At 49.3% G+C, this 121,624-nt stretch overlaps 2 protein-coding genes across 7 annotated transcripts; both read left to right on the forward strand.

Annotated features, from left to right (window-relative positions):
- The first annotated feature begins 10,095 nt into the window (after positions 1-10,095).
- Positions 10,096-12,069, forward strand: LOC149351469 (endothelin-converting enzyme 1-like). Its single transcript, XM_089577036.1, has one exon. It carries the CDS (start codon positions 10,096-10,098, stop codon positions 12,067-12,069), a length of 1,974 nt encoding a protein of 657 aa, XP_089433162.1.
- A 37,639-nt stretch (positions 12,070-49,708) lies between these two features.
- LOC149351470 (calcitonin gene-related peptide type 1 receptor-like) lies at positions 49,709-111,810 on the forward strand. Of its 6 annotated transcripts, XM_089580780.1 has the most exons (16): positions 49,709-50,228; positions 54,988-55,059; positions 61,886-62,203; positions 62,720-62,934; positions 67,061-67,278; positions 77,444-77,566; positions 78,177-78,280; positions 78,974-79,065; positions 94,546-94,696; positions 96,930-97,080; positions 99,524-99,584; positions 105,076-105,139; positions 106,066-106,151; positions 108,698-108,833; positions 111,356-111,397; positions 111,478-111,810. In XM_089580780.1, exons 3-16 carry the CDS (start codon positions 62,132-62,134, stop codon positions 111,601-111,603), a joined length of 1,641 nt encoding a protein of 546 aa, XP_089436906.1. In that variant the 5' UTR covers positions 49,709-50,228; positions 54,988-55,059; positions 61,886-62,131; the 3' UTR covers positions 111,604-111,810. The 6 variants fall into 6 exon arrangements, with proteins under 6 accessions (XP_089436906.1, XP_089436907.1, XP_089436910.1 ...); XM_089580781.1 differs by lacking the exon at positions 54,988-55,059 and having other exon boundaries at positions 78,177-78,271; XM_089580779.1 differs by lacking the exon at positions 54,988-55,059 and having other exon boundaries at positions 49,710-50,228.
- The last annotated feature ends 9,814 nt before the right edge of the window (positions 111,811-121,624 follow it).

Raw genomic sequence — 121,624 nt, forward strand, 5'->3', positions numbered from 1 at the left:
GGTGTTCGTTTGGAGTCGGTGTAGAATTCGTACTCCCGTCTTATCCAGGCCCATGGCGGGGGGTGAATATCGGCAGTGCTGGAAGCGACAGTATTCCACAATTTCTTTGTACGGCAGCACTGGCGGTTGCGCGGTCCCATCCACAGGGCTCAAATGGGTGCTCGGGTGGCCGCGTCTGCAGCCTCGTTCCCTCTAAGTCCTTGATGATCTGGTGTCCATACCAAGCGTTTTGAGGTGGGGTCAGCGATCCTCATGCTCGCGTGCAAAGCGGGAATGAGAGCACTGGAACGTGCACGACCCCGTGACACGAAAGCGGCCGTCGTTCCAGCGTTGACGGTGCTACGGATTCTGGGAACAATGCCGAAAGCCGGCGCGGCAGCACGCGATTTCGCAGTAGTATGGCGAGCGAATCGGTGCTCTGTCCGCGCCTCAAAAATAACGAATGAGGCTATGATCCCACGGAGCATACGGTGAAACTAAGAAAAAAAGCGTACTGCGACTCTCGGCCCTTCGTGATGACGGCGGCTAGGCGTATGCTGCCTGTGGGCTTCTTTGTCTGCTGCTAGAAGGCCTCCTGTTCTGGGCACAGTGAACCGATTCAGCGCCAGTGCTCGATTAAACCGGGTTTTCAAGTCAGTCTTGCCACACACTGCCCAGTTGGACATACATGAGTCAAGGACGAAGGGAGTTATGTAGTATGCCCGGACGCCAAAGAATATGCATTTATATCAACGGCAACCGTGAAATTAATAAATACGTGTTGTAATAAATAACTTCTAATACTTATAAACGAAAAGTTTTTGTATGAGAATACAATGTTGACGTGTAATTAGGTTGGGGAAAATACAAGGCACGTGTGAAATTTTACAGTGCTTCCATATATGCGCTTCTAAGGACACTTATTTATTTATTTATTTATTTGTTTATTTATATATATATATATATATATATATATATATTTATTTATTTATTTATTTATTTATTTATACTGTCAGCCGTCAGGCCGTTACAGGGTAGAAACAGATGCATATGTAACTAAAGTCACACAGCCACAAGTATAAACAGTACACAATTCAAAGAGTCAAATTGAAAATGACCATCATCGCAACACAGCCGTCCTGCACTGCAGATACAGGCCTAAAGTACAAACGCTAGTGGGTAAATATTTTGGCTTACAACCATAAAATAGCAGTAGGGAAACAAAACGTATGAAAAGAAAAACAAAATTACAGGGATGTCTATTCAGGTAAGTGACGGTACAAGCAATTTTCAAATTTGGGGAGATTGTCTATTTGCAGAAAGGCCTGAGGCAGGGAATTCCATTCTGTTATTGTTCTGGGGAAAAAGGAATATTTAAAACAGTTAATACGGGCCATCATGGGTGTAACCTGGTAACTGTGAGAGCTTCTTACAGGGCGACACGAACGCTGTTGCAAATAGAGGCTTGTGTTTAAGTTGAAGTGGTTATTGGGCAAAAGATAAAGAAATTTTAGCCTGGCGATCTTCCATCGTTTCGACAGTGAAGGAAGTTGTAATTTATGTAGCATGTCAGTCACGGAATCAGTATGTCTATGTTTTGGCAGAATGAACCTAGCGGCCCTTCTTTGAACTTTTTCAATCTTATCCGTTTGATTAGACTGATACGGATCCCATATGACGCTTGCATATTCCAGTGTCGGACGTACCAGCGCGAGAGAGGCAGTTAGTTTTGCTTTTGTGGATGCAAGTTTCAGTTTTCTTCTAATGTACCACAATTTAGTTTCGGCTTTCGAACATATGTTGTCAATATGTAAATTCCAACTTAGATTAGATGATATAGTGACACCTAAATACTTAAAGAAGTTGACACGTGTTATATTTCGCCCATCTATTTCATAATCAAATGAAAAGATATTTTTGGTTTTGTTTGTCAGCGTAATATATGATGTCTTTGTATAATTAATGTTAATTCTGGAAGCTGTACACCATTGATTAATGGAGTTCAACGCCAAATTTAATGTGAGCTGATCTTCTGGCTTTGGTATGATTGAGTATATTAAACAATCATCCGCAAATAGCCGGACTGTAATTTGAGGAGGAAGTGAGACTGCGATGTTATTAACATAGCATAAAAATAATATGGGCCCCAGCACAGACCCCTGAGGGACACCTGAGGGTACACCCAGGACGTCAGATTTCGCACCGTCTACCTCCACGTACTGGGTTCTATTAGTAAGGTAAGCTTTAATCCAGCATACAATATCTCTGTTTATGCCTAAGTCAATGAGCCTATTAAGAAGTTCATAATGGGGTACACGGTCAAATGCTTGAGACATGTCTAGGCAAACTGCATCCACTTGATCCCTGTTGTTTAAAGCTTTTGAAAAATCATACAGTGTTTCTACAAGTTGAGTAACAGTAGAGAGCTTCCGCCTGAAACCATGTTGACTGGGATTTAGTTTGTTCGTGTCCTCAAGGTATTTGGATAAGCAGTTTGCCACGACGTGCTCAAGCATCTTGCAACAGGCGCAGGTGATAGAAATAGGTCTGTAACTGTCGGGAACGTGCTTGCTTCCAGATTTGTGTACTGGAACTATCCTAGCCTGCAGCCAGTCATTTGGCGAGGAATGTTGCTTCAGTGATGCATTGAATATGATAATTAAATATTTTGCATCTTTTCTATCTTCCCTCGTTGCTGGTAAAATCAACCCAAAAATATTTTAGCGAGCTTTAACGCCGTTTTGGGATTCCAGTCATTTTTTAAAATGGGAACTCCCGTGAGCTGGTTGGTCATAAAAGATGCCCGTCAGTGTTTAACCGATTCTCTTCATCTGTTTGCAACGAAAGGTCAGTTTAGCTTACCATTCGTCGCTGGTAATGACTGGCCACACATGGAACCAATCACTATAACCGTTGGCGGCATGTCGGATCTTGTTAAGAACCTCGAAATGCACAGTTCTGTAAGCTACAGCCAATTTCGCATACATGTATGTGCTGTACATTACATGAGCACGTCATCGCATCTAAAATTCACCGTCATCTTCAGTAAAGGTGAAAGCCAGATTAATACAAGAATGCAAAACTATGATCAATGGTGTGCTGCCTAATAACTCGCTTGTTAGTTCCCCACTTTGTATGTAATTGTTTCAAGTCACTGCACACATTTCAATATTTCAAGTCATTGCACACATACTTCATCATTTATTTTTTGGTCTGCATAGCTTTAGAAAGGGTTCGTTCTGTAACGCACTACTATTCCAATTACTAGTTTCTTCACATTTCAGCATAGATAAAAACAAACAAAGCGATTACGTTTTTATTCTTCGAAGGTTATTTCATTTCACTGCCCATTGTCGTCTAATTCCAAACTTCAGCCCTCCATCTTCCCTCCCTGATATTATTACGGGCTTAGCTCAGCAGCAGGCGCGACAGTCCGCAGTCAGAAGGCACACCAAAAACAAGTCACCCAAGCAATAGCTGCAGCGTCCTCGTCGTCGTCAACTGCACAGCGACAGAACATCGTCCTCTTCGCCTCCCGCAGAAGGAAGCACAGTCCCTGGGCGTCCTAAGGTAGTGGGTTCGAATGGTAGGGCTTAAGACGGGCGACGTGCACAAGCTGTGAGGAGAGGGCCGCGGGAGGAGAGTTTGGTGTGATGAGAGTATCGTGATGCAGCACGAACAGGCGTAGAGCAGGATAGGAAGGGTCGCTGCGTAGGCGGTCGACTATGAGGAGCAGTGATGGATCACGGCGCTGCTCGTCACCAATGTGTATAAAGTCTGATACGGACAAAGCACCATCGTCGGTATCACGGTTGTTGAAATTAGGAGGATCGACAGGATGGCGGGAAAAACAGTCAGCGTCTTGGTGCAGCTGGCCGGACTTGTAGACGGCAGAAAATTTGTATTCCTGCAAGCGCAAGGCCCAGCGACACAGACGGCCTGTAGGGTTTTTAAGAGAGGACGGCCAACACAAGGCATGGTGGTCCGTAACTACGCAGAAGGGTCTCCAAAAAAAATAAGGGCGGAATTTCGTTAACGCCCAAACAAGTGTAAGGCACTCCCGCTCCGTAATGGAATAGTTACGTTTGGAGGGAGATAGCAGGCGGCTGGCGTAGGAATCACACGATAGTGCTCGTGCTGGCTGTGCTCAAGGACGGAGCCAATACCATGGCCACTGGCGTCTGTACGAAGTTCCGTTGGCGCAGAGGGGTTGAAATGGGCCAGCGCAGGTGGAGCAGTGAGGGCCGCAACAAGTGCCGTGAAGGAGCGAGCTTGGTCAAGGCCCCAGGAAAAAAGGTACATCCTTCTTCAGGAGGGTGGTAAGAGGACAGGCCGTGTCGGCGAATTTTGGGATAAACCGGCGGAAATACGAGCAGAGCCCGAGGAAACTTCGCACATCGCTTGAGGAACGGGGGTGGGGAACTCACGAACGGCACGAACTTTGTTAGGGTCGGGCTCGCAAGAAGCATCGACCGAGTGGCCGAGGACCTTAATTTGGCGCTGGCCGAAGCTGCACTTCTTGGAGTTCAGTTGGATACCAGCGCGAAGGAAGACAGCAAGGATGCTAGCAAGACGGCGTAGGTGCCTTTCGTACGTGGGGGAGAAAATAACAACGTCATCTAGGTAGCACAAGCACGTCATCCATTTGAAGCCACGCAGGAGTGAGTCCATCATGCGCTCGAAAGTGGCAGGAGCGTTGCAGAGGTCGAAAGGCATAACTTTGAATCGGCATAAGCCATGGGGGGTGACAAAGATAGTCTTCTCACGACCCCGGTCGTCAACAGCAATTTGGCAGTAGCCTGAAAAGATATCAATAGAAGAAAAATAGCTGGCATCGTGTTGACAGTCGAGGGCGTCATCAATTCTTGGAAGAGGATAGACGTCTTTCTTTGTTACCTGATTAAGATGGCGGTAGTCGACACAGAAGCGCCCACTGCCATTTTTCTTTTTGACCAGGGGACGCCCAAGGACTTCTAAAAGGCTCGATAATGTTGTTTGCCAGCATCGTGTCCACCTCTTTCTGAATGACATAGCGCTCAGGAAAAGAGACACGATAGGGCCTTCTGTGTATGCGGCTGGCATCGCCAGTATATCAGTGATGCGATAGGTCATGACAGCAGTTTGGCTGAGAGGACGATTCCCCAAATCGAAGACGTCACTGTAGGAAACTAAAAAGGGTGGAGAGGGCGCTGGCATGGCCAGGTGGCAAATCCACCGCGATCATTGCAGAAGTAGGGTCCGGACGTGAAGCGGCCAAGCGGGGAAGGGCATGGAGACCAGAGTGAGGCTCAGCTGTGTGGATCAGAAGCTGTGCATTCGGCCAAAGGAAACAGTTAAGCGAGTGCGATGCCACAGGGTAAAACTTGGGGAGAAAGGCTGAAGTTCAGAATCTGAAGGTAGATGCGGTTGCTGGTGATGGTCAGGATGGTGTGTGGAAAGATGACGTTACGCTGAAGGACAACGTCCTTGATTGGGCAAGTGAAGTAGCCACCATGAGGAACGAGGGGAAACGGGGACATTGGAATATAGACTGGAGCGTCGCGCGACAGGTGAGTAAATTAGCGGTACGTAAGCGGGGTGGCTTGGTATCGGCTCTTTCAGAGCATGGCGGCAGGTCCAAAGGAAGAAGTCCAGTGGAGCAGTCAACTAGCGCCGCGTGGGCAGTTAAAAAGTCGATGCCGAGGATCACGTCGTGGGGGCAATGGTCGAGGACAGTGAACAGGACAGGTGTAGTACGACCGGTGACGCAGACAAGCGCAGTGCACATTCCAAAGACAGCAGCAGCACTTCCGCCGGCGATGCGAACGGCTGAGGAAACGGCAGGTGTCACAACCTTCTTCAGACGACGGTGAAAGGAGGAGCTCAAGACAAATTTGGGCGTCAGTGTCAATCAGAGCGGTAATAGGTGCACCGTCCACGCAGATATCGAGAATTGCGGCGACGAGCAAGGATCAGGAGAGGATTTTCGGGCCGGATCGTCAATGCAGCGTCACCTCCGGGAGCTGCATTGGTTAGTTTCCGAGTGAGAGCCAGGTGACGGTGGAGTAGACGGGCGTTGAAGTTGCGGCGAACGGGAGCGGAGGACCAGAGGTGAAGGCGAGCGGCTGGACGTGTGCGGTGTCGCCGTGTCGAAGGCGTGTGGGAACCTAGCACGGGAAGACATCTGGCGCGGTGCGTAGTCGGCACGGCGATCGCAATTAGAGCTAGGCTGAGGTGCCGAAAACCAACGGTTGCGGCATTGGTGGGAAATGTGGCTGACACGCAAACATGTGAAGCAGACTGGCCGTTTGTCCGAGGTGCGCCAATCCGCAGGATTCCGGAAGCGGTAACGCGGCGGTATGATCGCAGTCGGTGAAACAGCAGCAACCAGTAGAGCGGTGGTTGCCGATCAGGGCGACGCAGAGGGCAGTCCAGAATTGAGGCCCACGTTCGCAAACTCCTGGCTAACAGGTAAAAGGGTTACAAGAGGCTGGGTATCCTAAAGCCATTTTGGTGTCAGTGGCTGAGGGGATGATTCGTAAGAATAATTCCAAATGTCAAACTCTGCCTGAGAAATGAAGGGAAAACAGCAGTAATTCCGTACATGCACAGGATTTCCCATAATCTAAAAAAGATAGGTCAACGAGTAGGCGTTCAGGTAGTGTTTTCGGCCCCAGATAAACTGGCAAAACTATGTAAGATGACGAATCCGTATTCTGTGAAACGTCAAAGCTGTACAAAGAATCACAGGAAGGAATTTGTTGACTGCGCAGAAGGTGTGTATTCCTTGCCACTGTCATGTGGTAAGGTCTACATAGGCCAAACCGGGAGATGCCTAAACGAGAGGCTACGGGAGCACAATAAGAATATAGAAAATAGAAAAGGCAATTTTTCAGAACACTGTGAGGAATGTAAACCAGATGCATTCATGCCGAAGTTCGACGAATGCCAGATGAATAGAAAAAGCAGGAAACAGCTAACACGGGAGATTATTGAAGAAAGACGAATAAAAAACTTAGAAGATAGGTGTGTAAGCATCCCGTCTGTATCTCTATTAAAAAAGGAGATGATTTTTCTCGATGACTTGAACAAAATGTGAAAAGTGTCTTGCGGTGTGATAGGCTTGTGGGACAATATTTTTATGCTTGCGCAGTATTTAAAAACTGTTTGTGCACTGAATAAAGATTCAGTTGAAAGTTAGAGCATGTGTTGTCGTCTTCGTTGTGTCCTTGTCTCGAGCGCTACAGTTTTTTCATCCTGGCGAACGACGGCCTGGATCAGGCCAATCGTAGCGTCGGCCGGCTGAGGGGCGAAGGCGAAGGGAGTCATAGCCTTGAGTTCTGTGCGTACAATCCGGGTCAAGTTGGCAGGATGGGCGGCTGTTGCAGTGTTGGCAGCTCTCGCAGGAGAATGTCGCCGCCATGTTCGGAAGGCTGTCGAAACGGGGAGCAATACGGCGGTGTTTAGCTTGCTCAAACTGCCGGCATACGTGGAGGACGGAGTCGACCGTTGCGCAGTCTTTCCAAATGAGAAGATTAAGAGCGTCATCAGCGATCCCCTTTAGGATGTGGCCCACCTTGTCAGTATCTGACATAGCGCTATCTACATTACGGCAAAGAGCGAGGACGTCCTGGATGTAAAAGAGGTATGACTCGGTGGACGACTGAGATCGAGAAGCAAGGTCTTTTTTAGCGCCTAGCTTGCGTCCAATTGGCTTGCCAAGTAAGTCCCGGAGATTCTGTTTACAGGTGTCCCAAGAGGTCAGGTCTTCCTCATGCGTCTCAAACCAGACCCGCACCGTGCCCGCGAAATAGAAGATCACCTTAGCAAGCATGAGGGTCCCGTCCCAGCGGTTGTGCTTACTGCCACGCTCATAAATGGCGAGCCAGTCTTCGACATCGATGTCATCGGCGCCACAAAAGGTGTCCGGGTCGCGATGCTGCGCCACGACAGCGGTCGGCACTGGTGGTGACGCTGCGGCCGGAGCTGTGTCGGACGGCATAGTGCTGGATCCAAGCTGTCGACCGCTGCAGAGTTCCAGGGCGTGGTCCTAGTGTAGTACCCAGCACAACCTCCGCCAAATATTACGGGGGCTAGCTAAGCAGCAGGCGTGACAGGACGAACTGACGGGCTAATTGGTTACACAGCTCAAAATTTCCGAGAGCACGAGAATGAAACGAAGACTGACAGAAAGGACACACACCAAAAAGCGCCGTACACACCACAAACGGCGCTTTGTGGTGTGTGTCCTTTCTGTCAGTCTTCGTTTCGTTCTCGTGCGCTCGGAAATTTTGAGAGGCATGACAGGTCGCAGTCAGAAGGCACACCAAAACAGAGTCACCCAAGCACTAATGATGATGATGATGATGATGATGATGATGTCCTCAGGCTGAATGGCACATACCCACAGCGGGGGATTGGCCAGGGTGGCTGCAGCGTCCTCGTCGTCGTCAACTGCACAGCGACAGAACAACGTCCGTTTCGCCTCGTCCTGTGCATCGTAACAATATTGCCGTGGCTTCGTAACTTTCTTCCACTTCGTGAACTATTTACTGTCGTTAATAATTACCCCTAGCCAACTGTTTATGCTATTTCCGTTGGTGATAATAACGATATGGTAGCTATTATATCGTCCTTCACGTCTTTTTTGTGACGATTTCATAACAATAAATTACGTACGTTCACGACCACCATGTTCTTCATTGAGGCTTTTACTTTATTTCTCGTTGTGTGGTAAACTGCTTATGACGATTTTCTCTGTGTGCAAAACAACTACTTTCAGCCGATAACGTGTTCGCTCGAAGCGTTCTTATTTCCTAAATGAAAAACCTGCGTCTGTGGCCACGTCGTACAAATACTTGACCATTCACATAGAATCTAGTCCTTCTTAGTGGTTATCCATGTAGTCTATACATGAAAATGAAATTTGAAACTGAAATTTGCTTCTTCGAAGTGGTTGCCTCACCATAATTACGAAAAAAGTGAAGATGGATCGGTTCAAAATAGAGCTGCCAGGTTTATTTCCGGTAACTATGCCGTCAGTACCGTGTATCCGAAATTAAAAATCAAAAAGAACGATGACTCCGACATTCAGACGGTCGCCACTTCGTTTCGCATCTATGCTTGCTTAAAAGATAGTTTACAACGAAATGCCTTCTCCAAAGCCACTTAGTATTCCTCTATGCGTTCATGGACAACTACATGACCGCGTCGGCTTTTCCTGCGTGTTGGAACGTACATACCGCTTTCGAATGATCTGCTTGGTATATGCGTCTACATGTACAACTCTGCTTTATTATGAAAATACGTGCTTATAGTCTGTATTGCTAGCAATGCTTGTCTTTATTGTTAATTGCTCTTATGCTAGTGCATTTTATGTCCTGTATTATTTGCCAGTGTGGGCTTATATATTTTGTTACCTCTAACAAGTACTGTGCTTTTGTTTTTGACCTTGTGACGTGCCTTTGTTTATCTCGTTTTTTTCCCCTTTCTGCTCAGAAATTGCAGCTCCCTTGCCCATTGCTATACCCTAGTGCCTGTATGGTTCAGTAAATCAGTAAAATGAATAAGCGCGTTTGGTAGTTTGCCGACTTCGGTACGTGCCGATCTTGAGGCTCAATAAACAAGGACATCATCCCCATTCCCTCCAAAGAGAAGAAGACGCGAAGAGGATCGAGCAATGCCAGCGTAAGCAATTTTCTTGACGTTCAAGTTTTTCAACTCACACGATGTCACGTAGCGGATTTCATTCAAGGAACCCAATGGCAGGTCCTTCTATGGCTTGGGCACCTGTAGAAAGCTCTCACGGCTGTTTTACTTTAAAGTACCTGCCATTGGAAGCGAAATGAGCACATCAGAGTGAAACCACCTCGAGGTGTATGTAGTAAACAGGGGCGGAGCGTTTCATGCATGCGAAGTTAAACTGACGCATATGATATTGCCATTGGAACTTCAACGAACGCCTAATTTATTCACAGGTGAGCGCACGTTAGGCATTGCAAAGGCGCGAAATATATATGCTGCAAATGCGAGGTTGTAAGTGTGGCAACTCACTGTTTCGGTGTGCAAGACGAGAGCCGTGCCCTGGCAGTCGTGCGGCCTCTGCCGTGGTCCAGGCCCCCGGTGACTGTCATCGTCATGGCCGACACCAAGACACACCGGACGCCGTTCTTCTGCTGTTACCTGTTGGTTACTTCGGCTGTGATCGCAGTCGGAACGGCCGTGTGCATGACGGCCATCCAAATCCTGCTTGCGCGAAGTGCGGGGCCGTGCACTACAGACGCCTGCCGGCACGACCGTGACCGCTTGGGCTCCATCGTGGACCCGAGCAAGGCGCCGTGCGATGACTTCTATGGCTTTGTCTGCGGCGGCGCCACCTCGAGGCCCAGCGGCGGAACCGTGCTCAGAGAAGTGGAAGTGGCAAACCTCATGAGACTTAATGACTCGCTCATCGCTTACGCAGGATCCAAAAATGCGCACGCTTTCAGGAAGCTGGCCACTTTCTATGTCTCGTGCTATAACGCGTACAGGGAAAAGCACGACCTCCGGGCAACCGTTCGCAGCTTCCTCCGAAACCTGGGCGTGTCGGTGAAAGTATGGCTCCGGGCCAAGAATCTCGAGGACCTCATGGATCAAGTCGCCTACCTCTCCTTACATAGGAACATACCGAGCTTTCTCTGGATCCGGACTGAGCCTTCGGGCTTAGTCTTCTTGCAGCCAGCGCTCCCATTTTCAAGGAGGCTGAACGCCCCTGTGTACGAAGACATCCAGCATTTGTTGCACAAATTTGTAAGTGTCTTCGACGAGATCACTAGCCAGGAAGAGCGCATTTTCGACCTTCACGTAATACACGTTCGTCTCCAAGCCGTGCAAATTACTGAAGAAGGTCTTGTGATCCGCGTCAGGCAGGCGTTGAGCTTTCTCAGTCATAAAAACATGTCGCTCTGGCTGTCTGCAATTAACAAGTACCTTCCGAAAAATTCGCAGCTAGCTCCGGACTCGCTGATGGCGATTAGAAACGCGGACCTCTTGGGCAACCTGACGCGCTCCTTGCAAGCCTCTCACTGGGAAGTGAGAAACCTCTACGTGCTTATGACACTGCTGGAAGCTGTCGTAGAGTGGGAGTACACGCGCTTCAGGCTCGTGGGCCTCTCGAATCCTGCCTTCGAGACAGTCTATTACTGCACTTCCATGAGCCGGTCACTAATGACGAAGCTGTGGACTGCGTTCGTCGCACACACACTCGTCAAACGCGAACACAACGCACGAGGCATCCGCGACGTCGTCAGCGTCGTGACAGAGCGGTTCAAGGACGACTTTGCCGCCGTTGCCTGGCAGGGCGAGACGGCCAAAGCGAAGACTCTGCAGTGGCTGAGCGCGGTGCGTTGGAGTATTCCCGACGAGAGGGCCTTCGACGCGGAGGTTGCCTGCGAGTCGTTGGCTCACGTTCCTGAAATGTGCGGCTCGTACTTTCTCAACGTGGGCTACCTTCGTCTGCGGGCCAGCGCGGATGCCGTGGACGACAGCGATCGGTACGCGGCAGAGAAACCCGTCGTCGCTTACGACTTCAACAGGAACACGCTTACAGTCACCGTCGGTGCCTTGGTAAAACCCCTGTATTATAGCGGTGCTGAGCTGTACATCAACGTGGTGTCACTGGGCTCGCTGGTGGCCTACCAGCTTTGGAACGCCGTCGTGACGCACAAGCCCTGGGCGCGGCAGCCGCGTTCTCTCTACCTGTGGGTCTTGGAACAAGAGGCCGGCTGCTACGTCAGGAGCTACCGGAACATCTCGGAAGAAGCCGGTTCACCGGATCCCTTCCTCAAGCTGGAACTTTACAGCAGGGTCAGGGCTCTGAGGACAAGCCTCGATGCTTCGTCGCGGTCCCTTGACATGGAGATAAAGAAACCGGCGCCGGAGTGGCCAGACGTCACACAGCTGCAGTTCTTCTTCATTCGTTACTGCTCGATGATGTGCTCTAGGCAGTTGTTTGGCTTGCATCACAGTCTCTTTTGTGACATTCCTGTATCGTCAACTGTCCAGTTTAAAAGAGCCTTTCAATGCTCGAGAAGAGACACATTGGGCTCTGTAGACACATGTGATGTCTCATAACCTTTCTCTCTTGAATCCAATGTGACAAGCGCCGCATTTATTTAATATTGTCATTTGTGTACTAAAATGGTTAAAACCGTGTGGGCGAATGCTTAGTAAAAGTCTGGTTTTCACCACAAAAACCTACCAGTGCACATTAGACGGGAATGTAAACATTCTTGTAAACATTCAAGCAAAAATGTTGACAAAAATAGGTGTATGAGCGCCGGGAGTTGTCATTTACGTCTAGAAAAATTGGCTACTGGCTAGACAAACACAGTCAGCTCCTCAAATAACATTTAAGGCAACACGCAGTAACGAAGCCAACCTTTAAATTTTTCACCCGTTTGAAATCTTTTTCGCCCGCTGAAGAAGCGACGTTGGAGTTTGGAGCTGACATACAAACAACGCGCGCTTTTCCAATACACCCGTGTAAAAGTCGTACTTTTTTCTTAGAAATTTTGGCAGGGTGCGATCCTTATGCGAAAGCGGCATTTTCCCCTAAATATTTCCAATGCTGCGGAACCCAGATTATGCGTACCCCTTCTGTGCGAGGACGCGAATTTCAAGACGAATTAGCGCAGGTCCTGTGGATACTTTATTGATTAACGCATTGAAAGGCCCGATGAAACGACGACTGGCGGAGAACACCCGCAATGAAACAGGCTCGTAGATCACTTTATTGCCAGAAGTCATGTCACCTAAAGCTATTCCAAATAACAATTAATGCGGTGAAATGCGAGTATTAGAAATCATACCTTCATTTTAATTTGACATTGTGTTGTTATGTTGTTGACAGTTCCCCCGTGGAACGTGCCAGGCGAGAAAAAAATTATGCACACAGAAGTAAAGTTACTCTTTTCCGAATTCTTTTTTTTTTTCAAAATTTCGGGTGTCATGTTGGGGGCAGCAGCCCTTACATGCGTGCATATCAGTACAGTCGAACCAGAATATATCGAACTCGACGGGGATCGCGAAATAGTTCGAGATATCGATAATTCAGTATATAAGAATGACAATGATATGCCTATATGTAACCTAGGTTTATGGGGTTTAACGTCCCAAAGCGACTGAGGCTATGAGAGACGCCAAACCTAGAATGTAACCTAGACTCAAGAATACATTGCGCCCACGCTAGTGACCCGCTTCTTGCAGCGACGTGCCACTTGTCGGCGGGCTGACAGCGCACAGCTCGCTACGCGCTGCTAGGACTAACTTGCTTCGCATCAACCAATTCTTTTCCTACGATGTGTAATCCTGTAACCAGCACACTATAAATAGAATAATCTCATTAAAATTAAGGTGCAGTTGGTTTCCGCAACGCCTTCGGCAGCGAAGCACGCCAGGCGAGGGCAGCCGATAGGCTTTAGTTCGGATGGCTTCACCATATGACAGCGATGTGACGTGGAAAATGTGTACACGAGACTGAAGGCCTCCCTCCAGCGCACCCCATGTTCACAGAGCTAGCGCTGCTGGAGGTGCCCAAAGCCGTGCAGCCGATCCGTCTCCGTTCGCGAAAACTGATCGAAGAGCGCCATTGAGAGAAGCGCCACTTGTAGGGGCTCGGCGCGTCGCTCGATACACTGAATGGTTTAATATACAACGTGACTGTTCTAAACTTATATACAGGATTTTCAAGGGGATAATCGGTGTATTCGATATAGCCAATAATTCGAAATATCAGGGTTCGATATATCTGGGCGGCACTGTATTTCAGTTAGATACATATATATTGTCACGGATGGGTCCTTAATCACACAGGCTAGGCGCAAGCCGCCAACAGAGAAGCAGAGTCCCAGCTCCGAGAGCACGCGAGTTCCTCACTTCTTCGTCCTTTCGGCGCCGCTCGGGGACACCTGGCGGCATTATTCCCCCTCCCCCCAAAAAAAAGCAAAAACGTGGGCGCACATTGAGTGAACGGGAGGAAGTAAGCAAGTGAACAAACGGTCACATGCCGCTCAACGGCTGCAGGCACTAATAAAAAGAACACGCGGAAGAGGCTACGTCCCTTACTGTGTACAGTAAGGCTTCATGCGCAGTACGTGCACGACCTCAGGCTGAGGTCGACGGCGCGAACTCGGTAGAGTGCCATCGGGGAGGACTTCATACGTCACATCCGTGATACGGCGCAACACTGTGTACGGTCCAAAGTAGCGGCTCAGGAGCTTCTCCGACAGACCTGGGCGACGTACTGGGGTCCATACCCACACTTTGTCGTCGGGGTGGTACTCTACGTGTCGATGTCGTTGGTTGTAGCGTTTTGCATCCGTGGCCTGCTGCCGTCGGATGTGCATACGGGCCAGTTGCCGGGCTTCCTCTGCGTGCCGGGTAAACTCCTCGGCGTCCGACGTGAGCTCCTGGTCGTCAGGGGCGCACGGAAGCATGGCGTCGAGCATTGTCTGTACGTCACGCCCGTAGACGAGGCGAAACGGCGTAAAGCGAGTCGTTTCCTGAAGCGCCGTGTTATAGGCAAACGTCACGTATGGGAGGATCTTGTCCCAGGTCTTGTGCTGTACATCGACGTACATGGCGAGCATGTCCGCTAAGGTTTTGTTGAGGCGCTCCGTGAGCCCGTTTGACTGCGGGTGGTATGCAGTAGTCTTGCGGTGGGTCGTGTGACTCAGCTGGAACACCTCGTGCAAGAGCTGTGCAGTAAACGCAGTGCCTCTGTCGGTGATTACGGAAGACGGGGCGCCGTGTCGTAAAACGATGTGGTGTATGAAGAAATGCGCGATTTCCAAGGATGTACTGCGCGGCACCGCCTTGGTTTCCGCATAGCGCGTCAAATAATCAGTCGCAACTATAATCCACTTATTGCCAGATGCTGATACAGGAAATGGGCCCAGAAGATCAATGCCGACTTGGTCAAAAGGTGTGCGAGGTGGTTCAATTGGATGGAGCAAACCTGCAGGCTTTAGCGGTGGCGACTTACGACGCTGGCACTCACGGCAACCTCTGACGTAGCGATGGATGGTCGCTGCAAGTTTAGGCCAATAATAGGCCTGACGCACTCGGGCGAGCGTGCGTGCAAATCCCAAGTGGCCAGATGTGGGCTCATCATGACACGCTGAAAGGATGTCGTCGCGGAGGTCTGATGGCACGACTAGGAGGTAGGTCCGGTCACCGTTACTTGAGTTTTTCTTGTAGAGTACGCCATTGTGAATACAAAAAGAGGACAGGTGGCGGGAAAAGGGTCGAGGTACGTTGGAAGCATGGCCCTCTAGGTGATCCATGACAGACCGCAGGTCAGCGTCAGCACGCTGCCTTGCCACCAAGTCCGAACTGCTGACCACACCTAGGAAACGATGGTCGTCCTCTGCGCTGTCATCAGCTTGCTCAACGGGTGCGCGCGGGAGCGTGTCGGCATCTTCGTGTTTACGTCCGGACTTATAGACAATTGTATAATCAAATTCCTGAAGGCGAAGGCTCCAGCGTGCCAGGCGGCCTGATGGGTCCCGGAGATTGGTCAGCCAGCACAAGGAATGGTGGTCTGTGACGACTTTGAAAGGGCGACCGTAGATATAGGGCCGAAATTTCATCGTGGCCCAGATGACGGCGAGGCACTCCTTTTCTGAGGTGGAATAGTTGATTTCGGTGCGCGAGAGTGTGCGACTCGCATACGCGATCACACGTTCCACGCCTTCTTGATGCTGAACGAGGACGGCACCAAGCCCAATATTGCTAGCGTCGGTGTGTATCTCGGTAGCAGCCTCCTCATCAAAGTGAGCAAGCACAGGGGTAGTGTGCAGCCGTTGTCGCAGCTCTGTGAAAGCAGCCTCTTGCGCGGCAGTCCAGACGAACGGTGTATCTTCACGCGTTAAGCGGGTCAAGGGTTCAGCGATGTTGGAGAAGTCTGCGATAAAACGGCGGTAGTAGGCGCACAAACCCAAGAAGCGCTTGAGCGCTTTCTTTGTAGTAGGACGGGGAAACTCGGCTACGGCGGCAGTTTTCTCGGGGTCGGGTTTTACACCGTCGGCGCTCACAACATGGCCAAGAAACTTGAGCTCTTTGTAGCCAAAGTGGCACTTCTCGGGTTTAAGTGTCAAGTCGGCCAACCGCAGGGCATCCAGCACGGTCCGCAGTCGTTCAAGGTGTTGGTCGAAGGTTTCTGAAAACACCACCACGTCATCTAGATAAACTAAACAGGTTTGCCATTTGAGGCCAGCCAGGACAGTGTCCATCATGCGCTGAAACGTCGCAGGCGCTGAACAAAGGCCGAAGGGCAACACCTTAAATTCATATAGGCCGTCGGGTGTGATGAAGGCAGTTTTTTCGCGGTCACGTTCATCAACCTCAATCTGCCAATATCCGCTCTTTAGGTCGATCGATGAAAAATACTTGGCGCGGCGAAGTCTGTCGAGTGAGTCGTCGATGCGAGGCAGCGGGTAGACGTCCTTTTTCGTTATGGCGTTCAGCTTACGGTAATCGACGCAAAAGCGCAAAGTCCCATCCTTCTTCTTTACCAGAACAACAGGCGACGACCACGGGCTCTTAGAAGGCTGAATTATGCCGTCTGTAAGCATCTCCTTCACCTGCGTTTGGATGGCGTCGCGTTCCTTCGGGGAAATGCGGTACGGCTGCTGTCGTATGGGGCGAGCATCATCGGAAGTGATGATTCGATGCTTTGTGACCGCCGTTTGCCGCACTTTCGAGGAGGATGCGAAGCAGGTTTGGTATTGAAGCAGTAGGGCGCGTAGGTCGCGCTGTTGAGTGGCTGATAGCCCGGAGCTAATATCGATGCGATCCAGGGACGTCTCCGGTTGTACCATGCCCTCGGACGCAAAACACTCAGTAACATCTGCCAATTGGTCGGCCCACGCTATGGCAGTAGCTCGGAAAAGGCGACGAGGTTCGTTGGTAAAATTAGTAATCAGGAGCTCCGACCGACCGTTATGGAGGTGGACAAGGCTTCGGGCCGAGCAAATGCCGTGTGTCAGTAGCAAGGAAAGGTTGCCCTCGGCGACTGCAGGTCCATCACGTAGCCTATCATCGCATTCAACTCTTGCAAAAACACTGGCGCGCGGCGGGATCAAAACACTCTCAGTGGAAATACGAAGGGCGGAGCTGCGTTGACGAACATCGGAGGTGTTGTCGGCTTTCGCTCTAGAAAACGTAACGGTTCTGTTCCGCAGGTCGATAACGGCACCATTCTCACGGAGAAAATCTACGCCCAAAATCAGGTCACGAGAACAGTCGCGGAGCACCAGGCAGCTCACTACGAACGTCGAATCGATGATCTGGACCCTAGCCGTGCACTGTCCAAGCGGAGTAATGATATGGCCCCCCGCCGTCCGGATCTGCATGCCAGAGCAGGGAGTCGTGACTTTCTTCAGAAGCGCTGCCAATTTGCCACTAATAATTGAAAACTCTGCTCCTGTGTCCACCAACGCGCTAATGCTGTGACCGTCGAGAAGCACGGGTATGTCGAGTGAGAATCGCTCCTTTAGATCACCGGCTGTCGTCGACGTCGACAAAGCTCTATCATCGAATGTCGGCGTCGTCAGGGGGTCCTTACAGCATCGATATCCAGCGACCACGCCCCCGGAGGTCGCTGTCTTCAGTTTTCCCGGCGAGGACTGGGCGAGCGGTCCGCTGTCGCTCGCGAAAAGTTCTGCGGATTCGGTGAAAATGATGACCGGCGAGGGGACGGCGATCGGGACTGACGGCGCGCCGTGGACCACAGTGGTTGCTGCGTTACGTACTCTTCAATCGCAGGGGGCCGTTGACCAAATCGGGGTCTTGGCGCATCGGGGGAAAAACCCTGCAGGCCAAGTTCACGATATGGGCACCGCCGGAACAGGTGACCGGGCTCCCCACAATGGAAACACAAACGTCGTCGGTCTGGGCCACGCCAGACGTCCGCTCTGCGCAGGGATCGTCGGTCACTCGGGATGTGCTGCACTGGCTGCACGGAGGGTAGCGGGACGTCGTGATGGGCTTGAACAAACGCCGTTGCATTTGGGGGAGGGCGTCGTAAAGCGTCAGCATACGTCGGGCGGCAGTAGTCCGTCTGGATAGGCTGTGTAAATGCCGCTGGAGTCGGGGCAGGGCGTCGCAGAGCTTCAGCGTACGTCGGGCGGTAGTAATCTGGCTGTACTGGCTGTGGTTCGCCGCGTAGTAACTGTGGCCTGACAGCCTGCTGCACCTCGTCGCGGATAACGCCCATAAAGGAGCTGGCCGTGGTCTGCGACGTACCACAGATCTTCTGCAGCTCCTCACGGACGACAGTGCGGATCATGTCACGGAGGAAGTCGGTATTGGTGTTGAACGCCGGGAGAGGCTCCGTTATGGAAGCAGCAAGGACTGGCCGGTCGTACGCGGTGGAACGCTGCCGGAGAACCTGCTCCATCGTGACAGCCTCTGCTAGAAACTCGGCAACAGTGCTTGGGGGGCTGCGCACGAGGCCGGCGAAAAGCTGTTCTTTCACACCACGCATTAGGTGGCGCAGCTTTTTGGCTTCCGACATGGCTGGGTCAGCCCGCCGGAAGAGACGCGTCATGTCTTCGACGTACATGGTAACCGTTTCATTGGGCATCTGCATGCGGGACTGTAGGGCGCGTTCAGCTCGCTCCCGACGATCAGCGCTGACATACGTGGCGAGCAATTGACGTCGGAACTCATGCCATGACAAAAGAGCGTCCTCACGGTTTTCGTACCACGTCCGAGCACCGTCCTCCAAGCTGAAGAAAACGTTCCTCAGTTTGGCGGCGTCATCCCACTGGTTAAATGCGGCGACCCGTTCAAACTGGAGGAGCCAATCTTCCACGTCCTCCAGCTGAGTCCCGTGAAAGGATTTTGGTAGCCGTGGGTTTTGGAGGGTGTAGTACGCGGCGCCTTGCATGACTGGTTGAGGGGCAGGCGCCGAGGTAGTGTCAAATGGCCTGAGCTCAGGAGGCAGCCGGCCAGGTGCCAAGGTAGTCTCCAACAGCCTATGCTCAGGGGGCAGTCCTAGATTGCCGCGACTGACCCGATGCACTGGCGTGTCGATAGGGAGAGGTCTGGGGTCCTCGGTGTTAGGAGGGGTGTGCGACATATTCCAGGGCGATGTACCCCGCACCTCCACCAGAAATGTCACGGATGGGTCCTTAATCACACAGGCTAGGCGCAAGCCGCCAACAGAGAAGCAGAGTCCCAGCTCCGAGAGCACGCGAGTTCCTCACTTCTTCGTCCTTTCGGCGCCGCTCGGGGACACCTGGCGGCAATATCTACGTGCGCCTGTGAGGTCGCACATCGAGATGCGCAATCTGTGCCGGTGACAGCAAGCAAGCGTAGCTTTGTAAGTCAATCCTGCCACAGATTACACAGATGTGAATGCATGCATGGCGCAAACTCTCCAAACAATTGCAGTTGCAGTAGGAAACACAGTTCTGCCCTTAAACTCGTGAGCATATCTGTGAGGCGTTTGCTTCCGCCGACTTTTACTTTTCGCGCATGAAGGGCAGAGTGTGCTAGATTTGTTTATTTCATATAGTTTTTGCCTTACCATATTGAAAGCATAACTTCTGCCTCTACTGTTTCATCTGAATATCTCTCGAAGACAAAAGCTGCAGCAGGTCGTTTTATTTTGCCTTTATTCTATGTCGTAGCATTTATACTGCCAAAAGTGTGGGTTTGGCGTCTGTTGTTGCTCTGCCTGGCTGCGACGAAAATATTAATTTCAGGCACGTAGCCATATAGCCGCAGAGCTGCAATTAATGGTATGAATTTTTTTCGCGTCACATTTGCCTTAGGAGCTAGTTCGGTACAAGATGCGTCCTTCAACATATATCATAACTTTTACAGCCTTAATAGAACATTTCGCTGTTTATTTTCTTTGAGGCCTTCTTCAAATGATGTTATCATCATCGTCAGGCTGACTACGTTTAGTGCAGGTCAAAGGCCTCTCCCATATCTCTCCAATTAACCCTGAGATGGGCCAGACGCGGCCACCCTATCCCCGCAAACTTCTTGATCTCATCCTCCCAACTAACTTTCTGCCGCTCCTGCTACTCTTGCCTTATACTGAAAACCAGTCCGTTACCCTTAACCATGGGTTATCCTGCCTTCGAATTATATGCCCTACCCAAGCCTATTTCCTGCTGATTTCGACTATGATGTCATTAATCCATGTTTGTTGCCTGACCCATTCTACCCTATTCTTATCTCCTAGCGATGCATGTCTCATTTTCCTCTCTATTGCTCGCTGCGTTGTCCTCAATTTAAGTCGAACCCTTTTCGTCAGCTTCCACATTTCTGTCCCATGGGTGAGTACCGGTAAGATACAGCTGTTGTATGCTTTCAAGTTGAGGGATACTGGCAAACTGCTATTCATGATCTGAGAGAGCCTGCCATAAGCGCACCACCCATTCTTATTCTTCTAGCTATTTCCCTCTCATGGTCCGGATCAGCGGTCACTACCTTCCCTAAGTAGACGTATTCCCTTACCAATTCCAGCACCTCGCTACCAATTGTAAACTGCTGTTCTCTTCCTAGACAGTTGAACATTTCTTCAGTTTTCTGCATATTGATTTCTACACCCACTGTTCTACTCTACCCGTCTAAGTCACTTATCACGCTTTGCAGTTTATCCCCTGAGTGACTTAGCAAGGCAATGTCATCAGCTAATCGCAGATTACTAAGGTATTCTCCATTACCTCTTATCCCAAGCTGTTCCCAACCCAAGCCTGTGGATACCTCCTGTAAACATTGGCGAGATCGTGTCTCGTTGCCTCACAGCCTTGGAGTTTTATTGCTAGCTTTAAGGAAGACTACGGTGGCTTTGCAGCCTTGAAGTATTTTTGCATAACGGTCATTTACGCCCTTTTTCCGCTATGCCTGCATAACTGCTAAGAGGTTTTGACTGAGTCAAATGCTTTCAAGTAATCTATGAAGGAAGGAAGGAAGGAAGGAAGGAAGGAAGGAAGGAAGGAAGGAAGGAAGGAAGGAAGGAAGGAAGGAAGGAAGGAAGGAAGGAAGGAAGGAAGGAAGGAAGGAAGGAAGGAAGGAAGGAAGGAAGGAAGGAAGGAAGGAAGGAAGGAAGGAAGGAAGGAAGGAAGGAAGGAAGGAAGGAAGGAAGGAAGGAAGGAAGGAAGGAAGGAAGGAAGGAAGGAAGGAAGGAAGGAAGGAAGGAAGGAAGGAAGGAAGGAAGGAAGGAAGGAAGGAAGGAAGGAAGGAAGGAAGGAAGGAAGGAAGGAAGGAAGGAAGGAAGGAAGGAAGGAAGGAAGGAAGGAAGGAAGGAAGGAAGGAAGGAAGGAAGGAAGGAAGGAAGGAAGGAAGGAAGGAAGGAAGGAAGGAAGTTTTTATTCCAGGCTTACATAACTGAGAGGGAGGGCAAAAGGCATAGTAAGCCTGACGAGGCCCGTCCCCCCTGGTGCACCTGACACAGCGTCACAGCGTAACATGTATAAGGGTGATGTGACATAAATTAGCAGAAACGAATTACAATGGCAAAATTACCATAGGCAGGTCAAGAAATGAAACAAAATAAGTAGTCATATACATAATTGATTACGAACATTTTCATAAGTGTACGTTTATGAGGGTTCTTCTAAAAGCATTCCTGTAATTTTTTTCTTAAATAAGCGCTCGTTTCTGTGTTTATGAATGAGATCTTTTATATGATTGCTAGAATTTAGAAGAACTGTTATCTGGTATAGCGTAGTTCGAGAGCCATAATTTATTCTTATTCTGGGCGGCCTGGTACAATAATCTCTTAGATGGTATTTTAGGTGTTGGTCAGCGTGCATGATGTGTGAAAGTGTACCTCTGTAAAACAAGTGGTGAGCATGACTGGCAAGCCGCTATGCATTTAGCTTATAAATATTTAATATCTATAAGCTACCCCAATGTGGAACTGTGGTCTCTAGATATGAAATACTTGCAATGACTCTAATCGATCTTTTTTGTAGCAAAAAGAGTGATTTCAACTTTGTGCCCGATGTGCTGCCCCAAACTAGAAGGCAGTAGTGAAGGTGAGATTGTACAAGCGCAAAGTAAAGTTGTTTTTTTTTACCAAATTGGAAGAATAGACCTAAATTTATTGATGACGCCAATGGAGCGCGCGACTTTCAATCGCACAGAGTTTATGTGGTCATTCCACAACAACTTTTCATTAAATATGACTCCGAGGAACCGGACAGACTCAGCACGTTGGATAACATTATTTCGAAAAATAACACTTTGTTCCATGACTATAACTTTGTTTTTAGGTTTAAAGGATACAAACTTTGTTTTATTGACATTTAATTCTAATCTCTTAACGTTTAGCCAAACAGAGAGCTCGTCCAACCAAAGATTGCATTTGTTAACTATAATTTCAATACGTTCTCCACTAAAAAACACATTTGTGTCGAAAGAAGAATTTAATCTTAAGTTGCATACGGCCAAAGATTTCTTTTTTCGTGTCCACCTGCGCGATCTGTTAAGAACTAACCCCCGAAAATTTTGGTCATCCATCTTACCTCGCGATACTTCATCCACTTCGTTCAGATTAGATAATGACGTCATCAGTGAGCCGGCAGTAATATCAGATGCTTTCAACAAATATTTTCACTCAGTGTTCGTTCCCGATAACAATGCCATTCCACCGCTCACCAATATAATTTCTTCTTTAGCAATCAGTGATGTTGTGGTAAACCCTGATGGCATCCTAAATCTTGTACTAAACCTCGATGTTAAGAAATGTACCGGTCCAGATGGAATATACAATGCGTTCCTGGTTCGTTACTCCATGTGGTCATCGAAATACCTGTCCATCATATCCCTTTCCGACCCAGCGACCAGTACACTGGACATAAGAAACAAAGCGATGAAAAAAGCAGACGAAGCCCAAAATCAAAACGGAAACCACTTCCACGGCTTCCGGAAGAGACGAGGAATTAGAGCTGTGCACGGGCTCGGGCCGGCCCGAAAGCCCGTACCCGGCCCGGCCCGCGGGCCGGGCTCGGGCCTTGCGGAAGTGTATTCACCCGGGCCCGGGCCGGGCTCGGGCCACGGTATATTTGTCTCGGACGGGCCGGCCGGGCTTCGCGATCGCGATTGCTCCTGCGTGGCTCCAGCCGCCTTACTGTTGCAAGGTTCGAAACTAATCTCCACATGAGTGGTCTCACGAGCCCAAATGACACTGCACAAAGGAAGGTGAGGTGTGTCGAACCGAAGGCACTCGCAAAAGTACCCTCCGCCACGCGTTGACGGGGGCCGGGTGGGAGGGGTGGGGGGTCATTATCACATGTACGGGACAACAGGATTCTCGCTCGTGTGGCAAGAACGACGTGTTGTGACCGTTATCTCCTTGCTCGCCATGGTTACCTGCGTAAGCGCATAGTTTAGTTGCCGTCACGTGAATGCACGGAGGTCGCGCAACTCGATTCGTCACGGAGGACAGCGAAATCGGGCATCAAACATGTCGCTGGCGACTCATTGGGGTCGCCCCCTCCGTGACCATTCGAGTGCCTCCGAGAGTCACCAGAGTGAAATTATCTCTTTCTGTTTCATCGTCACTTCAATTTCAGTTTTGCAGGTCGGGCCGGGCCCGGGCCGGGCCTTAACTCGGGCCGGGCCCGGGCGGGCTTAGGTTTCTTCAGTGTCGGGCCGGGCCTCCGTCAGTAGTGTAGGGCTCGGGCCGGGCGCGGGCTCAAATTTTCGGCCCGTGCACAGCTCTACGAGGAATATCTCGATCGAGAGAGTTCCTCTTTCGGCCGCATCTTCTCAGGAGGGCAGCACAGAGTAATGGCGTCCTCCGCGACCAAACGGCCATGTGCAACGTGCTCAAGTAAGTAATTTGTTTTACCGTTTTGTCCTCACTCAATTCAAATAAATAAATTCGTGCGAGATAACTAAGCTCTGTTTGAAACAATGTGGTTAAAAGTGTGCCCTATTTATGCGTAGTTTTTCCGCAATGCGACAATGTTTTTATGTCCAGTGTACTGGACACTAGGATTCAACTGGCGCGTTTTGTTCAAGTCCCCGTGCAAAGCAGGTTGCTTTTTATTTTGAATATTTTCTGGCGCCAAAATTGCATAACTCCTAATGTCTGTGTAGAAATATCTTGATGGGGTTTTTCATTCAAGTAATATGATTTTCAGCACTATTTGGTTGTTTTATTTGCAGAAAAGTGGCTCACTAATGAAGAAATTCAAGAGCTTTTGTTCAGGGACCAGTCCGACCTAGACATCGATTCGGACTCTGGAGACGAGGTGGAGAAATTCCAGGCAGAATCTCCACTGGAAGAAAGCAGCGACGATTCTTCAAGTGGGGATGAAAATGACCAAAACGAAAAGTTTTACAAAGGCACGCGACCGCAAAGTTCACGCCAAAAAGTAGCCCAGTCGTGGACGGCACAGGCATTTACCGCGCCGATTGACATCGAAAGAACCGGTGAAATGGGTGGATACGCGGTCAGTTACGCTGCTGTCTTCATGCTGTGGAGCTGAGTCAGTTGACTCTACAAGGCGTTACGACTAGAAACAGAAAAAATACGTTGGAAGTCGAAAGGCCGGCAAGCGTCCGATTCTACAACAATCACAAGGGAGGAGTAGACCTGAACGACTTTCTTCAACCTGTATCGCATAAAAACGAAAGCTAAGAAATGGTCTGTAAAAGTCATTTTCCACTTCACGGATCTCGCCCTGGTTAACAGCTGGCTGAATTACAAAGACACCAAAGAGGAAGGCTACAAGAAGAGTCAAGTGCTTCACCTGCTAGACTTCAGGATGCAGGCAGCAGAAGCACTTATCAGGGGCTCCCAAGAAAGAAAACGGCGTGGTAGGCCATCTACAGATGCTACTGTTCAACATGAACACCACCACAGGGCTGCCGTGCAAATACCAGGCCCTGACGTGCGTTTTGATCAAGAAGGCCATTGGCCAGATCCTCAAGTGATGGCAAATTCCTCCAGGTGTCCACTCTCCGAATGCAAGGCAAAGTCATAAGTTCAGTGCACAAAATGCAAAGTCTTTCTTTGCTTGAAGGCATGCAAAAACTGTTTTCGCGATTTCCACAGCAAGTAAGCGCCAGAGTTGACTTAAAGTTTGGATGTTTCATCAAGCACAAAGACGATACTCCAAGAACATGTCGCTCCTAGTGCAAGTTACTTCTTTTTCTTAAGTCTGGCAGTACTGTACTTGTGATTCTAAGAACAGCTAAGCTCTTGAGATGACGTACAGCATTGCTCAATCAACGAGCAAACCAGATGATGTGCAACAAATAAATCCCAGTGTCCAGTATACTGGACATGGTTCTCCGTTGAAAACCACTGTACTTACTGTCTTCATAATTTTTCACACGCTCTTTAATACCTTCTTAACCGCAAAAAACCACGAGCAAATTATTTTCTCGCTCACAAAAAAATTCGGGACGCAAAGGGATATTCAATAAGTCCTTATCATCTGCTACTGTCCTTTCTTCATGGAAATTAGCCAAAGTGCTCCCTCTTTATAAATCCGGTGACAGGCAGTGCTTGTCTAACTATAGACCGATTTCTTTGACATCACAATCATGCAAAATGTTGGAACACGTCATTCATAAACACTTCATGCTTTTTCTTGAATCCAGTAATTTGCTATCTAACTTTCAGCATGGGTTTAGGCGCGGTTTTAGTACGGTAACACAATTAACAGAATTCACTCATGATATATTACTTAACCTCGATCGGCAACCAAGTTGATGCCATTTTTATAGATTTCTCGAAAGCGTTCGATACTGTTCTACATTCCAAACTTCTTGCTAAACTAAATGCTGTACTAAACAATCCTGACTTGGTTGATTGGATTTCTAGCTTTCTCTCATCCCGTTCCCAGTTCGTATCTTATAATTCTTCTCATTCCGCTGCTGTTGATGTGACGTCAGGAGTGCCTCAAGGTTCCGTCCTTGGACCGCTACTCTTTTTAATATATATAAATGACTTGCCACATAACATTTCTTCTAACATTCGTCTTTACGCTGATGACTGTGTTTTATACGAAGTAATTAATGGCCCTAATGATCATCATCATCTGCAAGAGTCATTTAATAGGTTTTGTAGTTCGTGTAGCACCTGGCAAACGAGAATTAATTTTGATAAAACCGTCCTCATGTCTTTTTGTAACAAGTCTTCCGTTTCCCTTTTTAATTACTCGTTCAATGACCGTGTGGTGGATAGGGTTTCTCAGTATAAATATCTTGGTATCATATTCGCGCATAACATGCCATGGTCTAATCACATTGATTACGTATGTAATGAAGCACTAAAAAAACTAGGTTATCTACGACGCACGTTATCAAATTCACCAGAGGACACAAAGTTACTGCTGTATAAAACTTTAATCCGCCCTTTTCTTGGTTACGCAGCTGTAGTGTGGAACCCGTACAAGCAGTTTGAAATTAACATGTTAGAAGCAGTCCAGAAAAAAGCTGTGCGTTTTATATGTCATCGTTATGATCGAGATTTCTCACCCTGTTCTACACTTCTCTCATTGAATTTAACCACGCTCTCCGCCCGTCGCCACACTGAATCACTAAAATTCTTACATTGTATCGTCAATTCCTCGGTAAGGCTCTCAGTTAACCACTACATTAACTTTGCACCATTATCATCTACAAGAAGTCATCACGAGCTAAATTTGATACCGTATTTTGCACGTACTAATTTGTTCAAATTCAGTTTTTTTCCCGTTCAATAGAAGCCTCGAATTCTCTACCTGGATCCATTCGTTCATCTCTAGTTGAAAGTTTTATAACTGCCATCGAAGACACATACTGCCATCGAAGACACATACCGAAGACACATACATAATAATACCTGAATATTCCTACCGTGCCATTAACAGTTCCTTTCTTGTTTGTTACTTTTTTGTGTTTTGAACTTTATTGTGCTCACTTTGTACATTTTGTTGTATTTTGTTACCTTTGGTATTTTGCTTTTTGTTTTTCCCATTCCTACCATAGCGCATATAACTGCGCTGCAGTATGTATAAATAAATAAAATAAATAAATAGTAATATTTCAGGAGTGTTTGGTATATTGACAATGTCATTTATATGCATCAGGAGAAGAAGTGGCCCCAGAATGGAGCCCTGTGGCACGCTATACCATGGACAATAGTGCACTGCTTTCTCGATTTCAAATAGCTAGTAATAAGTTGGAGTGCAGTACCACGCACTCCATAAAACTGAAGTTTGCTGAGGAGTATGTTGTGACGAACGAAATCAAACGCTTTCCTAAAGTCTAGGAACAAGCCGAGTGTTACCAATTTATTTTTAATATTATTAAATAATGTGTCTGATATTTAATAAAGCACTCTCTGTTGATTTTTCTATTTGAAAGCCGTGCTGCGCATTACTATGACTGAGGATGTGTCTAAAAAATTTACCAAGCGGGTGTAAATAACTTCTTCAACAATTTTCGCAAACACAGACAGGACGGATATTGGTCGATAGTTGTTAATATCATTCTGACGACCTCCTTTTATGTATAACTGATGTCCTTGCAACTTTCAGCTGTTGTGGAAAAATATTTTCTTTGAGCATTAAATCACAAATATATGAAAAAAACGGGAGCTATGATTGTACAAACTGCCTTCACAGTTTGAGCTTTAATGTTGTCTACTCCAGCAGCAGAGCTGTCTTTCAAATGCACTATGTAGTGTGCGATTTCCGACACTGTTGTGGGGTTCAAAAAAAATTGTACGCTCTTGATAGCTGGCGAGGAATGTTAACGGGCCAGGAGTGTATTGTGAATTCGCGCTCTCGCCTGCTGCCATAAAGTGCTGGTTGAATTTGTTTGTTGTAGCTGTGACCGTCAACTAGAATCTCATGGGGCACGGTTGGAGTTTTCCTACTCAGTAAATTATTGAATGTTCTCCGGATTTGTTCTGAGTTGTGTTTGTTGTAAAATGTTCTTTCGTAGTATTCTTGTTTTGCTTTCTTAAGGTCAGAGCTAAGTTTGTTTCGTATTTTTTTAAACGTGTGTAGAATGGTTGGTCCTTATTTTCTAAAAAGCAGGCGAAGAGCTTATTTTTGTGTAATATTCGTTTGTAGTACAGTTCTTTGTCCATCCAAGGTTTTTTGTCTTCTTAAATTTAACGTGGTTGACAAGATGGAATGCCGTGTTGTACAACTTCTTCACTTTCGCGATAAAAATGTTGTGGGATTCATTCGCGTCGTTTTCGCTATATACTTCTGACCAGTCGGCCTCAAGTACAAGACTGTGAAATGTATTGATTGTTTCAGTATTGATCTTTCTGTACTTGTGAGTGTGGTTTGCCCCAGTGGTTTCTTTAGGGTGGGGTAGGATGAAAAACGGAAGATGATCACTGATGTCACAAGCAAAGTTGCCAGAACGTATTTCATGACACGGAAAATCTGTGAAACACAAATCAATAGTTGTTTGAGTGCTTTGCGTTACTCGCGTGGGCACATTATTAGCATTTCTACAACTCTAACTAAGCATCAGATCAGTCAAGTTTCTAGTCGTAGTACTGTCCCTTTCTACATCAATATTATGATCTTCTAGGACGACAATGAACTTGCTCAGTAACACCAGATCTTCTAGTGTGTTTTCAATATATGTCAAGAAGTTATTTAGATTGCCTGATGGCGGCCGATACAACAATATGAGTGTAATGCCACACGAGTTCACGACCAGAATTTCGTAATCTTCACAGACAACTGAATATTTTTCCAACAAAGCACGGGGCATTCCACGACAAAAATACAATGACACGCCGCCACCTTTCTTATTCTTTCTTTTGAAGGAAATTTCTGAGTAATCATCTATGTTAACTACGCCTAAGCTCTTCGTGAACCAAGTTTCAAACGCTAAAACATAAATTTGTGTTCGAGAAGATTTATGTCAAATTTGTTCCTTAAGCTCCGAGAATTTAGGCAAAACATAGAAAAGAGTTATTTTTGATGAAGCCAGTTTTAAGAAGTTTTAAAATAATCCACATTATAATATATGTTATTGAAAGGCGGGCGATCGTGGAGCATCTCCATTCTGTTCAGGCACTGCTGATTTACTTTCAACAAGCGTCCTACGCAACTTCATCGTTCTGAGCGGCGTCTGAAGCGGCAGATAGTGGACGTATCTTGGATAAGTCAGCTTCACTGGCGATGCCCAATGCCAGTTCACCGGGAGAGCCCTTCGAACGAATACTCTGCCGTCGTTTTGCCATGTGAACTGATAGCCCATCTCTTGAGCGCGTGTGCGTGCCAACCAAAGCAGGCGCTTGTTCTGCGGTGTCAGGTTACCATACAAGCTCACTTCTGACCTTTTTTGCGTTACATTATCATACAAGGTTACACGCGGGTTCGATCCCGGCCGCGGCGGTTGAATTTCTTTGGAGGAGAAATTCTAGAGGCCCGTGTACTGTGCGATGTCAGTGCACGTTAAAGAACCCCAGGTGGTCGAAATTTCCGGAGCCCTCCACTAAGGCGTCTCTCATAGCCTTAATCGCTTTGGGACGTTAAACCCCATAAAAACCAAAACCAAACCTGAGCCGCCTCGCCGCTTCTGCTTTGCTTTTTCTTTCCAGTTTTCCTTAGTTTTGCGCGAGACAAAACGAATCAAAACGGGCCGCCCACGCTCATTCTTTGGTGGAAGTCGATGCAGGCCATCCAGTTCTTCTTTCAGCGGAGGAACACTGATGGTTGTTGCCAACTCATTCACTTTGGCTAGCAGGTTCTCATTCTCTTGAAATTAAACACCAGGAACCTCTAGGTTATTTCTTTGACCGTATTGTTCTAGGTTATTAAGTCGTTCTTTGAGGCGTGAAACTTCTTTTTCTTGGATTGATTTTTCCGCGCGTTCAGTGCGAACCAATATGTTGGAAATACCATGGTCTTGCTTCGTCAGTCTGTCCAGAACCTCATCATATCTGTCTGACATATGTTGTACGGAAGCTTGGAGACCGAGTAGTATACTTATTTTATTACGAGTAGTGAGTCAATCTTTCCTGCCAAAGGCATTATGGTACGCAATTTTTCATGCAAGGCCTTTACTTTAGTGGCTAACTCCTTTTCACGCGCTGAAGCCTGACGAGTGGCCATGTGGCCACTGCGTTCATTTCCAACTGTGCATGTCTGGCATTTCCAATGACTTATACTACCATCACCTGTTTTGGCCCTGTGCACCTTCGTCGTTAACCCCGAACAGTCACCGATGTGGTAGCTGTTGTCACACTCAGAGCAGATCAGAAACAAGCTATTTTTTGGAAAACCAGACTGACACACCAAGCAGGTCTCTGAACCCATTTCTAAATCAGTCACGATTGGCAGCAGCAGCAGACATGCGAAGCAAAACAGAAAAGGCACCAATCTGTAAAACAGTGGAACCGGGGTCTGAGTTGCGTGTGCGCTGTGTTGCTGCCACTGCCAAAGTGCCTACGCTATGAATGAGGGTTGGTTATACTCTGCTTATTTCTCCATCACCTGAATGATAGTGTGAATACGGTCGATTGACGAGCAGTCTTTACGAAAGCCTGCCTGGTCACTTTAATGCGATATCTCTGAAGGCCTCGTCCTCCAGAAAATCCGGTGTCGGCGTTGTGAGCGAAAAATCACGAGTACGATTGTGGCAGGTGGTCCCCAGAGAGCAACCTAGGAGTAGGGTGGCCCACCTATGTCATGTGACCTTGCGACGTCATCGCAACCTGCCCACTGGATAGTGAGCAAGCTGCCTACCGTGTTAGGTGGTAGCCCGGGAAGAGCAACCTGGACCGCACAAGGACTGCCGCTGGGAGCACCTGCCATCGCAGGGCAGTGGTGCATCGCTGAACCGCTGCACCACTGCGTCAGGAGGGGTATGAGTACTCCCATAGATCTATGAATGTAAAGTGGAGAATGACCTTCAGCCTATATGGGAATTAATGCATTACACTATCGCGTCATACCCTGAAGGCAAAGCTTAAGTGTCCCCTCCAATTCTGTTGATTGATGTCAAAGGTTGTCCTGATTCTATTAGCCTTAGTAAATGCCTTGTAGGCAGCGAACAGTAAGCTGATCGGTCTGTAATTTTTGAAGCGCTTGACGTCCTCTTTTTTATGACTAAGAATGGCGTCAGCGTCCTTCCAAGATTCCAGTACGCTCGAGGTCATAAGGAAGTGCATACAGAGGGTGACTAATGTTTCTAGCACAATCTCCCTGTCTTTGAACAGATCTGCAGTTACATGTTCCTCAATAGCTGTTTTCCACCTTTGCGTTGCTCTTAAGTCTTTCTTTACTTCATAATTGCTATGCACTGCTGCCTTTCTCATTGACGTTCTGATTACATTGGCTGGTGTATAGATTTCTTTAGAACTTTTTGGCTACTTTAACTTTCTCATCTATATTGCTAATGACATTGCCCTCATGTCTCTTAGCAAATACAGCTCATTTTCACCTATGCCTAGTTTCCTTTTTACTGCTTTTAAGCTACCTCCGCTCTTTAGAGCATGCTCGATTCTGTCCATATTAAACTTCCTTATGTCGATTCCCTTGCGCTTACTGATTATCTTTGATAGCTGTGCCGGTTTATTCTTTCGTCTCCTGAGAGAGCGTCCTGGTATGCTATCTAACCATCCTACCACCTATACTTCTCCTGCGCACTCTGTGTTGTGAAATTATCATTCATTGCTTGAAAATTAAGGCGTTGTCCGCAGTTAAAGCCGGATATCAATTCTGCAGCGAGATATATACTGCACTCCTCTACTTTCCCCCTTACCGCTAACTCGTTGATGGGCCTCCGCCTCACTAATTTCTTCCATTCCTTCTTCAAGTCTAGGCTAATTCGAGACCTCACCATTCTGTGACCCCTATAACGCACCTTTCCGAGGGCCTTCACATTCTGCGCGATGCCAGGGTTAGCGCAGAGTATGAAGTCGATTTAATTTTTAGTCACACTACTGGGGCTCTTTCACAGCCACTTCTTGTCCTCTAGTTAGCGGAAGAATGCATTCGTGATCCGTAGATTATTCCTCACTGCGAACTCGACTAATAACAGCCTGCCAACTCTACTAATAACAGAGTCTATGCCATAGTCACCCGCTGCATGGTCTCCAGCCTGCTACTTGGCCACCTCTGCACTGAAGTCGCCCATCAGTGCAGCGAACTGTGTTTTAGAGCGCAGCTTTTAAGGCTCGTGCACATGCAAACGAAACGCTGTCGAATCCCGCCGCCGCGGCGCATATCAAGGCACGTTCACACTTGCCTAAAAATCCGGTGAGCAAAGCGGATTCTGCCGCCTTTGACGCCGAGCGAGGCGGAAAGCGGCGCGGCGAGGCAGGTCGGTCCAGACCGATTCCCGCCGCACGGCGACCAACTTGGCGGCGCCCTTCGAAGCCGGACCCCTCGCTTCGGACTGAATTCTCGTTGTTGCTGCGTCCTTGCCTGTGTGACTGTGACTGTGTCTTGACTGTGTGACTGTGACTGTGTCCTTGACTGTGTGACTGTGACGTCGGTTTTGTCTTGTTTTGTCTTGATTATGTTTTTATTTTTCTGATTTTTATTTTGTGGCCGGCGCACAGTGCTTTCTTAGACTGTTACTGTGACCATGACTTAGCAGTGAATTGGGTTTCCTCTTTTTTTATTATCATTATTTATTCCGCGGACTGCACGTTGTGCTTTGGCTGTCTGCTTGCGACTAACTTCTATTGTGATGAGCCTTTTGTTTTTTTTCTGCTGAGTTTTTTTTAATGCTGTGTTTTTCGCTTAAATTTTTTTTTCTTTGGAACATTTTGTTAATTTTCATTTATTTGGAATTGGCGTTAAGCCTGGCAAAGCATTGCTGGTCCAGGCATCTTCTCTCTTTTTCTTATGTTTCTTTTTTATCTTTTTTTTAGAGGACCAATAAAAGGGTAAAAGGGTCATAAATGGGGCGCCGGTCTTTCGCTTCGCCTCACCTCGCATCTAAGAAAACGTATAAGTGATACATTTGCTTTATTTTTTATTCAGAGTGACGATTCTGCCGCTGCTAGGCTTAAGAGGAGGATCGGTTTGTTGACAGTAATCGTTCCCGTCCTGGCAACAAGATGGCGCCACTAGAGACTGAGTTTATTTTTGCGTCTGTGCTAGTATACGCGGAACTAAAAGTGGGAATGCGCCTGCGTTTAGCGTACGTAAGCATGCATACGCTGGTTCGTAGACAGGGTAAATTTATGAGAGAACCTGATAAATGCGCTCCACGCCATTCTTATTCTTCTGGTTATCTCCCTCTCATGATCCGGATCAGCGGTGTCTACGTGCCCTAAGTATACATATTCTCTTACTACTTCCAGCACCTCGCTACCAATTGCGAACTGCTGTTCTCTTGCTAGACTGCTGAACATTACTTTGGTTATCTGCATGTGAATTTTTAGGGCCACTGTTCTGCTCTGCCTGTCTAACTCATTGGTCATGCTTTGCAGTTCATGTCCTGAGTGACTTAACAAGGCAATGTCATCAGCAAATCGCAAATTACTTAGGTATTCTCCATTAACTATTACCCCCAACTGTTCCCATTTCAGGCCCCTGAATACCTCCTGTAAACAGGCGGTGAATAGCATTGGCAAGATTGTGTCTCCCTGCTTGACACCTTTCCTTTTTGGAATTTTATTGCTGACTTTATGGAGGACTGTAGTAGCTGCGCATTCGTGATAAATATCTTCCAATATTTTCACATAACACTCTTCCGCAATACTTGCATGACAGCTGAGGTTTCCACCGAGTCAAATGCTTTCTCGTAGTCAATGAGGGCTATATATAGGGGTTGGTTATATTCTGCGCATTTCTCTATCACCTGATTGATAGCGTGAATATGGTCTATTGTCGAGTGTCCTTTAAGAAAGCCTGCCTGATCATTTTGGTTGATTGAAGTCTAAGGTTGTCCTGAGTCTATTAGTGATTACCGTAGTAAATATCTTGTAGGCAACGGACAGTAAGCTGATCGGTCTGTAATTCTTCAAGTCCTTGGCGTCTCCTTTCTTATGAATTAAAATAATGCTAGCGTTCTTCCAAGCTCCTGGTACGCTCGAGGTCACAAGGCATTGCGTATACAGGGCGGCTAGTTTTTCTAGCACAATCTCTCCTCCGTCCTTCAACGAATCTGCTGTTACCTGATCTTCACCAGCTGCTTTTCCCCTTTGCATTGCTCTTAAGGCTTTCTTTACTTCCTCCTTCGCTACTGGCCGGATGTCCCGTTGCTGTGCTCTACTACCTCTCTCAGTAACGTTCCGATTACGTTCACTAGTGTAGAGATTTGTGTAGAACTGTTTGGCTTCATTAAGGATAGTTGCCGGGCCAGTTGGTACATGATCACACCGTAAAACAGCGCGCTTACACGGGACGAAGAAAGAAGACACGCACACACACAGCGCTGAACTTACAACTGCATGGTTTATTGCATTGCTCGCAATAAATACCGGAAAGGAATACAAAAAACAAAAAACCAAAGGAAGGCGAGGAAGATATCCTCCTGTCGCATCATGTCGTCAATGGTTATTCAAGATATTTAATCTCTTTTCTTGTCAGTGCCATCGATGGAGTGTGTGGGAATCCTGGCTTTCCGGCAATCAACGCAAGGTACGCCTGTCGGAGGTCGCTGGACCCCGCTGGACAGGCTCGAGCCGCTGCAGGTCAGAGGACACGTGCGGGCGAGCTCGAGTAAGTACTGGTCCGAAAGGCAAAGGCCGGCACGGACAAACAGTAGAGTACGCACCTTACGCTGTCTCGGAGGGATCTCTCTCTCTGGGCCCCGCTCGGACGGTCGCGCGGCGCGCGGCCGCCCAAAGCGGGTCCCGAATTCCCGCCAAAAGGCGCCAATGGCAAAGGCCCTTGGGGAGCCGGGGCGGAGCTGTGGCTAAATGACAGTGATTAGTCACCCAGCCACTTCTCCACCGCCTGAGGCGGGAGCAAGGGAAAGAGGAGAAACAACGCGGGAAGCCGGCACAGCCGCGCAAAGGCGACGGCGGAAAGCCAGGATTCCCACAAGTGCTAACGCATGACGCGCCTTTCCTATCTATGATGAATGCTTCATATAGTTCACGTTTGTGTTGATGATTATACGTATACACGTATCTGCCTGTCATTGCACACCTAACCTTGGACGAAGCCAGATTTTGAGGCGGTATAATCATCAACACAAACGTGAACTATATGAAGCATTCATCATAGATAGGAAAGGCGCGTCATGCGTTAGCACTCCATCGATGGCACTGACAAGAAAAGAGATTAAATATATTGAATAACCATTGACGACATGATGCGACAGGAGGATATCTTCCTCGCCTTCCTTTGGTTTTTTTTTGTTTTTGTATTCCTTTCCGGTATTTATTGCGAGCAATGCAATAAACCATGCAGTTGTAAGTTCAGCGCTGTGTGTGTGCGTGTCTTCTTTCTTCGTCCCGTGTAAGCGCGCTGTTTTACGGTGTGATCCGGTTTGACTAGTTTAACTATCTTATCCATATTGATACGTTTCCACAAGCAGCCACTAGGCGGCTGCTCTTCGCAAGTCGCGTGCACCGCCGAGTGAAAGAAGAAGAAGATCGGTTCCGGCTTCCTCTGGGTGCTCTTGGCTTGTTCTCCGGTGCCGTCCACGTCAACCATTAAAGCGTTTCGGTTACGAGCCCCAACGGCTACGTAACACTGGTGGAGGTGCATTCAAGATCCCATGTCCCGGACCTCTTCTCGCAGCGGTTCAGCGAGTCCCGACCGACTCCCGCTGGTGTCTACACCCGTTCATCGCAGCAGCCGCCGCGTTCACGGCCTCTCCCCAGAGTTCGGTCTCCTTCCCGACCGCCGCCCCGTTCAGCTTCATCCCATGGCGCAGGCGAGTTCCCCTCATCTAACCCTCCAGCAGCCCCGTGTACCGGCGAGTTTCCATGGCGCTCCTACTGAAGACGTCGACGACTGGCTTGAACAGTTTGAACGTGTGGCCAACTTTAATCAGTGGAGTTCCGCCATGAAGCTGCGCAACGTATACTTCGCGCTGGAAGACGGCGCCAAAACCTGGTACGAGAACCGGGAGACCGGTCTTCAAAGCTGGGATGCCTTCCGCCAGCAGCTGCGCGATACGTTTTCCAGCCCCGACCGCCGCGACCGAGCGCGCCGCCTCCTGGAAGCCCGTATCCAAAAGCCCAACGAGAGCGTCGCCATGTTTGCCGAAGACGTGACCCGTCTTTGTCGGCGGGCTGATCCCGACATGACGGAGGCCGCGAAGTTGCGCCACCTGATGCAGGGCGTAAAAGAACATCTTTTCGCTGGTTTGGTGCGGAATCCCCCCCAGACCGTTGCTGACTTCATCAGTGAAGCAACCCTCATTGAGCGAGCCCTCCAGCAGCGTTCCCGACGAAACGAGTCTGCGTACGTTCAGCCCTTCAGCTCAGTGGCCGCTTCGTGCAGCGCCAGTGAACATTCCTCTTTGCGAGAGTTGATCCGAGACGTAGTTCGCGAGGAGCTCCGGAAACTCCACATCATCTCGCCTGATCCCACACCCGCTGCCCTCACTGAAGTCGTGCGCGAGGAGATCCGGCAAGCGTTTGCACCGCCTCAGTTGCTGCCCGAGCCACGCCCTCTGAGTTATGCAGCAGCTGTCCGTCAGCCCGCGGTGCCTTCCGCGCAGCCTATCCCGTTCGACTCGCAGCCGCCGTCCGTACTGCCGCCACCCTCCTACCAGCGGCCACCGCAGCAGGGACTCGCCATGCAACCACCGGTCCGGAAGGCCGACATCTGGCGCACTCCTCGTCAGCGGCCGCTCTGCTTCCACTGCGGGGAAGCCGGCCACCTGTATCGGCGCTGCCCCTACCGTGAACTCGGGCTTCAGGGATTTTCACGTCACGCCCCGCGCCCACGGTTCGGTGAGCGACCTCGGGAAATCGAGGAATACCTTGCTGCCCAGCAGACTTCACCGAACGGCCGCCAACGGTCACCTTCTCCCGTCCGCTACTCGTCACCTAGCCGTCGTACTTTCAGCGATACGCTGAGGGGGCGATCGCCAAGCCCACGCCGGGGAAACTGAAGGCGGCGACCTCAGGGGGGCAGGTTGCTGAAAAACGAAACCGACGTCCCGAAGACCCCCCCGTGACGACGCAGCGTGATTCCGTGACAGCGACGCCGCCGCAGCGTGATTCCGTGACTCCGAGCTTCCCTCATACCAATGACACAGCTAGCGCCGACCTTCCCGTGCTTGTTGACGGGCACCCAGTGACTGCTTTAGTAGATACAGGAGCAGACTTCTCAATAATCAGCAAGAATTTCGCGGATCGGCTCGCAAAAGTTCGGACTGAATGGCCTGGACCCCAAATTCGTACTGCTGGTGGCCACCTTATGACACCTTTAGGGCGTTGCACTGCACGAGTCACCATTGCCGACTCCGTGTTTGTTGCGGTTTTCGTTATTCTGCCCAACTGTTGCAAGGACCTCATCCTCGGCCTTGACTTCTTACGACAGCATGGTGCCGTCATTAACGTTCCTCGCCGTTTGGTCACGTTTTCACCGCCTGCACCGACTTCCGCAGACGCCGAACGACGCCACGCACCTTTGCGCATCCTTGACGCGGATGTAACCGTGCCGCCACGCTCATGTACTCTCGTTACCGTCAGGTGCGACGACCAGTCGAGTGCTGCAGGGGTGGCCGAACAGAACACTGAGCTGCTGCTCCATCACGGCGTCTGTGTTGCCCGCGGTATCGTCCATCCGACCAACGGCCTCGCGGATGTACTCCTTACCAACTTCGGCAATGAGCGACAACGCATCGCCAAAGGGACCACGGTCGCCTACTTGGAAGATATCGCCGAAACTTCTGATCGCATCGCACTCCAGACCGGGACATCTGCCAGCCGACCGGCCCAATTCGCCCTCGATGTGAACCCCGCTCTATCACCTACCGAGAAGGATCGACTTGTCGGGCTGCTCTCTCAGTTTCAAGACTGTTTCTCGTCTGCCTCCGCGGTCAAGCAGACGCCCCTCACCAAGCACCGCATAATAACCGACGAACGTATCCGACCAGTCCGACAGAACCCATACCGAGTGTCACCGCGGGAACGCGAAGTCATCGCTCAGCAGGTAGACGAAATGCTGAATGACGGTGTCATACAGCCATCGAGGAGTCCCTGGGCTTCACCTGTCGTCTTGGTTAAGAAGAAAGACGGCAGTCTGAGATTCTGTGTTGACTACCGCAAACTCAACCAGGTCACAAAAAAAGACGTCTACCCGCTACCACGCATTGATGACTCCTTGGACCGGCTGCGCCATGCGCGCTACTTCTCCTCGCTCGATCTCAAAAGCGGTTATTGGCAGATCGAAGTAGACGAACGGGACCGTGAGAAGACTGCGTTTGTCACGCCGGATGGACTATACGAGTTCAAGGTCCTACCGTTTGGATTGTGCTCCGCTCCAGCGACATTCCAGCGAATGATGGACGCAGTCTTATCCGGCCTTAAATGGCAAACTTGTTTAGTATATCTGGACGACGTTATTGTGTTTTCCCCAACGTTCGAGGAACACCTCCAACGCCTTTCCACCGTGCTACGGGCTATAAGATCTGCCGGCCTCACGTTGAAACCTGAAAAGTGCCACTTCGGTTACGAAGAGCTCCTGTTCCTGGGCCACGTCGTCAGCCGTCGAGGTGTTCAGCCCGATCCCGCCAAAACTGCAGCCGTCGCCAACTTCCCTACTCCATCCGACAAGAAGACAGTCCGGCGTTTTTTGGGACTCTGCGCCTATTACCGCCGATTCATTGCAAACTTTTCACGAATTGCTGCCCCATTGACGCGTCTCACCCGAGATGATGTCACCTTCGCCTGGACAGAAGAACAGCAAAAGGCATTCGATGAATTACGGCACCGCTTGCAAACAACGCCTGTGCTTGCCCACTTCGATGCCCATGCCGAGACCCTGGTTCACACGGATGCAAGCAACGTAGGCCTCGGCGCTGTGCTCGTACAGTGGCAGGATGGCGCTGAGCGAGTCATCGCGTACGCTAGCCGGACTTTGTCTCGTGCTGAAACCAATTATTCCACCACCGAGAAAGAGTGCCTCGCTGTTGTCTGGGCAGTGATGAAATTTCGCCCGTATCTTTATGGCCGCCGCTTCCAGGTCGTGAGCGACCATCATTCTCTTTGCTGGTTGACGAACTTGCGCGATCCCTCCGGACGCCTTGCACGTTGGAGTTTACGTCTACAAGAGTTCGACATGACCATCGTGTATAAGTCCGGACGCCAGCACAACGACGCCGACTGCTTGTCCCGTTCGCCTATCCAGTCGGCGAACGAAGACGAAGAGCCCGACTTCCCTCTTATCGCAACTGTCGACACAGTCACTGTTTCGCAGCGCCAACGTGAGGACCCGGGACTCGCTCCACTCATCGACTTCCTGAAAGCCCGTACTACGGAAGTACCCCGTCCCTTCGCCAGAACGCACTCCTCGTTTTGTCTCCTAAACGACGTGCTCTACAAGATCAACTTCTCTCCCACGGGAAGGGATTATCTCCTCGTCGTGCCAGACACTCTCCGCGACGAAGTCTTGCAGGCATGTCATGATGAGCCCACCGCCGGTCATCTCGGCTATGCTCGAACTTTGGCTCGCATTCAAAAGAGTTTTTACTGGCCCAAACTTGCGGCGGCAGTGCGCCACTATGTACGAACGTGCCACGATTGCCAGCGACGGAAAATACCGTCTGTAAGGCCAGCTGGTTTACTGCAGCCTGTCCAAGTGCCCAGACTTCCATTCGAGCAGGTTGGCATGGACTTGTTGGGCCCTTTTCCAACTTCCTCCTCGGGCAACCGGTGGATAATAGTCGCTACCGATTACCTCACGCGATATGCTGAAACAAAGGCCCTAGAACGAGGCACGGCAGCCGAAGCAGCGAAATTTTTCATCGAGCGCATCGTCCTCAGGCACGGCGCCCCGTCAGTTGTCATAACGGACCGAGGCACAGCTTTCACGGCCAAGCTGCTGGAATCCGTCATGCAGCTGAGTGGCACTACCCACCGCAAATCCACCGCCTACCATCCACAGACGAATGGCCTGACCGAACGTCTCAACAAAACTCTCGCCGACATGCTGTCTATGTACGTGGACGTTGAACATCGGTCTTGGGATGACATCCTACCGTACGTCACATTCGCGTACAATACGGCACAACAAGAGACAACGCGCATGACGCCCTTCTCTCTGTTGTATGGCCGCGAGGTGTCCACCATGCTAGAGGCCATGTTGCCCCATGACGGTCGTGACTCCGAAGCTGGTACCGAGGACTTTACTCAGCGCGCCGAAGAAGCACGGCAGCTTGCGCGACTGCGCATCCGGAACCAGCAAGGCCGAGACGCTCGGCGTTACAATCACCGCCACCGAGTAGTGACCTTCGAACCGGACGACATGGTGTGGGTGTGGACTCCGATTCGACGCCGAGGGCTTTCCGAGAAACTGCTAAAGCAGTACTTCGGTCCGTACAGAGTGGTCCGTCAGCTCAGTGACGTCACATACGAACTTCTTCCAGACGGCTCTTCTACTTCTCATCGCCGCCAGCAGAAGCCCGAAGTCGTCCACGTCGTGCGAATGAAGCCGTACTTTTCGCGCGAGCACCGCTAGCAGCCTACCGCCACGCCATAACCACATGCTTCTTGTGACCGTTCATTTTCGCACCATCCTTGCTTACGAACTGCTTATTTTCTGCCATGTTCTTGTGAACTGCTTTTCTTACCTTCTTTTCTTGCGCATTCATCGGGTCGATGTTTTTTTTTTTTTTAGGGAGGGGGGTAATGATACGTTTCCACAAGCAGCCACTAGGCGGCTGCTCTTCGCAAGTCGCGTGCACCGCCGAGTGAAAGAAGAAGAAGATCGGTTCCGGCTTCCTCTGGGTGCTCTTGGCTTGTTCTCCGGTGCCGTCCACGTCAACCATTAAAGCGTTTCGGTTACGAGCCCCAACGGCTACGTAACAATATTTCTAACGACATTGCCCTCTCTGTCTCTTAGCGCACGCGTCTGGTTTTTACCTATGACTAGTTTTCTGTTCACTTCTTTTAGGCTACCTCTGTTCTTTCGAGCATGCTAGATTTCCTCCATGTTAAACTTCCTTACGCCCACTACCTTGCGCTTATTTATTAACTTCGATAGCTCTGCTAGTTCTATTCTATTTGTGGAGTTGGACGTCCTCATGCTTTGGCGTTTCTTAATCAGATCTTTAGTCTCCTGAGATAGCTTGCCGGCATCCTGTCGAACCATCCGACCACCTACTTCTGCAGCGCACTCCGTAACGATAGCTGTGAGATTATCGTTCATTGTTTCAACAATACGGTCGTCTTTTTCAGTTAGACCGGAAAATCTGCACTGCAGTGATATCCTGAATTCCTCTACTTTCCCTCTTCAAGCTAACTCTAATAGCCTTCCGCTTCACTAGTTTCCTCCGTTCCCTCTTCAAATCAAAGCTAATACGAGACCTTACCATTCTGTGGTCACTACAACAGACCTTTCCAAGGACCTGTACATCCGATGCCAGGGTGAGCGCACAGTATGAAGTCTATTTCATTTTTAGTCTCACCATTGGGGCTCTTCCACGTCCTGTTTGCGCGTTTGCGGAAGAAGGTATTCATGATCCGTAAATTATTTCTATCTGCGAACTCTTCTAATAACTCTCCCCTGCTATTCCTGGAACCTATGCCATAGTCACCTACCGCCTGATTTCCAGCCTGCTTCTTGCCTACCTTCGCATTGAAGTCGCCCATCAGTTCAGTGTACTGTGATTTTACTTTGGTCATTGCCGATTCCACATCTTCATAGAAGCTTTCAACGTTCTGGTCATCGCGGGTTGATGTAGGCGCGTAGGCCTGCATCACCTTCAGCTTGTACCTCTTATTAAGCCTAATTACGACAGCTGCCACCCTCTCGTTAATACTATAAAACTCCTCTATGTTGCGAGCTATATCATGATTGATGAGAAATACCACACCTAATTCTCGTCTCTCTGCTAATCCACGATATCGCAGTACGTGCCCGCCCTTTAGTGCTCTATACGCCTCATCTGTGCTCCTAACCTCACTAAGTCCTATGACATCCCATTTAATACCCGCTAATTGCTCCAACAGCACTGCTAAGCTAGCCTCACTGAATAACGTTCTAACATTAAACGTTGCCAGGTTCAGTTTCCAATGGCGTCCTGTCCGGAGCTAGTGATGCTTAGCACCGTCCGCTGCGTCACAGGACTGACCGTCGCCGTGGTCAGTTGCTCCGCAGCTGCTGGGGACTGAGGGCCGAGGGTTAATTGGTTTGCTTATAGAAGGTTGCGGCCAAGTACTATACACCAGGTGGCCAAATCCTGTTCTACTGAGGAAGTGCGTTGTCGGTTCTGGTCACCGAGATCACGCCGCACTCCAAGCGTGGTTATGCAGTTCCATCGACACGCGGAGGTTTTTATTTTTTTAAACCCGGTGGAGAGTTGCGTGGCACTGGGGTTCGAACTCCGGTCCTCTTGCACGCGAGACAGATGCTCTACCTCTATGCCATCGCTTTCCTTTTTTTTCTGGATGTTCAGAACTTGTCAAGCTGCTTCTGCACCTTTTTCCTCAAACTTGACCGTTCTCAACTGTATATTGCTAACGGAAAAATAAAGCACTTTACTTACTTACATACTTGCTTTACTTACTTACATAACTTACTTACATTACTTCACTTACTTACATTACTTACTTTACTCACTTATGTTGACTTTGAATGCTTAAAACGGAAGATTTATATTTATTTAATTCAAATATCAGAATAAATGACAAAATAATGCTTATACATTACGCTTTTTAGTGTTCATGGCGGAAGCCAACAGTCACCGAATCCATGGAGCATATTGGACGTCTTTTTGTAGCGTGAGCTACACTACGCTACTCAGTTAGTTAGTTATATTGATTTTTATGGCGCAAAAGCAACTGAGGCTATGATGCGCTACGCTACTCAGTCGAGCATTTCGCCGTGAGCCTGGGAGGCCGATAGTTCTCATGCTCGAAACCAGAGAGGAGCAGCAGGTGCGCGGCGCATGACGTCAGAGTTCACCGCCGCCACCGCGCGAGGAGCCGTACCGGCCCGACACCACCGTGGCCCGACCGCCGGCGCCGCGCGTGAATACGCCTGCGCGGCAACCGGAGAAGGGCAGCAGTTGCGCGGTGCATGACGTCAGAGCTCGACTGCCGCCGCGGCCGCATGTGGAGTCGTGTGGGTAAACTGCGTATGTGCGGCTGTGTGTATAAAAGCTGAGGTGATACGACACGGTGTATCACAATCGCTTCGTATAGGTGACGAAAAGAATACTCCAACCGCCGCTATGCAGCGGTATCGATGTGTTTCATCGAATGCTTCTTCAATGCTTCACATTATAGTCACCACAACATGTAACCAGGGGGGCACTATAGCTCTCGCTACGTATATCCTGTCATAGCTGAGCTAAGCCACTGCCATTTTTTTTAATTTGTGGTTTTCCCTCAATGGGCGATAAATAAAAGCAGAAGAAAAACAAAACCACATGCGGCTGGTGGGCTTGGTGTTTGCAGACCACCAAAACCGGTTGCAAGCGCATATCTTTTGCCAGCAACAATGGCTTTCGCGGCGGTGGAAAACGCGCAGCAGTGATGCATGTGAAACGAAAGCTCGCGAAACGCTTCGCAGCGCTGCGCCGCTGTTCGCTCAACTCGCCGAATTGCTTGCATGTGAACCAGCTCTTAAGCGCCCGTTCGTGGGTTGAACCGCGTCGCCGTCGCCGGTGTAACCGAGCGAACGAGAGTACCGCCGCTCACTCATAGATGGCGCCAGAGTGGTGGGTGCTGTAGGGTGCCTCGATGCGCGAGCGGCGGAGAGGGCACGCGCATCGAGGCGCCGTGCACTCCGTCGTCGATCACGACCACGGTGTAATCACGACTGCCTGAGCAGAGGTAAGGTGGCTAGGGGAAGTGAGGTCTGTCTGCGGCGGCACGCGTCCACGCGCACTCACGCGCCTCCCCCATGTAGTCACGCCACACTGCGCTCCGTCGACGGGCGGTGCTGTGAAATGTTAACAATGCAAGAGCGGGGGCTAGTTGGTGCTTCATACTGATCAATTCGCGCTCTCGAAGATAAAGAATTAGACTGGTTAAGGTCACTGGCCAGATTATAGACAAGAAGGTGAAGGCAGCTTTTCAGATGCAAATTGATTATCTGGTTTGTACATCATTTTTGCCATCCCACTCTGTATAAAAGCGACCCGTGTTGTGTGAAGTAAACTACGTAGTTGAAAGTACGCGCTTCGTCCGTTTGTGTTTTCGTGTGTCTGTGGCTTTTAGCGCGAATTGATCACTGTGAAATGTGCTGCACGCGATAGATTGTCCGTGTCGGTAACGCCACTCACAGCGTTGTCTTCCTGGTATAAACCGCCTGCTTATAAATACACTACAAAATAATCTCAGCCAGTTCTTCCTGAAGAATTAGCGACGAAACCGGTGGGAATGCTTCGTCTGCCTCTACTGCTAAGCGAGCTGCCCGAGCACAGGCTCAGCGCCGCCGACGCCAAAATCCAGAGGTGCGCGCCGCCGAGAGGACCAAAACACCAACAGAGCTGCACTCAAATTTCGCATTAGGGAGTATCGTAATCGTCCTTAGAAGTTTTACTTTGCTCATTGCCGATTCCATGTCTTGTGTTGAAAACCGGTTACTCGCTTCACCTAAACGCCGCCGAGTCGAGTCAGTGAGCCGACTCGACTCGACTCCTCAACTCCGCTGCAAGGGGTGGGTTGACTCGCAGCCCCCTCCACAAATGTCTTTTCTGCAGGGGAGAACAGAAGCAGGAGCCGGTTTACTACTCGTGCGGTCGCACCTCGCAGGGCGCGCCGCGAGAGTTGACTCGCTAGTATCGAGTTCATGTACACTCTTCCCAGTAGTTCCTCGCAGCACTACCAAAGCTGAGATGTGTGCACAGGCACCGTTCCGACGTTGCAGGATGTAGTGCCAGTATAAAATACGCATACGGGCTTACGGGACAGCGTGCTTTAAATTCCGCATGCGCCAAATGCTATTTCACATCGAGCCTTAACGTACGCTTGCGTTACGCATGCTATTTCCTGAGTTTTGCGTTCGTTACTCTCACGAGCTCTAAAGCATTGCTTCCAAAATGACGGCGTCCTTCTAAGCAGGACCTCTCACCTCGGATTGAATTCTTCGTTGTTCCTGCCGTTTTCAGTACGTTCTATGTATATAATTGGGGCACTGGGCTTACGCTTCGTCCCATCTCGCCTATATTATAACGTATGAGCGACAAACTTGCTTTACTTTTCATCGAAAGTGACGATTGTGCCGCTTTTAGTCCTAAAAAGAAGCGTTGATTTGTTGACAAAAGTGCTTCCCGTTATAACCACCAGATTGCGCCACTAGGCTGAGCTTATCGCTGCGTCTCCGTCTGCATGCGCTGAACTAAAGGTATGAATGCGACAAATGGTGTAACATCATGGGAAATGCTTGCTTTAGCGTACGTAAGCGTGCATAGGATTACCGTACGAAGAGGCGTCGATTTACGCTGTTTCTAACAATACAGTGTACTCTGCGAGCAGGCGACACGCTGAAGACTAGGCGCGGAGGAACACGTTTAACGCGCTCTCCCGATCGGCTGAGGAGGACCACCCCTATTGATGATCCTTTCCAGATTAAGAGCTCTGTAGAAGTCATAGGATTTCTGGAAGGCCAGGATAGCAAGAACGTGCAAGCATGTTCTATAGATATTAAGGATTTGTGTTACTCTCTTCCGCAGGAGCAGTTACTTTCAAACCTTGAAAATAGCATTGACAAATTTGGCTCTGTAGCTTTCCAGAATGCAGTTAGGATGAGTGTCAAGTCGTTTTCAGAAATGCTTACTTTCCACCTTGGATCGACTTACGTAACTTGGAATAACGAAATATATTTGCAAAAACAAGGTGTATGCATAGGTTCCTGCTTGGCTCCCATCCTCAGTGACATTTTTTTAGGGCTCCCATCCTCAGTGACATTTTTTTAGGCCATCTTGACAACATGTTGATGTGTCACCTGGCAGAGTTTAACGCCGTAAAAGTGTTCAGATATGTAGATGATTACTTAATTCTTTTTGATGACAGCAATGATTCTTTTCAGGCAGATGTAACGCAAGCATTATTAGTCTTTCAGAGATTGTTCGAACCACTCGAGTTAACGCATGAGCTGCCGACTAACGACACAATCCGGTTCCTAGATTTAAGTATCACGTGTACGAGAGATCATATCTGCTGGACATACGATCCACGAGGCAAAAAAAAAGTGTCCTCCCGTTCAACTCGGCACATTCCAAACTAGTAAAACGTTCCATTATTAACCTGTGTTTGACAAATGCTTTGCGCAAATCCTGTCCACATACCATGGAGCGCGGTTTTTATCAACAGACTGCGAGGTTGAAAGAAAGTGGTTATCCGGAGCAGATCATCATCTCGGAGGCTGAACGAATCTACAGGGAAGTGAAAAGTAAAAGCAAGGGAGGTGTGAAAGCCTCGGCTGAGAGTGAACAGAAACGAAACCTGGTTGTAGTACCCTATTTGCACATCATCTCCCACAATTTGAAACGGATAGGCAAAAAAGTGAAGTTGAGAGGGCTGTTTTCAGCCCCGGAAAGGCTGTCAAAGCTTTGCAAGCTTACTCAGACGTGTGGTACACCACGTGTGCAGTACTCCAAAAAACACCGGACTTCGTTTGTACCTTGTACTAAAGGTGTTGTGTATCAGATTCCGTTAAGCTGCGGGAAAGTTTATATAGGACAAACGGGCCGATGCCTTACCGACCGACTCCGAGAACACAACAATAATTATGACAATCTGCGCAAGAGAAACATACGAGAAGGAAATCTCGCTGTGCCCTGCAGCGAATGCAATAAGTGCATACCATGGTTCCAGGAAACTACGATTTTAAGTAGAAGCAACGATCAGACCACAAGGGAGATTATCGAGGCAAAATCCATCGAACAGAAAGGGGACATGTGCGTCAGCGCTGCGTCCATAGTGCTCCTGGATAAAGAACTTGGATTCTTGCAGGCCGCAGGCGCGCACCCGTAAAGTTGGACACTCTTTAACGGGTGTAATATGGGTTTTATGCTGTTTTAGTTAATGTGTTTTTATGCCGTTTCAGTCCTGTCTTTCGTCATTTTATTTTCTTTTACCTTTTGACAACGGGAGCCCATATACAGCTTCACCCTGCTTTTGCATTTTGGTATCAAAAATTTTTGACAGGGTTTTTCTTTGTTGTTTCTTCACCGTTGTTGATCATGACACCCTTTAGATGGTTTTAAGCGGCACGTGTCTTAAGAAAAAAAAGGTGGGCGTTGCACAAATCTAACCCGTTTCATCTGATTGACCTTTCATATCTTCTCAGGATTCCTCAGTGTTTTCAATCACGTTCTTTATCAGCGTTTATCTAGAGTATCAGTGATTTTGGATGGCACATGTAGTAGGACGTTTTGACATCTTCTGAGTCACATGTTAAAAAATCTTTGTATAAAAGTCGCTTATTTTTCCAATAAAGCTCAGTTGAAAGTGAAAGTCAGCGCTGTGTTTCGTTCCCTTTTCTGTCCGTCCTTGTTTCGTGTGCGCTGCGAACACCTACAGCTACGTGGCTAAAATGCTTTAGTCGCAAATGTATGGAACTTTAGTCCAAAACTGAATGTTTGGAACACCATTCACGTCGAACTCAAACAGAACCGTGTCCCGAGATCTAACGGCGTGGACATGAAGGACATAGGGAATTCGAAGGCATAGTTTATCGGCGTAGTAATACAAGGGGCCTCTTGAGCACACTTTAATGTCAAAAGAGTGTTCGATTTGACTGCTGATACCTTGTGTGAAAAATCGGAATGTGAACTTTATTAGGTCGCTGGCAGTCCTCGTGGAGAGAGTAAATGTTTGGGTGCGTGGGTTTACTCTATAACTAGAGGTTGCAGCTCTGAAGACACAACGGCCAGACGAAACAGGTCCACATAGCACAGGATCTCTAGATAGCTGCTGTGCTGTGTTAATTGTTTCGTCTGTCCTTGGTGTTTCTGCGCTACAACCTATATCTCTGCTCTCCGCTTGACTTGCCATGCAACGGTAGAAATCGAATGTTCTGACTGCCAATCATTTCTGCAAGCGACTGCCTGTAAGTCGCATTAATTCCTTGTGGAGAGTTTGGTGGCGGAGCAGTGTAAGCAATGAACATATGTTGACAGGTTTTCTTCACGTAGCGCTGTAAGAGACGTCTGTATTCCGCATGGACTAGACTGCTTGACGGAGCTTTCGGTGGAACTTAGCGGACTTGAATACTTCTTGGTTATAATATATGAAGTTTTCGGTCAGTAGAGTCTATAGCAGAAAAAGTTGTGAAAATTAAATATTAAACCAATGCGCCCGGAGCTCACAAGGATGCAGTCGAGGAACTACATAACCCAGTGAGGTGGCAAATGACGCGGATCGGTCACGTCACATTCTTTCCGCGAAGTCGGGTGTCTCCGTTGTTGTGCAACAGCCAGAAAAAGCCGAGTTCAAACCTACAGGTTATTGAGCTCAACAGTTGACTAGGGTTTGGGTTGGAAAAGAAAGAATTCTATGATAAACAAGTCAGAAAGGAAAGATGGTGACGTCTGCGCTGCGGACTCGGTGCTAACCCTTAAGGAGAAAGAGGGCTAGAGTTGGCGTTGGCCCGCCCGGTTGGCCCACCCGAGAACAAGGAACGCAAGGCTCACGAAAATAAGGTGCTGCTCTCAAACAAGGAATCCGAGCGTTTCGTACAAGCGGAGCCAGTACAGGACCCGTGCTCTTGAAATCTACACTACGTTTCTTGATTGAAAACCATTCGGAAAGTTCTCTTGTGTACTTCCCACTTGCTTCAACTAGAAGGGGGAATAACGCTAACAAGAAAAGACAGTTAGGTTACGAGAAAAAAATTAGCACTGGAGAAGACCTTAAAGCTCACATTTTTGTCTTTCCTGAACTACTTGAGGCGAGCGCCACCGATGCGCTTATGGCGCGTTCGGCATCAACTTGTTAAAGAGACGTTAAAGCCATCGCATGGAAATTGTGTTTGGGGTAATATGAGGATTCCTTTTTGTCATCCTTTGCCGAAGAGTGAGCCCTTCTTCATTCAAGCACGTCCGCATGATCTTGATGGTAAGTAAACGCAATGGTCTGACCTCGTTTATAGCCAAAGTTCCGAACTCCACTACAACTCATAATTGCAATACTCTTCGAACATGAGTATGCTGCTTCTAATATTTCATTACACTGTAAGCACATGACCTACGTCTGCAATGGCATTATTAGTGCTGCGGCTTCCGTGAAAACAGCAACCACAGTGCCATAATTTTTGCTTTAGTTCTCCAAAGTGGCTCAACTTCCTACATGACATCAGGCTGTTGCATAATAATAACTGTCACTGTTCCGATGAAGATCAACACAAACGCTGAACGACGAATTTCACTGCATTCGCGCAATACATTCCACACGTCGCGCCACAAGCTACAGTTTTTAGGTCAACCTCTAAGACCGCGACAAGTCTCGGTACGCTTACGTGGTTTTCGCAATAGAAGATGCTGCTCTTGTGTCTCTATTCTACATGAGGAGCTAGCACGTAATTCGCGATTGTGCGTCAGGACTCTTGATACGCCGTCCCGGCGGTGAATGTCGCGTTGGTGCTAAAACACCGTCCCTTATCGGTCTTAAGAGTTGCAAGACACAGGTACGTACCGGCCCGGCGCCGTACCTCTATCGGCGCGCTATCGTAGGGCCTGAGCTTATCGCAGTGCGTGGCAAGGTGCGTGTCGCGGGGGAATCCGGCCGAGCCCAGCAAGGACGCCAGAAGCTGGTCTCGCACCTGCAGCAGCGTGGGAGCCTCCACACGGCGTTCCTCGACTCCGGCTGGCCTTCTCGCGCCAGTCTTGCTCCATTTCCAGCAAGCTGACCGCCACTCTGCGCTCAGCTCGGGGCCCTTGACGCCACAAAGGGCTGCGCGCGCCTTCCGTCAGTCGACTCACTCCCGCAGTCGTGCTGCTGTCGAGCCCGGCGGCCGAGGGAGGGCCCGCTAAGCTCCACGGAGGTCGAAGAAAACCCGAAGAAAGGTCGAGTCTCTGGCAGCATCTGTCGTAACGACCACGGGGTCAGCTCGGTATGTTGCTATAAAGAATTGGTTATTGAAGATGTTATAGCCTGCCTTGCTTCGCCGCACCTTTGGACAACAAGAAACGGTGGTCTAGAGCAAGGCCCTGCCTGACTGCAGCGAATCACTGGAGAAGCCAGGACATAGACGGTGAGTGTGTATATGTGCTCGCATTCAAAGAAGGCGGTGTAGCATGAATGTGATGCCTGGCCCTGAGTTTACTGCCTATCACATTTCTGAAGCGGAAAATTGAGAGGCTTTCTTGCGAACATTGCTCTTTGAACCACGTTATTGTTTTTGTTGTTTCTAGCCACTTTTGCTAAGAGTTTTCTCGGTTTAATACCGAAACGGATTACCAAGAAGTGGTCCTAAAGCTCACGCGCACGTGCACGGACGCACCATAGCCGCCACCCTGCACCGTGCACGTTCTGCATGTAACTTTACCAGTGTAATACAGTGTTCGCGTCAGTATGCAAGGTGGCCCTTTCGCACTGCCGGTGCCAAAGTCGAGTGGAAATACTAAGCAGACAAAGTTTATTATCCTGTTTACAAGCCTATCAGCCGTTAGTTTTGCAGAGCCCCGGGTGCAGATGAATAGACATTCTTCCGGTCACGCTTCTGTATAACGTCAGAGAGGAAGGCTGGCTCGCCGTTAAGTAAACACACGCACGCACACGCCCCCCTCCCCCGGCCCCTTAGCAGATACACAGAAGAAACTAACGAGAAATTACCACTGTACTAAAGCGCAAGTTGAGAGCTTCAGTCAAAAATATCAACATTATTTTTGTATTCTGTTGGTGCGATCGCAGGCTTGCATTTTAAAGCAGCATTTTTCATCACAACGCGAAATGAATCCCAATTTCGTTGCCAGAGATGGAAAACAAAAACTGATAGAGGTTAAAATTGAAATATATGTAACCTATTATACCACTGTCAATACTTCGACAGGCCACTTGCAACACGAATCTCCTCCACCTGCAACAAGATTTTATGTGAAAGGATTAAATAAGCTGAAGGGTTTTTTTTTTTTAATGGAACAACTTGTTTTTAGCAAGGAAACCCTCGCGCAGCCACGTAGTGGAAACTATTGTTTATCGGTGGGGAACATAAAAACTTCGGTCCTGTGAGGAATGTTGCCATGTAGTTAGGTTGCGAGCTAACTCGTAATTTTCCCCAGCAGCCATGAATTCACTGCATAGATTATAGTTTACGGAGAGATGTGCAGAAGAGATAACTTTAGTTCACATTTGTCGATAAACGCAGCGTGATATACCTAAAAAAAAGCTTGTGTGCATCTGTGCTCTAACTAAATCGTGACAGAAGAGAAACTAAACGTCACTTTTACAATTCTATCCCTTTGCTGAAGTCCTTTTTTTTTGTAGTTACTCTGCGTTGAGCACTTTGATGCATTTGGGAAAACGTATAGTACTACCTAAAAGGGACTGAAAGTAAGATGGGCAAGGTTAAATAACGCATCTTTGCGCAGAGTTCGATTGCAAGGAAAGGAAGAATGCGTTTACTAGTACCAGTTTGACAAAAGGCCCGTTATTAAGCATTAGGGGAATCTTGAACCGAGCAGACATTTAACAAAATCGAGCTGCTTGAAAATGAGATCGAGTAGGCTTTGATGTGAAGGTGAATTAAGGCGTTTGTTGCACTCAGGGGTGATACGCCACCCGACCGTCAGCCTTCAAAGCCTTTTCGATAATTTCAGTGTTTGCATGCTGTTTCGGTCGAAACATGATGCTGTTAGCGAACCTACACGTCATACTCAAGTCATGAGGGTATGCTTTTGTTCTGGATAACAGACACAAATTAGAATGAGTGATGGAAAAATCGAACACGCTCTTAGTGTGATGTATGTTTGTATTCAAAACCCTACTTGTGCCACATCCCAATCATGCGAGCAAAACACACACAGATATATGCGGTACAGAACTCACAAAGCCTACTGAACTTTCGAAGAGAGCTGTATAGAGCTGCACCAAATATTGGGAAAAAAATGTTTAGTTCAACTACTCACTCACAAGCCCGACTAACTAAAATTCGTTTAGCCGTCGACACAGCATCTTAGAGCAACCAGGACGCTGACTAGTTGTTTTAGAAGATCATGGCATGTTCCGGCTCCCAACACGGAGGCCTTGTTTACAATGAGGTGCAAGGCTCCTGTGTTGGGAGCCAAAACAGGATCTTCTGAAAGAACTGGTTGGCGTATCGGTGGCTCTAAGCTACACCGTGCGGCGAAATCCCTTCTGGCTGGCACGAAATATTCGGAACAACGAGGACGCTGACCAGTTGGGTTAGAAGATCACGTTTCGGCTCCCAACACGGGGGTCTTGTTCACAGTGAGGACATCACCTCGTCGTAATACCCACGTTGGGAACCGAAGCGCCATCTTTTAATACAACTGGTCAGCATCCTAGTTGTTCCAAATGTATTTCGTCATACCCTCGTCTTCATTAACTCAGTATATACCTACAGGCATTGTCAGCTACCTTTGCTGCTCAGTGGTAAGGAGCAGTCCTGTCCCATGCTCAAGAGGCCGTTTCGTGAGCCGCAAGCAGTGTTATTAAACTGCCACACTTCGAACTACGTCACGTGAGCAGCAATGGATCAAAGCACTGAATAGAGTGGCAAGCAGAGATGGCGGAAGCGCCGATAAGAAATTCCGGGTCAGGGAACGACCGCGCCTGGCAGCTTCTCCCATGACCGATCAGCACGCGGCAATGATTGCGACCACGCCTGAAACAACCCCTCAAGTCGAAACGTTGTCGATAGGAGCGGGCCTCGTTGTGCTTCACAGCTTCCGTTTGTCACAGGTGCGAGTGCTCCCAGACGCGCCAGTCATGACAGTCACGGTCACCTGCGTTTCCAGCCGTTTCGATAATAGGTGTTTTTTTTTCTCTGGCTCCTTCTCAGATGTTTTTATTCCGGAGATCAGCGTGTGCCGTTCGTTTACACAGCTCTTCCCAGTCGATATCCAAACCATACGTTCTGGGTGTTATCCCGTTAAAACACCACGTTTGGAATTCCGGAGTAATAACTTTAAGAAGTGGTTCTGTATCTAGCACGCTAGGTAATATATTGCGTTATACTCGGCGTCGCGATCACTGAATGTCGCGTAAATATTCCGTTGTAATCGTTTATTCTTTAAAGGGCAACTGCACCACTTTTTGAGAATTGCGCACTATTCAAGGATTCAAAACTATATAGCCTGCAGGTAAAGCATGGCGAGTGTTTTTGCGCTAGCATTTATAATAGTGACGTAATCAACGATTAAATTTTAGGCTTCTCCTCACAGCATCGGAAGAATGCGGAGAAGCTCGGTGTGAAAAATTTCCGGTAAACAACGCTCAGAGGCCTTTGCTTTCATTGGCGTTGTTTTGTTTTGTTTTTTTCCCCTTGAAAACAAGCGTTCATGCGTTGGAAATGTGTTAGTACCTTCGATGACGTCATGATGCGCTCCTCACTTCGAGCTGTGCGCTGCGGAGAACCTTGACGGCCGTCTCGATTTCAATCGGCGATTGCATCACCATTTCAAATGCTAGCCCGAAAGAACTTCGCATGATTTACCTGCAAGTTTCACACATTCGACCCATTTTAGGCTCATCAATTTCTAAAACCTATGCAGTTGCCCTTTAACCACGGTACTGAGTGGTTTATAGCTTTTAATGCTATTGCTAAGGGCTAACAGATTTACCCTGTAGACCTGGGGCGATTACATAGGTTGGCCACAGGCTAGCGGCGGTGCACCACTCTCAAAATAAAGTGGTTACTGCAGATATAGGTGGCGCTGAACGTTGGAATTAGGTAAAACATTTTATAATGTTGTAGTATTCATCCAGATGTCGATGCCAGAAAAATCGCTACCTCAAACTCATTATGGTTCAGAGATAACGAAGGTTACGTAAGTCTGTCCGTGGTAGACGGAAGTAAAAAACGGTGGCTTTAATGGAGGGAAACAACCTAAGGGTAGATTATTTCGAGTCAAATTCAACGTAGCCTGAAATATGTTGGAATTCGTATTTGAAAGGAGGTTGTATTCCAAGATAGTACTTGATGCGGTTAAAAAATAAATGAAAAAAAAATGAACCTGGTAGCGTCCGCCACCTATCCGCTTCAAATAGGTCGCTCTTACCACCCATCCCCATTCATGTATCAATGTATGCTTATGTGCAGCAAGTTTTGGCATTAACACTTTCAAGCTGCATCGCGTGATTTTTCTGCCAAGAGATGGCGCCACGGTATGTCCTCGCGGCCAACACTTTCTTGGGGTTTGGGGAAGGGGTAGTACAGATATTACACTCTCGCCTTTTAGCCCAAGAAGGTTAAGGGGGACTCTTCTAGTTCTTTTTTTACAGCGAGAGGTGGTTTAACGCGTCCACTGCGGCAGCGATTTTCGGAGCCCGTAATCTCTATGCGTCGTGGCCCACCGGTGGACCACCTATTAATCAATTTTCTTCGGTGTGGCATGATCCCACAGGGAGCATGCGGTGAATCCAACTTATTGGAACCGACAATAGAATGCAGTAAAAACTTGCCATGAGTGTTTCGCGCAGGCTTTTTGAAAAAATTGCTGGGGCTTAGCTTTGGTTAAGCCTAGGTAATTGCGAAAGCAATATCCCCTTGGCTACGCTATGTGTTTCGCTTATGGGTGGTGCACGTTGCTAATGTCCGTGTGTACTCACGAAATGAAAGGCCACAACACAAGAATCTTGACTCGCGTCCGAAGTATTCCATAGGTATACCGAAGAACCGGCTAGCAGGCGCTACTTTTCTCTACACCAGATAGCGCCTGGATGTCTGTGGATGACGTCATACCACACGCTGCAACACACATCCATCACCGCAGCGAGGCCTGCAAGCTCTTGCAACTTGTATGACGTCAATCTCTTGCCGCCGTTCGCAGGTGGTCGACCGGCCGCGAAGTTCTAGCTGCGGCGCGCTGAAGAGCCGACTTGGTGCCCCATCTCTCGCTCTGGTATGACGTCAGTAGTCACATGAGCGACCGCCAACTGTCGTTCGGCCGCGAAGTCTAGCGGCGGCGCACTGAACAGGCGACTTGGTGCCCCATCTCTCGCTCTGGTATGACGTCAGTAGTCACATGACCGACCGCCAACTGTCGTTCGGCCGCGAAGTCTAGCGGCGGCGCGCTGAACAGCCGACTTGGTGCCCCATCTCTCGCTCTGGTATGACGTCAGTAGTCACATGACCGACGACCGACCGCGAAGGGTAGGCTGCGGTACCGCGATGAGACGACACTTGGCGTAGTATTGCTTTCGCAATAAAACTTGGTCTGGCCCACGGCCTCATCGCGTCATTCAGTATTCGTGGCGCACAACATGAATACATGATGTGACCCACTGGTGACCCACGGCGCTGTGAACATCATCCGGATAACCGTCAGTGTAATTAGTCGCTTCGTGACGTCACCGAAGGAGAAGAAGAAGCCATTCGCATTTACTCCCGGTATGCACAATGCCTGTATAACACAAAAACCCAACAGCCAAAACAGACACCAAGCTCAGATCCCATCATCACACTTTCTCGCAGAATTAGCCGCGTCATGCCACAGCTTAGTCGATCACTTTTTTTTCTGTTTGCATTCCAGGCGTCTAAATAATATTAACAGACACGCCGACATTGCACCACCACTGTACCTTAGTGACGAGCCTTTGACAAAATAGAGGGAAGGAAAAAAACCGGTTCCAGAGTGCGCAGTATAATGCTGTTACGGACATGAAGATAAGAGGACCGTACTTCTTTCTACAAATAGTGCAGTAACTGCGACGAAGAGCGTCTGGATCACTTAAAACGTATTTCCAGCTCCGAACGCGTGCGTTGTACCCCCATATGTGCCACAGTGAATACCAATGTGACACTCAGTCTTCTTTTCTTCTGGGTTATTTGAGTGCACAATTGATTGAAACACAAACGACTGCTCCTTGGGTGGTGGAACCGCTTATCAGGTACTATGCTGCTCATTCTGCAAACACCGGAGACTGCACGGAGGGCGAAGCGACTGCGTTATCGGCGCTGCTGGGGCCCGTTTCCGTGTCGATAGGACTTCTTGTGAAACCCATTAGTGGCAGAGGCAACAAGATTTGCCAAGTAAACGGCGCTTGTAGATGATGACACGTATACTACTGCTTAAATGTCATGCGGGTTGATTTTCGGCTTCTAGCAGCTGCCCGTAACAATAAATGAGTAGTACGATTTATGGGCTTGTAGAAGGACACTGCGTGCCTTTCAGTGAGATATGCCTCCTGCCAACAAGAGCTTTAAGCCGCAGTTGACAGAGAGTATATCGTATTTACTCGCGTATATGTCGACTTGCTTTTTTTTTTCTCAGATCAGAACCAGAATCGTACAAGGTCGCGAGTCGGAAATTGCACGAATCGCTACCAGGGCAAGGTGCCAACCCGGTTACAAACTCGGGAAAGGAAGGGAAAGGACGAAGCTGCCACGGGAAGCCCTGCGTTGTGGTTGCCCTTACGCTAACTGCGTACGGCACTTGCTACCACCGTTATTGCACAAGGGCTCCACGTGCCCCTTCTTGTTCAAGGGAGCCGCACAAAAGATTGTCGGATAAGCTGGTACGAAGATAAGCACGAAGCCCTACCGCGCCGACCACGCGCTTTAGATGCTTTAGAGGCTTCGTCATAAAACGAAACTTTCACATTCTCTCAGACGCAAGGCGAGTCGTGCCTTCCGAACGTCGGCCTTGTGGCGCACCGTTCTCGGCGAGCCGTCATCTTACACGCAGTGATGTCGAATACTGCAGTACGCCAGTTCGATGTCGCTGAAAAGTGCGTTAGATACTATACTGAAAAGCGCCGAGAGCGCCTTTTCGCGTGCAATAGCGGCCCAGCCGTCCGTGCACCCGTGGATGATGACTGCTGTTACCGTGCGACATCGACGATTCCGCGGACGTGGAGCAATTCCGCATAACATTGAAAGAATAAAATGAAGACGTGTACGTCTCCGGTCTTTTCTCGCGCCTTCCTGAGAACGAAGCGTCTTCGCACTCAACGTAGTGCGCCGTCTCCGGTGATAAGTCTCTCAGAGCGCCGGTGCAGCTGCGCTATATGTTGTGCTGTGCCAGTAGCTTCAATTGTATGCTGGCTGCTTGGAGCTTCAGTTGGTCGACGTATACGACATTCCGGCTTTTTTAAATGCCTTAGCATTACTACACCCATTATCGCATAAAGTATCCAGCGTTGGCGTGTGAAACCTCGGTTGGCAGGGGGCAAAGTGGAGAGTCGGAAATCTCCCCTCCACTCACCTAAAAAAGATCTAAAAAACGTCAGGGCATCTAAAAAACTGGAGAGGAGGGTATGACGCGATAGCGCAATGGGTTAATGCCCATATATATGCGGAGTTGGTCGTTCTCTACTTTGCATTCATAGGACCCTGGGAGTCCTCATACCACTAGTGGCGCAGTGGTGCAGCGGTTGAGTGATGTGCCCCTGCCCCGCGATGGCATGTGCTGCCGCCGATGGGGCTTGTTCGACGCAGGTTGCTTTTCCCGAGCAACATCTCGCGAACAGTCATTAACTAAACTGACACGGTGGGCAGTTTGCTCACAATCCGGTGGGCAGATTGTGACGGCGCCAAAAAGTCACGTGACCTAGGTGGCCCAGCTAGGTTGCTTCTCTGGTTTCGCTCGCAGTCAACGACGTCGTCGACGACGCCGCCTTTTCTGAAGGAAGAGTAAGAGAGGGTGGGAGGCGACAGGTGGTGACAGGGACACCGCGTTCGCCAGTCAGAGTTGAGGGGTGGGGAGAGTAGAGCGGGGGTACAGCGAGTTACACGGTGCTCAGACACCTTTAGGATAGCGTGTACCATGTTACCGTTACCTTTACCGGAGTACCGGGAGTGCGCTGGCGCTCACCGCCACTGCACACGCGCTGATTGGTCCCGATGCGGCTGGCGTGCGCTCAGCTGCCGGGTACCCGACGCCTACAAGGCCACGTGCGCATGCGCACTGACGGCGCGCGGGCTCCCGCTACTCCCGTAAGAATGGCGACTCCGCCGCACCGTCTCTCCAACTTCCCCCTTTCACCCCTCTGCACCCCTAGCCCGAACAACGAGAAAATCCCCCCCCCCCCCCCCCCGGCCACGGGGAAGAGGGCCGTCTCTCCATTCCTTTCCGAGGCTCTGCTGCATAGCCAAAAAAAGTTGTCCTCGAGTTGTTAACTCCAGTGCGGGCAATAGAAGTTCTGCGAAGGAGCCCCGGTCCCCAAGTCATCTTGAATCACTCCTTGATTTGACATTGATCAAGCACAGAGATTTCCCGGCTACGGATCTCGGACGACTGCATTTAAGCAGCTAGACTGCGTGTGTGCCACTAACGTACTGCTTACGTGCTTACTCCTCGTGTTTCCTCACATGTTCTCACGTGCGGAACCTGACTGCTTTAAATATGTAAAATAAACTGTACAGTCTTCGCCAGCAAACTCCGGCTCTAGCTACTCCCTCTCCGGTTGCGTCGTGTCTGACCAGACCCGCCCACGAACGCGGGTCACAACACGGCTAAGGTCTACGCCCCCCCCCCCCCCCCAAAAAAAAAAAATTCAGAGGGGACAATGCTCCTCCATTTAACTACTGTATGCGCTCAGGACAGGTTTCTGACAAACGCTTCAGTTCTACGACGCTGTCGTTGTAAAGCATAGTGTGGCTGATATAGTCTTGGTTTTCGTTTGGGTAACCTAAATCATTCATGTCCCAACAGAAGTCATTGATTGGTTAACCCCTGTTCATGAACACGATTAGCAGAAACAGACTATTCGCAAACTTTTTAAATGCAGTCAGTCACTTCCCGCGTTTGCATGTTTATAAAGCTGCCCATGTCAGTAGAAGTTTTATGCAAAAATGTAAAAATCAATAAGTATTTAGACCTATAACAATGAGCAAAAAATAAAAATAAAATCGAAGACATGCCCCCCCTCAAGAAAAGTTCCGGGGTCCATCGGTAAATGTATCGGTGCAGCATGCGTTGATGCAGCGTTATTATTCCATTTTGTTACTTGCTCCTTCCAGAGTAGTGACAACGGTGTTTGGTCTCGCATTTGGCGGTTCTGGTATTAAATGCTATTCAGCGTTTCAGCAGAAGCGGCGCATATGTTGTTGGCTTCGCGGGTGTTCAAAAAACACCTTGACTTTATGCGTTTATGTGTTAGAAAGGTGAAGAACATGACATGCAGGGCATTTTATATTTTTTCCTCGTAAAATAACTTTATAAAATTTTGGTAGCAGGGTGTATTGAGGTCAATCAATAAAATTTCAACTACCACGCAACATAGTCTAACTGAAACGCGCTAGCCAGTTGGAATCAGGGTGTAGAAGAGTGTTATGTGAAACTATTGGAAGATATTTACAACGATTGCACAGCTACCATAGTTCTCCATAAAGTCAGCAATAAAATTCCAATAAGGAAAGCTGTCAGGCATGGAGACACCACCTCGCCTATGCTATTCACTGCCTGTTTACAGGAGGTATTTCGGGGCCTGAAATGGGAACAGTTGGGGATAAGAGTTAATTGAGAATACCTAATCTGCGATTCGCTGATGACATTGCCTTGCTAAGTCACTCAGGACATGAACTGCAAAGCATGATCAATAAATTAGACAGGCAGAGCAGTACGGTGGGGCTAAAAATTAATATGCAGAAACCCAAAGTAATGTTCAATAGCCTTGCAAGGGAACAGCAGTTCGCAATTAGTGGCGCGGTGCTAGAAGTAGTAAGGGAATATGTGTATTTTGGGCAGGTAGTGACAGCTGACCCGGATCATGAGAGGGAAATAACTAGAAGAATAAGAATGGGGTGGAGCGCATATGGCAGGTTCTCTCAGATCATGAATGGCAGTTTACCAATATCTCTCAAGAGAAAAGTATACAACAGCTATGTCAGTGCACGTTAAAGAACCCCAGGTGGTCTAAATTTCCGGAGCCCTCCACTACGGCGTCTCTCATAGCCTTAGTCGCTTTGGGACGTTAAACCCCATAAACCAACCAACCAACCAACCGTATCTTACCCGTACTCACCTATGGGGCAGAAACGTGGAGGCTAACAAAGAGGGTTCAGCTTAAGATAAGGACAACGCAGCGAGCTATGGAAAGAAAAATGATAGGTGTAACGTTAATATATCGGAAGCGGGCGGAGTAGGTGAGAGAACAAACGCGGGTTAATGACATCCTAGTTGAAATCAAGAGGAAGAAATGGGCTTGGGCAGGGCATGTAATGCGAAGGCAAGATAACCGCTGGTCCTTAGGGGTAACGGAGTGGATACCAAGAGAATGTAAGCGTAGTAGGGGGCGGCAGAAATTTAGGTGGGTGGATGAGATTAAAAAATTTGCGGGAATACGGTGGCCGCAACTGGCGAAGGACAGGGTTAATTGGAGAGACATGGGAGAGGCCTTTGCCCTGCAGTGGGCGTAGTCAAGCTGATGATGATGATGAACGTAAAGGGTCCATACAGGATACTCTTTTTTTTCTCTCAAAAGGGTGCAATGGGCTTACTCAATAGCCTGTTAATTTTGAACGTAGAAGCCATCTTTGTAAGGATTTTCTTCCAAAAATGGAGCCCCATGATGTCGGGCTATTCCTAAGCGTTTAGGCGCAATGTTCAACGAGAAAGGTACTTTCAGTGCGGCCGCTTGTGTTTCTCGCGCTCCCAATGAGATTGTTGACGTCATCCGAGAGACGTCAGTATAGCTATACCAGCGCGTTCCGGGTGATGCGTATTGCGACAAAAATCGACTCGTCCGCGTGGCTGCTTCCTCTGATGTTTTTTGTGCGTTCACCGCTCCTGCGCCGGCGAGGCAAGAGTTGCGCACATTCGAAGCGCGCAGCGCTGAAAAACGTAGACGCGCGCATTGAGGCACGAAAGCCGGATGAGAGCCCGCCGGGTAGTGCAACCTGATGCTGTTTCCGCTGGCTGCATATCGCTGGAGGGATCCTCTCGGTTTTAGCCAAGTGATAAGTCCGTTGCCTCCGTCTACAAGCATGCAGTGCCTAGTTCTCACTTCTGTTTGTTTATTTTTCAGGACGTCTTTCTCTGTCTTTATTTTGTTTTTCTTTCCATCTCTACCACGCCATCTTGTCACCGTATGCCACGCCATTCCCTCGCTGCATTGTTACCTCTCAGCGGAAAACGTCACAATGAGGGTACCCTCCGTCTTCTTTGGGCGCCGCCGGCATCCAGTTTCAAATTAAGGGAATTGAGGTTGTGAATGTTTGTATATGTCGACACTGTACAGTCGGGAATGCATTTGTAGTACACTATGGCAGCATTGCTCGATAGCTGCAGAGAAGTTGTTAGACGTAGGTGCACAGCGACTATGTTAACCGTCAGGCCTTCTTTAACCATAAATTGCACCGGTCTTATGGCATCGATATGTTGAACTATTCCGCGAGCTAATCTACAGGTGATGGCAACATAAAAGTTTGAAATCGAGATTAGGACATTTTCAAGGCACGACATTACTCAGACAAATAGTGCGCAACGACAGACGTAAAAACAGCAAAGGCACGTGTTCTACAGCTCGAACCATGTGACGGCAGCAGCCAGATTAAAACGGTAGCTACACGGATGAAAATATCTATGTCACAGCAAGAGAGAGAGTTGCGATGTTTCTATATTCAAGAAAACTGTTCTTTTGTGCGTGTTTTATAATAGCGACACTGAACCAGTGTCTTGTGCTTACTCACAGGTCTCGAAACTGACTTTCAGGTGTCTTGTGTTCGATTTTTTACCCGCCACGGCCATTTATACTACTGCTTGTGTGCATGGTCTCTAAACGCAGACAATACAACATCGTCGCTCATTGGACGTCTTTGTCTTCCGGAAACTCTGCCGCCCCCGACTCCTCGGACGGCCAACACTGTGTCAATCGATTCTGCGAGTGGCCAAGGCGCTGTAAGTGCACAGCGTGGATCAAGGCGTGGAAGCGGCCATGACAACCTTTGAGCAGAGAACGGCGTCGCCATGCTGGCTCTACCTGCCTTGACATCCAGCTGCCTCGGCCGACCCGCCATTTCTGTGTCGCGACATGTCTTACCACTCGTCACGTTGGTGGGCCTACTGTCTCATCTTCGCGTTCGCCTGCCAGTTGCTGCTCCTCGTGAGTACCGCACGAGCGCATGTGCGATGCACAAGTGCGCCGAGCCATATACATGCATCGAGGCATGTGCACGAGGCAAACACTTTGCTATTTGTTGACATGTCCAAGCTCCATAACGCAAAGCTCCGCTGTCGCAGCGTACCTTATTCTGTGGTCCGATTAGCGGTATAGATGTGTGAAGGTCGCGGTGCGGTCGCCTTTCGATACTGTGGAAGCCACGGTCGGTCTTGTGTTTTTGGCGAGCGAGTGCAAAAGTCCTCGCAAAATCAAGTGTCATAAGCTGGGCAAAGCGATCGAGTTATGTTACTCTACAGACTACAATAGCTAGAAGCATGTTATTTTCTAAACTTACGGTGTGAGTTAGTGATGGATATACTATAGTCTACACGACACTCAGCAACCGTTTCCTGCGTGGCTTATGGGCAGGTTTTCGGCCGACGCAGTGCTTACGGAAATGCCTCGAGGTCATCTGTACGTGAACGCGACTCTGTCCGAGACACAGGTGGAGGGACGCAGTTCCGTCCACACACGCAGGTGCTGCCTGGTGCGGCGCTGGAGTTTCAGGGGCGCCACCTGGCCCACGCGCCGGAGGGCGCGCGCAGCGAGAGGCACGTGGAGAATGAGACGTGCACATTCCGCGGTGACCCGTACAGCGTGGACGAGTTCACCAAGAAGGCCGCTGTGGAGTGCTACATGTACACCAACGGCCTCCGTGAGGAGCACCAAAAGAAGTGAGCCCGCGCCCACGCAGGTCATCTCTCGCCCCGGGCCTATACAGCAACGTTAATGGATTAGTTCCATGAACGTTGCTATACAGGGCGTCTTACAATATGCCGGCACCGAAATACAAGTTTAAGCTGGGGCCAGCGTAACAGGGGCCGCATATTCGAAATTCTTCGCAAGTAACAACGCTCTGTGATTACATGCAAGACATGCGCTGCTTAGATTGACACAGAGTTAAAGACGACAACACGAACGGTTAAGCGCAACCTAGGAGCTCTGTGATTGATCGGCGACTGGAACACCGTGCTTATGGATACCATGATGGCTCGAGCCACGTCCTCGTCAGTCACGAACTGATTTTACCTACGAGGCGCGTTAAGAATCCGGCCCCTGATTGGCTGGCACCAGCTGTAGCTTCCATATCAGTGTCGGTGAACTGAGACGAAGTAATGTATATCTGGTTTCGGTGTGTTTATTGAAGAAGTCATATTCGTCGGGCAATGGGATAAATGAACCTGGCATATCGTCGCTTGTCAAGGCGTGTGTCAGTTCATCCCCCAAAACCACAGAGTGACACGGAGTCCACTGAATGGTGACCCTGATGTGTATAGGAGGTTGGTTTGGAGTTTGGAGTGCTGTCAGCGCTCTATGTAGGTGGGCGGGAAGAACAGTGTTGAGCATGATTTTCTAGGCAGCTTGACCGTCATTTCGAATTAGTGAGCCTGAAGTCAGGTGTGAAGGAAGCGGGATAGTTTCTGTAATGGCCATCAGATCCTCTCCCAGAGGTGCGGAATTGTGCAAGAAGGCAGGCGCCTTCGTGCACAGCTGAGATACAGAAAGAGGCTTTCTGGCGCAAATGGGACTCTGCTCATGCATGTCAGTCGGTACAAACCATTTGGAGTACAGTCTCTTGAGCTCAAGTGCTTTCGCATTAGCGTCTTATCGCTTTTGCCTGTGCCGTCAGCGCCTCCGCGGTGATCCGACGTACATGCATTGAATACAGAAGAAAGCAGCCAGAGAAAACAGCGTATCGCCTCGTGTATGGACAAATGTGCACTCCGTGGAAACATGAGACATATCTCCGACGGAAGAACTCCGTATATTTTGTTCCTTGGCTGCAGGGACACCGAGAATAAACCGATGGAAGGTTCTGCAGCAATAATATATTTTCGGGCTGTGAGAGGCATCTGGTTCGCTTTAAATTCGTAGCGCCGCAATGAACTTGGCTCAAATCACCAGAAATAGATTTAAACAAAAAAAAAAAAGAAATTTCTGCGCACCACGAAGATGAATCTACGCGTTATTAAAATAAATAAATGATAGTTGCAGCACATTGTGAGCGAATACCGGCGACTAAATGTCAGAAGAGTGTTGGCATAAGGTAGCAGTAGCAATTCGCCCTCCCGCGCCCTTAATTTTCCTTCCAAACGATACAGGTTTGCGACAACTACCACTCAGCCGTTTTTCAACAGAGTTACCCAGGGCTGTTAGGCGAGGAAGCATGGAGAAAACAATTAGCTACAACCTGGAAGGAGAGATGTGAGGGCGGGTGCGTAATCACGCAACACAAAATTATCCAAAAGACGCTGCCAAGTATACAGCTCGATCGAAAAAAATGTCCCGCTCATTTTTAAGAGAAATATCTATATTTAGTTCCCAAATTCGATAAACATAGAAGCACATGAATTATCTCGCTCAGCAACTGCTTTTCCGATTCTAGATGAAAATGTCCTTTATTTAAAAATGTAAATTCATCAGCTAAACGGCCGCCGCGGTGGCTCAGTGGCTATGGTGCTCGGCTGCTGTCCCAAAAGACGCGGGTTCGATCCCGGCCGCGGCGGCTAGAATTTCTTTGGAGGAGAAATTCTGGAGGCCCGTGTACTGTGCGATGTCAGTGCACGTTAAAGATCCCCAGGTGGTCGAAATTTCCGGAGCCCTTCACTACGGCGTCTCTCATAGCCTTAGTCGCTTTGGGACGTTAAACCCCACAAAACCAAACCATCATCAGCTAAACGAAAATATAGCAAATAATTTGGCGCTGGAGTTCACAATCAAAAAACATATTAAGAAAGTATTTTAATACTTCAACACGAAATATTGATAATGCTCTGTCCAGGTAACAAAACGATCTATAGAACTTTCGAAAGACTTCGGAGTTTCGTTATGGCGTCATACTAGAGGAAATAAAGAGCTAATATATTCAACAATAAATGCAACTTTTTCGCTCTTATTTGCCTTACCGGTAAATATAAACGGAGCCAGATTTAGTGTTTCACAAAGTTCGGCGTTCGCAATTTCTGCATTTCTTAAATTTAAACGCAATAAGAGAAAAAAAAGCAGCAGTATTCCAAGTCTTCCAAATGGAAAAATTTGGGCGAAAGCATTGCAGCGGTTGCTGAGCAAGCGGATGTTTTTCTTCGATGTATTGAGGTAGCAGAGCCAAAACCAGAGTAAATATGCCGTTTTAGGGAAAACGGTTAGATAGACCCATGAATTCATAGAGGAAATATGCTATGCCCCCCCCCCCCCCTCAAAAAAAATGAAATAAATAAAATAAATAAATAAAAAAAGTGTCCACAACGGAGATCCGCGATAGAAGTGAAGAGGCAAGATGATTCTCGAAGCACAAACATGGGGAGGAAGAGAGGCCTCAGCGCTCACGCGCTGACGTTGGTCAGTGGACTGAAGTTTCCCTCCCTGCCTTTGTTCTAGTATGTACAAAGAAGAGAACAGTTGAAATGAAGTTCTTACCGTAGTGATATGTGCGCAGCTCTCAGCACATAGAATGAACCTCTGATGCCTTCTCACGCACTAAGGGAACGAAGGAATGATGAATGTAGCTGATCGCGTTTGGTGACAGTCTCGTTCACAACTGCACTAGTCGTGAAGAGCAGCAGTACGGTAACGGCGCTGCAACCCGGGAGCATTAGAACTTGAAAGTGTCACCTACTGTGAATCAGTTCTTTATTATGAAGGACCGCTTCCTGCTTGGTGCGGTGCGTCATATCATGTTTCAGCTTGTGAGAGTGATATCGCATGCACGTATTAGCCGAAGAGGGTTGCCTACAAAATATCGTGTGATGTTTGTCACGCTGTCTGACTGCGGTGTTTTCTTCGGTTCGAAGAAGGCGAATTCCGACCGTTAAGCGGCCACCTGCTGTTATTGCACCATGCTCGTCCTATTCACACCAATTACTCTCGGACACTCCGCGTACTTACCTACTCGTTAAGACGTTTCAGCTGGCTAGTTGGTTACGAAGCATCATGAAGTTAACAACGCAGTCCGAGACACACATACAGAAGGCGGAGAATGAGAGCGAACACAACGCTATGTTCGCTCTCGTGCGTGCGTGCGTGTATGTGTGCGTGTGTGCGTGTGCGTGTGCGTGCGTGTGCGTGTGTGCGTGCGTGCGTGTGTGTGTGTGGGGGGGGGGGGGGGATTCTTAACACCATTGAGTGTTAACAGAGATAGAGACAGAGAGAGACGGGTTTTCGCTCAATGGGGCAAGTGAGGCTTACGCCATAAAATTAGGAGGCGAAAAATTACAAAGCTCCCGTGGAGGAGTCTACACGTCATTTCATCTTTCTTTTGGTCGGTGCCAAATATTTTTCACCGTGTACAAGGTCGTCCACTCTTGGGGTGAACACGGGAGCGCGTGGTCGCGCTCCGCGGCGCTCCAGTGCGTCCCTATATAGTGTCCGGCGTGGCCGCGCATCGGGGCGCAGAGGACGCGGTGGTCCGCGTCGTCTGCTACAGCGCTCGAGTGCTGTAGCGCGTCGCGCCAGTGCGACCTCAAGTGTGGACGACCCTGTGTCATCCCGGCTAGACGGGCTTTCGCCCAACTCTTGACCTCACAGTCCATTTCGACGAGGCCCGAATGTGAAGGTACGTGTGGTATGCCAAGGTTTCGGTGCTGTAGAAGTAGCATCCTCAGTTCCCTTCGGGGTCTTCCGTTGCCCTGAAATCGATTTAAGTGCAGAAAAAAAAAGAAAGAAACAACCGTGTATACCGTCCTCATCCATCCACGAGCTCATCGTCACCCCCTTCGAGAATCCCGGTTATTTAGGCGTATTTTGTAGTGTATGGCTTTATACGAAACCTAAGCAAAGGTATTACGGGCTACAACCTCGCAGGGTGTGCTACAAAACCCGCTATTATCCCAAGATCTGCTTGAACTGCACTGAAGCGAAAAATGCGAACGAAGCGGACTGCCATCTTCCCGACATCGACGACGAGAACAGCCCGCTCTTCCGGGCCTTCCGCACCAAAGCCATCGGGCGTCTCTGGGCAAATTGCGTCCGAGAAGCCATCGCCTGCTGTCAGTACATGCGGTACGCACCGCGCAGGACGGGTGAGTCCGCCTGTCTTTTCGCTGGAGTTCTCTTGCTTGTTACGGGCAGTGCTGTCGTGGCGCTGTTTACGCATTTCGAGTGCGCTTTATGTGATGTCATCATCATCATATCATCATCGTCAACAGGCCAACTATGTCCACTACAGTGTTGCTTTCGCAACAAAATAGAGGATATTCGTGAAGCGGCGTCCTTTAAGATCCCAGGCATACCGAACCTTTATTCAGAGCCCCTTTAATAAGCTATCAGAAATTAGTAGATCAACTTACAAGTTTGCGTTATTCATCTGGTTCCTGGTATCCGCCAGCGCTGGTACTATTGCGCCGCAGAAGTCGTCCTCATACCTCAAAAAAACAATTTTTAAAAATTATTGGCGAGCTTCTCTGAAACATCTCGTATACTTTGCTCTTAAAGGATACTGGTAAGCTGGTATTCATGACCTGAGAGTACCTGCTGAATGCACTCCACCTCATTTTTTCCCCGATAGCTACACCTCTACGTCATGGTCCGGATCTGTGGTCACCAGTTGGCCTAGGCAGATGTATTCCCTTACTTCTTCCAACTCCTCTTGGCGGTGGGTTACGCCTCGTTCTCAGTATTAACAAAATTAACATGTACGGCTTGAAACCTGCTCGATGGCTCGCTGTATTCATTGGCGCAGTTACTAGTGTCGTGTTTGGTAGAGTGCAACACTTTTGTCCGTCTTTTAGAGCCTTTATTTCGATAGCAGTACTTCTCCAGCGTACCCTTCTTTTCATCATCAAATATGAAAACCCAGCACTGGTCGGTTTCCTTACACTAGAGGGGAGTAGAACGCTTTAACGATTTTATCGACAAATAGAATGCAAACAGCACGTTCACGCACGGCTGACCGATCAGTGGGCGCATTTGCCCCTGCTGCACCCTGTCGTGCTCGTGCACAGGCGCGCCCTCTGTACCTTTCAGCGCTCTAGAAATGCCGAGAGGGGAAGGCCTTGCAGAGAAGCGGTGGTGTGAAAGAGGCGTTTCACGGCGCCTATCGAGAAAGACTGAAAAAGGTCGCAGAATACCAACAGCTGAAAAAACAGGCAGAATATACCATAATGTACTGCCCTTAGTCAAAAGTCCTCAGGCCACACGAAGGCCAATAGGCCTTGTAAGGTGAGCGCGAGGGTTCTTCCCGTGCACCCCACAGTGATTTAGAGCCTCCGGGTTGCCATAAGTGCCCACTACGCGGGCTAAAAGCAAACCGTGTGGCTAGGGACTATCGAAAAAGGCTTTACTTTTGTGTCAATTTTCTCTCTTTTCTCTTTTAGAAGCGACATGATCGACAATTGCAACTCTGCGGAATCTGTACCTTCGCACCACAAAGGGTGCGGATGAGGAGGAGTGTAGAGGAGGATGGTTAGCTGAAACCACGGCGTAAGAATATATTTAGGCTACACTACAAATGGAATAGACTGCAAACTATCCGCTCACCCTGGTATCGTGCAGGATGTGGAGGTCCTCAGAAAAGTGCGTTGTAACGACCACAGAATGGGAAGGTCCCGATTCAGCTTAGACTTGAGGAGGGAACGGAAGAAATTAGTGAAGCGGAAGCCCATTAGCGAATTAGCGGTAAGAGGGAGAGTAAAGGAACTCAGGATATCGCTGCAAAACATATATTCGGCTTTAATTGAGGAAGACGACCTTATATGTTCAAACAATAAACGATATTTTCACAGCTACTGTCTGCGCCGGCTCATCCTCTATATTTGCTTAATAAAGGTTTGCTCTCTTGTATCATCACGGAGTGCGCAGTAGCAGGCGGTAGGATGGTTCGACAGGATACCGGCAAGCTATCCCAGGAGACGAAAGATGTGATTAAGAAACGCCAAAGCATGAAAGCGTCTAACCCTACAGGCAGAATATAACTGGCAGAAATATCAAAGTTAATAAATAAGCGCAAGGTAGCCGAAATAAGGAAGTTTAATATGGAGGAAATCGAGCGTTGTCTAAATAATGAAGATAGCCTAAAAGCAGTAAACAGGAAACGAGGCATAATTAAAAACCCGATGTATGCGTTAAGAGACAAAGAGGTCAATGTCATTAGCAATATGCATAAGATAGTTAAAGTAGCCGAATAGTTCTAGGCAAATCTATACAGTAGCCAATGTAATCAGAACGTTAGAGAGGCAGTAGAGCGGAGCAATAGGAAATCCCGCCAATAACGAAAGGTGAAGAAATAAAGCTTCAGAAGCAATGCAAAGAGGGAAAACAATGGGTGAGGATCAGGTAACAGCAGATCTGTTGAAGGACGGAGGCGATTTTGTGCTAGAAAAACTAGCCACCCTGTAAACGCAATGCCTCATGACCTCGAGCGTACGAGAAGCTTGGAAGAGCGCTAACATTATCTTAATTCATAAGAAAGGAGACGCCAAGGACTTGAAAAATTACAGACCATTCAGCTTACTGTCCGCTGCCTAGAAGGTATTTCCTAACGTACTCGCTGATAGAATCAAGACAACCTTAAACTTCAGTCAGCCAAATGATCAGGCAGGCTTTCGTAAAGGATACTCGACAATAGACCATATTCACGCTATCAATCAGGGGATAGAGAAATGCGCAGAATATAACCAACCCCTATATATAACGTTCATTGATTACGAGAAAGCATTTGACTCAGTGGAAACTTCAGCTGTCATGCAGGCATTGTGGAACCAGGGTGTAGAAGAGTGTTACGTGAAAATATTGGAAGGTATCTATAACGACTGCACAGCTACCATAGTTCTTCATAAAGTCAGCAATAAAATTCATATAAGAAAGGGTGTCAGGCAGGAAGACACGATCTCGCCATTACTGTTCACCGCCTGTTTACAGGAGGTGTTTCGAGGTTTGGATTGGGTGCAGTTGGGGATAAGAGTTAATAGAGAATGCCTAAGTAATTTGCGTTTCGCTTATGACATTACCTTGCTAAGTCACTCAGGAGATGGACTTCAAAGCATGATCAATGAGTTAGACAGGCAGGGCAGAACGGTGGGTCTAAAAATTGAAATGCAGAAAACCAAAGTAATGTTCAACAGTATCGCAAGGGAACAGCAATTCCCAATTGGAAGCGAGGAGCTGGTTGTGGAAAGGGAGTACGTGTACTGAGGGCAGGTGACCGCTGATCCGGCTCATGAGAGGGAAATAACTAGAAGAACAAGAATGGGGTGGAGCGCATATGGCAGGTTATCTCGGATCATGAATATCCCTCAAGAGAAAAGTATTCAACAGTTGTATCTTACCGGTACTCACCTGCGGGGCAGAAACGTAGAGGCTAACGAAAATGGTTCATGTCAAGTTAAGGACAACGCAGCGAGCTATGGAAAGAAAAAATGGTAGGTGTAGCCAAAGAGACCGGAAGCGGACAAAGTCGGTGAGGGAACAAACACGGGTCAATGACATCCTAGTCGAAGTCAAGAGGAAGAAATGGGCTTGGGCAGGGCATGTAATGCGAAGGCAAGATAACCGCTCATCCTTAAGAGTAACGAAGTGGATTCCAAGAGAAGGCAAGCGTAGCAGGGGGCGGCAGAAGGGTAGGTGGGCGGATGAGATTAAGAAGTTTGTGGGGTTACGGTGACCGCAACTGGCAAAGGACTGGGTTAATTGGAAAGACATGGGAGAGACCTCTGCCCTGCAGTGGGCCTAGTCAGGCTGATGATGATGATGACTGACCGCCCGCCCGCAGCGTCGGAGAGCACGCGCAGATAATGTTCGTGTTCTATACATGCGCCGACCACAGCGATGCGGGGGCGCTGTGGCATGTGGGCCAACCGGTAGCGGAATGGCGAAGCGCTGAGCCGTGTACAGTGTGCCCGGCTTTCGGTGGCGTTTCAAGCTGTGTTTGTCTATGTTTTGAGCTGCCAGAGTGCATGTCAATGCCTGAACGTCAGGCTCTCCGCTTCTGCGTTGCGGTGGCCACCATGCACGAGCAAATTCTGCTAAAAGTAGGCTTTTGTGTTGCGGTTTTGTACCTCCCGCGGTGATCGTTGCGCAAGCTCCCGTGGTGGCGCATTCCGAGCCCGCGGACGGTCACCGCGGCCTATGCGCCTGGTGGCCGTGATGTGTGAGTTGTTGTTGCGGGATCACTGCGAAGCCTAGCCTGGTCCAAAGGCTGACTCGCCGCTATTATGGGTAATGCATGATTTGTACCCAACTGCAGTACCCAACGCCGTAGAAGAGGCGGGTTTGAACCCGCGTATTTCGGGTCAGCAGCCGAGCACCATAATCACTGAGCCACCGCGGCGTCTTTGCCTGGTCCTGTGGCGACGGTAATCTCCAGAACAGATAGGGTATTGCAACGGAAAGACCACAGCGGCGTTACGTGAACCTGATATAAGTCGAGCCGAGTCCACTTTATGCGGGAGTGAAAAGTCATCGAGGGACAGAGCAGAGAACTATTCACGCTTTTCTTTCTCGAAAGTCGCTCTCTACTCGACCCGCACTTTGTCGGCTTCACATATACGGCGTGCATGTCTGTTATGTAGTTCTCAGTTCGTCATTGAGTGGATGCATGTTTCTGGGAAGTGCACGTAGACATCGTCCAAGGAGACGGATGCAGTGACTGTCAGAACTGTTGCCGCGTTCTGGCCTCCTGGCTCCCCGAAAGTTGCCCATCAAGCTGCGACTAAATGTGTTTCGTGCCTAAGAATACACGAAAACACATCTCGCAGCAAAGCTGTTTGTTGCACTAAATTTGTTTGCTGCGCAGAATCGCTATTCAGGCCGCAGTGGATTAATAAATGAGAATTGTGCAGTTTACCGTCACGAAGCGGCAAATGCATGACGGAAGCCGAGGGCGCCGGATTAATTCGAACTACCTGGGATTCTTCAATGTGCGCTAACATCACACAGCACACAGGCGGCTTTTGCGTTTCCGACTCCATCGAAACGAGGTCGCCGCAGCCGGGACTGAACCCGTGTCCTGCGGCACAGCAGCCGAGCGCTCTGACCACTGAGCTATCCCGGGTACAAAAGTATGGAGGTCACGGTGTTAGCAAACAAAACAAGCGGTGCTACTAACGGCGGTCTGGACCCTGCCTAGTCTATGGGTATCACTCTTCACTTTCCCAAGGGCCTCGCATGCTAAACGCGATATGGAACGGTAGCGCAGCAAATAATTTCGGTCGGCGATCTCATGGTCTCCAGCAGTTTGCACCCACTGTGCACTTCGGTGCCAGAAAACACGGTGGTATGAAAGGCAGAAAATATGCCGGCAACGTTTATAACAAATCTGCAGGTGCATGATTTGCACGACTTTCGAATGATCGGTGGAGCATTTTGTGGCAGAACATTGTTAAGGGCAATATAGCCACTTTAGCAGGCGCGCTGCAATTCTTCGAAATCAAGTCCAGTTTACAGACTCAAGTATTTTATCTTTTCGCGTGCATGCCGTTCTAGCTTTCCCTGAGATCGCCAGCCGCTCAGCATCGTCGTAAAAGACGCAGCGGAAGGAACGCCATTGGCATTTTCGCAAATCATTCGCGTCGCTTAGGTAAAAGTGCACTACACTATAGCCACTAGAACGTCGCAAACGTCGTCCTTAAAGCGTTGCATTGAAGGTTTCCTTTCGCACCCGGCGCTCGCGCGTATGGCGGCGGAGTCCTGCTACCGAGCACGAGAGCGCAGGGTTGATTCCCGGCTTCGGAGGTAGTATTTGTGATCAGGCGAAATGCGCAAACGCCCTTGAGATGTCTGTGCACATCAAAGAACCCAGGTCGCCGAAGTTAACCATCTTCTTTGCACGATGGGCCTCATATTACCATAGCGTCGACTGATTACTTTGCTCAAGCAATGTTTGAATCTAAGCGTATAGGCTCTTTGGCCAAAATGTGGGAGCTAACGCACTGAGGCCGACCGTTTATCTTTAAACGGACAATGAGGAGAAATTGAAGTTGGCTTAGAATACCAGGTCCTAACCACAAAAAGACCGCTCTTGCTGAAAACAAGGCCCTTCTAAGGTAAAGAACAGCAAGAACTAAAGTACAGGTATCATCGCCATAGGCCAATCTCTCAAGTACATGCGCGATGACGAAATAGCGGGAAAAATCCACGAATCTCTGAAGCTGACAAACGTGCATGAAGGTTACGCATTTGATCGATATTGAAGTATATAAGTTTTGTTCTGAAATCGCTAGTGCATTTTTATCACACAAGGAAGACGGAACAAAGACAACCTGAATGTTGTCTTTGTTCAGGTAGCCAGCTGAGTTTCTGTACGTTTAGGGGTGCCTAGCGGCTATGCGCTTTGAGTGCCACCGTGGTTTCGTTTTTGACGCGCCTCGATTCACAAGGGCGGAGCAATAGAGAACCCCCAAGGTCCCCTCTGAGAGCTCCTCGGACGAATTTCATGCCACAGTATGCATCTGCGACAAGGAAAACAACGGTGGATAGCTAATGTTGCACGCGCCTCCGCGTTAGTAAACGCACAGCTCGGAGCGTTCGCTTCGTCAACGTACCAAGACGCTTGGCTGCATAACCAGCGCTACGAGGACTTTTATTAAAGAATTTATACATGTCCGAACGTACCAGGGTACCAGTCTCTACTCATCAGTCGTGACGGTAGCTTGGCGGTGACGGCGACAGCGTCAGCAGCTGCGCTTGGCTTGCTGCCGACGCTGCCGACTCCTCGGGCCGACCCCGCACGCTGTGTGGGGTTGAGGTCGCTGAAGTGCAGGCCGCAGTTCTTTGCGATAACTTCGTTGTCGAATCGGGAACGAGATCCACCGTAACGCTGGTGAAAACGTAAATGAAGCAACTACGGGTGATAGAGGCCCGGCGGTAGGTTTCATTTCGGCTGCTGCTAGGTTGCACCGCTCGCCGCCAGCAGTCACAGAGTCCCCGTTTCCGCCAATTCACTTCACTTTTCGACTATTTCATAATCAGAGAGTGCCGAGTTTGAATCAGGGTGGCAGGATAAAGTTCTTCAGCTTCGAATCCAAATCTTTCAGCAATAAATGCACCTTTCGCTGCTGGAAAAGCGGCAACAAAGCCACGAAATGACGAACTATCGGATTTTGCAAACAAAACAAAATGCATAGAGTTCTCCTCAGTGTTCCTTTGAGAGGCGGCATATTTAACCATGCTCTCAGCTGTCCTACGGATGAAAGAAGAAGCCTTGCAACTAATGTATTTCGATCTCCGAAGGACCACAGGGTCCCGTATTCGCTGCTGTTCCGTCCATTCATGCCGTTCCAGCATGTACAACTCGAAATAGCGCAAAATGACTCGGTGTGGACATCAGTTTCAATCCTTCTGTGCACTACCGCACTTAAGCCAGCACACGTACAGTACACGCCTCGCCACTGAAAAATCCCGCAACACCTCTAGTATGGTCGCCACAGCTCGGCGACTTGACAAGCCTATACTGCGTGACGCCCTCTGTCTGCGTTCAAAAGAAGCACGAGGAGCGGCGAACAAGATCTGGTCGCGCCATCGAGTGGAGTGTCAACACTTTTTACATGCATTCTTACATAGTGGCTAAAACCACGTCATCGTTGGTGTCTGAGGAGACTCGGGCCGCACTGCTTTGCTTGCTTCCTCTTGGCATTTAACCGAGCACTTCAACAAATGCCGTCCTTCTCCACCCTTCTCCACAGCGTCCTCACTTTGCGATGTCAGGCATGGTGCGTAAACCTTTTCGAAACTTAATGGTTTGTTGAGCTCGGTATGCCGGCGTATTGTGCACCGATCGGCTGTTCGAGCCGAAGTATTTTCAAGTGGTATACATCCAAGCGGCCCAGTGATGTCCAGTGGGCCGCCACACCTAAGTGCATGGCACAGGCTTAACTCGTCCACACCAATCACTGTTCGTTCTGGTCACGTCAGTGACGATGAGTACTGACAAAGCTTACCGGTGCTGGATTATCCGAGAATCTCTCTAAACGTTGCACATCATAGTTGTGCCTTCAAAAGAAGCAGATCGTCTGCGGCAAGAGAAACCTTAGTTGCCAGACGAAAAACTGCTGCTGAAATCAGTGCGCTGATTATCATTGCAATGCGCTAGCCTTTTCGGGCTGATCGCGGGTCTCGCAGGCGGCTCGACCAAACGCGAGGGCTACGCCCGTTGCAGCTTGTCAAGAAAGCGCTTTACAGCCCTCATTTTGCAGCGGCTATAGGAGACGGCGTTCCGCAGTTCGGACTTTCACTTCAGGCCTCGAACAGAAATTTGAAAGGTGCACGAGCGGTGTGACACTTGCGTTGTAAGAGCTGCTGGTTTTCTCCCAATGAGGACTGCCAGGAAGGAGGGCTGGGGAAGCCTGATTTCTAGGGTGAGGGCAGGGCCCCATCACCACTACCCACTCCAACCCTGGCAGCAGGAACCAGCCCATGATAGATTGAGTCACAGAGCCGCATAAGCCCCATAAACCATAACCTGAGAGCAGGCCTCATTAGCGGTCATATACGTGCCACATGGGACAGTGAACCGCTACGCCCTGTCCGCGCGCGCTAAGGAGCATGATAACAAAACGTCCAATCTTTCATACCTCTCAAATGCCAGTGAAGCTTTCAGATAATGTTACAGGGACCTTGAAATTATTTTTATGATCATATTTTAATCCATCAGATCCGTAGGTGTGGTCTTTTTCAGCACAGTGTACGGCATGCACACTTACTTGTGGCCTGTGACGTCTCGCCGCCTCTAGCTGACTGCGACTTTTTGGAGGCTATCAGCTTTTTTCAGAAGCGCAAGGTGGAACTCCGACCGCCTTCCATAGTCAAAAAGTTTGTTGTCAGGATAACCACGACTATAGAATTCAATGGAACGTATTCCGTCATCACTTCTCGGGAGCATTATTGCAGTTGACACGCCACGGTCAAAGCCCCTCAGTACACTATTGCCGCGGTGGCTCAGTGGTTTCGACGTTCGCTACCCAAGGCCACGGGATTGATTCCTAGCCGCGGCTGTCGCATTTCGGTGTGGGCACTCGTTAAAAAAACCCCAGATGGTTGAAATCAATCCAGGGCCCTCCGCTAGGCTATTGCCAACGTGCATCTTCGTGACTTTAAACGGTAAATACGCTAACTGCGGCAACTACGACGGTATGTCTAAAAGGTGGCCAGGACCGCGATATTGGCCGTATAGCTGTCTGGCAGTGCTAAAAGTCCTTAATAACGCACCTTTAACGCCACGCCAGTATTGGCGTTCCGCAACTTATGGTCAACCACAGGCGGCATCCTAGACCATTGCGTATCTCGAGGCTAGTAGTAGTAGTAGTAGTAGTAGTAGTAGTAGTAGTAGTAGTAGTAGTAGTAGTAGTAGTAGTAGTAGTAGTAGTAGTAGCAGTAGTAGTAGTAGCATTAGGAGCAGGAGGAGGAGTTGTAGCAGCAGTAGTGCGCAGCCTGAGAGGGTGCACCATGGAAGGAGGAGGGGTTAACGTAGGTTGAGGGGGGTTTGGCGAGAGCGAGGAATTCACAACCGGAGGGTGGCTGCCACGGGAACCATTCGAAGAGTGGTTACCATGGAAGCAGATGGGTGAGAAAGGCCAGTACAGACGAATGTAGCACCGTTCGTCTGCGGCGGCTGCTGAGAAAAGCGCCGCCCGAGGGAAGGCTCAGCGACGATGGCGCCGCGTCCCTGGAACGGCGGACTGGGGAAGACCGCTATCCGAAGAACGAGTATGTGCAAAAAACTAAAAAGAGTGAACAGCTGTACATATATGCACGTCGTTATCATATGCTTTGCCTCAATATATCGTGACATGAAAATACCTCAACAGCTGTCGCTAAATCTCGCGTTACACAATGATGACCGTTTTCGACCATTCAAGCTGTCCGCGCGTAGTTTTCTGTTTTGCGTAATATTGGTGTTTAAGAGCAAAAAAAAAAGGAAAAAGAAAGAAATCAAACATAGAGTGGCGCTCCTCACGACATCATCCCTTTGATGGAACACGCTCGCCATATGTGTACAATGTTTTGAGGCTATGCGAAGCATATCCGTTGGCGACATTACGTTTCGTGAGATCACACCACCGCACCTAAAAAAACGCAGAAAAGATATAGAGAGACAGAGAGTCAGGATACAAGCAGAGAACAGGTATTGCGTAGCTCGGCTTCGGTGTCAAAATCGTAACCCGACTACTACTTTGCGTTATCGTTGGCTGACTCGCGAAAAGAAACTGTGACATTGAAGCAGGGCCACTGTATCTGTCCTCGTCTTTCCCTCAGACGGTGTCTACTGCAATCGAACGTGGGATGGCCTCACATGTTATGGAGACACCGACGCCAACAGGAACGTTTCAAAGGTCTGCCCACGGGTGCTCTACATCTATTCAAAGCCGCACTGCGAGTGTAAGTACGCGCACGTATTTCGTGTACAAATAAACCTAGAATGTAACGCGTGGCCGTGGATAGAGAGAGACAGAGAGAAAAAAAAAAAAAGAAGCGTCTAGTAAGCAGGCAGGTCGTATATCGCACAGAGAATGAATTGACAATGCGGATCAGACCATCCCTCTATAACAACAGCCGTAAAAGTCGGCCGACAAGCACTGTACAGTGTTTTTCATATATGCCATAAGTCATAAGCGTTAGCCCAAAGCCGTTGTCTTTTACATGCCCGCAAGTGTCATGGACGGTGAGGGCTATCGACACCTCTTTAAGGTGATTTACCGTGTTCTTTGCTATGAAGCCGGTACGTCATGTTTCCGAAACCCGACATGCCGAGGGGAACACTAGTTGCAGATGGAAGCCATCACTTAACCCGGTGTCAGAACTCAGCTCTAACACAGTCGGACAAAGTTGCTCGATATCCTGCTGTTCATATGAGATCAACGTCGTGGCGAGCAGTAGGGAAGAAAGAAAGGGAATGAATACAGACGTGTCGATAGGCAGGCCCGTTAAAAAGCAACCACAGGCAGGCTGCCATCTTCACTGATGCACTGCGTTGTCGGATCTGATGCAGACTACTCGACCAGATGGTGCCACGAAAACGGCTCCTGGTACCGGTTGATGAACCAGCAGCGGACCTTCTACACAAGCTGTGCCCCCAAGCCGTGGGTCAGTGGGGTCTGTGGCCAGTTCGGTTTCTTCTTCGCTACATTTAGCCGATGGCGCCCCGAATGCCGACAGGCTCGCGAGCTAGTGAATGCATTTTTGCTTATCTCCGAGTGCTGAACTTACCGCACGAGCGTTAACGAAACACAGTGTTTTGTGCAAAAAACGTTAACGCTTGGCGGAGTGCGTAACACGCGCTTTAAGCAGCTGCCGCTCGCCTTTCTCCATATATGTAGAATTTGGTCAGATGTTTAGGGGGAACCCCCAAGGTGGAGTAGATTTGTAATAAGGGAGTAATTACTTTGTAGCCGTATGGCTGCGCTTGGGTGGATCCCAGTGCGTAATTACTCATTACTATATGTAGGATTTCTCGCCCTCTCGCATGCTTTCCAGGTTTTAGCATGTTGACTGACTTTCTGTCGGCGCTTGTAGCAGCTAATTGCTAACTGTACATGAGCTCGTTGCTCACACGTGTGTGACGGCTTCGCTGCACGCCAAGAGTCTGACCGAAACGTGCATCGCAACCGTCACGCGCGGTGACATACGAAAGCCCGTCAGCTACTCTTATACCTTCCGCCGTCACAGGACATGAGGTTTAGATCCCCCGTATTCTTGTACGTTTTCTGTGGAATTTTGGCCTTTTAGTAGAACGTAGTTGATTGGAAAACATCCATGCGTGCCAGCTGTTCCTTCCTGTGACTGCAGGAGTACGTCGGCGTGTACCACTACTCGATTGGGCTCTTCACGCTCTCCGTGTTGTCGCTGATACCGACCCTTGTCATCTTCAACTGGTACAAGTAAGTTTGCCTAGTCATCACTGGGCATTTTTTAGTACCGCGACCGAGCCTGTGGCAAATAGTCGAGACATGTTGCAGGTTTTTGGAATGAGAGGGCATCGGTTTTCACGTGTCATTTTCTGTTATATCACGTTACAGAAGCGAGGTAAGTGGGAACACGTGCAGAGCTTACGACGTTCCGCAGATTCTCGCCACTCCTTTGCTAATCTTGGATGACATTTCTGAAATTCACTTGGCTTGCGGGAGGCGCGTGAGAGAAAAGTACAGTTCTTGTTTTAAAGGCAATAAATGCTGCTGCCTTTCACTCATGCTCGTCAGGGTGATTGTGCTTTTTTCGAGCGAGCAGGATTTAGCGAACTCTGCGCAGCCACTTCTGAAACATGTCTAGCACAGCGCCTTCACTGGAAACACTTTTTATATGCTCGTTTATATTGCCAGTGACACCGCACATCCCTAGCTGACCGTGCATATGTACAGGCGCAGCCATAAGTAAACGGAGCACGCTATTGCGTTCGAAGTGCAATCACGCTTTCTCCATCGGCAATGAAGAAGCGTTGTTTGTCTGCAAGAAAGCCCAGCAACCTCCTCTACCTGCATGCGCGTACCACTGCTGGAAATTTCAATTCGGTGACGCGTGAAAAATATTCGAAGACAGTTGCGTGCTCCGTTTACTTCTGTCCGCGCCTGTACATTCGTGGTGTCTTCAACGGAACAAAAATTTCTCGCACCGTCCAAAGCATTCGTTCGCCGCCAGCAGCTGCTTCCAAAGGTTGAAGCTTAGTACCTCTGCTTTTACTATAATCGACGAGACCGCCGTAGCGTAAATATACACCTTGAGAGGTGCATGCTAGTAACAACGATGGTGTGCTAAGAATCTGTGCCCTATTGCCCTCCTTCGAGCCGCTTCACTCAACCTTGACAGTGCCAGTCGAGAGGCCTTCGTATCGCGTCGACGGTTGTCAGAAATTGATTTTTAATGCCTGCGGGAGCAAACAAGTGGGAGAGCTGCCTATAGAGATAAGCCGCGGCACGCAGCCAGCGAAGACGACGGACTTCACTTCTCAAAAAAAAAAAAAAAGAACGAGAAGGAAGAGACTGACGATGTCCCAGTAAAGGAGTGTGCCCTACTGCACCCAGCTTATCTGTGGTCGACGTCTCGGCCCCAATCGGCGATAAAAGGCGGTCGCGGCTGCACGCCCTCGTAAACGTCGCCTCGTCCCGAGCAGCGTGATAAGCGCCCTGTATGTAAAGTTCTGCCTGTCTCATGGCGGCAGTTCCCTACGCGCCCGCCTTCGGGTTTTTCTTCAACCAGGGGTTCATACAAGGGCCGCTCTCTGTAATGATTAATTTTCCGGCTTCTCTTTTAAGCATGAAATGCTTTTAGCTGCTGTTGTCGGCGCGCCGCGAGTGACCTTGGCGGCAGGACGAAGGGAGAACACGGAACTGAACCTTCATGAACTTTGCCAAAACTTTCAGTTCACCCCCTATAGTGCTTACGCGTTGCGCTCATGCGTTAGCAACAGCGTCCTCATGGTCCCGTGGTGGTAAAAACCAGCGCGCGGCGCGAAAGAGCTAAGTTCTAGTGGCGCTTGAAAAGCTAGGCGGCAGTGCCGCTTGAGTTGCCGTCATTATTTAATGCGCGCGAATCATAGAGCACGCGCTCCGTGGCGCCATCCATCAGCTTTGTCAGTAACGAGCTCTTATTTGTTGCTCTTCGACGTGGTGGTCGGCGGAGACCAGAGTCTCGGCGTTCTGTGTAGCCTATGCTGGCATGATCCCCTCTTCCACTCCACATGGCGAGCGTTGGTCGAACGGGTCGTCGTACATCAAACGCGGCAGAGAAGGCAGGGCACGAGTCGCTCGCGAAGAGAAGCCAAGGAAAGAAAAGCGGCTGATGAGGCACGTACACTCCCCGAGACTCGTGTGCAGCTATCAGTATCTTGTCGCCCACCGTAGAATACGGTAATGCCTTTCCTGCAGGGAATTTCATGCTTACATCTACTCTCGACGACGAGATAGTGTGTGAATATATATATATATATATATATATATATATATATATATATATATATATATATATATATATATATATATATATATATATATATATATATATATATATATATATATATATATATATATTCACACACTATATATATATATATATACCGGGTGTTTCAGCGAACACTTTCAAAAATTCTCAGAAGTAGAATTTTCTTGGTAAAGATATGGCTTTTGCAGCATAGTATTACCAATGTTGGCGGACACCAGAAAACCGGTGAATCATATTAGGCAGTAAACTGGTTCACTAATTTTTAATAATTAACTTTTTAACTATTACAGTTAAGTGCCTAGTTGCAATCAGATATTTGTAGCCGGTCGTTAGTAATAGCCATATCAGTTTTTAGAATTTCGAAAACGCAATTACCCTCACCGCTGTGGCTCGACAAAGGTTGGCTGCATCGTGCGAAAAATACATGCGTTATCGAAAGCACGCAGGCAAAGCATCCTCTCCAGTGCACGTAACTAGTCTAAAATGTCAAATTTTGTCGAGCTACAGCGCCGAGGATAATCGCATTTTCGAAATTCTAGAAACTGATATGGCTATTACTAACGACCGGCTACAAATATTTAATTGCAACTAGGCGCCGAACTGTAATAGTTAAAAAATTAATTATTAAAAATTAGTGAACCAGTTTACTACCTAATACGATTCACCGGTTTTCTGGTGTCCGCCAACATTGGTAATACTATGCTGCAAAAGCCACATCTTTACCAAGAAAATTCTACTTATGAGAATTTTTGAAAGTGTTCGCTGAAACACCCGGTATATATATATATCTATATATATATATATATATATATATAGATTATATATATATTATATAGATAGATATTATATAGATATATATATTATATATATTATTATATAGGAGATTATATATATATATATATATATATATATATATATATATATATATATATATATATATATGTTGTTACGTGGCCCGAAGTCTATGTCGGCACAAGGACGACCGGAGCACAGGGTCCAGATCACAGCTAGCCCCGAGCGGCAAGCGCGCACACACCGGGCACTTCCTCTGCGTCGTCTTCACGGAGATTATCCGTTGCATGGCCCCCCGGTCGGAAAGGCACCGTCTCGGTGTTCATCAGGGCAGTGAGGGGGACGGCAAGACGTAGGGCTTGAGGCGAGAGACGTGCACAACATCGGTCTGATGCTGAGAGGACGTGGTACCGGGGAAGGCCGGAGCGATCTCGTAGGTGACTGCGGTGACTTGGCGCAGGACACGGTACGGGCCGATGTAGCGGGACAGAAGTTTTTCAGAGAGCCCCACGCGGCGAGATGGCGACCAAAGCAAGACGAGGGAGCCAGGGGTGAAGGAGACCACACGGTGACGGCGGTTGTAGAATTCCTGCTGAGAGGTCTGGGAAGCGAGGAGCCGGGAGCGTGCGAGTTGGCGAGCGTGGTCAGCGCGGGTAATGGCGTCGTGGGCGTATGCAGACGGCGGAGCAGTAGAAGTGGGAAGCAGCGTGTCCAGAGGCAGCAGGGGCTCGCGGCCATACAAAAGATAAAAAGGGGAGTAACCGGCAGTGTCATGGCGGGAGGAGTTGTAGGCGAAGGTCACATAGGGGAGAGCGGTATCCCAGTCGCGATGGTCCGGAGAAACGTACATAGCCAGCATATCGGTGAGAGTGCGATTGAAGCGTTCTGTGAGGCCGTTCGTCTGCGGGTGGTAGGCGGTGGTGAGCTTATGTTTCGTAGAGCACGATCGAAGAATGTCAGCGACAACTCTGGACAGAAAGCATCGGCCTCGGTCGGTCAGAAGTTGACGGGGAGCTCCATGATGTAGGATAAGGTCGGTCAAAAGAAAGTCGGCAACATCAGTAGCCGTACTGGTGGGCAGTGCGCGTGTGATCGCGTAACGGGTAGCGTAGTCTGTGGCAACAGCTATCCATTTGTTGCCCGAGGCGGATTCCGGAAAAGGTCCCAAAAGGTCTAAGCCGACGCGATGGAAAGGTTCGGGTGGGACGTCAATGGGCTGAAGCAGACCGGCTGACAGAGTGGTGGGGCGTTTCCGGCGCTGGCACTCATCGCAGGCAGCAACATAGCGGCGTACACAGCGGTAGAGGCGCGGCCAAAAGAATCGACGACGCACGCGGTCGTAAGTACGGGAGACACCCAAGTGACCAGCAGTGGGAAGATCATGCAGCTCTTGGAGGACAGCAGTGCGAAGGTGCTCGGGGACAACGAGAAGGAGGTCTGGGCCATCCTGGCTAAGGCTCCTGCGGTATAAAACTCCATCACGGAGCACAAAGCGGCGCATCGGAGGGTCGAATGGGGCGGTGTTGAGGCGGTCGATAATGGAGCGCAGCTCGGCATCGCGGCGCTGTTCTTCGGCCATGTTAGCGAGGACAGAGAGGGAGCACAGAGCATCCACGCTGTCAGTGCCAAGATTGTCACACGGGCCAACGGGGTAACGGGAAAGGCAGTCGGCATCGGCGTGCAAGCGGCCAGACTTGTAGAGTACAGAGTAATGGTACTGCTGCAGGCTCAGTGCCCAACGACCAAGACGTCCTGTAGGGTCTTTCAAGGAAGAGAGCCAGCACAACGCATGGTGGTCAGTGACAACTGTAAAGGGGCGGCCGTATAAATATGGGCGAAATTTCCCAACAGCCCAGACAAGAGCTAAGCACTCGCGTTCGGTAATTGAGTAATTCCGCTCCGGGGCAGAGAGGAGACGGCTGGCGTACGCGATCACACGGTGCTCTCCGGATTGTCTCTGTGAGAGGATAGCGCCGATGCCGTAGCCACTGGCGTCGGTGCAAACTTCAGTGGGAGCGGTCACATCGAAGTGGGCGAGAACTGGCGCGGTAGTAAGCTTCGATATCAGGTTGGAAAACGCCTGTGCCTGGTCGGGTCCCCAGATGAAGGTGGTGTCTTTCTTCAGAAGGTTAGTTAGGGGGCGGGCGATGTCGGCGAAGCCTTGAACGAATCGACGAAAGTAGGAGCAGAGCCCCAAGAAGCTTCGGACGTCGTTAGAAGAACGTGGCTGGGGAAAGTCTTTGACGGCTCGGATCTTCTCAGGGTCAGGGTGGACCCCCGTATTGTCGACGACATGACCCAAGATGGTGAGCTGGCGGCGCGCGAAACGGCACTTAGACGAGTTGAGCTGCAGGCCGGCATGACGAAAGAGGGAAAGGATCTGGGAAAGGTCAGTGATATGAGTGGAAAACGTGGGCGAAAAGACAATGACGTCATCGAGGTAGCACAGGCAGGTGGACCACTTAAAGCCGTGCAAAAGGGCATCCATCATGCGCTCGAATGTGGCTGGCGCGTTGCATAATCCGAAAGGCATAACTTTGAATTGGTAAAGCCCGTCAGGTGTCACAAAGGCGGTCTTTTCACGGTCCTGGTCGTCTACAGCAATTTGCCAGTAGCCGGAGCGAAGATCTATGGATGAGAAAAATTTGGCACCATGAAGGCAGTCAAGGGCGTCATCGATACGCGGCAAGGGGTACACGTCCTTTTTGGTGATCTTATTCAAGTGCCGATAATCAATGCAAAAACGCCAGGAGCCATCCTTTTTCTTCACAAGTACGACGGGTGAGGCCCAGGGACTGTGCGAGGGTTCGATAATGTTTTTCGCGAGCATTTTAGTAACTTCCGCATTGATAACTTGACGCTCGGCGTGAGAGACTCGATAGGGGCGGCGGCGGATGGGAGGGGCATCGCCGGTTTCAATGCGGTGCCTGACGGCGAGAGTTTGGCCCAGCGTCGTGTTGTTGACATCAAAAATATCCGAAAAAGATTCGAGAAGAGCACGAAGCTGGGCAGTTTGGTCGGGACTGAGGTCGGTGGCCATCATGGTCGTGAAGGCGTCGGGCGACTGAGGAGACTGCCGGCGCGGGGTGGCAGTGTCGTGAACAGGGGTGTTGGCCAACTGAGCGACGTGGCAAGGAGCGAGAGGAGATAGGGTAGCCACGCAGATGCCGGACGGGAGCACTTGAGAAGAGACGCCGAAGTTGAGGAAAGGCAGAGAAAGGGCGTTAGCTTGGATGGTGGCGATGGTATGAGGTAGGGCAACGTTACGGGTCAGCAGGAGGTCAAGGTTGGGCGTAACGAGATAGTCGCCATCAGGAACTGGGCGAGATGGGGTCAGTGGAACGAAAGAGGCGGTTCGGGATGACAGGCGAGCATAATCGGTACTGTACAGTCGCAGGGATATATCGACGGGTTCTGAATCCAGCAGTGGAAGTTCGAGGTGTAGGACGCCATCCGAGCAGTCAATGAGGGCGGAATGGTCAGTCAGAAAATCCAAGCCAAGAATGAGGTCATGGGCACAGGTGGTCAGCACGGTGAATTGAACCGGTATACTGTGGCCGCCAATGGTAACGCGCGCGGTACACGTACCGTCGACAGCAGGCGTGCCACCGTCCGCGACACGCACACGGGACATTGCAGGCGTGAGGACTTTGCGTAGGCGACGGCGGAGGGCAGCACTCATCACTGATATTTGAGCACCGGTGTCAATCAGGGCGCGCACAGGAACACGGTCGATAAAGACGTCCAGGAGATTTGGTCGAGAGGTCGAGAGAGGATTTGTGGTCCGGGTCGTTGATGCAGCGTCACCTCCGGGAGCTGCATCATTTAGTTTTCCAAATGGGAGCGGCTGGTTGAAGGCGACTGTGGGGAGCGAGAGCGGCGGCCCTGCGGCGACGGAGAGCGGGAGAATCGGCGTGGAGGGGGAACGGCTGCTTCAGATGGTTCGGACGGGGCTCGGGGCGAGAAGGTGCGGGTCGAGGTAGAACTGTAGAAGGAGGGGCAGACGTTGCGGGCTGGTGAAGACCATGGACTGCGGCAATGTCGGGCGATGTGGCCAATGCGAGAACACCGGAAGCAGATGGGGCGGTCGTCTGCCGTACGCCACTCATTTGGATTGCGATAACGCTGCGGAGAATAATAGGTGCGACGATAAACAGAGACAGGTGGTTGGGGGGTGTCCGGGCTTCTGATGGTGCACACAGCCGGAGGAAGGTTCAGGTTAGCGAGTTCCTGACGCACGACGGCCTGAATCAGCGACACGGTGGGTAGAGAGTTATCAGGTGCGGTCGGACGGGGCAGAACGGGCGCAAGGGCTTCCAGTTCGCGGCGAACGATGCGGGTCACAGTGCCGGTAACGGGGTCATCATCGGAAGAGGCGCGGGACGGTAATCGGTGTTCCTCACAGGAAGAAGTAGCGGCAGTATTAGGGAGCCGAGAGAACTGCTGTGGAATTCGGCGGCTTTTAACCTGTTCGAAATGACGGCATTCTTTTATGATTGCGTCCACGGTGGTGCAGTCTTTGAAAACCAGTAAGTCAAAAGCATCATCCGCAATCCCTTTCAGAATATGGCTCACTTTGTCGGACTCGGTCATGGCGGCGTCGACCTTGTGGCAAAGCGCCAAGACATCTTGGATATATGCCACATAGCTTTCGGTTGACGACTGGGCGCGCGACGCGAGCTGCTTCTTCGCGGAGAGCTTCCGGTCATCGGGTCTGTCAAACAAAGTACGGAGCTTTTCTTTAAAAGTGTCCCAGCTCGTCAGTTCTTCTTCGTGGGTTTCGTACCAGACCCGGGCCGTGCCACTAAGATAGAAGATCGCATTCGCTAGCATCACGGTGGGATCCCACCGGTTATAGGTGCTCACTCGCTCATATAGGCTGAGCCAGTCGTCGACATCGGTGCCGTCGTTCCCAGAAAAGGTACCAGGGTCACGGGGAGGAGCCATGACCACGAAAGGAGCAGAGGGAGCAGAGGGAGCAGAGGGAGTGGTTCGTGACTCGCCGGGTGGAGCCATGATGGTAGTAGCCCCGGCCTGACGACCGCTTCGGAGCTGCGTGGCGTGGAGATCGTTTACCCAGCACCTCCACCAAAGATGTTACGTGGCCCGAAGTCTATGTCGGCACAAGGACGACCGGAGCACAGGGTCCAGATCACAGCTAGCCCCGAGCGGCAAGCGCGCACACACCGGGCACTTCTTCTGCGTCGTCTTCACGGAGATTATCCGTTGCAATATATATATATATATATATATATATATATATATATATATATATATATATATATATAATTCTTCGACGTCAGGGCTAATATAGTACGTAGGACCTGACTGATACGTTTTCTGAAAAATGTGGGGAAAAAACGCATCATCTGGAAAGCGTATGACCCAAAACCACAACGACTTTGAAAAATGTGAATAAGAATGAAGTATAAAGGCATTTACTGACACTTTCACTTCCTATAAAGGTGGGTTACCGCTTGTTGGCTCAAGATTTGAAGAGATTTTTTCTTTTGTGCTTGTAGGCGTCTGTCGTATTTGCATTGCCTTAAGCGCGAAATAAACTTACCAACGTAAACAAGCCGGCGACGGCAAGGGCGATAGTAGTTGGAACCTCTTCGTCGTCGTAGTTTTTTTTTTTTTTAATGCTTCGCCCCTTTGCAGACGTGTGGTGCAAAAAAGCCACTATGGCAGCTGACTTACCGCTGGGTTTCTGGCCGTGCCGCGCACTAGTCAGTCGCGCACGTAATCCATTATTGCAGAATGAAGTACACTTGGGCGTTCTAGCAGAGATGGATGGAACAGAACCATGGTGCGGGCTGAGAACAAAGATGGCTCAACGCTTATTTACTTTTGTGTGTGTGTGTCGGCTATAGTTGCATTTCATCACGCGATAACAATTACAAACCATACAGTTTAATTTTTATTTTCTGGCCTGCTGCCTGGAACGTCACGAATATTAAAGAATCCCGGCAATAACATTTCGCCAGAGAGTCCTCCGTTGACACGGAATGAGAGGAAGCTTAACTATGTCATTTCTAGACTGAGTTGCATCAGCGTCACTTAGAGTAAAACGTCCAAGTAACTTCGGACGCGCACGCCCGGCCACGTTGCAGGATACAAGAGAAGTTAAATAGCACTTTTAAGCGATTGAAAGACAGCAGCGAAAGGCTGCTCTCGCAGATTTTAAAGCACAAAATCCAGCAGCGGCCTGCACTACTGCGGCGTTCTTTGTGGTGCGTTACAATGCCGAACAGAGGGCTGATTTCCACGAGTGCGTTCGCCCACAGAGCACCGCTGGCTTCGGATGTTTCAGCTACCAAAGAGCGCAAGCCGTTATTTCTACGAAAAGGCGCTCGCATCTGCTTGGTTCTGTGTTACCGCCCATGACTGGACATTTGAAGCCTCACAGACACCGCTGGAGAAGGACCTTCATTCGAATACTCGACGGGCAGCCGTTCGTTCCAAGATCGCTTCAGATTATGCGTCTTCACCTCCTAAAACCATTCTGCACTGTATAGCGCTTTTTTTTTGTTTACATATTATTTTAAACCCTGCGAGAGATGCGTCTGTTAGGTCTGTGCACGTGGACTGTATAGCAAGGATATTATGTATGCGACAGAGCTCAGTGATTAAACTACTATTAACTAAAATCAACTGATCAGCTTTTTACTTTTGTTTTTCAGGGACAACATTATATTAAGAAATGGAAAGCCGTGAACATGAAACCTGATTAAAGGTTTTAAATTTTCTTTATAGGCAATGCAGTTCGAAACATTTAACGTCAAAAAATACGCGTATTTAGTTCGTAAAGTTGGCTTCGTGCAATGCGCATATTTATTATGGCATCGTTCGCATTTCTAACACAACAAATACGGAAGCCGTTCGTCGATTTTATGCCGTAAAAGCAGTTAACGTGATTTACTTTCAGAATGCATTGCCAATAGAGAAAATTTAAGAACTAGACTCACCCCGCCGCGGTGGCTCAGTGGTTACGGCGCTCGGCTGCTGACCCGAAAGACGCGGGTTCGATCCCGGCCGCGGCGGCTGAATTTCGATGGAGGCGAAATTCTAGAGGCCCGTGTGCTGTGCGATGTCAGTGCACGTTAAAGAACCCCAGGTGGTCAAAAGTTCCGGAGCCCTTCCCTACGGCGTCCCTCGTAGCCTAAGTCGCTTTGGGACGTTAAACCCCAATAAACCAAACCAAAAACTGGACTCAGCTTCTATGTTTACAGCCTTAAATTTCTTATTGTAATGTTGGCCTTTGAAATCAAAAGTAAAAGAGTTGATTAGTTAATTTTAGTACATTAATCGTTTCATTTATCACGTACAGGTTCAGTCACACTTAGTGGGAACACGGCTATGCGTGGACACGCACGTGCGGATTGCCATGGCATCGAACACGGTCATGAATCAACGCAGAGTGGCGCACGAGAAGCGAGAACTCGACGTGGTGTTTCGTGTCGTCTGCCCCTTTGCACGTTTTTTTTTTTTTTAATGTAAACTTTATTGCGAGAACAGGTGATATACACAAACACTGTTTGGACAGATAGCTATAAAGCTAGTGGCCGGTCCAATACAGAAATTACTTGCAGCTCAGCCACAGAGCGCGGAAGACTAAAGAGTTTATCATGATATACACAATAGTGCAGGTTACAAAAAACACGCAGCAAAAAAACCAAGAATAAGACAAGCTTTGTCGTAATGGTGCTCCGCATGCCACGCGGAGCCGTGTTCACGCTCAGTGTGATTGACCCTGTAGTACATAATGCCCGCCTTGCTGTACGATCCACCTGCACAGACCGCACCGACGTATCTTTCGCGGGGTTTAAAATAACGTCCTGTAAACAGTTAAAAAAAAAAAACATCCGGTATAAACGCCAGTGGCAATGATCATATTGGTTTAGGACACTTCGTGTCTTCTAATATACTATACTTCTCAAAAAACAGGCGATTTTGTTATTTGTCTCCATCGAAACGCGGTTAATGTGGCCATGAATTCACCCGCGAAATATTGTTCATTAAAGAAATTATAAATATTATTGTTATGAATGCGAGGAAGTTTTAATATTCAGACAACGCGGGCCGTAAAAATTTACCGATTAAAATGCAGACGCAGTACAAAGTAGTTCATAACGCGTATATCCAACCCTTTTCAGTGTGCTCTCTGAACTTCGGAGCTAGTCACAGACGAGATCACTGTTCAAAAAGTCTAGCGGTCATAATCCGTCTCTTCTCTCCTTTTGTGTTCACCAAACCGAATTTTTCAAGCATTAATGCGATGTGAGTGCCTTTGCCGACCGCTTCTTTACTTGTATAGTAGGAGTCTACTTGCACAAACAGATCAATTAACCTCTTGCGCTGCTGCGGGAACGGGCCCGGGCCCGGGTCGGGCGTGCCTTACGCCGAGCTTGGCTAGCCGAGCAGGGCTCAGGAGAATATGCACGGTGGTAGAGTAATAACTTAGCCGGCACTGGCTGGGCTCGTGCTTAAGACCGTGGGTCTGTCCAGGCTCGGGCTTCGAGCATCGGGCTCAGGCCGGGCTCGGGCTTCAGAATGAGGCTCGTGCCTCCAGGGTCGCGTGCCCCCAGGGTTGACCGGCTCTCACCCATCACCGTCGTTTCTTTTTTTTTGATACTTTGTCCCATTGCATTTGTTGAAAAAAACGCCTTGGCAGCTGGCTGCCGCTGGGTTTCTGCAGATGTCACCTGCCCCCAAGCTCGGCCCGCTCGTAAATTCGTGCACGTTCAGTTAGACACTAAACGTATCATACGACCAGAATCAGTGAAATTTTGAGTGCACTTTCCGGAAAATCGCATTATCCAGGAGCATTAACCCGAAGAAAAACAGTGTAACTCTATGGGGCGTTTTTATAGATCGCAATTTTGAGCGTATGGACCGGGAAATCGTATGAACGGGGAACGCGTCAACAAGTTTCTACTGTAGTTATCAAGCCGTGTATATCTCCGTCTACGGTACCAAATGCGCTGCTGACCAACGACAATGGGGCTAAATTATGAAATGGGTTAAGGATCGTTGCTAACTTTGAATGCGGGATTCCAATTTTAGGGGTGCTGGATAGTTTCGGACGTCAACTACGCAGTTACAAGGAAACAGGAGCTGGCGTTCCAAAAAAATCAGGGGTGTCAGGTTGCATCTCGGAGGATGGAGGAGGAGGAGGAGGAATAAGAGGAAAGGAAGGGAGGTTAACCGGAAGAATAACCGGTTTGCTACCCTACACGGGGGGAAGGGGTTGAGAGGATAAAAAAAATGAAAGAGAAAGGAGAGTTACAGAAAATTGAAGTCACATGAAAGTTAGCATTCATGAAATCAAAGCCTATCACGCAGGCCAGAAGTCCGCAAGAAGCGGAGCAGTGCCTTGGAGGCCTTCACCGCCGACGATCGCCGCGGCCAGTGGCCGAGAATCTTCATTTCCGTCAGTGGGCGTGGATCTAGACGCTCCAGCGCAAGGCTGAGAGACTGTCTTTCGACGCTGTAGGCAGGGCAGTCACAAAATCTTGGAGGGTGGGTGAACGTTAAAGCAGTGTTGTGAGGAGCGTATAAAACAATTCCTTCTCGAACCAATGGCTTTTGTAACGATTCCACAAGCGTGTTATTCCCAAGTGCTCTCAAGCCAAGCACACAAGTCTAAAAACCATCCCTCGCATTCTATCTTCACTCCAGTGAAAATAGCACAGCGACAGAGTATGGACCTATCGTGGTAGCATATTGAAACGTGCTGTAGAAGTCAAAGAAGCGGAAGAGCGACAGAGTATATGGACGTATCGTGGTAGCATCATCCCAACAGTTCACCGCCTATGTCTTGGCCACTCCCCCGTAGTGGGTATGTGCCATTCTACTTGAGGTCAACCAACCAACCAATATTGTCCCCTTGTGTGGGTATGCTCCATTCTACGAGGTGAACAACCACATATTGACACATGCTTTAGAAGTCGAAGAAGCGGAAGTGGTTTTGCCTTCTTGCCCACGCCCGGTCGGCTGGTTGGGGTAGCTCTTCTGTTCCTGAGAGCCTGCTGTGGAATATTCGGCACAGATCTGATGGAGGAGGGAGCCGGGTTTGCTTCCAGAACCGCGTAGGCTACCGACCGACGCAGATCTCACCCGGTCCACCAGCGCCGCGCCGCCGCCTCCCTGGAGCGTCCCCTCACTCGGGCCCCTCCCGGCTGCCACAAGGGCGTCATAGCCTCGGACGGCGGAGGAATCAGCTGCTAAAGCAAGAGAGAGCAGGCTCCCGGCGCAAATCCTATGCCATCAGCCCCCCCCCCCCCCCCCCCCCCCCGTAATGACGCAACAGTGTCAAGGAGTTCGTGTCGTAGAAAAGCCGGTGTTGGCATTGTCGCCGTTGTCGTTGGAACGCGAGAACCTCCCAATAAAAAAAGAACTTGTGGAGATACGAGAAATCGAACCGAGCAGAACACGCTACGAAAACTCGTTGGTCCGAACCGACTAAAAGTGGACCTAGTGAATGCGTTGTCTTTGACTTCGTGAAGTGTTTTTGTATACTGATGCGTACGTGAGTAATTATTAGTATGCGAATTTTGAAACGGGACCCGATAACAATCGCGTTCTACTCTGCATTTCAATTGACTGCCATGACCTGTGGCAAAGCAGCGCCATCAATGTTGCAGAAAAGAAAGTAAATGCGAACAGTTTGCACTGTGGTATGATAGGTGGTGCTATGACCGTGTTCGGTTTGAGTTTATGGAGTTCTACGTTCCAAGGCGACTCAGGCTATGAGGGACGCCGTAGTGGAGGGCCACGTCGCTTGCAAATGGAACTGCTTTCGAGGTAGCCGAGTTCTTTGTGCACAATATCCTTCGTCGTGGCGCCCCTGCGGTTATCATTACTGACCGTGGAACCGCTTTCACGGCCTGCTTAACTCGGCTGTACTGACCATGACGCACACCAGCCATAGACGTAGACGTATGACGGCGTACCACCCACAGACAAATGACTTGGTAGAACGACTCAACAGAACGCTGACCGGCATGTTTTCCATGTATGTTGATGGGGAGCACAAAACATGAGACCAAATTCTCCCATACGTAACTTTCGCTTGCAATATGGCCGTGAGGAGACTACGCGGCTCACTCCCTTCCAGCTTGCCTTAGGTCGTCCAGTTACTCCACGGGACGCTCTGTTGCCCGTCTACCCTGAGTGTGACAGTGAGCCTGATTTTGACGTCGCCGCTTTTGCTCAGCGTGGGGAAGAAACACTTCGTCGAAGCACTGTCTGAAAAGTTACTGCGCCGGTACTTTGGTCCTTACTGTGTTCGCCGCATTAGCGACCCAGTAACCCAAGCCCGCTCATCGCATAGACCACCTTGTACAGACCTTGATCACGTCGTTCAGATGAAGCCCTACCATGGCCGACAGTCAGATTGTGCTTGAGCTGGATGCCGCCCTTTTCTGTGCTGTGATACTCGTGTCCACACCACATGCGCCCTTTCAGCTCTTCCTTCTGGCGGAAGCGGGACGCATCGAGGCGATGCTACAGAGGAGCGAGCAATGACGCATGCTTTAGAAGTCGAAGAAGCGGAAGTGGTATTGCCTGCTTGCTCACACCCCCTCCGCTGGTTGGAGTATATCTTCTGTCCGCGAGTGCCTGCTGTGGAATATTAATGACAGTACCGCAGCCGTGGTTTGGGCACCCGTCTCGGCTGCGGGAAGTGGTTGGTTCAAAACAACCGCCAGACACCCACCGGTAAAAATGGGTACAAGCGTCCCCCGGTCTGGCGCCCGGCTTTCTTTAGGGGTGTACGCTTGAGAGAAGCTCCGTAAACACCGCTGAGCCCCTCGCGGGCCAACCAGAGTTTCGGACGACCTCGCAGCCTGCTAAAGTCCTTGGCCCTTCGGCGAACGCAGTTCGAACGCGAACAAAGCGTCGATGCACTTCTTCGGTGCACTTATTTCTCTCTCTCCCTCGCCATTGTTACCTCCTGCATCTATTTCATCATGGCGCATTTCAGGTGTCCACCCAGAGTACATTTCCTTTCTTAATAACACCCCCCCCCCCCCTCCCCCTCCAGGGACCTGAAAGTATTGCTGCTCGAACAGCCCGCAGCGCTAGTGTCTTCTACAGCCGAGTTTTACCGGGGACGCAGATCACAGTGCTGAAAGTCGGTCGGTACTGAATTTATGGTGTACTGTAATTATGGTGCATGTGAGAGAACCCAAGGTGGACAAGACTTATCGGGGGCTCTCCAATAACACATGCGTCATAGCTCACCGTCTTGCTTTCGTAACGTAAAAATTAATTCACTCTTATGCATAATGTAGAGTCCGGATGCCATTAACACTATCATCCCACCCAGAGCGGAATCATGATATGCAGCATGTTTTAAAAAAATGCTGTCGCACCACCAAAATTTACAGTGCAGATAGCATGTAGGCACTTTTTTTTTGTCTGCCATTTGTTTACGAGATGACGATGGAAAACATAGTAATACTTCAGTAGCCTCTGACATAACCAATTAGACGAAAAGGTATAATGTGGTCTTCCTCCAACACTGTCATGAATAAGTGTTTTGCCGCTCCGTTTCAGAGTTCCTTTAAAAATATTCACCACTTTCCTGTCGTCAAACCGATTTCGTTTAAAAGAAAAAAAAAATGTTTTAGGTCCTTGCAGGTACCCCGGATAACAATCCACAAGCATCTCTGCTTTGCGGTCATGATGTGTGGAGTGATGTACATCATCGACCATTCAGTCTTCACACTGGATGACGTCAAGCCGACCAAGTACACCAAGAACCTTACTCACTTGAATACGGTGTGTTTATGTGCTTGCGACAAGTGCGAACTTTTTATTAAGATCGTTTTGTCGAGCACTAAAAAGTAGACTCCGCAGAAGTGCTGGGATGAGCCGCCGCTCATAAACTCTGCACACCAGCGTTTGAGCTATATGCATGGAAAAGAGGCAGGTATGACGCAAGAGGCCTAATCGGAGACGGCGTGATTAGTTTAAATATTAGAGCTATACATTGATTAGATCTTGAGAAGCCAGGATGGTACGAAAGGCCATTCAGAAGTTACGGTGTGCATAATGCAGCAAGTGCAGCGTCAGCGTTGCTATCTTCGTTTTTTGTTTCTTCTCTTGTTCACCCTGTCGCCTTGAGTTCCCCAAAATAAAAGAGAAGACAAAATTGCAGTCGTCTTCGACTGTGTTACGCAGCATGCGTGTCTGGAACGTACCGACTTTTCAGTCTAAACCTTGTGCCATCAACGTACAATTACCACGCCTCGTTCGTTTATGGCCAAACTTCCAAACGATACAAAATCAATAACACTCGGCTTCTAGGATCGTGCGCTTTTCAGCGATACAGCTTGCGTCCAGGCTGGATCGTGTCTACTATGTACGAGAGTCGACTGAAAAGTTCTAAGCCAAACTAATAAATAAAGGAGGTAGGATACAATTTACTGCCTATTTTCGTGAATAATCCCCATTAACCTCCAGGCACTTATTTAATCTTATCTGTAAGCTTAAAAATCTCTCCAGATGGAAGGTTTCTTCCTGCACATCCAAATAGTCCTCCGCAGCATTAATGACGTCATCAGCTGCGGTAAATCTGGTATCTTCAAGGTACTTTTTTCCAGTTTGGGGAGAAGATAATTATTCAAGGGGAGCAGAACCGGCGAGTATGGGGGCTGCTGAACAAGACGAAACACACAATGATACACTTTTGCCATGGCGACAGGTGATGAAAGAGCGGGTGCATTGCCAGCATGCAACAGCAGTCCTTTTCCCAGCATTCCTTTCCTTTATTGCTTTATGACATTCATCAGTTTTTCCAGAAGGGCCGCATAGTACTGAGTCTTGATTTGGACTTGTTGGTCAGAATGCATAATAAAAAGAAGGAAAACAACACGAATAGACAAGGACGCATAGTATTGTCGAGCACCTGTTTGACCCTCTCTAAGATAATCTGACAGTAGCACAAATTTAGAATCCTAGAATACTGAGGCCATCATTTTGCCAACGGATTTGACCATCTTTGCCTTCTTGGGTGTCGCCTTCATGGTTTGCCTTCACGGAGTGTTGTTTACATTCTGGTTGCATGTGGTGAGTCCACGTTTCATCCACAATAATAAATCTTGCTATAAACAATCAGGACTCGCTTTAAACGTATCCAAATTTAGTTTTGACATTTGCTCTCGTTGGCGTTTTTTATCAGAGGTCAACAGCCTTGGGACCCAACGTGATGACAACTTGTTGGAGCATCAAATATTATGAATAACATCATGAACTCTTTATTGGAATATCATCGATGCGCCTGCTATTTTTTCTGGTTTGATGCGCCTCTCATTCATAACAATATCAAAAATTTTATAAAAAATTCTTGGGAGGTTGCTGTGGATCGTCGACCAGAACGAGGTTCGTCTTCAAGCCCCTCATTACCACGTTTGAAACCGGCAGCCCATTTTTTAACCGTTGCATATGAAGGAGAGTCCACTACCTATGTTGCCACCATGTCCTCATGGATCTCCACGGGAAGTAATCCTTTTTTTATATATATGTAGATGACCAAAGCTATGTGTGCAATTTTCTCCATTGTTGAAATTTGTCACCTGCTTCTTTACAAAGACCTATAGAAAACAAAAAAGTGTTATACTTATGGTACTGAGTACACGTCATTAAAGAGTTAATACACGTATATGCCAAGTTTCAGCTCAACATAAAAGATTTTATGTTGGGCTTAGAACTTTTCAGTCAACCCTAGTAGGTGCAAAATCTGTCGAAATTGGCCCGCAGGCTTCTTCCGGAACGTACAGAGGAATCGCGGATGGAGTCGTTAATGGTACATGTGCCTGTGAGAAAACGGTTCCATGCGACATGACTTGAATAACTTGCTAATTTCACATTTTAAGTACATGCAACTTCTGTAAGCGTGAGCAGTCTGCGTGCGTTTGCATGCTGCGACTGAAGGAGTAATAATCGGCATGCACTCCAGTAAACTAAACCGCGGCACCCGCTTTTACGCGTTCTTCTCTGCGCCTTAACGCAGTGGTGGTGCAAGCTGCTGTCAGTGCTCAACCGCTACTTCATGGTGAGCCAGTACACCTGGATGCTCTGCGAAGGCTGCTACCTGCACCGCCTCGTAGCCCTGGCCTTCTCCAAACAAATGAATCTCAAGTTCTGCTACGTTTTCGGCTGGGGTGAGCGGCATGCATGCTTACTTCTGCGAATGGCGCACGGACGTGTGCGTAAGACCACTGCAGGGGCTGAATTTTTCGGCTTGGTGCAGCCACCGTCGTGGCTTAACCTCACGAACCCGGCCCGTCAATTTCAAGGCTCGTGACTGCCCTGGCCGAAGAAATATGTTAGATCCCTGGTTTGGCCAGGAGCTTTATCCGTTCTAGTGCAAAGCCCTATCCCAATTCGGGCCATCATGTGACCACAGTGATAATGCCACGCGAGCGGACCGTAAATGGAGCAGGTGTTACCCCATTTTCCTGCCTATAAGAGTCGGACCTTACAAGCTGAGGCGAAGTAGTCGAGCGTGCAGCACAATTCGTTGCATACTCGTCCCACCTCTACCAACATTTTAAGCGTGAAATGCGTTTAGCTCCCGTTGTCGGCAGTGGGGTGACGTCACGCCGAGAGAGAGAGAGAGAGAGAGAGGGAAAGGCAGGGATGTTAACCAGAAAGGATTCCGGTTGGCTACCCTGCACAGGGGAAGGGAATGAGGGGAATTAAAGAGGAGAGAGAGAAGTAAAGGGAAATAATCACAGTCTGTCAATTAAGGCAGTCGCTCTCAAAAAGCGAAAGAGTGCCTTGTAAGCCTTGATGGCAGTTGACTGTTGTGGCCACGGACCGAGGATCTTGGCCTCTGTGAAAGGGCGAGGGTCCAGGCGGTCCAGAGCACATCGCAGCTTATGTCTTTCGGCTACAAAGGCAGGGCACTGAATTCCACTCATCCGGGCACTGAAACGAGAACATCCGGGCACCGTACGTGATTTAACGAGATTTAACGAGACTCTCTAAACCCTTCTACAGGACCGGCATACAAGCGCCGGTAGCTTCGCGCCGGACGAGTGGTGGCGTTCCTCCCTTCCTGTACAGTGCGGTTCGGGTGTCCACCGAGATGACAGAGAATTACTGCTCCATTTCCTTTCCTCAAAAAGCGTTGCGTTCAAATGGCAAGGCATCGCGCCGAATGGGTGGTGGCGTTCCTCCCTTCCTGTACGGTGCGGTTCGGGTGTCCACCGAGATGACAGAGAATTACTGTGTATTTCCTTTCCTCAAAAAGCGTCGCGTTCGAAGGGCAAGGCATCGCGCCGAACGGGTGGTGGCGTTCCGTGGACTGCCTGGCAGCGCTACAACACGCTGTCGCGTTCCACTGCTAAAGGCGAAGCTTAAGCATAATTAATTAGCAGTTAATTAGTGTTCAATCATTAATCAGTAATTAGTCACTAATTAGTAATTTGTCATTACTTCGTCATCAATTATGTGTGACGTAATCCAGTGATGACGTCACCAGTGTCACATAGGCAAAGTGGTGCGGAAAGCGCTTTCGCCTCTGCGCACGTTAGACAGTTTCGAACGCGCTGCGTATACATTCTTGTCAGGCCTGCGTCTCGTCGTGTCCGCGTACGCTTCTGCATCTTTCTGCATTTCATGCATACCCTACTCTCGGTTACGGGGGAGGCGCATATTTTTTTTTTTTTTTTGCGAAAGCAACACTGCACTAGTCGCCGAGCCATTTCGCGGAGCTCTGGAAAGGCCAAGCTGCGCATGGGCGAGGAGCGGGTGACGTCACACAGCGTACAGCTGGCGCGCCCGGGCCGCGCGCTCTCCATCGCCTCGCCGACAGTCTCTCTCTCTCCCTCTCTGATGCGCAGTAGCGATTGCTCATCGCCATCTGCGTGGTTTGTGGTGCATATAAAACTGGCACTGGCTTAGCTCTGCTATGCGAGGATATACATAACGTGAGGTGAGGGCGGGGTGTCCACATCTCGGCGAACACCTGAACCAGATGGAAGGCGCATAACTGCCCTCTTGGAACAGTGGGCACCTCAACCATGCTTTAAGCTAAGTGGCGGTAGTGACAGGAATGCGCTGCATGCGTTGGCATTGACAACGTTATGCCAGAAACGCGGCGCTGAAGCCATAGGCCGTCGACGTTCGTTGTGTTCACTGGCGTTGACCACGTTGTACAGTCCGGTCATTTTAAGAAACGGAAGTGCGCATAATGGCTCCCTGGGTCAGTGGACGCCTGAATCGGGCTTATAGGTACGTGGGGTGATGAGAGAGAGAGAGAGAGATATGAGCTGCAGGCATTGACAAGGTGGTGCCAGAAACGCTGAAGCCATAGGCCATCACCGTTCATTGTGTTCACTGGCGTTGGCGTTGTCAACGTTTTACACTCCGTTCATTTTAAGGAAAGGAAGGCGAGCGCGTGCGGCGAAGCATGCCAGCTGAGCGCAGTGACGTCACTTGCTCCTCGCGCATGCGCAGTATGGTAGTGCAAGAGCACGCGAAACGGCGACACTGTAGCACATGCAACAATATATGGCTACGCGCAGATGTTGCTTTCGCAGTCCTCCAGGTTTAACCAGAGCTAAACCACAGCCATTTTTTTTTTACCTTTTCCTGCAGGGCTGCCAGCCGTCCTTGTCACCATTTACAGCTCACTTCGCGCCACGCAGTCCGATGACAGGTGAGCGGTCGCCTCTTGTTCGACCATAGACAAGTATGGCAGGACGCCTTGCCTGTTTATAAGCAGGCATGCGGTTGCACCAGCAAATGCGACAGGAAACCAAGAATACAGTAGTCCAAATGCGCGGCACAAGTGCGTTGGGATCAGTTTTTACACACATGCGCGCAAAGCATTGCTTTTCTGCCAATGTTCTTGTCGTGTCCGGTCGCTGTGTTGAATGCAGCGAAGACGCACACGGTACTTTAAGACTTCGTTTATTTAAAGCCGATGAGGGTGCGACCAGCGTCGACCGAGGCAGGAGCCGAACTGGCCGCCCGAAGAAAGGAGGGAGCGGACAAGCGTCCACGGGAGGGAGTGGCTTCCCAGAACAGGAGGAGGGTGCGGGGGCGCACCGTGGGGGGGCATCTGGCGACAGCGTGCGACGAAAGGCAAGCGGTCGTTAGGAGGGGATGCGAGTGGTCGTTAGGAGGAGGATTGAGTGGTCGTTAGGAGGAGGATGCGAACTGTCGTTAGGAGGGGAATGCGAGTGGTCGTTAGGAGGAGGATTGAGTGGTCGTTAGGAGGAGGTCGCGGGGGCGCACACACACAAAAGCAATAAGGGGACACAACACTTCCTTCCCCCTTAGAAAGTTGCCTGGTATCGTGCAGGGGGTCGGCGCTCACGCGTGGAGGCGCGCTGGCTTTGTGCGCTCGGGGGAGAAACACTTGTAGGCTGGCTGTTGTTCGCTGTGTCTCCTGGGTCTGTCCTGGGCGAAGTCTCTTCTTCCGGGAAGCGGTGCCAGGCTATGTGGGAAGATGGTGCACGTGTTCTCTCCGCTGGCGGACAGCTCTCAGACGGCGTCGTAAATCTACGCAGCTGGTTGAGATGTCGGCGTGCTACTGTGCCATGTATGTTGACGAGCCAAGAGCGCAGGCCTATGCGTCTGACAATTGTAGCTTCCTCCCAGCGTGGCTTTTTCAGAAACTGTCGGGCGAGGACGCGCTGCCCCTCATTAAGCGTGCCGCAGCGCGGAATTGCTTTTTCTTCCCGGAACGTCTCTGCCTTTGGCTCGGGGAGGATGGCTGTGAGCTGGGTTCGCATTTCACGCTCGAACATCATTTTCGAGGGGGTCTCGCCTGTTGTGCTCTGAACCGTCGTGTGCTGCTTGAAGAGAAAGCGCGCAAGGCGGCGCTGCAGCGAGCCTGTCTGATCTCTTTCAAGGGCGCGTTTTAGCTCGGCTACGTAGCGCTCGGCTTGTCCGTTTGTCGCTGGGTGGTAGGGGGCCGATGTAACTGATGAGATCCCGTTGTCGCGATAAAACTTGAGGATCTCCGCAGACACAAACGGTGTTCCGTTGTCCGACACTACCTTGCGCGGCAGGCCGAACGTTGCAAATAGTGATCGGAGGTTGTCAATGACTGCTGCCGAAGTCGTCTGTCCCATTTGCCTTATCTCAAGCCACTTTGTGTAGGCATCTACGACCACAAGGAAAGTGCAGCCCTCAATTGGTCCTGCAAAATCAATGTGCAGTGTGTGCCATGGTGTGTCTGGCTTTTCCCATTCTGGGACAGGAGCTTTCGGCGGGGCGCTCCGGCTGCTCTGGCAAGGCTTGCATTCTCGCACCACTGTTTCGATGTCGTTGTCAATGCCAGGCCACCACATGTAGCTTCTGGCACACTTTTTCATTGCAACGATGCCCCGATGTCCGGCGTGGATGAGAGACATAGCTTGTGCGCGTAGTTCTCTCGGCATCACAACTCGGGACCCAAATATGATGCAGCCGCGATGGGTGCTCAACTCTGTAGCTCGCCTGCGGTAAGCGTCGAAGTTGTCCCCTTTGAGTTTATGCACGTTGCCTTGTTGAACAGCTGTGTAAACTAGCCGGAGAGCTGCGCACTTCTGCGTAGATGCTGCAACTGTGCCTGCTGTAAGCGGAGGTTCTGGCAGTGCTTCGAACATCAGAACGTCTCCTGGTGGAAATGGTTCGTCAACAGTTGCGTCTAGTGGCAGACGGCTTAGCGCATCGGCGTTTTGATGTTTACTAACCATGTTCTGGCTCGGCGTCTGGTGTATGCCGCATATCATCACGCCTAGTGGAGAAAACCAATTTCTCCCTAGAAGGCTTGATCCTGTGCCCTTCACAACAAGCAGAGGTAGCGTATGGGTCTGGCCGTTGTAGTTAACCTGCACGTTGGCAGAGCCCAATAGTGGCAGATTCTGTCCTGACCACGTTCGCAGGTGCGTGTCGTCTTGTTGCAGGGCGGGTGCGTCAGATGGCCATGAAGTTCGGAACGTGTCCTCACTGATCAGAGTACAGGCTGCGCCGGAGTCCACCTCGAACTTAATCAGCTGGTGATGTACGCTTACTTCTGTAAAAATCTTCGGTCGCGTGCCGAGATTCATGGTGTTCAGGTCGTACAACACAGATGGTGTTGCTGATGTTGTTCCATGGAGATCAGATAGCGGCGTATTCTCTGAGGCGTTGACGCTGTGATTCGGCTGGGAAGGTGACTTTATCTTGGCAAGTCTCCGTTTCGTAATGCATGCTCTTTCGATATGCCCTCGCTTGTGGCAAAAATTACACGTGGCTGACTGGAATCGACATCCCTGGGGGTTGTGTTGGTCGTCACACCGCCAGCAGCGTTGTGCCTTTTTGACCGATTTTACAACAACAGAAGGCTTGCGCACCTGGTTGCTTGTCTGGTGTACCGGCTCGGTGTTCCGGCGAATCCCTCTCTGCTGGTGACCGGCGCTCTCCGCTCGAACGGCGATGTCGTAAGCTTTGCTGAATGTGAGGTCCTTCTCAGCGAACAGGCGCTGCTGCAGTGACTCGTCACTCAGTCCGCACACAAATCTGTCGCGTAACATCACGTCCAAGGGAAGCATGGTGGTGTTAGCAGAAGAAGCTGCGTCTCCCTCCTGCCCGGTAGCTGTTGTCGACAGCGTTCCAAAATTGCAGTCGGCAGCGAGCTTCTTGAGCGCGGCTACGTAGGCGCTCACAGTTTCTCCTCCCAGTTGATCTCGTCGTTGGAAGCGAGCCCGGCTGTAGACCTCGGATGGCCTTGGGTCGTAGTGCTTTTGCAGCGCTTTTACGATGTCGTCGTAAGACACTGCCGCTGGTGTGCTTGGCTGAATAAGGGCGCAGACAGTATCGTAGGTCTGCTCCCCGCACAGCGTCAGCAGGTTGGCCCTCTTCAAGGCTGGGTCTGTGATGTTGTTAGCTTCAAAGTAGAACTGAAGGCGTCCAACCCACGATGACCACGATGAGCCGTTGAATTCTGGGATCTGATTGGGAAACCCTCGCGTAGCCATGGCTTGTCAATAGCGTTGCGTAGCGCGGGTCGAATCCACTTTCTCGTCGCCACTGTCGTGTCCGGTCGCTGTGTTGAATGCAGCGAAGACGCACACGGTACTTTAAGACTTCGTTTATTTAAAGCCGATGAGGGTGCGACCAGCGTCGACCGAGGCAGGAGCCGAACTGGCCGCCCGAAGAAAGGAGGGAGCGGACAAGCGTCCACGGGAGGGAGTGGCTTCCCAGAACAGGAGGAGGGTGCGGGGGCGCACCGTGGGGGGGCATCTGGCGACAGCGTGCGACGAAAGGCAAGCGGTCGTTAGGAGGGGATGCGAGTGGTCGTTAGGAGGAGGATTGAGTGGTCGTTAGGAGGAGGATGCGAACTGTCGTTAGGAGGGGAATGCGAGTGGTCGTTAGGAGGAGGATTGAGTGGTCGTTAGGAGGAGGTCGCGGGGGCGCACACACACAAAAGCAATAAGGGGACACAACAGTTCTCAACTCCTGTTTCACGTGGTCTATCATGATGTAAAAAGCAGGTGCTACACCTAGGGACGAGATCCTCGAAACCTCTGCTGCGTGTAGGGGCATTTCATATATGGCGGTCATGATTAGCCAGCACTAAAAAAAATGGGGGGGGGGGGGGGGGCGGACGCATCGAAGAATCAGCATTGATTTTTTTCAAGGACTACGATTGGCGAACATGGCGGATCACTACAATAATAAAGTATAACCTCCAGCACGGATCTCTAGAGCATGCTGCAAGGCCTCAATGGTCGTAATTTTTCAGCGGATGTTTGCAACGCAGAATTTACGAACCCAATTTTATTACCTGCAAATCTGTTCACGTGCTGCCACAGCTTAAATGTACTGCAAGACAAGGCTTTTAAATGGATTCTAAATTCAGTTTAAAAAACTATCCACTGACGACCAGAAACTGGAGTCAAGATTCTTCGGACATCACCGACTGCTTTTTGCGCGCGTGGCAATAACTTCGGTACGAAAGTGTCGTAAATGTCGGCATTTGTATTTCTCAAGCTCTACTGCGGCCCGGTGCATCGTACAATAAATTCTAGTGGGCAAGTTTCCAGTGGTATTCATTGTGGGAAAAGGGTCATGTTGACAGGGTCGTGTTGGCATGGCTAACAGTAATGGGATGCAGGGTAAGTCCGAGTGCTAGCAAGTCAAAAATAGCATACAGTCATAATCAATAGCAATCGCTTTTATTCCAGCCTTACTTATTCTGCAATAAAAATGGTGGTTTGGTTTAATTTTATTTATTGGGGTTTAACGTCCCAAAGCGACTCAGGCTATGCCCCGCCGCTGTGGCTCAGTGGTTATGGCGCTCGGCTGCTGACCCGAAAGACGCGGGTTCGATCCCGGCCGCGGCGGCCGAATTTAGATGAAGGCGAAATTCTAGAGGCCCGTGTGCTGTGCGATGTCAGTGCACGTTAAAGAACCCCAGGTAGTCGAAATTTCCGGAGCCCTTCACTACGGCGTCACTCATAGCCTGAGTTGCTTCGGGACGTTAAACCCCAATAAACCAAACCGATTCAGGCTATGAGGGACGCCGTAGTGAAGGGCTCCGGAAATTTCGACCACCTGGGGTTCTTTAACGTGCACTGAAATCGCACAGTACACGGACCTCTAGAATTTCGCCTCCAAAGAAATTCGACCGCCGCGGCCGGGATCGAATTTCTTTGGAGGCGAAATTCTAGAGGCCCGTATACTGGGGTAGAGTAATCAAGCAGCTAAGTAATCTCATGTATTTCATTCAGTCTTCTCGTAAAAGTAAACTCCGTTTGAGTACTTTAATCTGAGTAGGTTCAGCCTGAATTGGTAATGTACAAATGGCGTCAGAATGTACAAAATATTTCTACGCCACGCGCAGTAGTCCACCGAGTTTTTACACGAGTCGCCAAGCGCCGTCTCTATTTCTGCCTTTTATAAGCAACGGAAGTTTTGTAGACCTAGGCGCGTCTGAACCTTGTTCGAAATTTCTTTAGCTTTAAATTTCTCGAGTCGCATTATTTTCGCCTTGCGTGTCTGCATGCATGCCTCCTGGTGGTTAATTCTCACTTTTCTAGTCGGCTGGCTTCTAGCAACCATTTTTCTACTCTTCAAAGTCTTTTGTGTTCGAGGAACAAATCAGCCCCTTGCGCATTCTCAGTGCACTCGAATTAACTGCACTAAACACCATTTGTATGCTTCCTCCGCTACAGGTGCTGGAGAAACATCGTAGTCTACGATTACACATTTACCGGCCCCATCCTGGCTTGCCTCGCTGTAAGTTTTACTCGCACTGCGAACCCAATGCGAAGCTCAACGCGTCGCCATGTGCTTGAGGAGAATACTACTTGGGTAATATCGCGTATAGCCTTTGGTTTCCATTTTTGCTTTTCTTTTTGCAGGCGCGCGAACAATTCGGTTTATTTTTGAAAACGGAGCGCGAAGTAGTGAAGTAGCCGCTCAAGGTAGCGGCGACGGCAGGCTATGGCCACGGACAACGGCGCGGCTGTACCCGACTTTTGTAGGCGGGAGGTCGCCCTCGGAGTAGCAAGTTAAGGGGTAACAGAGCATAGAATTCCGAGAAGAGGGAAACAGCAAAAGCTAGATAAATATTTTATATGGCTCCGCTCTTGTTGCTCCGTGAGGGGAAATTGTAAGACGCCCCACCTATTCTATGGCATTTCAGGTAAGCGACAGAAAGGAGTTTCGGACACTTTCGAGCTCTAACATGTTCAGTTAATCGATTGGGCACTGAGTCGTAACATTCACTACTTCCAACACAAAGTCACGGAAGACAGGAAGGGAGCGCGCAGCATCTGACCTGTATTGGTAATTTCTTATCCTAACATTTCATTTGGCACACGGAATGACCATCATATGCATCAACTCTGCGTCCATGGATTCTATGCTATTCTGACCTTCTGGTGTCGATGGTTTCAATGAGCGCTCCGCGTGATAGGTACTGCGTTTCTGCAGCGCAGAACGCTTATCGAGCTTTACGAAAAAGGCATTTCGCGCCTAACACTTTTCGCAAAAAGTAAGAAGCATTACCCAGCAACTATTATTTGCTTTCTCTCACTGTCAGCATATCGTTCTCGAAGTACCCGGTTGACCTGAGTGATCTCTCGGTACTAACCGCAGATTTCTCTGCATGCGTTTTCCTTCTCGTTATTTCCCATCCACTTCTTTCATTTTTTGCGCAGGTTAATATTTTTTTCATGATCCACGTCATCTACATTTTGGTAACCAAGCTGCGGCAGCGAAACGTCAACGACACTGAAAATTTCAGGTACAGTACAGAGCCCTGCGTCTGGCCGAAATTCTTGCAGTATTGCGCGAACGTGATTTACTGTTCCCCTTGAATTAAATAAAAACTGAGCATTCATTTAGGTTTCCATTATTCTGCCTCTCTAAAAAATAAACAGCGATAAAAATCAGTAAGGTGTAATGAATTTTTTTCTTTTTCATTCATGGAGAAGCGACTATTAGCTGACCCCGTCAGACTATTTGCACGGCGGCATTTATGTTGCGTAAGGCAAGGACCTGCTGCTTGTCAGTATAATCCAGCAGTGAGTCAAAGAGCCGCTGGACAAAACATATACCGAGATGTACAACTTACCTTTAAGCGCGTCCAAGGAACCAATAACAGCTTTTTGGCCATGACATATAAACATCTTTCCGCGGCATCTTTCCACACCCGATACTAATGAAATGCAAGGCAGTGTTGTGGACAATTCAAAAGCAGATAGCTTGGCAGTAACATGAAGTAACAAGATAAGCCAGGACACGGCAGCTCAGGGGCACTCGGAGTATAGGCAAAGCGGCATGCAGCTATGCCTCCACTGGCTGAAGCTGCCGATATCCTCGATAAAACTTGTGTATCTCCTCTCGTATCTTTGCACGTCTTTTGTTCTGTTGCAATCTTGAAGTAACACTGCGCAGGTGACAAAAAATTACCTTGAGAAGTCTCTACGCCCTAAATTTTTGGGGAAGACCTGTCGTTCAACGTAGCAGGCTCGACCATTCCGAAAGTCAGCCGTGTTTCCTTTAGCAAACGTGCAAGTAGCTGCAAGGCACAGCCGACACTGTACAGCCTTGCTTCTGTGCGAACCGATCAAGTTTGTTGTAGAAAACAGTAAGCGGCATCTGCATTCGGTATGGTCTGTGCGTCCAGCCACATTTGTTGAGTAGATGTTTCGATCAATGAGCCTGAAAAAAAAAAAAGGCTGCTTCAAAGGTTAAATACTGAGGCATGACTGGGGGGGGGGGGGGGGGGGGGGGATTTCTGAAGGAGGCGATTCCATTTCTCAGACTTCTTCCGACGAAAAGATTGGGGCCAATGTGCTTTTCCCGCAGAGTGGGAGGGCTGGGGACAGTCGCCCTTCCCCTGCGCATGAAGCCTGAATGAAGCCGAGACAGGACGAACCAGGCGATCGCCAAGTAGTCCGTTTTCTGTTCCGTAAGGACTCTGGTATACTAACAAAAGTTTAACGATGAATACTATGACACTAACATGATGCTATACACCATGTAGTTACCTGCAGTTTCTATACTCCCCTCCCCCCCCCCCCCCCCCCTTGACGTATTAATCCAATCCTGTAACCTGTGAGTAAAATGAAGCATGCACAAGCCACACAAAAAAGGCAACTTACCTTTGAGAGAGAGAAAGAATAACATTTATTTAAACAACTCATGTCCGTATCCATGTTTTTGATGGCAAGGGGGCCTCCCGCAAGACGGTGAGCAGCTGCCCCAGGAAGAGGTCGTTTTGCATATATAGGCAGCCCAGGCCTTCGACATGGGATGTTGCGGGAAAGTGAGCGAAGTTGCCGGATGGCTCTTGGGCAGTTGCAGTGTTCGTGGGCAAGCGTGGGTATACGGAGCCGCACACTTGGCAGTGGGGTGTATGGGTGAGAAAAGTATGCTGAAGGCTACGCACTACAGAGCGGCTGTCCACGAGCAGCACGACAGCTTGTGCTAGGTACCATAGCTTGTGCGATGGCGCTAAAGTAGACTCCTTTTTTGTCTAAAACAAAGCGCGTCCGCTACACACCGCAGCAATGTTTACGCTATGGGCAAACGTACTAGCTTGGTCTTGGAGGAAAACGAAGATCTGTGTGCATCATGACGCGAGGCCAACAACAACAACTACTACTTACAGTCGAATACAACCTAAGCCGCGGTGAAACTCCGCCCAAGTTCAGGATCCCCGCACAGAATCCCTCCGCGAAAAAAAAGTAGCTCGTTGTTAAAGCTTTTCTTGTTACACAAAGAGCTAATCGCAAGACTAAATTATAAGCTCAAGAATTTTGATGCCGCTGGCTTGCTTGATATAGTCAAACATTAAAAGCTGATTTCGTTCACTGTTATGACTGGTCAGCGGAGTAATACAGGACGCCGCAAACTACGGCTCATTGTTGCCAACTGTTCTTTTTTTTTTAAGTTCTATGCTTCTAAGACATATTACCGTCGGCAAGAACAACCGACACTGCAGACTCACATTTGGTATTAAATGGTACTGCTGGCTCTCGTACTCACTCTGTAACCTTGCTAAGTGCTGCTGACGCTAATGGAAGCAATCGCTTCCACTGCAAACTTTGTGCCCGCTTAACCGGAAAATTGCATCGTCGTTTCAAATGTACGCGTATACGAGGAAGACTTGACTGTGGAGTGCATCTTGAACTTTTTAAACGGCTTTCATAGCACATAGCTTGTAGTGAAGGCCACGGTGAAGGAGGCGCTCATGAGCGGACGTCGGGTCGTTGCCGTCTAATGCGTGCCTTCAGTAGGTGATTGTATTGTGTTTCTTCTCATCGCCTGCTGTTCCCTTTTCAGGAAGATACTACGCGCTGTCGTGATACTGATTCCTGTTTTTGGTGTCCACTTCGTGTTGACCACATTTGTGAGCCCATCTTCATGCAGCGCGTACCTCAAGAAACTCTACGCCGAATGGGGCATCGTTGGCTTACAGGTATTTAACGATGCTACGCCGGAAAGCAGGAGAATAAAAATTACTGCAAACCAATGCTTTTAAGAAGTAAACGTATTTAAATACTATGCGTTTACAGACTGCCCAAGCGCCTCTTGCTTAGGACTTTACTCTTTGTGTAGACGTAAACCAAACACAAAGAATTGCTGCTGAAAAAAAATAATAAAGTGTCATTTGTGATCGCTGCGTCGATTTTGGAAAGACGTCCTGTAAACAGCTAAATCGCAACCACTGGCGTGAATACGTCGTAAACTTCTGAGTCAGTTCTGAGCTATAAGTCACAGCCGAACAAATACCCTTTCCTCGCCACTAATCTGCTTGGACTCGGAAAAAACATAACCACCAACTCAGTTTCGTGCTTAAAAGGGACAGCCTAGTGCCGGAGACCAAAATAAAAATATTGGCATACCCTTTTAGATATTTCCCTGTGATGACAATCTTGAGGGCAGAACTCACGATTTTGGCAGGAATTTATATTTTAAATAGGCAAAGCAAGGCCAGAGCCGACGGCTGTATTGAAACTTCGCGGCTATCCATGCAGTAGGGCTACGTCGCCTGGAGTGGATATACTGCAGTCGGATGCAGCTCAAGAACGAAGCGGCAGATGCCCCCCGAAGGAGGTCCTCCAACCAATGTCGTCGACCGATTCTCATGACGCCGCGGTTATCCCCTTTCATCTGTCACCGCACCCTGCGATGTCACGCTAGCGGGTCCAAGAAGATTAGCCACGGCGTCATGAGAATCGGTCGACGCCATTGGTTGGAGGACCTCCTTCGGGGGGCATCTGCCGCTTCGTTCTTGAGTTGTATTCGACTACAGTGGCCTGGTGGTTTGAGTATCCGCCTTGCAGGAGGAAGGTACGGGGTTTGATACTCAGTGCTGCCTGTAACCCACCGGCCCAGCCTGGTGCTCGGCTTTCCTAGGGGTGAAATGCTTGGGAAAAAGGGTCTTGGACCAAACCGCTGATTTGACGGGTCGGTGATTCGCTCCGCCACCAAACAACTTAAATCCTCCCCGTGCGGTAAAGCCCACTTGTGGCCATTTCTTCCTTAGGACCGAGTGTAATGCAGAGGGTTACTTTTGCTGGAACAAACTTCAAGCGCTTTAATTTTTTTTTTCGCTTGCATCTAGTCACCGTTCTTCGCACAGTTTAATCTTGCTGTCTCATCATATTTTAAAATGTTATGAAAAGGCAGACTGACACTATGCTGACAGGTGTTGCCATTGGAAACGCTACCGGCAAAAAAAAAAGACGGTTTCAGGTATCTAAGACAGATATCACCAGCCTTATTTTATTGATAGTATGTTAAAAACCACTTGGTGCTCTGAACTATAGTTTCAATGAAACCAATGCGTCTCGGTAACTGCGAGGCTCATTACTGCTATTGCCCGCCGCCTAGGCGGCGGTCAGCTGTCGTGTTCGGGTGGTCAACATTCGAAGCGCGTGAGGCAGAAAAGTAAGGTGCAGTTTGAAGAAAGGTTGACGTATATGAATGAGTAGCGATGGGTGGCAAAACTTTTCAGGTGCTTATACCGATGCACTATCGATAATACGTGGAGGCGAAGAACCAGATGGCCTGCTAATAATATGTGTCAAGGGCAAGAAACTGATAGTAAGGCAAGCTTGAAACAGAAACGATCCTCGGAAAACACTCGCTGGCAAAAGAAAATGCTGGATAATCCGACGTTGGAGCTCTATAGGACGGCTAAGTCTAAGATTAAAAGGAAAAACTTTTTTGACAATTCCAAAGGGAATGGTTTATTTTCCGAGGCCACGGCTGTGTGTTTGAGGGCGAAGTGTTACGGGGAGAAAATTTACACCACGCATGACGCTTGCTCTTGTTGCATGCAAGACAGTGGAACGATAGAACATATTCTTATCCAGTGTAAGACCCTCCAACCCTCAGTGCATGATGCCGCCGCAGGAATCCTCGAAGCACTAGAGTTTCGCAATAGCCAGGACATGCTAAATTTTCAAAACTTAAAAACAAGTAAGAGACGACTAGAGGATTGGTGGGAAAGGTCAAGAGAGTAGTTTAGAAATGGGAAAAAAGTTGGCAGTTAATCCGAAGATACTGAGCAGGCTAGGAATTAATGGCTAGGTGACACTTGTCACTATCCCAATACAAAGGAGACACTATTAATTATCTGTCTATCATAACGTCACGATTTGCGGACGCCGACTACCCCGGGAAGCGACATTCCCATATCAAAAAATTATGTTTTAAATTGTTCTGCAGTTTCTGAACCACACTCTCGAGTATTCGTTTATATAAACAAGTTTTCGATTGCCGAAAAAAAATAGCCGATAAATGTCATTAGACTGTCCCTCTTATGTATGTCTTAACGAGCCCCTCATTTTTCTTCCCTTCTCTGCTCAATACCTTCAAGTATACGAAATATTTAGTGAACGCGAACCCTCTTAATTTCAAGCAAAACCCCGCATGTTCAAGCAAGTGACGTTCTTTGTTCCCCTCATCTGTGTCCCGTCCTCTTTCTCGCAGGGCTTCTTTGTCTCCCTCATATTCTGCTACCTCAACAGCGAGGTGAGTACACACACGATGGTGCACGTGTTCGGTTCACATATGCACGCGGTACAAGGGCACTCCGCTCACCGCTGTTGCAGATCCAGAGCCTGCTGAAGCGCTCGTACAACCGCTACAAGAACGACCGCAGCCTCAGCAGGAGGCACAGGCCCAGCGTGCCGCAGACCACCACCACCACTACTATGACTCACACCACCCCTATGTGAGCCACGGGGCCCGGCAGCTGCTGTCCCTAATCCCGCAACACTCCGCGGCCGTTCCCTCCAGACGTCTTCGACGGCCACCATCTTTCTCCGCCAATGGACAAAATCCGCCATCCTCGATAGGATACGGACTTCCGCACAGGCCTCCTCCGCTGTGTATGTCAACGCCCCGTGCCTGTGCTTACATTATACAGCTGCGCATTCCTGCAATTAAGTGTCTCCTTGTGTTTGAGTGTCTGGTGCAGGCAGTTCAATGCATGCGCTATGCAAGTAGTGTCTGCTACCTTGGCAATGAGGTAAGGCGCCGAAAATGTCGATTACCTTCAGCAAGGCTACGGAGACCCGCGTGACCGACGTTACACCGCCGCCCGTAGGGTACAGCTTCTTCTTACTGCCAAAAACCAAATTACGCACAAGAACTGCCGCATCACGGCCATGTCTATTTAAGAGGGTTAACTAAAGAACAGGTACTTCTTCTCCAAGTAGCTACTTCGAGGTGCATGTTGATTTAGCGTAAGACGGGTAGCAGACAGTCTTGCAGACAATTGCGGACGGAACATGCACGGAGAAACAGATGAACTGGAATTTATGATAACACTTGAACAACAATACAGAAATAGATACACGTAATAGAAACAGACGCTTCATTCTCAGCTACCAAAGCTGACTGAACACTTAATGCTCAGCTACCGAAGCTGACAAAATAATTAACACTTGAGCTCAAGGTAGTTGTGAGAATGTCTGAATGGCGTGTACTGTAAGGATGAGCTCGAGGGTGACAGTACTCGGAAGATTGAGGTAGGGGCCATAGGTGTAGGTTTGAGGAGTGCATGAGTCTGGGTTATACTATACGGCATACGCGGCGGAGCCGAGCTCTTGAATGTGGAACGCATCTGTGTACGCCACAATATGTGTGGAGAAGGAAGGAGAGTGGTGGTGAGCCTGAGCTTGTCGCCGCCCCTCTTAATGAGGGCGATACAAAGGTTGAAGGGAAGGGGAGACACTGGGACGCAAAGTTTAGAAGGTGTATGTGTGGGACTCCAGCTTGTGCCAGGATCCAGCGCCCTTGAAGTTGGCGATTTCAGTGGAGGTTAAGGGATGGGAGAGGGAGGAAGAGACCAGTGTGGTATAAGTGTTGGTTTGATGTGTAGACATGGGAGCTGCAGGGTCGCCGTGTACAGGCTATTGAGTGCAGATATGAGCTTGGTGCGCTGTTGTTGTACGGACATATAATACGGAATACAGCAAGGAATTCTGTTGAGCGAGGGCATGCACCAATTGACTAGCTTCTTTTTCATGCAGGCCGGCGTGCCGTCTTACGACTCATCGGACCAGTTGTGCAACGTAGTGGCAGGTGTTGATGGGCTGGGTGATGGTGAAGGTGTTTTTTGCGTGGAGTTGCATACCCAGTACCCTGCAAGATGTTACCCGGGGTGTGGGCTGGTTGTTGATGGAAAGAGAAAATAGTGTACTGAATCGAACGCTGAAGGGAGTACGAGAAAAGAGAAAGAATGCAGATTTTTCAGGGGCAGGTTGGAAGCCAGCTTGGGAGCGGAACGAGGAGATGGTGCCTAGCCCTGCTGCAGAGTATACATCACCTCTCTGGGCGACCCTTGGGTGCACCAGAGGGTGAGGTCATCGGCATGCATGATGCTGTGGAGGTGGGGGATCTCCTGTAATTTATGAGCTAACGGGGCCATGACGAGATTGAATAGGGTTGGCGAGAGCACTGCGCCTTGGGTATTCCACGAGTGAGCGGAATAGGAGGGGTAAGGGCATCATAGCAGAATTGGGCTGTGAGGCCCGGCAGAAAATTGAAATAGGTGTAGGTGCTATGGCCGCATGTCGTTTGTTGGAAGCAATCGAGCATATGATCGTGGCTGATGCTATGAAACGCCTTACGCACATCAACGGTGACCAACGGCAAGAGGGAAGGGGGCGGGCAGACAAAACAGTATTCGGGGATTACGAAAAGGTCTTGGGTGGAGACGTGGGATGGAAGGCAATTTGAGTATGAGGCAGAAAGGCAATGGCGTCTAAATGCTCTTGAAATCGGTCCAGGACCATCTTTTCCTTCGTCTTTTCGACAGAAGACGCCAAGGAGATAGGACGAAAGTTGTGGAGGTTAGATCCCAGCAAACCAAAAACCTCTGAGAGGTTTTTGGTTTGCTGGGATGGCCTGCCAGGTTTGCGGATCAGAACAATGGCGGAGGTCTTCCACTAAATTGGAAGTGTGCCCTCCACCAATGTTTATTGATGTGGTATAGGAGGTCTTGTTTAGCGGGTTCGGGGAGGTCACGCAAGTGGGAATAAAAGACCCAGTCTTCTCTTGGGGCTGAGGATTTTAAACTCCGGTCTAGAGCAAGGTCTAGTTCAAAAAGGGTGACAGGGCGTTCTAGGTCACGGTGGGTGGATCGATATATGACAAGTACTGGGTGGGAAGAGGTGGTGGGATTTATAGGTAGGCGAAAATTTGGGTTAGTTGATCAGGGTCTTGGAGAGTGATAACTTATCGAGTGCAAGGGTGGGAAAGGGTTGAGGACCAAGTAAGGAGCGGAGGACAGGTTGGCTTTTGGTCAAGTGTGCCACTAATCTGATCGCCCACTCGGTTCCAATGAAAGGTGTAAAGTGCCGCACAGTGTTGGGTGATCTTTGCGTGGAGGGAGTCGAGAAGGGTTTTGAAGTGGGGGTTGCGAGGTTGCTGACTAAGCCACCTAAGGAGCCGTTTATGGCGTTTCCATATACGGATGAAATGGAGGTAAAGTGACGGGGCAGGGGCCGATGTGCGCTCCGTTTTGGTTGCGGTGTCTCGGACCGTATGGAGAGATGAAACGCAGTGAGGGTACGAAAAGGAAGAAGTTGTGTGTGAAGTGGGAATTTTACGGAATGAGTCCCAGTTGATGTGGTGTACTGTAGTTTTATGGGGGCGCATGCTTAGATGAAAAGTAAGCAGGAGGATCACTTAGGAGATGGGGTTTTGCCAAGTGATCTGAGTGCGGTCGGGAAAAAGAGCTACGTCCGGTGTGGTGGGATGTTGGGCGGATGTACCGGCCTGTGTAGGGGTGTCCGGGGTGCTGAGGAGAGTGAGGTGATGCTGAGAGATGGATTGGAGGACGCAGCCCGGGCACACAGTTCACGGGTAGGCCCAGTTGACGTGAGGAGCGTTGACATAACCCACTAGGACGACCTACCTCGTATGTGGAGGCTATTTCCGCAGCGAAGGTAAAGGGCAGTTTCAAGAGAGGATGTTCAGTTGGAGGAGTTATAGCGGAAGCATGCGCCTTCGAGTGCGAAACTCTTTTTCTTTGGTGGGCGCGCCACAGACGCCCAGCGTTAACCGTAGTGGCCTTAGAGGTCGCTCGAGTCAAACCGTCTTTAAAATTTTTGCACATTTGAAGGAGCAGATTAAAATAGAAAGAAAATACTTTTATTTACTGCTTGTCACGATTCTGCTCGGTATAGATCATTTCTCTGTTTATAAGCACGCCAAAGTCACGATTATTTTATGTTGTAGGGTCGCAAAAGATGCGTGATTAGTACACACTGAAATAAGGAAGAATGCATCTAAAACTCTCACACGGTTTTCGCTTTGGCAACCACTTCGAGATGCGTCGTTCCTCTGCTCTATCCAGTACCGACTTAGGTGCCCGCAGTGCATCGTTACTAGGATACCAGCACCGCAGAACAAGCCTAGGAAATCTGGACAAACGCTTCTAGTTTCGACAGCTGCCACTATACGCCGCGTAGCGCCGAACCGTCAGAATTACCGCGGGAATTTCGAATTTTCGGTACACCCCATTGATTTTCTATGGCCGCTTGAAATAGTTGGTGCGAGCATAGGAAGCGTTTTATAGGTCCGATTTTGCAGCGCGGACGAAGAGCCGGCCATGATAATCACCACGTTCGCGCACAATCTCTCGGGACTCTTTAGTTTTCTCAAAATTGCAAGTTTAGAATATCCCCATTGAGTTACGCGGTGTTCGTTACTGGCGGCCAACAGATGACGCTAGTCACTGATGACCAGTAGTGTTCCTGTATACGCAGCACATAAAGGAACGCTGATGTAGAGCACAGCACGGGCCTCAATCTGAGGCCCAAGCCCGGCCCGGGCCCGAGACCTGAAGCCCGAGCCCGGGCCAGGCCCGCGGCTTCAAGCCCGGGACCGGCCCAGGCCCGCTAAATTATCGCTCTAGCGAGCCCGGCCCGGCCCGTGAGTCCCGGAGTGAAGCCCAGCCTGGGCCCGGCCCGGCCCGTTTCACAGTAACGCTTGAGGTATACTGCTCGCTCTGAGCAAGCAGATCTGAAACCACAGTTTGGCTTGAAGAAAGTTGGTTCTTTTTAACCCAGAAGGAAGTGATTAAGAGTAATGCTCGCCAGACCCGTCTTTTGGGCAGTGATCTCGTGTAGGTGCGCAAAGATAACCAGGAAGTTCCGAGAGCCAAATAAGAAGGGCTGCATACGCGCGTGACTATACTTTGCATTCCCCCACGATTTTAGTCATATTTTGCCGCCCACGAAGTACAAACATTAAAGCTGCCTAGCAAGCAGTGGGATGACAATTTTTTAGTGAACGCCATTTCACAGGTTGAGCTCATAGCCGAACTGGTCGCCTTTCAGTAGAAACGAAAAGCTAAAAGGCTTGAGAATTTCACCGTGTGTTTTGAAGACTATAAGTGTCCTAAACTAATATGTTCTTCCCGAATGCATTTCTAATAGTGCATAGGTATGTTTCGGGATGACGAACGATCAATCGCCAATTAAGACCGGTTTAATTTTACTCTTACTGGTGGAGCAGAAGATAACGCGCGAACCACGTGATAACTTACAGGCCAAAACACTTGTCATGACAACCAGGCTGAAGAAGCGAGGAGGGATATATGTGGTTATGAGATGAGATTTACAAACCCTAGCGAGCTTTTGCGGCTATTTCATTTGCGAGACGTTTCGGTCAGCTGATCAAAAAGAAAACTAAACGCGCTCTAGTTTGTGAATTTTCTCACATTAGAAAAATATAGCTATAAAATAAAAGCTATGTTTTGGGGGCTTACGGGCCCAAGGGGAGTCAGGCTGTGAGAGACACCGAATCAGAGGGCTCCGGATCATTTCGACCTCCTGGGTTTCCTCAATGAGCAATGATACTACAAAGTATGGCTGTCATATGCTTTCCGCCGAAATAGAAATGCAGCCGCCGAGGCTAGGATCAAACCCTGGTTCCCCGGCTCAGTAATCAAGCGCCTTGAACACTAAGCCACCGCGGCGTGGAAGTAAGAAAATAAATAAGTCAATGAATTAAAGCTTAGTTGTCGTTTTTTTTCTCGGCGCGTACTATAGCCCATAGCTCATCCGTGTCGCTGCTACAATGCCGCAGTAGTGTACTTCACTCGGCAATAATGAACGAATAGTCGGACACCAGCCGTTTCTGTACGGACCCAAGCCCGGCTCGGGTCCGCAGCTTTAAGCCCGAGCCCGGCCCGGGCCCGGCCCAGGCCTGGCAAAACAGATCATGCTCAGGCCCGGACTTTCGGGCCGGCCCGAGCCCATGCAGTGCACTACGCTGATGTTTAGGAAAGCTGAGCATGAAATCTCTCAGCCCTCGAGTCATCAACGGTCTCCATGATTCACTTCCTTGTCACTGCTGAAGTGACAGCCGCTGAGGAAATCGTGACAAAACAGGGTGAAAACTGCTTGGCATGCGGTCCACGACTTAAATGCGTCGCACTAATCGCGGCCTATACAGTTCATAGTAACGACTGTTTTCTTGGCGGCACGCAAATGTGCATAATTTTGAAATTGGCGCCATGCAAATATGCATAATTTTGAAATATATACAGATTTTCATTTGGAAAATGAAAACCAAGGCGCTGCGGTGCAGTATGTCTGAAACTTAGAATTGGAGCACTGATCAAAACACACCATTTTTTTTTCTCGCACCCTCAAGAAATCGACACAAGCAAACAGCGTTGAAGGTAAAAATCATCTGGAAGGAAACCCACATGAGTCAGGCTTCTTCAGACCAAACAATAAATAAAATGCTGAACGTGCGCTTGCCAGCCGACGGGGCAGCTCATACATGTTTCGAGCTGGGGAATACACTAACACTTGTTCACTGGAGATGATTCGACCGAAACGACCGGTCTTCCCTGTCGAAACATTCCTTGAAGTCGTTGAAATCGCAATCACCAGTGCAACTCAAAACGCACGAACTGTCTCGTTACCCAGTGTGCGCAAAACTTCTGCAACGGTAGGTATGAATGATAAACTTTGCAAAAAAGCGACAGCGGTCTTCTGGACGTGCTCATATTCACGGGAGCGACCCCAGCGATCTACGAGCCACTGCGACTTCACAGTCTGAAGTTAAGACATTAGGGCCATTCAAGTAGGCTTCTGTAGATTAAAGCCTCATCACAGTGCTGCACCTTGATTCGATATAAATGCGTCTGAACGCGCATGCGCACAGTGAACTACTTTCATCATCATCAGCCTAACTACGTCCACCGCAGGACAAAGGCCTCTCACATATACCTCCAATTAACCGTCCTGCATGCGTCAGCTGCGGCCAGCTTACCTCCACAGACTTCCTATCTCATCCACCCATCTGGCTTTCTGCCGCCCCCTGCTGTATGCTTGCTTTCTATTGGAATCCATTACGTTACCCTAAGGGACCATTAGTTACCTTTTTTTCGCAATACATGCCCATTTCTTCTACTAGATTTTGACTTGGATGTCACTAACTCACGTTTGTTCCATGGAGCATTCTGCCTCTTTTTTTCACTTTATGTTACACGTGCACCTATAATTTTCCTTTCCATGGCTCGCTACGCTGTCATCAAATAAAGTTCATGCCTTTTCGTTAGCCTCCACTCTGCCCCACAGGTTAGTACCGGCGTAGTCCTTCAATGTTTTTTCTGGTCACGAAACTCCGGCCAAAGTTTTATATAGGGACAGCGCGCGCCGCTAGGGGCGCGGCTGTCGGTGAGGAGGCACGAGTCGCCGTGCGAGCCCTGCTCGCAGCGGCTGTTTTCCGGCCAACAGGTTCATATTCTCTTGGTAGTTGTGCTTTCTGAGGATCGGTATTTGGGCTTAGGATGGACGCTACTTTACTGGTTATCACCTGAAAGCTTGGCTGCACCATCGAGAGACTAAAAAGCCTTCGCATTCATTTTTACCGCAACTTGCCTACAACGTCATCCTGGAAGATCTAGCATAGCGATCAGTAACGTATCTATATGTGTCTCGGTTGCGCCTGTCTCGGCCGGGTCAATAATGCTGAAAACAAGACGTTATGGCAGTATTTTAAGAACAGGAGTGCGCGGTACAAAAGCGATCATATGACGAATACACCGGCAGTTTGATCGTGCTATCTCAATTTTTTTTTTCTTTTTGCTGACACTTTCGGAGGTGGCATAGCCATCTGCTGAACTCTCGCTACATAAGCCATTTATTTACACTTTGTCGCGCTGTTACTACGGACGTGCTGACGAGTGCATGGAAATTGTGAATTTTTATTGTTCATAGCTCATCTGCTGGTTTCGCGCTACAAAAATAAGAGACAAGCTGTGAGCGGCCACGCACTAAACCAAAAATGAGCAATGATAGAAATTACGGAGAAACATGTACAAAAAATAAAAAGCGCTAGGTGTTTAACGCGGTTAATTTTAAGGAACCAAGTTGCGCTATAAAAAAGACAGCCACAGGAAAAAGCCATGGCGCTCTGTCTGTCTCCTTGGCTTTTTCCTGTGGCTGTCTTTTTATGCGAAGCATACTACTTTAGCTACCACTTCAGCCCTTCACCGTGGCTATGCGCCTCCAAATCACGTGATACATGACGTCACACCACGTGACACGATGACGTCACGACAGTAGAGAAACGGGGGCCCACCTCGCGCCGTCGCTGTGGTTGTGCGCCTCCAAATCACGTGATACATGACGTCACACCACGTGACACGATGACGTCACGACAGTGGAGAAACGGGGCCCACCTCGCGCCGTCGCTGTGGTTGTGCGCCTCCAAATCACGTGATACATGACGTCACACCACGTGACACGATGACGTCACGACAGTGGAGAAACGGGGGCCCACCGCCGTCGCTGTGGTTGTGCGCCTCCAAATTACGCGACACGATGATGCTTCGCATTCTCCAGGCTTAACCAAGTTAAGCCTCAGCCTTTTTATAGCGCAACTTGGTTCCTTCAAAGCAATGCACCAACTTGCCCAACAAGAAGTTCTTCTAAACGCGGTTAAACCGAGCAGACGTGCGAACGCATGTGTTTAGCGTGTTTGGCTCAAGGTTTTGCTTTGTTGGGTCCTTGGCACGTCTGGCGACGATATTAGACTGAATTTAGGCTCTGATCGAGGTTAAGCTGGTCTGATGTGTTCGTTCCGAAGGTGGACGTTGATGAAGACGACGGCGTACAATGCGCGCAGCGCGAGAGTGTGCTGCAGTTTAGTTTTTTCCTGTTTGGGTCTGCAGGCCAATCTCCCATCGTGAGTGTGTGCCATCGTTTTTGAGGCAACAACAACGTTGCTGCGATAGCACAGTGCTCTCGTGCTGTGGCCAGCGAAGCTCATCCGTTCGCGCTGCCGGGGATTCGAAATTTCCAGTCGCGGTTTATTCTATTTCTGCATGCACCCTTAAATTCAGAGCGAGACAAGATTCTTGGTTGGGTTTGACCAAGTGAAGTAGTGCTTTCGCATCAAAAGCCACCAGTACATTGAAGAGTACACCTGTCTGAAATGCAACAACGTCACAGATTCGTGCCCAAGTACGCTGGTACGGCTTCGAATATCCATGGGACGGCGCCGGCCCTGAGTTTCAGCGTCTCGCGTTGCGGCGACACTGCTTCTCCGTTGATCACGAACTCGTGAGGCCGAATTAAATCCGCGGGGCAAAATGCCTCTCGCAGACACAGACATGCTTGGAGTCGAAGCTAAATTCACCGCTTTCCTGTCGGCGTATCGCCCGCTTCCATATCTTACGCTGATCGGGGTCCCTCCGCAGGCAGAACAGCGAGGCCTTTTCCTGCGTACCTCCGTAGCCGGAGCGGCAGCCCGTCACGCAGAAAGTATTCGGCATCGCAGGCTTGCACGTCACGTGCACTGTACTTATTTTGCAAACGAAGGCAAAGTGAAATGAGAAAATAGTTGCTGCCGCACCGCCGGCGTCCTACTCCGCCCATAGACTCGCGGCCGTAGAGACGCTCGCTTCGTCGCGTCGTTGCCCCCACAGGACTCTTAGCGCCGCCTCGTGGAAGGCGCGGTCAACATATGAAGCTCTCCCACAGCGTTGCGGATAAGTTTCATGACCATAAAAGCATTGAAGGACTATGGTACCGGTAAGATGCACCTGTTAACATACTTTTCTCTTGAGGAATGCTGGTGAACTTCCAATCTTGACCTGAGACAGCCTGCCATATTCACTTCACCCCGTTCTAGTTATTTCACTATGAACTGAATCTGAGGTCACTACCTGCCCTATGCAGATATATTCCCTTGCCACTTCCAATGCTTCGTTGCCTATCGTAAACTGTCGCCCCCTGCCAAAGCCGCTAAACATCACACCAAATTTCTTCATATGAATTTCTAGGCCCACCGCTCTGCTTTGCCTATCTAGGTCCTCGATCGTGCTTTGCAATTCGTCCCCCGAGTTGCTTAGCAAGGCAATGCCATCCCTCCTGCCATTCTGAGGTTAAGGTATTTTCCTTTAGCTTTTATCCCCAACTCCTCACAATCCAGTTCTCTGAATGCCTCCTGTAAAACACACGGTGAATATTACTGAGACATCGTGTCCCCCTCCCTGCCTGACAGGATTTTTTTCCTTCTGGAGGGCTATGGTGGCTGTGCAGCCGCTATAGATATTTTCCAGTACCTTTATACATGCCTCTTCTATAGCCTGGTTTTGTATTGCCTGCATCACTGCAGGCAAATTTCGACTGAGTCAAATGCTTCTTCGTAATCTATGAAGGCTATATGTGAAGGTTGGTTATAATCTACGCATTTCTCTATCATCTGATAGGTGGTTTGAAT

The sequence above is a fragment of the Amblyomma mixtum genome, chromosome 3 (genome assembly GCF_055824585.1).
Source record: "Amblyomma mixtum isolate Tamu chromosome 3, ASM5582458v1, whole genome shotgun sequence".
NCBI lineage: Eukaryota > Metazoa > Arthropoda > Arachnida > Ixodida > Ixodidae > Amblyomma > Amblyomma mixtum.

Coding starts and splice junctions, on each gene's coding strand:
- LOC149351469 (XM_089577036.1), top strand. CDS start 10,096: ATGGCCGACACCAAGACACACCGGACGCCGTTCTTCTGCTGTTACCTG.
- LOC149351470 (XM_089580780.1), top strand. CDS start 62,132: ATGTCTTACCACTCGTCACGTTGGTGGGCCTACTGTCTCATCTTCGCG. Junction 99,585..105,075: donor GCCACGCAGTCCGATGACAG/GTGAGCGGTCGC, acceptor CCTCCGCTACAG/GTGCTGGAGAAACATCGTAG. Junction 106,152..108,697: donor AACGACACTGAAAATTTCAG/GTACAGTACAGA, acceptor TTCCCTTTTCAG/GAAGATACTACGCGCTGTCG.